General features: G+C 37.7%; 5 protein-coding genes and 1 long non-coding RNA gene across 11 annotated transcripts in view; 3 read left to right on the top strand and 3 right to left on the bottom strand.

The window, feature by feature from the left end:
* The window catches only part of LOC109110220 (transmembrane protein 91-like), a 21350-nt gene extending 19719 nt beyond the window's left edge, over nucleotides 1–1631 (top strand). Inside the window, exon 4 of the mRNA XM_019123262.2 lies at nucleotides 1–1631. This exon is cut by the window's left edge and continues 79 nt beyond it. Coding sequence (XP_018978807.1) covers nucleotides 1–77 — 77 coding nt within the window. The 3' untranslated portion in view covers nucleotides 78–1631.
* A 2325-nt stretch (nucleotides 1632–3956) lies between these two features.
* LOC109110219 (exosome complex component RRP46-like) lies at nucleotides 3957–7273 on the bottom strand. Its single transcript, XM_019123261.2, has 6 exons — nucleotides 7115–7273; nucleotides 6870–6983; nucleotides 5409–5530; nucleotides 4397–4537; nucleotides 4218–4307; nucleotides 3957–4074 (listed from the first exon to the last, which is right to left on the bottom strand). Exons 1-6 carry the CDS (start codon nucleotides 7251–7253, stop codon nucleotides 3979–3981), a joined length of 702 nt encoding a protein of 233 aa, XP_018978806.1. The 5' UTR covers nucleotides 7254–7273; the 3' UTR covers nucleotides 3957–3978.
* Nucleotides 7274–7522: 249 nt separating this feature from the next.
* On the top strand, nucleotides 7523–14791 carry LOC109110630 (2-oxoisovalerate dehydrogenase subunit alpha, mitochondrial-like). The gene is made up of 8 exons (XM_042775110.1): nucleotides 7523–7677; nucleotides 9023–9199; nucleotides 9347–9433; nucleotides 9530–9638; nucleotides 10398–10559; nucleotides 11030–11236; nucleotides 11334–11475; nucleotides 13670–14791. Exons 1-8 carry the CDS (start codon nucleotides 7564–7566, stop codon nucleotides 14010–14012), a joined length of 1341 nt encoding a protein of 446 aa, XP_042631044.1. The 5' UTR covers nucleotides 7523–7563; the 3' UTR covers nucleotides 14013–14791.
* A 7414-nt stretch (nucleotides 14792–22205) lies between these two features.
* On the bottom strand, nucleotides 22206–67659 carry LOC109110628 (galactosylgalactosylxylosylprotein 3-beta-glucuronosyltransferase 1-like). Of its 4 annotated transcripts, none has more exons than XM_042775114.1 (8): nucleotides 67635–67659; nucleotides 51227–51344; nucleotides 46325–46467; nucleotides 43547–43618; nucleotides 42947–43455; nucleotides 34137–34433; nucleotides 26563–26662; nucleotides 22206–26393 (listed from the first exon to the last, which is right to left on the bottom strand). In XM_042775114.1, the coding sequence occupies exons 3-7, from the start codon at nucleotides 46434–46436 to the stop codon at nucleotides 26576–26578; spliced, it is 1077 nt and encodes a 358-aa protein (XP_042631048.1). In that variant the 5' UTR covers nucleotides 46437–46467; nucleotides 51227–51344; nucleotides 67635–67659; the 3' UTR covers nucleotides 22206–26393; nucleotides 26563–26575. The 4 variants fall into 4 exon arrangements, with proteins under 4 accessions (XP_042631048.1, XP_042631047.1, XP_042631050.1 ...); XM_042775113.1 differs by having other exon boundaries at nucleotides 26559–26662; XM_042775116.1 differs by lacking the exon at nucleotides 43547–43618 and having other exon boundaries at nucleotides 26559–26662.
* Nucleotides 50287–72206, top strand: LOC109053593. Of its 3 annotated transcripts, none has more exons than XR_006162469.1 (3): nucleotides 50287–50531; nucleotides 51233–51423; nucleotides 69008–69769. It is a non-coding gene; the product is annotated as an uncharacterized LOC109053593 (long non-coding RNA). The 3 variants fall into 3 exon arrangements; XR_006162468.1 differs by lacking the exon at nucleotides 69008–69769 and adding an exon at nucleotides 52493–53611 and having other exon boundaries at nucleotides 50292–50531; XR_006162470.1 differs by lacking the exon at nucleotides 69008–69769 and adding an exon at nucleotides 71545–72206 and having other exon boundaries at nucleotides 50393–50531.
* A 48104-nt stretch (nucleotides 72207–120310) lies between these two features.
* On the bottom strand, nucleotides 120311–123066 carry LOC109110751. Its single transcript, XM_042775112.1, is given in 2 exon segments — nucleotides 120311–122114; nucleotides 122116–123066. Coding segments are annotated over 2 exon segments (1872 nt in total). The 5' UTR covers nucleotides 123036–123066; the 3' UTR covers nucleotides 120311–121162.
* Nucleotides 123067–144179: the final 21113 nt, after the last annotated feature.

A 144179-nucleotide genomic window follows, 5' to 3' on the forward strand; every position in this document is an offset into this window, starting at 1 on the left:
CAATCGTGTTTGGCATCATCACTTACATCTGCGCCATCGCTGCCCTGATCTCCTATCTGTCCGGGAAACCACCTTAAAGACTACCGTATCGGTATCCTCTCTCAATTCTTCCAGAAACGCACCTCCCTGGCTCCTAATTACACAAACCACTGCTCCTTGCATACTTACATTCATCTACACCTGTAAAAAGTACATTAGTTTAGCAGAGGTGCCACCTTTGTAACATTTTCTGCAAGTTCACGCCTGTCATATTAGATTAAAAAATGCAAATCACTTTATTTGGAAAGAGGGTAGTTTCAGCTGAAATCTTTGTATTTGGGTCAAACAAAATATGACACCCAATTCTTAAAGAGTCTTGGCACTTGTGTCTAAGTTGGCAGGGGAGGGAGTGATTGAGGCCTAAGGGTTTGTTAGAAGGGAACTAGACAAGGACTGTGAGATCAGGAGATCACTATGGACTTGGCTGTGAAACAGCAGGACGTGCCCTCCGAGACACATGACTCCAGCAAACTGGGTCATTTTCTATCTGAGCTGTAAAGCTGGTCATTGAACCACTCTCCAAATTGAAAACACCACAGTAAGTGACTTTAGAACTCCGTTGGAAAATGTCAGATAGAAAACGAGTACAAGTTCAGACGGATTCTGCAAATATGAGGATGCATAACAAATATGCAGACAAAAGTTCAATGCGATGAGGGAAACACACACACATATACGCTGCAGCTTACGAGAAGCTTCTCCTACAGGACTCTATTCATAGCTTCATAAATGTAGACTCTCCATTTTCCACCTACTGTACCACCAAAACCGTATGGAGACATTTCATATGATTCAGCCAAACCATGCCTGCAAACTCCGGAAAAATGGCAAAAATGATGATGAATCAGGAATTGGCCCAGATTCACAAAACATTATTAAAAAAATACAACTTTTCCTACCTGCTATTTTCTTCTTTTTCCTCTAATATAAGAATAAAGTTACGAATATTTTGTATTCCCAAAAACATTTCTTACTATTGTTATAATTAAAAAACTTAAGAAGAATTAGAATTCCTGAAAATGTTCTTAAAAACAATCATAAATGTGATAAGTAAATATGTATGCAGATGAATTTAATGATTCATCATTTTGAAGTATTATAACAATATTCTGATAATTACAATTATTTCAATAATCTGCGATGAGGTGTTGAGTTGATCAGCAAATCTTCAGCATAAACCACTATACAATCAGACGTCTATGTTTAAAAAAAAATAGATTTATTCAACAAGAACTGCATTTAGTAAAATTTTTATGAACTTAGGTTTTATCTAAAGAAATTAAGATTTTCATGAATATTTGAATAGAACTAGAACACATTGTTTATGTAGCCAAGATGTTTTGAAACAACACAAATGTCTATGGTTACATTAACTGTAAAAAGGACCATAAAAACAATGATTTAAACAGCTTTAGTTTTTACAAAATGTTTAATAAAATGCCAAACCTTATTTCAGCCGTTAAACCATTTTTTTAAGAAAAGGGATGAATAAACATTAAGGAGTCATGTAATTTAAATATAGGAGTTCTGAACAAAAACAGCAAACAGGCTGAATGAAAATTCAAATTCAGCTCTCTGACAGTATAAGCAGAAATACAGTGGTTACCCCTGTACACAAAGCAGATGTGCGCTTTTAAACACCATAGTATTAGACATTACACAGAGGATGAAAAGAAAACGCCCTCGAAACTTTCTGAAGACAGTCAGTTCCCTTCAAAGATACATTCAAGTTTCGCCCAAAGGTGTTGAGTTTGCAAGTATGTAAACATCTGTAAGATCTTAATTTACATTCATGATGAATAACTGAGCATATAACGTACAATTTGTAGGTCTGAAATAAAGGGTATTTGCCTGCCTGGGCAGTTATTAACTTAAAGCTGCATTCATGCGATTGAAGGCATGCACTTAAATTCTGTGATAAAAGAAGCTCAATATCAGTGACATTTCTACCACTGGGCACTCTATTTTGTTGTAGCACTTTACTCTCTTCTTAAATTCCTTTTGTGAGCTTACATTTCGCCTTGATAACATCAGAGGCGAGCGATAAGCAGTGCCAAACACAACGCTCTGAAGTGCTTTAGTTGCTACTGTAGGAAGTGTCTCTGAGTATGAAACACATTTCATTGCATTTCTTACGCCTTCAAATCCATCTGCGTTCATGTACAATTAATGGCACTGCCTTTTTAAAGCAGGATATTAATGTTTATAAACTTACTTTGCAAAGTTTCTGTTCATTAATTTGACTGGTGAACTGTTAATATTACACTAAACTAGACAATATATAAAAGCCTGAAATACAACACACAACCATTCAAATGTTTGGGGACAGTTAAAAACAAAAAACAAAAATTAATTCCAACTCAAAATTTAAGATCAATGGTTTCCACAAAAAAAAACAAAAAAACATTATTTTCTACATTTTAAAATGTTTTGCGCAGCAAATCAAAATGTTAGAATGATTTCTGAAGGATCATGTGACACTGAAGATTGAACAAATGGCTGTTGAAAATTCAGCTTTGCCATCACAGAAATAAATTACATTTTAAAATATATTCAAATAGAAAACATTTATTTTAGATTGTTAAAATATTTCACAATATTACTGATTTTACCGTATTTTTAATTAAGTGAATGCAGCCTTGGTGAGCATAAGTGTCTTTCAAAAAAAAAAAAAAAAAAAATCTTACTGACCCCAAACATTTGAATGGTAGTGTACAGTACATTATGAAGAAAGTCTACATTCAGATGTCAAGTGCATGAAACTACAATCAGAAAACATGCGATTTATATGTTGAAATGTGCCCTGTTCCAAAAGATTACAGCCGCAAAACAGCGGTCAGCATCAACTGCCTTGGCAAGTGCCCTTCGAGCTCCCCGCAGTTAGAAATTGGGTCACATCATGGTAGGAAATCATGTATTACTTCTACAACAAGCTGCTCCATCGAGCAGAGGAGAGGAGCGATAGCACAGCCCCCTCCGCTAAGTTATCATTGCCTGTGTGGGATCACAGGAGAGCACCACAAACAGTCCTCCAGTGTACAGGTCAAAGTGCTGCGGTCGAGTCTCAGACCAGAGAAATCCTCTCCAGTCATTATTTTATCCCTCCTCTACATTAATCTTGTGTAAATCTATATATAGATTTTGAAGGTAACTGTTATGAACGAATAAATGCACTTGACTGAAACTTTAATTTGGTTTTGTCTTTATAAAACTTGATGATACTCATTACAATCTACACTCTAGAGGAACTAAATGGAAGATCAAGCACAACTGCGGTGAACAGCATATATTAATATACTAAGTAATTTTCTCACTGACCCAGCTTACACAGTCTAATGGAAATCTCTAGCACTTTTTCATTTTGAAAGCTACGGTTCCCAAAGCAGTGGTCTTAAATTGCTATTTTAAGTTCAAACCTGCTTTGGGTTACACACAAAAAGTAGTCATTATGGTCTATTTTACTTTGACTCTATTGAGAGCTTTTTTGGCTATTTATTAGCTATTAACGGACAGAAACGACCACACCTGGGTAGCAATATGGCTGTTTACAGTAAATCTCTTCATTTTTTTTATTATTAGCACAGCATAAAAACACTTAGTTTTTCTTTGCAGTTCCAAACACAAAATAATATGCAAATTAAAATGCCATGAGCTAGAAAATTTAATCTTGAAATGATAAAAAAAAATAAAAACATCTTGGAGTCCAACAATTGCTCTGTAAAGCTATGTGGGTAAAAGCATAACACACACATATACATGATTTTTTGACAATTATCATTGCATATGAATGCATGTGCTATGTTTTAGCACAATATAATTCACTGTAAATTAAAATAACTAAATGTACACACACACACACACAAACAGGTCCTATTCATATTCTTATTTAGTGAGAAAACGATGACGCAAACTCAAGGTAAAAATCATATAAAGCATGTTTTATTTTATCTTTGAATATCGCCGTTTGACAGAATCCCTATAAAACTGGAAGATTTGTTCAGAAGCCTTTTGACTGATTGCGATGCACTGCTGCAGCTGTGTAGGAAGAAAACACATTTATGTCACTGCCTTGTAGAAAATTCAAGCAGGTTATGAAACACACACAAGTACCTATGTATCATCGCCACAAACAGAGCAATGAATCACACGCGAGAATGAAATGCTGCATTCGATCTCACCTCCTGGACTGAAAAAGAGCCTGTGGTCGATGACATCAAGACATTGCACTCAGCGCTATCAATAGCAAATGTTAACAATGCTCGACATTCCTGGAAAAGAAAACATAAAAGACAGATCAAGAGCTTAACCTGTGCGCTATGGTTTGTGCCAGCCCTAGGGAACAGGAAGTGAGGTATACCTTCTCCTGCCGAGCCGTGGGATCAATGATTATCTGGCCTTCTTTGCTAATAGCACAGGTCACACTACAAAAAAGGTGGCTCATGGGCAGCCCGGCATCCATTAGAGCCATACAGGCAGCGTTCAGACAGCACGACAGCAGCTGACAGTTAGATAAGGACCCGTACTGTAAGGACACTAAGTGTGAATGGGCAGAAAAAAACTAATTTGGGGTCAACACGATTCTTTATGTTTTGGACAAAGTCTTCAGTGTCACATGATCCTTCAGAAATTATTATAATATGCTGATTTGCTGCTCAAGAAACATTTCTTATTATTGTCAGCATTGAAAACAGTTGTGCCATTTAACATTTTTGTGTAAACAGGGATACATTTTTAACCCTTTATGGTACAGTTGCCTTACGGTAAGAATTAATTTCTACCAAAACACTTTATTTCCCGTCAAGCGGAAGACACCTGTTGAAGTGCTCTATTAACTTCATTTCTAAACATCTCTTCTCAGCATCTTTGTTAAGTAAATTAGATATTTTTATTCACAATTTAACTTTGTCTAACATAGTTTTACCGTAAATTGAGAAAATGTTTCCATATGGCAACGCTGTGTAGATTTGCAGTAATGTATGTATTTCCCCATTGGGATTTTTTATAGATAGTAGCATCAATAATATGATTGCAGTTATTCATTTGAAGTGTTTATTATAGTATAGTTGTATTTATGTATAAATAAAATTATTTCTTCTTTGCTGAAAATGAATGCAGCAATATTTTACGGAAAGGCTAATAGGAAGTGTCCGGAGTTAGTTCTTCCATGTGATGAGAGGGAGGATGAATTTGCCTTTTTGTTTTTTTATAAACAATTTTCCATTGTGGTACAGCATTGCCATTATAGCAACGTTTCCCTAAGAATTCTTCTGTTCAACAGTAAGTTAAAGCCAAATAACACAGATGCATCACATATACCCTTTTCTTAATTTATCACATATTAGCACTAGTTTTGCTGGTGTTTAGGATACAGAGCCATCATCGTGGATGACCTGCAGGATGACTGTGACAGAAGAACGAGGATGAAGCGTCAGCAGAAGAGCGGCCTCGCACGTCTCACGAACACACTGCTCTCTCGCACGCTCTCGCACTCCTAAAGGAACACAACAACATGAGAGGAAAACTGGGTCTGTACCAGACTGCCACCTAACAGAGAGAACTGGAAGTGCAGGCCGTGATGAAAAACAGTACTGAAGGTGTCTGTTGACAGGAGTGTTTGAACAACGTAATTACCGAATGAAAGACACTTATTATTAAACACCTGAGATGATTATTAGTCATGCAATCTGCACGATTATTAATTTTTAACAGCTGTTCAAACAATTTGTGGGTAGGTAAGAGCCAAACAAAAAAAACACACACAAACAAAAAAAAAAAAACAAACACACACACACACACACACACACACTCACCTGGCTGAAATACTAACTAAATGTGAATTTAGTGGCATGCTTTCCTGAAATGTAGTTTTAAGATTCTTTCCGAGGCCCTCTGAAGGGTCAGTTCCTCACTTTTTTTTTATTCTAATTCTTTTACATAATAATTACATTATATTTTAGATTTAAAAAATAAAATATTATATACAAACATACCCATTTTGGTGTCTGCATCAAATTAAATTTACAGAGCGATTTGATATACAAAGAATGCAAGTACCTTTAATGAACTGATTAATGCAGGACATTAATGCATTTAACCTGCCGTTACAAATGCATAATTAATGTTTTGACGTTTTAAAACAAAATGTTTAACACTGTAATTCAAAATTATATACGCAGTACTCTTTATATCAGTGAGAATTGTATTTGAATGTTTTATTCAATGTATTTTTTCTAATGTTACAGGCTACACTGTGTTAATAGCAACCTCTTGCAACATTCGTTAAAGAAGTAGTTCACCCAGAAATACTTATTCTGTAATTATTTACATAACCTCGTGTTATTCCATATATCCTTGCTACGTGTACTGCATTAGGCTAACTGAGACTTGTCATAGCATTTGCATATCATTGCTCTTTTGTTAATTTTAATTGAAACAAAAAACAACAATCGTCTAAAAAAAAACAAAAAAAAAAGGTAAAATAACTTTTGTGGAAATGAAATTAAATAAAAATGAAAACACTTATTCTGACGTACATATTAAAATATATTAAGAGTCTATTAATGTCATCTAATGATTCTTCTTCTAAATATGCCTGACAAGATGTTTTGGTATATGAACTATTATTATACTCAATGACTGTGGTGTCTTCTGTAAATCATCGTAAAATGATTGTCACTATTTTTACTCAGAAAAAATTAATTCATTTAATTAAACAGAACACATTTTAATGTACGCGGGAAAGGGGAAGCTGTATTAAACGTTTATATAATTAATTATGAATATGTACAGCAGAAGACTAATGCAAATAAATTGATTTAGAAAATGCATACCTGGGAGCCCCATTTTGGGCTGGATAAGAACCTCTACAGTAGCTCGGTCATAGATTTCCTTACTGACTTTAACCTCAGCTGGTCCATAAACTCCAGCCAGGATACTAGTATCACCTGAAAATACATTTACAAATTCAGAACGATACAGATATGAATGAATCAAATAGATTTCTGGACATAAGCTTGACAGGCAGCCACTTGCGCTGAACAAAAGAAATAAATCAGTTACATACTGACATAAATACCTTGAACAAAAGTGGAAGATCCGTCAGGCTTGGATAACAAACTCTGTTCACTTCCATATTCTCTTAAAACTGAATAACTTTGATCTAACTCCATCATGGTCCTCGCGCACAACCCTTTCGTCGCGCTCATAAGCGTCATTGTTTTGAGCGCACCATAATGACGACATGGCTTACGTTCTCCCTCTAGCGGAGAGACGATCGCTATGACCACGCTGCCAGAAACCCTTGACCGGTTTAATCAAAATGCATCTGCAGCGAAATTGTAGTTGTACAGAGGAATTCATTTTCAATAAAATTGAATATGTAATTACAATTATACATTTCCAAGATATAAACGTAAAAAATGGGATGAAAGTTTGTGTTGTATGACATTGTCCAGCAGGGGGCGCGCTGTCTGGGATTTTCACAGGCAAGAACAGACGCGAGACACGCACGCACTTGACGTAAAGATGGCGGCTGCTAGAGGTGTCAAGAAGTTATACGGGATTGGACTTCACGCAATTCGTCAAAATGCTTCGTTAAAAGCAACTACGTTTCTCCAGCAAAGAGCATTCCGCGTAAATGTGAGTTTTACGTGTATATAGTGCTCGAACGGACTTTTCTCATTAGCAAAAGTTGCTAATCAGACAAACTGTGTAGCTGCGCGAACCTCAAAACGTTGGTGTAATTTGGATTGTATGGAACTTATACCAATAGTGATCACCCTAAAATAAAACGGATGATATTTGTCTTAAAATAATGTTAAGTCTTTGAGTATTTATGTATAGGTATTCCTCTTCTGATCTGGAAATGGTACATAGTTGCATCTGATCATGCAATCTAAACTTTCTAAAGTTAGTAATTGTTTTAATCTAATAACTATTGGTCAGATCTCTGTGTAATGTTGTAGGTAGTGGACTGTTCAACCTTCACAAGGCTGTAGTTTACACTGAGAGCCGATTGGCTGGTTCAGGGGGGTGTGGAGGGAAACAAAGCTGATCTCTGCAGCCATGTGTCACTGAAATATATTCTCTCTTTCTCTTCCCAGCACTGGGTGATCTTACATTAAAAGTGTATATTAAACAGTGTCTCCGGTGCATTAAGATTCTCTGTGATCCTACATCTACCTGCTGATATAAAGTTGTGCATCAATACACATACATTCATTTACAGTTGTTTGAACATCACTGAGATAATCTTTGTTTTCATGCAAAGTGCATTGCTCACTAACAAATTCCAAGGCACATTAATATATCTAGGCATTATCTCATATGAACACTTTACAGTTTTTCTTAATATTTAATCTTATACTGTATGTATTTTAGTGCTACTTTTTAAAGGATCTGCATTTTATCTCATTACATTTTGTTTTTAATTCTGCATCGAAGTCATAAGATGGCCCATATTACCTCTAAACCAAAACAAAGGGTAAATAAAAGATCTGATCATTAGATAATAAAACTTACTGGTCAAAATTTCTGTGTGTAACTGTGTTATTTTAATATCATTGAGATACTCTTATTTTTTTTTTTTAGTTTATAATTTTATATTTCCCGTTTTCATTTTAATTTGAGTTAAAGTTTTAGTAATGTTGTTGTGTTGTGTTTTGTCATTTTTATTATTATTTAAAAAAATATGTCTATATAGATTTTATTAATATTTGTTTCACTTTTAGTTATTTTAGTGCATCCAGTTCATATTAAAATAAGTTGATTTTTTAAATGTTTTATTATATTATTTCAGGTAACCGAAATGTTTTTTATGATTTTAGTTTTAGCTATAATATCTCTGGCTGGTTTTGTGGGAATTTTTGAGCAGTTTTTGTCTGATTGTTAAAGTATGTGATCAGATCTCAGAATGCATGGTCTCATGAACTGCTGCTCTGCTGCTTGTGTATTTTACTCCCTGATCCTCTGTCTTTGTCTTCAGGGAGCTCTTCGCCAGCAGCCGTTTGATTCTTCAGCAGAGAAGCCGCAGTTTCCCGGGGCCTCGGCGGAGTTTATTGATCACCTGGAATTTATCCAGCCAAATGTGATCTCAGGAATCCCTGTGTATAGGGTGATGGACAGACAGGGCCAGATCATCAATCCGTCTGAAGATCCTAAGGTGTGGAGTCTTTTATTGTTACCATATGGTAAAGTTAATGTGTGGAAAATACTAGTAGCAGGTTACTAAATAGTATTCACAAAAAACATGTCAATGATGATTTCTTAATCAGTTTGCACTTAATACAAAATTACTTGTCTGTTTCAGCTTTCAAAAGAGATGGTTTTGAATTTCTATCAGAAGATGACATTACTCAACACAATGGATCGTATTCTTTATGAGTCTCAAAGGCAGGTGAGAGATGCAGTATATTTTAATGTAATGCTTATTCCATCTAAAATGACATCTGAGCATTTATAATGCTTCAATTTGGGATGCTTTTGTGTTCAAGGGCGTATCTCTTTCTACATGACCAATTATGGTGAGGAGGGCACACACATTGGAAGCGCTGCGGCTCTTGAACCTACTGATTTGGTCTTCGGCCAATACCGAGAAGCTGGTGAGAATGCTTACAAGCTGGAGATACAATAGTGGCTCTCCAAGTGTTGTTAATATACGTGCGTACACTCACTAGACACGTTAGCCTTGTAACTTGCTCAAGCACAATCACCCCCCCGCACTAACATTGCACTTTAACATTCTAGGCCTGAGCACGCTGACATCATTAAAGGGATACTCCACCCCAAAATGAAAATTTTGTCTTTAATCACTTACCCCCATGTCGTTCCAAACCTGTAAAGGCTCCGTTCGTCTTTAGAACACAATTTAAGATATTTTGGATGAAAACCGGGAGGCCTGTGACTGTCCCTTAGACTGCCAGGTAAATAACAGTTTCAAGGTCCAGAAAAGTATGAAAGTCGTCGTTAGAATACTCCATCTGCCATCAGACATGCAATCTGGGTTATATGAAGCTGGGAACGCTTTTTGTAAGCGAAGAAACCAAAAACAACGACTTTTTTCAATAATTCCCTTGTCAACAGTCTCCTCTGTGTCTCTCCATATCATTGTATGCTGCGTATGCTCTTCTGTACCATCCGCACCACAAGGATGCACTGTTTTCTTTCAAATCAAAGCTAAATACACATAGAAACAGCGCATCCTTGTGGTGTGGAAATTTTCCATTATTTTCTTCAGAATTTTTGTTAAATAAATTTCATATGATAGAAAAAGATCTATGCATTGATATTTGATTTAAATGTGATTTTTATTAAGTAATATTTGATCAATTATAATAGTATTTTTTTTTTTATTTCCTCAGGTGTATTGATGTACAGAGGCTTCCCTCTGGATCTGTTTATGGCACAGTGCTATGCCAATGCAGATGACCTTGGCAAGGGGAGACAAATGCCAGTTCACTACGGCTGCAAAGACCTCAATTTTGTAACCATCTCCTCACCACTTGCCACTCAGCTCCCCCAAGGTGAGAAGTGAACACGTCTGTTCCACAGAGCAGTCATCACAAATATTATACACACTATCATGCAAAAGTTTGGGTGCTGTTTTTTAGTTGTTGTTTTTGAAGAAAGTTCTTAATGCTCACCAAGACTGCCTTTATTTGATCTAATACGCAGTAATATGGTGAAATATTATTAGAATTTAAAGTAACCGTTTTCTATTGTAATATGTTGAGCAGAATTTGCAGCAGCCAATTACTTCTGTCTCCAGTGTCACATGATCCTTCAGAAATCATGATAATGATGATTGGGTGCTCAGGAAACATTTCTTTTTATCTTCAATGGTGAAAACAATAGTGCTGCTTAATAATGTTTTATAAACCATGATGCATTTTTTACAGGATTCTCAGATGAATAGAAAGTTAAAAAGAACAGCATTTGTTTTAGATGGAAATTTGAAAAAAAGAACTACTTTGATCTGTTATACCTGCTGTAGCGGCCGGGGCGGCGTACGCAGTAAAGAGGGAGAACTCAAACCGTGTGGTGGTCTGTTACTTTGGAGAGGGGGCCGCCAGTGAGGGAGACGCACATGCTGGATTTAATTTCTCCGCCACACTTGAGTGTCCTCTCATATTCTTCTGCCGCAACAATGGTTATGCTATCTCCACACCGACCAATGAGCAGTACAGAGGAGATGGTATTGGTAAGTATATATGTCACAGACTCCCATATGAGTCGCTGCGTTTCGTTTGTCATTCATGTGTCTTATGTGTTTTTTTTTCTCCCTTTTTTGTCCATAGCTGCTCGAGGTCCAGGGTATGGACTGATGTCGATACGTGTAGATGGAAACGATGTTTTTGCAGTGTACAATGCCACGAAGGAAGCACGACGTAGAGCGGTGGCTGAAAACCAGCCCTTCCTCATTGAAGCCATGACCTACAGGTAGAGTTTATCCTCACATAAACCAAATGAATTCAACTGGCTGAATTTTAGGAAGTACAACTTCCTCTGCATTCTGTTAGCTATAAGCAGCTCATTTTGGCACAGTGTAGACTTTGAGGAGACCACAAGGGTGCCATTTGGGGTAGAGGCTGTTATTACTGTGTGTAGGGTGGCTAACTCAGCAGAAAACACTATTGAGATGCACTGTAAACCTATTTATCAACACAGTGTTTTGCAGCGTAGGCTTTTATGAAACAGCATAAAATGTGCATGGGAGAACTACTTGCCTATTGCATGAAAAACGTGTGTTAGGTTTGCAAGTTTCTCACACAGAAACAGCATTTTAAGCAGATTATAGTTTTCCCTTTGGGGTTTGGATTCTGTTTGTCCATTTATTACCAATGTAAATTTGATCTTCCTCTTTATGTAGATTTGATTTCTCAAGTTCCTGAGAGGCCCACTTCTGATAACTGCTTTGTAATATATGGTCATTATTCAAGGAAATACCCAAGGAATGGAGTAACAGAAATAATTTCAACAATCCTTCGGAAATCATTCTGATATGCTGATTTGGTGCTGGAGAACGATTCTAATTATTATCAGTTTTGAAAACAGCTTGAAATAGTTGTACTGCTTAATGGTTTTGTGGAAACTATGTTACATTTTTTCATTATTCTTTGATGAATCGAAAGAACAGCATTTATTTGAAGTAGAAATGTTTTGGAGCAATATAAAAGTCTTTATTGCCACTTTTGATCAATTATTCAGCCTTGTTGAATGAAAGTATTAATTCATTTTTCTTTAATAAAAACAGTTCCTAACAAGCAGCGTTGAGCCAAGAGGAACAAGACAAAAATTTAATAAATAAAACACATACATACAAATAAACACACATCCACCAAACAAATAAATAATTAAATAAAAAATAAATAAATAAACTCACTCACACTCACACTGATACAGTTTTAAACATTAAACCATGAATTCTGCTGTTTAAAAAATGACTTGTGACTGATTTAAAAATAAGTTAAGATCATTTGAACAGATGCCTTCAACAAAAGCGTCTACCATCAGTTAACAACCTCTAAGCTTACAGTAGACCTTTCTTTGAAAGTTTTCAATTTCCCTATGTAGAAAATGAATGGACTTTTTATTTTCAGAATCCACTCTCAAACTCCCAAATCAAAAAACATACAAAAAAATACAAAAGAGCTGTGTAAAATATGTGAATATTTATGTATATATAGATTTTTTTTTCAGCCTCAAAGGTCCACATCAAAGGACATACAAATAAATACACAAAAAAGGCTGTAATTTATAAGTATACAGATTTTTGTTCTAATGTTTCCCAAAAAAAAAGAGAAATACCTTTAGACCATGGATGCACAAACCTCTACATACGGGTTTTCCCGGCTTAAATGTGGGATGGGTGCAGACTGCAGGCTGTTCAATCACACACAATCGTTGATTTATATCTGCCATCACCGCACGAAGATCTTAACAAATATTTGTCTATATGGACATACCCTGTTTCATAATAGCAGTTTTTGTACTTAAAGGGATACTCCATCCCAAAATGAAAATTTTGTCATTAATCACTTACCCCCATGTCGTTCCAAACCGGTAAAAGCTTTGTTCGTCTTCGGAACACAATTTAAGATATTTTGGATGAAAACAGAGGCCTGTGACTGTCCCATAGACTGCCGAGAAAGTTACACTGTCAAGTTCCAGGAAAGTATAAAAAGCATTGTCAGAATAGTCCATCTGCCATCAGTGGTTCAACCGTAACCTTGACAGTGTAACTTTCTTGGCAGTCTATGGGACAGTCACAAGCCTCCAAGTTTTCATCCAAAATATCTTAAATTGTGTTCTGAAGACGAACAGGGTTGGATGAGTTTGGAACGACATGGGGGTAAGTGATTAATGACAAAATTTTCATTTTGGGGTGGAGTATCCCTTTAATTGCACAATTTTCCAAAGACATGTCAAAGACAAATTTCTTAGAGTTCTCTATCCACTCCAATCCAAAGTCACTCACAGTCTTAGAACAATGTGATCCTGTTAGCTAGAGTAGCGTTTTCTGCTAATCTTATCTTTTGGCCAAACATTTATTTATTTATTTTTTTACCACAATTTCATTGCTCCCCTATTGTTGTGAAATAAGCAAAGCCTTTATTTGCTCTTCCCCCTCCAGGATCGGTCATCACAGCACCAGTGACGACAGCTCTGCGTACCGCTCAGTCGACGAGGTGAACTACTGGGACAAGCAGGACCACCCCATCTCTCGCCTGCGACACTACATGACCGCCCGAGACTGGTGGGGCGAGGACGAGGAGAAGGCCTGGAGGAAGCAGTCCCGAAAACTCGTCATGGAGGCCTTCGAAAGAGCCGAGAGACGTCTGAAACCCAATCCCGAGCTGCTGTTCACTGACGTCTACGATGAGATGATTCCTCCTATAGCCAAGCAGAGAGACGGCATGTGGCGGCATATCCAGCAGTATAAAGAGCATTACCCACTTGATCTCTATGAGAAATAATCCATGAGCTGTGAGGGGACACAACTGGGAAACATCTTGCATGTGTCAGTTTGTCTGAATATGGTTTTGTTGCATTAAAAAGCACAAATAGTGAAAGATATTATCCTCAACATTTGCCACTAGAGGCCTCTGTACTGTCATTTTGTGCCTTGGAAAACCATGTAAAAGAAGGAATGTTCAGAAAAAGAGCAGCCCATAAATACAGTATCAGTACATTGGCATAATATTATCAATCCAGTCACTAGGGATTCTTCATTTTAAAGCATGAAAATATTGAATGATTCCCATGATTTTTCTTATCTCATCAACATCAAGTGTTCTTCATTAAGTATCTTTAGAATATGGGTTTTCAAATCACTGTAAATGTTCAGCATTGATTTCTTATTTCTCCACAAATTACATTAATATTTATTGATGGTGATGTTAGTGTGACACATGCTTTGTGAAACGGTCATTTGTGTGTATTATTACCCTCAGACGTTCCACTCCAAACTGAGCTATTAGTAAGTATATACAGCATACTGTTACTGTAATGATGTGGTTTGTGTCCTGTTAATTTCTCCCCACAGATGATGATGATGCTGTTAGTAATGACATTGTTTACTAGCTGTGATTTATTTTTTTTATTTTTTTGCTAATAATGAGCTGAACAAACTTACTGTGTGAGGCTGACTCAACTGTTACATGACATGATGATTGTTGTGTTTGAGATTTATTCTGATTAGATTTAGAGGTTTGTAAATTGTATTTTAAACAATAAAAATGCTCAACAAATGTAATCACTGATATAGTGAAGTGCTTACTGTACGTAGCCTATAAGAAAATGTTTTATGGTCTTGAGGCCTGTTTTATGGAGAGCACGGTGGGTTTAAGTATGTAATAAATGCTGGTGATTGAAGCGTTATGCAGACTAATAATGTTCAGTGTGTTGCGAAGAGTTCATTATGAATGAGGGCTGAACAAACCGGTGTCTTTAGTGCAGAGGAATGATTGGAATGCAAAGTAAACTGGAGGTCAGTGAAAAGTTTTTTTTACTGAAAACTTCTTATTCTTTGTCTTAAGTATTAAGCACCACTACTGTTTTCCTGAGCACCAAATCAGCATATTAGTATGATTTATGAAGGATCATGTGACACTGAAGGTCTGAGGAATAAAATTTTACCATTCCAGGATGATATAATAAAATAAAATGTAACTTGATTTGAATTGTAATGTTTAAATTGTTATTTCACAAGATGTACACTACCGGTCAAAAGTTTGGGATCAGTAAGACTTGTAATGTTTTTAAAAGAAGTATCTTATGCTCATTAAGGCTGCATTTATTTGATCAAAAATACAGAGAGAAAAAAAAAACAGTAATCTTACAAAATGTTATTACAATATAAAATAATATTTTTTTATTATTATTTTAATATCCTTTAAAATATAATTTATTTCAGTGATGCAAAGCTGAATTTCCATCAGACATTACTCCAGTATAAAGTGTCACATGATCCTTAAGAAATCATTCTAATATATTGATTTATTACTAGAATTATCAATGTTGGCAACAGTTGTGCTGCCAAATATAAATTTTTTTTGTTTTTTTTTTTTTGGAAACTGCTATACTTTTTTTTTTTTTTTTTTTTGGAAACTGCTATACTTTTTTCTGGATTCTTTGATGAATAAAAAGATAAAAAGAACAGCATTTATTCAATTTTTTTTCTAACAATATAAATCTTTGCTATCATTTTTATCAATTTAACACATTAATAAATATTAGAATGATTTCTGAAGGATCATGTGACACTGAAGACTGCAGTAATGATACTGAAAATTCAGCTTTGCGTCACAGGAATAAATTAGATTTTAATGTATATTAAAAAAGAAAAACATTATTTTACATCATAATAATATTTCATAATATTAAAATTTTTCCCCCTGTATTTTTGATCAAATAAATGCAGCCTTATACATTAGAGATATTCTACTCATGAGAATTTAGGTTATAGATTAATGTTAGATTTTTTTTTTTTTTTTTTTTTTTCTTACACGTTTTGATTTAAAAAAAAAATCAATGGATAAATAATGCACTCTTGGTCAATTTGATGCAAAATGGCGTGTTTTATAAAAATAATCATTTTTTTCCTGTTCCAGGAACCCTGTGACTTAACCTCAATCATTCAATAATGCAATCACAATATAAAAGAAAAAGAAATTCATAATAGCATTGATTTTATCATTTGTGCTGTTTGTGTCCTGTAGGGGATGCAATCTTCACAATCAATTTTTGACCCTGTTTGTATGTTACATTCAGCATGATATTAAACTCTCAAACAGTTACACTCACACAAAGGTCAAGTAATCACTTATCTCAAATACGAGAAGTGCATTAAGTGCGTACATGCAAACTGTTGCTGTTTATGGTGTTTAAAACCAACAACCATCTGCGTGTCCATGTTGAACGTGCTTCTTGTGTACACTTATTAAAACAAACCAAGATGAAACAAAATAATTAGCAACAGTGTGTACTATTTGTTTAAATGTTGCTTACTCATTTATGAAAAGGACCCAAGAGGACGCATAAGCAGTTACTTTTTTGGTTGATATAATCCTTAGGTGTGTAAATGTATAATTTCCTTTTCATTATTACATGTGGATCCCTCTAATAAACTACTGCATTTTAATCTTAAGCCTTCATGTCCCCATGCAGTTTTGTGACAGAAGACTTTGAAAGCCTGACAGAAACACCAGGCTAATATATTCAGAGTTAATAAGCAACAGGTGAAAACAATTAGGCATGATAGGTATGGCATGGAGTGCCCTCTAGTGGCTGTCAAGGACACTCCAGCTGGTGATCGTGACAGCCTGGTCCATGTACAGGAAGTAGGACTGAAGACTGAGGCGAATCAGGGAGCCAGGGTGAAACTGAAGGAGCAGGTAATTAACCAGAATGGGGCCGGCAGAGCAGGAAGCCAGGGGAGAGTCAAAGACCACCAGGGAGGAGCAGAAGACTACCAGGATGGAGCAGGCGGAGCTGAAGACCACCAGAGCGAAGCAGAAGACCACCACAACAGTGCCGATGGAGCAGTGGGTGATTGTGACATATATATTAAAGTTTAGAATCAGACAGCCTTTGGAGAGTGTAGGCACACAGGCTTATGCTGGTAACTTATCTGTGGATTTTCCTCGTCAATATAGGCTATATATATATTTTTTTTTACACTTTTCTCATTCTCACTAATTCAAGTTTTTACATTAATGAATCTCTGAAGGAAACCGACTGTCTTCTGAAAAGTTTTGATGGCATTTTCATTTTTTATGATAAAGTAGCGTTTATGAGGGCAGAGCTGCTTTTTAACAGCCGTTACCGGGGAAACCACTATATTTCTGAAGTTCCAAAAGCACCTCCTGCTGGCTGAGAATGAATGTGCATTTTCAATAATCCAGTCTGCAGTTTTTGATCAGACCAATGCGAACATCCACCCAAATATCCCCGTTTTAAATGAATGTAATACTTTATACTTCTGACTCATCCCCTTTCTTTAAAAAATGGTTTAAAGGGTTAGTTGTGAGGTTTATCATTTTATAATATATTTAGTTTTTGTGTGTGTGAAAACCTGTATCTCAGCTGTAAATCAATTGCTATTGCGTAGTCTACAACATGAAAGAAAGCCATCATAACATGTACATGAAAAATTTAGAAATGTTGGACACAACTCTGGGGCACCATTGTGCAGCAGCAAGCATCACAACAAAATATGAACCTCAAGCTTGATCTAGGAAAATGTGAGCAAAAATCCACCCCGGAATTTATCCCTAGATTTTTATATAAAAAAATAACAAAATATCATCTCTATTAGTGTAACTATTTAATATTAATAATTGAGCTGAATCGACACCATATCTTCACATAGTATTACCAATTCACCACTAAATGAAATGTAGAATATGCAGTATTTACATTTTAGACCAGTAGTATTCCTGGCTGTCCTTAACATTGCTTTATGTAAACAATTCCCTAGTTTGAAGCTGTGAGTCTTTGATTCTCACACAGGGACCTTGTATATCCAACAGATACAGCATATTAGATATGGTATTTCTATCATACTTGCCAACTTATACTTCTTTCTTCTTAAAAATCATTCCTTCTTTTCCCAAAATGAGGAATACATCTTTCAAATTTACTTTGTTGGAGTAAATCCCTCTTATACAAACTTAAACTACAAAACGTTTGAGCAATGTTATGTTGAATGAAATGTGATAGAATTTGAAATACTGATTAAATGGTCAAAGAATATAAAAACAACAATATAAGATCAGTATGTGCCATAGCAATGGGGCTGATTAGCATAAATGATGAGTACAAACAGGAACATTATGGCGGATTTGATGAGATCTGTCACAACAACAGCTTGGGTCTGACTGTTAAAGACTGTCAGTTGCCTGGTGTTGTGTGATGCAACAGATCTTGTGAATATTTTCGTGGGTTGCACATTTTCTGTGGTGTTCAGAAGCATGTGGTTTCAATGGCTCATTCATATACACTGGTTTTCTTCAGCAATAACATACATTCAAATTTCTCTCACGTTACATGTTCCCCACTTACAATGATTTCTATGCCCATGGTTCTATTTAAAGGGGTCATATGATGCTGCTTAAAAGAACATTATTTTGTGTATTTGGTGCAATGCAATAAGTTTATGCGGTTTAAGGTTAAAAAACACATTATTTTCCATATAATGTACATTATAACTTCTCCTCTATGCCCTGCCTTTCTGAAACGTGTCGATTTTTACAAAGCTCATCAGTCTGAAAAGCGAGGTGTGCTCTGATTGGCCAGCTATTCAGTGCGTTGTGATTGGCCGAATGCCTCAAGCGTGTGATAGAAATGTTCATCCCTTAACATACTATGCCGTCTCCCAGGCCAGTAGCACAAGATTCAGTCCAGACACATCCCATCATCGGTTCTCTTTTAGCAGTTCAGTCAATGTACTGTTAGGAGTAACTGAATAACTCAGGATATTGGTTTATTTCACGTCAGAGGGAGTGTAAGGCACGGTTATAAACCGAATAACTTAAGTTATTTGTGGATTAGTGCGTACTGGAGACGCCAACCATTTCAAACGATTCAGTTCAATTTGGTGAACTGGTTCGACCGGTTCACTAAGAAGATCCACTTAAATAGAGAGATTTGTTCACGATCCGGACATCACTAGACGAGACAAAACCAATAAAACCCATTACAAACGAGGCATTTGTTGCATCCACTGGGGACATAATTACTGATTATAATGACTTATACTTATTTTTTTATGCGTTGCATATCAAACATAAAACATTAAACATAAAACAATGTCTGCATTTGTGATCTGAGAAACAACAAGCCTACTCTACTGCTCAAAACTGGCGTTTGAATCATCATTGGTAAATTATTTAAATATAAAAAACATACCTACAGACTGTGAGTCAGAATCCCAGACTGTCCTTGCAAAGCTTGAAATGCCCAACTTTATAGAAACAACCATTGTGCCACAGACACGTTGCAGGCTACAGGTTCAGGAAACAGACCTCATACTCCACAAAATGCACAACACACATCTGAATATTTGGGTTGAACTGTTCTGGAACAGTGTTAAAATAAACTTGAACCACTGATTTCTAGTCATGTCCTCTTTTGGAAGGCCAAACAAAGTTTCACTCCAACGAAACACACAGCAACTCCACTACATGGCGCCGGCAACAGAGAGAATAAAAGTCACGCCTTCTTTCTTTGCGTCAACATTTGGGCAGCATTATGCAAATCTTCCCACATAGTGACGTAGATATGTGGGGTGTGTTAGAATGAGCCATTTTAGAGGGGTGTGGTTGACTGTTAACTTTTATATTTGAGACTTTAGTCTTTGCAACTTTACAGATCTTCTTTATGCACCAAGAGCTTGTAACACTCCCAAAGAGAAAGGGAAAATTGAATTCACATCATATGACCCCTTTAATACAGAGCCCCTAAAGGGACAGAGTGATAGTAAAAAATTAGAAGGGAGAAAAAAATTGTATTTCATTACTTTTTCATTTATTGGTGGAACACAATAGTTTTGCGAGAGAATGCATATATTTTGAGTAAATGCAGTTTCTTGAAGAAACGCAATACTTTGCGCAACGCAAAAAGCATTTTTCTTCAAATTTTAATATATTTTAAATACACTGTAAAAAGTTGGGCTTACTTAAAAAAAGCATGCAAACCGATTGCCCTGAAAAAACTAGGTAAAGTGAAATAGGAATAGTATATTGTACTTACAAATGCTTAGTTAGTATAGTTAACTTACACAAGAGTTCTAGTAACTAAAAAAGAACTGTAGGGGGTACTTGATCCTTTCATTTAGGTTTACTCATGACTTAGTATAGCTACTCACTGACTCCCAGAATGCATTGCGCAGAATAAATTATGCAGTTGCTTTGTTTTACAGTTGTTGTTTTTATTTGCCAATTTTATTTGCTGTCTTGTGTCAGTAGTAGCACAACAAAAAAAGAGCAAATAAAATGGCTATTGTTACAATTAATGAAAATAAATTTAATTTAATTGTTACCATTGTTGTGATTCACGTGATGAATGTTTAAGTCTGTGTGTGACTTCAGCATATTACCACACACTATTTACGGATTATATAAAAAGCATATCAAGGTTTTTTTTATGAAAAATAAAATCTCAAAAAGGTCATTATTAAACGCACACAAAAAATTGCTTCAATAAAAAAATAGGTCATTTTATAAAAGCAACCTATTTATAACTTTTCTTTGAAATCAAATAACTCTGATTTCATGATGCATCGCTCCATTACCAGAGAGAAAATTATAGTAACATAAATTAAGTTTCAAGTGCCCAACCAAAGGGAACGCTAATTACTATAATGGTAAGCTAAAAAAAAAAAAAAAAAACGGCAATTAGCAACATATTAGTGCATTGCTGCCTCTCACTGGTTTATTAATGTCATTGGTTCCTTTGTGGCTACTTGAATATTTTAAGTAAGTGCCACTCAAAACAGTAAGTAAATTGTTTATTTGCCTTGAAAGTAGCTGAAACTTAATAAAACCTAGTAAGTATAACAACTAAGTAAAGATAACTAATTAAATCTAAGTAAGGTAAACTGTTGGATTTTACAGTGTAGTTTTCAAATACTATTCAAACATTACAGGACTGCTGCCATCAACATTTTATAATATAATTACATTATACCTTCATTTAACACATTATGAAACAGTTCAAATCTTCAAATCTGATTCACCCGAGCTGCTTTCCAACAGGAATACAGTGTTTTATTACTCCAGTTGAAGCATTGAACTGAATCAATTCTGTGTGATTTGAGGAGTGGCTGTTTCAAAGTAACGGCAGCTCCAGTTTTCTCTTGCTCAAATGATCGCTCGAAGCGGGTTTGTCTTGCCATTGAGAAAATTCAGAACCTGTAGTGGAATCAATGGAGCTGGCTTATTGCAGCCCATGCACTGACTGGGATTTGGAACTTTCGCTCTATGCTCCACACATATGCTGCTCCAGTCCAGCTTTTAGTATATGCTCCGTTTCACGCTGTGATATTATGTCCTCTGCTCTTCATTGAGAATGTTGGTTTGTTTTGAAATAAAATTATAGAAGAACAAAATGTGCCTCCAACAAAAACATCACAGTTGAATGAAAATGATTTTTAAATTTAATTTGACAGAATGACCGAAAACTATACAAACCTGAAATGCAGATCTTTGAAAATCAGAGAAAATTATATTAGATAAAAAAGTTTTCTTCCTTAAGTCAAGATACCACAGGTGAATAATCTATAAATAACTAATAGATATCACCCCAGCTGATTAATCACATTACATGAGGACATTTTTTTCTGGCCGAGTGCAGGAGAAAAAAAAACAAAATAAACTCATTTTGAGAGAGGCATTAAGAAATTTGCAAATAGAAAAAGCAAAAAAAAAAAAAACAAATAAATATATATTTTTATGATTTCTTCTCCACAAAAATCAAAACACAAAATACCAAAAAAAATCAAAATAAAAAACAGCACAAAAAAAAAACAATGGTTTTGCTTGTATAGTGTCTTGGCTTAAGTGGTAAGATGTGCACAAGACATGCACGTTTAAACAAAATGATTTATATATATATATATATATGTACATTGAAATACACATCCAATAACTCAAAACACATTCTTTTTTTCCTAACACATTTATTATATTCTGACATTTTTAATCTTTTTCGTTCGGAGATGATCCGTGGAACAAAAAGAAGAACATTTACAAGAGCAACATGCAGAAATGTTTCGTCTTGCAAGAGGGAAGATGAAGGTGGGTGTTTTCGGGCAAACATACTAATTTTTAGCAAAGTACTCAGTGGGCAAAATGGAAAACCTGATCACTTTTACAAAAATAGATGACCAAACAGCCTGGCATGATTCTGGATATTTATACAACGGTGCTAATGTGGTTCGGAATCAGATTGGAAATCAGGAGAGATGTCCTTGATTACTGGAGGCTTGTGTCGGAGGTCATAACCTACATCGGTTTCGTTAACAGCTTTTTAATGAGCCGCCTGTTTTGTTAGGTCATCAATCAAGTCCCAGTTCAGTAGCAATATGAGAAAACAACAATGGGTCTGTGCTGTTTGTGAGCTGAGCCAGTGTTTCATGAAATAAACACAGGCATTTCATATTTAAGCGGAAGTTCAGCTCCATAAGAAAAGACGTTGTAATGTAAATAAATACATAAATATGTCAATATAGAATAAATACATAAACCTCGTACAACAGTTGTTTTTCTTCAACAATACATAAAGTGGGGAGTTTGTAGCAGCATCTGACACAAAACAGATGCAGCTGCGAAAAAGAAACAGGCTAGAAGGCAATTTCTTGACGAATGAATTCACATGTTCATATGTCATCTTTATGGTTTGCTTGGCTTTGCCTCAGCTATGTGTTCTGGTTCTAAAGCAAACAATTTTATCTCAGCATCACCGTTTAAGCAACTAACAGGTGCCATGGTAATTGTCTTGCAGTTAGTATACATGCACTCATGTGCTCTGGAGGTGAATGTGGAAAGAAAGGATGGATGTGGTTTTTAAGAGCATGAAAGGAAAACAAACCTGGCAGAGAATTTGACCCCTATGAACCACAGACTAATGAAATACTGGAAACACAGATGTGAATCAAATTAAAGCTACTGCAAGTGTCTCCATAAAAATGGTTGCATTTCAGACAGTCTAAATGCTACAATAATGTCCTCGTTTTTCTATGGTTTTCATCTTTTAATGGACTGATTGCCTTGCTAATTACTGAATAAAAGAGAAGGTAAAAAAATTCAGTCTTTCAGTTTAATGACAGTCCCCTGTCCTTCATTAGTCTGCATGTGTATTGTCTGGCCGTTTTGAAGGCCTCCGTGAGCTCAAGAGGCTTTTGAAACTCAGTAGGGTTGTGGTACTTTGTTAGCCGTAGATAAGAGCGCAGAGCTGTGTGTTATTATGTGTGTGCTCACAGAAGACTTTGATTCGCACAAACTTCAGAAATAACAAAGAAATGAGGAGTCGCTTTTTTTTTAAATGTCTTACAGCCATAATCCATCACATCCCAGAAGGAAGTGGTTATGTCATCAAAGTTTGAAAAGTTTTATCCCATTAAACATGTGCTATGCACCCTATGCTTTAAAACTGATTGATGAGCTAATTATGGGTTGTTAAAGTGACAGTACAAGAATTACTAACCCTTTCAAATCTTTCAATGACACCCAAATAAAGCGAGAATGAACTGAGAGGAAAACTTCTGTTCCTCAAATAATGTTCTATGGTCAAACATATGAACTATTTGTGCTTTATAATGTAAAATATAAATAAACACTGCTTATGTATAGCCACAAATAACCCGACATCTACCCGTAAATGTGTTTTCCAGATGAAACAACTGGAGGGCTTGCTTGCTTATTTGCTTACTTTCTTTCCTTTTTTACTTTTGTGCTCAGGGTTAAGAAGTATATGTATTTTTCATGATACAAGTGTTTACAGTGTGTTCATTATAGAGGGCTGCAATGTACAGTTGCTTCTTCTAAGCCAGTTTAAAGCCCAAAGTATACTTTATTTTTGATGCAAACGCTTTCAAAATATACTCCAAACATGCACACTAGAATGTTTCTTTCTTGTCTAGTGTCTGCGCCATTTCTTTCCAGAAGTTATGACCGATAAACTTGTCTTTGTACTCATTTTAACAAGAGTGCCGGGTATGTATTCATTAAAGTGCTTGTTTATTGTTGCTGTCTCTGGACTTATCCCCAAAGTATACTTTGGGTTTTGGCGCAAATACTTAGTGATGTTGATTATGATATTCACATCAAGCACACTGTACACATATCTTAGCATATGCATAAAAAGCTGAGTATACTTTGGGCTTAAAGCCACCTTTTCATTGACTACGCACTTGTTCCCCTATTGGGAGTTGGAATAGCATTTGTTTGTGAAGCTACCGTGTTTCTGTTCACGTCTCCAGTAAAGAAGCGTAACAGCACAAGCGTTTACCCTACAGTTAATGAATAGCTGAAAACATGCAGTAAAAAGACTAATTTTGGAGAATAGAAACAGCGTGAATAATTATGTTTATTTATTACTGATGCCTATTCTACAGAGTTTTTTTTTTTTTTAATTATCGATAGTTTACATTAATTCAATTTACGCAATTTTCAACCAGCTTTATATTGTTACAATGTTGTTAGTATATGTAAATGAACATGATTTGTACTCCTTCTCCATGTTACCTGCACCCAGATATCCCCATTTATTTGTCTGGAAATGTCTGTCGAATGACGCAAAATGTGTCATTTGGTTATTAACCATACATACAGTATACTACTTCATTACAACATTGTAATGATGCAATCCTGGTTGAAAATTGGCAAAGCCATCCTTTAATAAAATGATAAAATTAATCTGTTTGCTAAGCTAGTCTAACTAGCTTACTAAAACAGACTTCGAATGACATATAACATGATTTTGTAGTAATTGTAATCCGGCGCTAAAGAGAGTACCATTAAAAGTTCTTTAAGCCAATGGTATCACTTGAGGTCCCAATGGAGAACCATTGCTAACAAATTTGGGTCCATAATCTGACGTAAGCAGTGAAAAGGTGGCTTAAATTCACTAATTTAGTGTAATGATAATCAAGCTAGATTTATCATAATATTAGTACAGGTTAAGATTTTTTGCACATGCAATTTCAGTGATGTGCCTTAAATATTCAATATACACAGTTTTTGATATAAGAAAATAGCTTTGCTTTATGCAAAGACATTTTGTTCACTCTAGATTCCCAGGTGTCTCAGTATTAGCTTCATTAGTACAGCAACATGTCTTCATGACAGATCCCCTCTGCAAAGCCCAAAGCTTCGGTTTGACATATAAATACATCTGAATATTTACTAAGGCGAGCTCTGTGCTGCTCTCTGAGACTAGCCCAATTAATATTGAATACTAACATTGTGAAATCCTACCCATCAGTTCTGTCTCCTTTGGTATAACCACTGTGAACATTTGTGAAGTTTTATAGAAGTTGTAATATAAACTATGGATTCTTACTTTAAACAGAAGTACAAATACAGTAGTTACATTGTTTGTTCTGTTGAATGCTAGAACACTTTATTTTAAAGTCTCTGATTGTTCATCTTTAAATTATATTTACAACGCATGTCCTAACAGGAACAATGGACGCACAGGAACAAATTCAAGTGCTATTCATATCATTTAGGTCTTAGTCATGAGAACTGTGTTACAACTTTGTAATCTCTAAATCCAGTATATCAGCTAGCACTGGTATATGATAGAACTGGTTTAATACTGCAAAGTGATGCTGAATTTGAACTAAGGCAAAATATCAGTAGTGCTGTGCTAGCAAGACAGTAATGTAAACGACAAAAACATAAACTTAAAATACAATACATTATGTAAAAAGAAGACATTCCCTTCTTAATGTTTATGTATCAATCCGTTAGACATGAAGGAACATCAAGGTTCATAAATGGATGACTGTTCGCTCTTGGTCAGTCTCTGAGACTGTTTTGACCATTTTTTGTGTCTCTTCTTCATCCAGAGTTTATAAATCCATGGAAGTGAGGAGTTTTAGCAGTTCTCATATGTTCCCTCATCAATTTACATAACATTTTCCTTTCTGTCTAGTGCTCTCTGGTTTTGTTCTTGCAAAATACTGATGATATTGCCTTAAAAAAAGACTAATCTGTGCTTTAGAATAATAGGTCCATATTGTTGAGCTTGTTTAGTTGTGGTTTACAGGAAAAAGCATCCAAACTGTTCAAAAATGTGGTATTAGGTAATATCTCCCTGCAATCCCCTTTTGGGTCCTTCTGGAAGCTTCCCTGCAACACAAAGTAAGGAGAATGTTCAGTGTACAAAGCCATGCTTCTGTCACTTAGAAGGGCCAGATGCATTTCAAACACATGGTTTATGTCCTACAATGACCCCATATTTGCTCAGTGACACCCGAGATGATTAAGTCTGAACAGATTGATTTTTTTTATTACCTACACTGAAGCAGATGTCAGATCTCCACGTTTGGGTCTGTAAAGCCTTTCTTTCCTTCGTTCACCAGGACAGGTTTTTCTGTCCGTGTGTGCCACACAAGAATCTGTAATTAAAAAACCCCAAACATTATGGTTTATGTAGTGGAGAGAAGCGAATTAGATTTTTTGATAATGAACAGTTTCTCGTAGCTGGGTAAATTAGATCATGTTAAAAAAAATAGTCTGGATCTATTTATGTTCATTTTTTAAAAAAAAAAATACATTAAAATCACAATTAATACACCATCTATGATAAGCATGTTTTTCATTTCTGTATTAATTAAAACACAGCATACACTCACCGGCCACTTAAGTACACCTGGTCAACTGTTTGTTAATGCAATTATCTAATCAGCCAATCACATGACAAGAACTCATTGCATTTAGGCATGTACACATGGTCAAGACAATCTGCTGTCAAAAGCACGGATTTAACTGATTTTGAACGTGGCATGGTTGTAGGAGTATTTCAGACACTGCTGATCTACTGGGATTTTCACACAACCATCTCTAGGGTTTACAGAGAATTGTGCAAAAAAGAAAATATCCAATGAGCGGCAGTTCTGTGGGCAAAAATGCCTGGTTGATGCCAGAAGTCAGAGGAAAATGCATAGCCAGACTAGTTTGAGCTGATAGATAATGAACAGTAACTCAAATAATTACTTGTTACAATCAAGGTATGCAGAAGAGCATCGCTGAATACACAACATGTCGAACATTGAAGCAGATGGGCTAAAGCAGCAGAAGACCATACTGGGTGCCATTCCTGTCAGCTAAGAACAGGAAACTGAGGCTACCATTTGTAAGTGGATCACCAAAATTGAACAATATATAAAGGTTGTCTGGTCTGATGAGCCTCAATTTCTGCTGCGACATTCAGATGGTAGGGTCAGAATTTGGTGTAAACAACACGAAAGCATGGATCCATCCTGGCTTGTGTCAACGGTTCAGGCTGCTGCTGGCGGTGTAATGGGGTGGGGGATATTTTCTTGGCACACTTTGGGCCCCTTAGTACCAACTGAGCATTTTTTAAATGCTGCAGCCTAGAGTAGTGCCCATAACCATCCCTATATGACCACAGTGTACCAATCTTTTGATACTTCCAGCAAGATAACGCACCACGTCACAAAGCTCAAATCATCTCAAACTGGTTTTTTGAACATGACAGTGAGTTCACGTTACTCAAATGGCCTCCACAGTCACCAGATCTCACTTCAAAAGAACATTTTGGGATGTGGTGGAAATCTGATGCTATTATGCTGATATGGACCAATATCTCAGAAGAATGTTTCCTGCACCTTGTTAAATCTATGCTACAAAGAATTAAGGCAGTTCTGAAGGCAAAAGGGGGTCCAACCCAGTACTAGCAAGGTGTACCTAATAAAGTGGCCAGTGAGTATACATATAATTCAAAACCATACTAAATTTAAACCATATAAAACCAACATGAATACCGTTCAGTAGTGCCCGTCTTTGTGCCTTCATTTTGTGTTCAGACATTTTTGTTGCTTAGTTCCCTGTGCTTGTTTTGTTGTTCTGTTCTTGAACAATCTTCTTTGTTATTGACTTAACTTTAAAGTTGTTCTTTTAGTTGAGTCTTGTTTTTAGAACAGTTTTTGCACAGTCTGTTCTATTTATCTGTAAGCTCACTCCCTGTTCTATCATCTGCTGTTAGCCGCCTCCTACACGGTAGTGCTCACAAACACTCACAGATATAAAGTTTCTCCTCAGCAACAGTGTACCATCCACAGTACATCTCCAAATTTAGCATGGTGATCCACATGGAGAGCAGAACATCTCCATCACACATCTCTCTCTGTACAGATCTGAAGTGCCTAAATATACATCAACTATAGCTATTGTGTGTGTTTGTCTAAATGTGTCTCTTGGTATAGCAGTGAGATAAAAGAGACAGTGTGCATTACATTTTACTCTACCTATTAATGCCATCAAGTAATCAGTACAAAAAATGATCTGCCTCAGTACATATCCTGGAAATTGTTGTTAATGTCCAGATGTAGAAAGACTGACTCATCTTTTCTCTTTCATCTCCCTTGTTGCTGTTTTTCAGAAACCACTGTCATTCTGCTCATTGCCTTGTGAATAATTTCTAATAGTGTTGAGATGGGTCTGGAGGCCCTACTTTCCATGTGGGCTGCTATTGGCAGGTTAACAGTCCACACTTGAAATAATGGTGCATCTGTTGAGTTGTTCGCTCATGAAATAACTTCATGGAACCTCTTCTACACCTTTTCTAAAACATACAGCAAACAAAACAACCGGCTCTCGTTTTTGTCTGCCTCTAAATGGTTAAATCCTGGTTTAGTCTCGTCTTAAATAAGGCATTCCTTAGCTCCGTAACGTCAATTAAAACATCAATTAGTCAGTCCCTTCACAAATCACCAGTTAAAACATCAAATAGCCAGTTCCTTTTTCTATGTGCATATACACACAAGTCTCATACGGACAAACAGGCTTGTGTGCCATTATATCATGCATTTACATTTTTAAGGTTTTTTTTTTTTTCAAAGTGAAAAGTGTTTTTAGGAAGAGACTTGGCTTCATGTATTAAATGAGTAGTTCAATTATACATAAAAGCACGTTCTTTATCTAGCCTTGTATTGTTCAAAATGCTGACTTTTAGAAAAACATTTAGTCTCATTCAATAATAACTGTGTAATTGTTTTTTGTGTGTGTGTGTGCACTGGATAACTTCTCTTGAAAAATGTCCACCTATTTTACCACTCACAAATTTGTTCTTAACCTTACTGTAATTTTAATGATTTTTGAGTATTCTAAATAAGTGCCCGCATGCTTAAGTTTAGGCATTTGCATAAAATATGCCCAAGCCACCTACATACAAGGGTTTCTACAACCTTTCCTGTTCAGACTTTCTTTACAAAGTCGAGTTTTCTTACTCTTTAGTTGTACAAGATAAAACATATTTAAGGTGAAATATCTATGTATAAAATTTATGTCAGGTTTATTTATTTTTTTTTTTGGTTTAGTTTTATGAGTTCCCAGTTCCATACTTACATCAGATTCAAGTGGTTGTTCTGTTCCTGTGTCTTGATCTCTCTCCTGAGTGATTGCTAATGTGAGTTATTGTTAATAAAATGTTTACTGCTTCAACTAGACTTAGACTTATCCTTGGTGCAACCACTGTGACAACTGAATCTTAAAATCGGCATGAAACAAAAGATGCTCTTTTCTTCTTTATTGTGACATATGTGACCCCGCCTGTGAAAACCAAGCTAAAGTTGCATAATCTATAAGATAAAGTAGTCTGATCTGATTCAGAAACTTTTCTACCATTAGAAAAAGTGCAAACACACCTTAAAACCAATCCACATGAGTGGCAGTCAGATCAGTGCCTTTAGCTGGGTTTGGATTTCTGTAGGAATTTTTTCGTGGCATCACCAGATTTCAAGAACAGCTTATTTGTTTTGTAAGTCAACATTCTGCCACAATAACTAACTTATTTTGAGGACATTTATGCCTGTGATGCATCTAAATAATTTGGTCTTTGGATATTGATCATGATGCTGATGCTTACGGTTGATGAATTTCCACCTGTCATGAAGCGCAATGCTGTGAACAAATCTTAGGTATTCCAATATTTAATAACACATTGTTAAAATCGAAAGTTGCACCATCCCTAGTAGAACCGCATTTCTCAGACGTGTGCTATTGCTTACCTTTAGCTGTGCATGTATAACACTTGTTTCCGAACTGAACGTCCATGAGAATTTTGGCTACAGATATTGCAGCCCTCAGCTTCACGGCCAAATAAGAAAAAGGCCGATATTTTAGGAGCATGACGGATTTGAGCGCCCACTAGTATGCTGAGTTTAATGCAGCAAACATGTCAGCAGTGTGGAAGCAGTTTAAAGTGTCGAGAAAGAGCAAAGATTTCAAGCTACAAAAGATTGCAAAAATGTGCACTTCAAAGTTCACAAAATCAAGACACCCCGAACATACATGCAGAGTACAAAGAGACACGGGAAGGGGACAACGGCAACATACAGCTGTAGACATCCATCTGAGGCGACTTCGCCCAACAGTGTTTGACAACCATTGGCGTTGTAGAGGATGTTGATTTCCGATCCCCGTAAAGTGCATGCGGTAGTCAGTGGTACAACGCAACGCAAGAAATATGGCTAAAGCCATGGAAGATAGCAATCTGAAAGGCATACGGTGTATGGCACACACAATTCAAACTGACGGTCAACGAGGGATTGTTGAGTCAGCGCAGTATAGCAGATGTGATAGCGATAGGCAGGAAAATTGTTGGCCATTTTAAACATTCACCGCTTGCCTATGTGCGCCTACAATCTATCCAAGAACAGTTCGGAATGCCACAAAAAACGTTTCCAACAAGATGTGAGCACAAGGTGGAACAGTACATATTATATGCTGGAAAGCCTTTTTGCGCAAAAGCGAGTCTTGGCTACATACATAGCAGATCATGACCTGCCCGCGACATTCACCGCATACCAGTGGGTGTTAATCGAGAACGTTCTCTCTCTTCTCGCCCCCTTTGAGCAGATAACAAAAGAGATAAGCTCATCTGATGCATCTGTGGCAGACGTCATACCCTTACTTGCAGCACTAAAGCGTCTTTTAAAACAAAGAGGCTGAAACAGACCACGGAGTGAAAACAACTAAAAGTGCGCTCTTAGAAGCTGTCAGCACACGATTTAGTCAGGCGGACTCAGAACCCCTGTACTGCATCGCGACTGTGCTTGATCCACGATATAAAGATCATTACTTGGATGTGGGGAAAAAAAGATGCGCACACGAGAAATGATCCAGGCCGAGTTGGATTTTGGAAAGCCGCTAGGTGATGGAGACGGTCAGGTGATGCACAGCGCGCAGGAGATGAAAACAGCGCAGAGAGTAAACGGGCTCGTACTACAGATGAGCCGCGCACAGTCTCACTGTCTGACATGTTCGATGAGATCCTCCAAGAGAATAACCCATTTGCAAGACAGAGGACAAGCTCGACCGCTCAACAGTTAGATGGGTATCTCTCAGAAGTCCCCATCACCAGGAGCAATAACCCTCTCGACTTTTGGAGGACCAATCAAGGCCGCTTTCCGGACCTGGCACAGATGGCACGCAGGTAGGCTACTTGTATGGGAAATTAATTTAAGATTTTATTTATATTTTGGATTATGGTAACACTTTATAAGTAGTTTCTATTTTTAACATTAACTAACAATGAAAAACCCTTATTAAAACTCATTTATTAATCTTAATGTTAACATTTACTAATACAGTATTAAAATTAAGTATCAGATTTGTAATTTTTGAATTAAAAAGTATCAAAAGTGGTAGGCCTATTTGTTAAAATTGTTAATGCACTTATACTAACATGAACTAAATATTTTTTATTATCTTACATTAACGAAGATTAATAAATACCATAACAAATGTATTGCTCATTGTTAGTTCATGCAATAATGTTAACAAACATTGTAAAGTGTTACTACCTATATTTTATATTATGTATTTTGTGAAAATTTTACTATTTTCAGTGTAGTAAAATAGTAGGCCTACACTGGGTTTCAAAACCATTTCATTATCTTGAAGACATTGTTGGTTTTGAAATGAGCAACTGTCAGAAAAACTGCAATAAAAATGTTCAACTATTCTGCAGGTACTTGTCTGCTCCATGCACAAGCACCGACAGTGAGAGACTGTTTAGTGCTGCATCTCATGTCATCGATGAGAAGAGGAACCGACGACTTTCATGTGAGAAAGCAGAGAAGCTACTTTTCATAAAGAAGACCCTGCCACTTTTCCTGAAGAAGTAGGCTAAGTAGGCTTATGTCTAGGACAGTTATTCATTTGTTGGTGGGTTCATCCAAATTTTTTGCACTATTCAATGCACATTTGTGTTGTAGACATACAGAGTTACATTCTTTCAGCAGTCAGTTATAGGCCTAACATAGGCTATTCAAGAAGGGGGGCTTCAAAGATGGCCGGAATTTATTTATTTATTTATTTATTTATTTTTTTTACTAATTTATTTATTTTAAGTTATATTGTGCTTTGTTTGTATAATATTTGCTGGAATGTTCAAAAAATTCTAGTGTTGGTGAAAAAATTGCGCAAATAATTCTATTCGGCCAAGCATTTCATTATTATTCGGCTTCGGCTTCGGCCAAGAATTTCATTTCGGTGCATCCCTAATATTTTATGTATTGCACTGTATTTTACGTAAAATCATTTTCTATTTTTAAACTATCTTAAATTCTTTTTAAGTCAATTTTTAAATCATTTTCAAAGTTCCTAAATTGCTTGTTTTATTTTTGTGATTATTTTTCTTCATGATTTTTTTTTACTTTCTTTTATGTAAAGCACTTTGAATTACCATTGTGTACAAAATGTGCTATATAAATAAACTTGCCTTGCCTTGCCTTGAATGTTAATGCATTAACTAAGGTTAACTAATGAGGTCTTATTGTAAAGTGATACCTATTGGTCTTTATAGTTCTTTTGCACTTTAATGTGTAAAACTTTTAACTTTATATATTTTTCTGTATTGCTTTATTGTATTTAAATGTTCAGTTATTTTTGTTTTGTAGAAAAAAGTTATTTAACTTGTTATACTGTATTATATACATTTATACTTTTTTGAAACTAAATTTCAATACCGTGATAATACCGTATACCGTGGTAAAAGCATTATCAATTAAACGCAACAGGAAAATTTGATACCAGCATATCCCTAACCAAAAGTAACTGCTATGTCTTGTCTGTCAGTGCGTTGTCACTGTCCTTTTTGCTCCTCAATGTATTTTTCACTGAGAACACGATGTGTCGTAAGAGCGCCATGGCTTGTCCGACGTAGCAACAGAAACTAAGGGAGGTGGGTCTAAGGGCAAAGGGTCAAACTGCTACAATCAAGCTCTTGTGGTCATCCCCCCCCCCCATTCGTTTCAAAGTTTTTATGCTTTTTGGTGATGCACATCATAATAAACAGACCTATTCTACAAAACTTTAAAAATTTAAAAATTTAAAAATGTGTTATATATCACGGAAAATGGGAGAATGTCAGCTTTGGCACGTAGTCAGGGTAATTATGGTTCAAATGTGCTGCAGTATTAAAAATGAGCTTAATATTAAATTAAACTAAAAACTAAAATTAAATATAAGTCAATAATAAAGATATCAATTTTGATGTCATTGTGACAATAACATGATTATAAGGCCACCCGGAATAAGTGATTTTTTTTCTGCATATGTGTGGTTTCGGTTGTTCCTACATTTTTCCATAAAATTGGAATAAATTTAAGAATGAAAATTATTCGTAAATCATGATTTGTTTGTGGAAAACTTTTGTACACAAATCTCTTGCACATATTTGTGCATACAAATGCCTAGCAAATGAAATCAATTGTGTGGAAAACAAACAAACAAAAAAAAAATCACCCAAAATTTATGTTTGCGTTTCTCCTGAAAAACTGCACATGGGTCAGAAGGACACAAGGATGAGTCATTAATGGCATAGTCAGAACAATGTTTCCTCACCTTAGTGCAGTTGGCCGCTTTGGGTTCCAGGTCACTGAGAGTGACCAGCTCTCTGAGAAGGCTGCTCTCCTGGTAGCCTCCCTTCACCCCTCGTAACTTGAAGTAGGCCTGAGGCTTAAACAGAATGAGTCGCAGGTTGATGGCAAACCCTGCCATGTCGATGGCAAAGGGCCGGTGAGGGTCGAATACTGTTTTCCACCCGTACACTTTTCCTGCTGCATTGACCTTTGGAGACTCGTATCGTAAACCTCCAACAAATGCTACAGGCCACACTGATACTTTACGAGTTGATCGCATCTGCAGAAAAGAAAGAAGAGTATTTTTTTTAAAGCCCCATATAAAATTGTAATTCTGCTAGGTGACACTACTAGCACAGAAAATTCATACCTCACCTTTAAAACCCCATACTTTTAAAGGGTAGTTTTAAATGTGTTACCTGTCCTGGTAAAAAGCTTTTTTTAAAGGGTCATTAAACCCCCTGTTTCAGCACTGGTTAGTTCTCACCACAGTTTTAAAAAATGCTAAAAAAGTAGGCGTGGTGCGCAGCGGAGCAGAGGAAGGGGAAGAGGGAAGACAGACAACACACATGGCTTCAGTTTCAGACTGTTTCATTTTGCTCCCATTGAGTTAAAAACACAAATAAATGAATAGCCATTTGCACTCTGCATCGAAAACATATATATGAACGCGCTGTTGCACCTCTGAGAACTTTTAAGGCTTAATCTGTGGCGTTTATATAAGCCTTTTGACAGGTTGTGTGACAGAGAGCTGTAAAGACAGTTATTCTCGCCAAATGAATGAATCGCGTTTGTGCCGAACTCTTATTACAAAGCAAAAACAAACACTCTTCTTTGATCCATGAACGTTTCTCTCAGTTAACGTGCACAATGTCATCTCACAGTCTGAAACGTCAGTCAGCAAATCAACACATGCTGTTGTGAATAAACAATCTAAACCTCAAACCAAAAAAAAAAAAAAAGAATAAATAATCTCATGAATAATTTAATAGACACTGACACATCATCAATGTACTATAGTCCATTGCCACATCACAAATTGTGACGTCAACACAATGTAGATTTTAAACCCGGAAGTTGAAAACAGCGCAAAAATTAAGCTTAAAATTAACCAGTTTTCTCCAACAGTTAAAATTATCGGATGCTAACATTGTCTTCTATGATGTGCAACACAAACACCTCTGCTAAAATCTCAGAAAAAGTAGTCTGGGGCTTCATGACCCTTTAAACGAATTACCTGAAATTTTATCTTTTGTCATTGCATGCAAGTCATGAATCAAAAAAATGCCACCATATTCAGGGACATAAGCACAGCTGTTTAGGAAAGTTGCTGTAGTGCATTTTGTTTCTATTTTGAGTCTTGGACTGAAATAAAATCAAAAGGGCCTTGTATCCAGGGGGTATTAGCCCTGCTGTACAAACATGCCACAATCATGCCTTCATCATGTCCATATCAGTTCACCTGCTGTTTATAGTGTGCTTTCTCAAAGTGACAGCACAAGCCTAGGATCATGTTTTGGACAGTGTGGTGAATCAGACATACAAACAAATAGATCTTAACAGGAGGATTCATCCTGAGCAGGTCACGGGAGCTGAATAGAAATCAAAAGCAAGACAGTGAAAGACAGAGAACAAGTGAGAGAGAGAAAAAGAGACAGATTCTCCTTTAATCTTCCTGCTTCAAACGCTCCCTACACTCCTCCAAATGCTTTGTGTGCCGCCCAGCGCAAGTGGTCCACATCATAAAAGGAAACTGCCTAATGAATAGTGAAGGCTAGAGCGGGCGAGTGAAGCAGTTGTCTTTATACCCATAATGCATCGCCCACTGTATCCAAGGGAAGGTTTTAAAAAAAAAAACACAAAAGGACTGTAGATGGAAAGGAACACAGTGCTTCTTTCTCATTTATGAAAACCACTCGCTCACTTTGTGTTTGTAAAAATAAATAAATAAATTGATTAAGGGTGGTTTTGCTGACTGAACTGTTACTGGCTGTCCACACTGATCCAAATGTAGCTCAAGTAATTGACTGTGAACCTTTCAGTCCTTGCCAAAATTTCACCCTCAATCTGATTACTTCCGCAGTGACTAATATTATATTGTGCCACTGCCATTTTTCATTAAAGAAAGAGAGGGACATTTTCTGTACCTGTTGGTGGGAACAAAAACAACTGGAATGGGAAGTATTAAAAAGGATGCATGCTCGTTGCAGATTCAGGATGACATTAATCTTTTCTAAACTATCTGTCATTGGGGAGGGCTGCTGAAGCTAGGCTGCCCTAGTTTAGCATAATGAACGGCTGTTTTCTGCTTTTTGCCTCTCATTTAAAGTGCGTCACGCTGAATTCTGAACAGAAGAAAAGGAGAGAACCTATAGATGGTGTGAAATGGACTTAACTTGACAAACGGTTAATTTTTTTCTTCTTTTCGATCTGACATTTATGCAGTTTCCAGGTTATGGAACAACATTTACGTTTTACTTTCAACAAGCAACCTAAATTATAATATTATGTTTATATTAGCACAGGTGTTTTCCAGTGTTGGGGATGCAAGGGGGTGCTACATGATCTTTGGAACACTTGAGAGAAAAGAAAATAATTTAATTAATTTCATTTTTTTAAGAATGTATTTTGTTTATGGCTGTCAGCAGCATTAACTTAAATATATATTTTATATTGTAAAAAGCTCTATAGCAGTAAATATGAATTTATTGATTGCAAATATTTCTCTTTAGGTTTATACATCTAACATTTACTTTTTTATATATATAAAAAGACAGTCAGGTGAATATCACTGTTAACAGATATATAGATATACAGTAGATATATAGATAATATTTTAACAATTTTTATCGGCATCAATACTGTAACAGCATAGAATCTAATTATTTATTTGTGTCAAAATAAAATTGGTGTTTATAATATTTCACTTTTTTGTCACGCACTAGAAACGAGTCTTATAAAATTATAATTCAATGCATGAGCAATTCATTCAAATTAATATCATTTATATTAGGGTTTGCATCATGTGGCCAAGAGTGACTGATGTCCTAGTGGTCAGATGTTTAGTCAGTAATGAATCAGTCTTTCCACCAGCTTGACCTACTCAGGCTGATTTGTGAACCGTTTGCAAGCATCAGAGGTGGGCAGTATTCCATTAGCAGAGTAATCAGCCAATCACAGCGATGTAGAGGCACTGTCTTCTATAATGTGACATTTTCCTGGGTTTTGTGCGGTTACCCATCACTATGCTTTTTATTACTGCATTGTATGTTCTGTTTTATTTTTGTAAAGTTGATTTTTTCTCATCCACATTTTTGGGAGGAGGCCTGACTTACAGTAGACGTACATACAGATGACTCATTCAGAATAGGACATGTTGAAGGAGAGGGGAAAGTGGCCCGTTTTCCTTGAGCTCAGAGCACTTACAGAGTCAATAGTGAAAAAGTAAGCCAGGAGAACGGGGGTAAAAAATATACAGCATCTGTAAATAAACCCTGTCATTCAGAGTGCCTGCCTAAGCATTTTTAATAAGAGTTTAATAATTAATTCACCCTGGCAGGGATGGTTGTTTTAAACAAGGCCAAATGCATATATATATATATATATATATATATATATATATATATATATATATATAAATAAAATAAAAACTTTTTATTTAAAATAATTTATATTAAAAGATTTAATATTTAGAGAAAGTATTTTCAACAAAGTCCACAGACCATAGGTGATCTGCGGCGGTACTGCGAGGGTCCACTAATTATAGCTTGATCACAAACTAATTTGTTTAAAAATTTAAATATGCATTAAACAAAGTTACAATAACTTCAATGAAAGCTTGAGTTAGGAAGCTAGAGTTTCAAAGTGATTACCATATTAAAATTTATAAGAGAATCAAAATGTACTGAAATATATTTACATTTATGCATTTAGCAGACACTTTTATCCAAAGCGACTTACAGTGCATTCAGGCTAACATTTTTAGGCAATGCATATTATTCAAGGCCAACCCTGATTAAAAAGGCAAATGAGTGAGTTGTAAAATCTTCATTTTACAGTGTCCATGGAAAGTACCATGCTGTTGAAGGTATGTTAAGTATGAATACTAATCTTTTAAAATGTATAAACCCAGGGCTCCAAACAAAAAAAATCGAGTAAGGAGCCATTGGCTCCTATAAGAAAAAAAACTTAGGAGCCAAATAATTTTTTAGGTGCCACAGAATAAACGTGTTTTATTTATTTTACGATTATTATTATTTATTTATTTACATTTCAACATTTCAATCATACTGTCATGTGTTTCTGTCTCATCTTTTCTTGACTTTATCAGCAGTTTAATCCATCTTGTAGATCAGTGGTTCCCAACCTTTTTCCTTGAGGCCCCCCCATGTACATATTTAACAATCCATGCCCCCCCCCCTGGGAAAAAATTAATCGCATCCAAAATAAAAGTTTGTGTTTGCATAATATATATGTGTGTACTGTGTATAATTATTTTGTATATATAAATACACACATATGCATGTATATATTTAATATTTTTATTTATTTATATATAAATTATTTATATATAATATAAATTATGTATAAATGTATATACAGTATATACATGCAAAAAAAATTATATTAATACATGCATATGCGTGTATTTATATACAAAATAATTATACACAATTCACACACATATATTATGCAAACACAAACTTTTATTTTGGATGCAATTCATTTTTTCCCCAGCACTTATATATATATATATATATATATATATATATAAGGGGTGTAACGGTTCACAAAATTCACGGTTCGGTACGATACGATACACTTGTGTCACGGTACGGTTCGGTACGTTTTTGATACAGCAAAAAGAAAGAAATGCCAGAGAAATTTCCTTGATTTCTTTTTTTTATATATATTAAAACTAACATAATAAAGTGTGATATTTTTTACTTTGAGTAATTCTGGAGCTATAATTGATTCTTCTTATGAGCATATAAAACAAAACAGCTTCTTGGAAAAAATGAAATATTGTAGTAGTTATAAACCAAGGTTTATTTTATTTCAGATTAACATTTGAGGGCAACAACTGTATTCATAATGTCAAAATTAAACCGACGTAATGTTACTTGAAGGCATTATAGCCTATTATTCCTGCCAAACTTTCATGGTTGCAGTTAGTGTTACTACAGTAAATCCATGGTGAATGTTGCAGATCTGGACACTGGATAGTTCATTCGCGGCACAATGTTTCTTCCTGGTTTCCACGCGCTGTTTGATCCGTTAATAACGGAGAAATGTGAATGTCTCTCTCTAGATCTCGCAGCGATGTTATTACTTCTGTAGCAAATTCAAATGCTTTCTTTACTGGATCTCTTATTAGCTCTGTGTAGTAACAGCGTCGCATGATCACGATCGGCTCGCGCTGCACTGGTCCAAACTGATAAACGGTCCGTCAACCACACAATAACGAGCAGTTTCGTTCTGCTTGCATTATGTTTGCCATTTGATGTTGGGCACTGTTGTGGTCGCACCGGCGTCTCTTACATTATGAGCGCGCTTGAAATAACGAAATTGTAATTGAAATCGGCATTGTTAGCATATGATTTTTTAAAAACTTTGAAAAAATATTTTTATATAAAATTATTAGTAGAACATTTTATCCATATTTATTCACCTCAAAGCATATCCGCTCCCGCGCCCCCCCTGTGAACTCTGGCGCCCCCCTGAGGGTGGCGCGGACCCCAGGTTGGGAACCAATGTTGTAGATGACCTGGGAACTAAGGTTCACTTAAAGTGGGAACTAAATGTCTTTTCCAGCTTGAAATCTACAGTCACAAAGAATTGTTCATTACACAGAATCTGTATCAGTATCATGGAGCATAAGCATCATGGCCACTGAGTGTAGCTTGGGCTCCTCCTACATGAGACATTTCAGTAAGTTGTACTGTAGGCTCTCTTATAAAATAGCCTACCTTTTGATGTTAATTCGTGTTCATTATGTACTATATTATTAAAGAGAAAGATTACATGGGTTCACTTGCCCTTGAACTGAGGCGCTAAAGCGACCGCGCTTGCTGCATTAAGGAGCGCCATAACTGTATTGTTTGAATTTCGTTATGAATTCGGAATAATTTTAAAGATGGTACTTTTTATTAAAAAATGACAAAGCACAGAGCTTTTTGTGATTACTGGACGGCAGTTGCACTTCAAATAATGAAGTTCACGCATTAAAATAACACAGACCAAGATCTTGTTTAGAAGAAGCCATATTAGTAATTATTATAAACGAGAATTGTTAACGATATTGCCAATATTCACACAGCTGACAGCTTTGCCTGTTCTAGTTTGTTCAAGTTGTGCACGAAATAGACGCTGTATTTTCTGCACTTTCCCTTCTTACGTCTCTGTCATGTCTCTCTCGCTGCACAGCGGAGCTGCGTTTATCAGACTGTGTGCGTCAGCTAGAGCTGAAGATCTTTGCCCGAACCCGACGGGACCCGACGGGTTCGGTCGGGTTCGGGCTTAATTTATATCATCTTACATGGGCTCGGGCTTGCGCTTTGTGAGGTAAACAAGCGGTCATGTGATGCGTTTCGATTAGCGCGAAAAAGATGCGAAAATGTATGCTGAGTAGGTATAACGGAGGCTTGCCTCTGGCGATTACGTTTTGGTTGCACCAGCAACTAAAGCAAAGCCTAAGTGTGGAAAAGTTTTGTCCATGTTTATAATGAGAATAATGACGCACCATCAGTGAGCGCAGGAACGCGCTGAAGACATCTACAGTGGATTCAACAATTTTCCTCCACAAAAACATGTAGGCTTAGCCTAATCTTTGTGAGTAAAGGTTTTTCAAATGATAACTAATTATTCATTGAGTCTTAAATGCATAATGTGGACAGAGTATTTACGCTAATATTGGCATTATTATTTTATAAAATGTCAGCTGCTGGCGAAGCAAATCCGGCGGAGCCTTTATCTTAATTTCGTTATTGCCAAATACCCATCTTAATTTAAAATTTATCTTAATTTTGTTAAAAAAAGACTCGTTTTTATTGGTGCGTTGGTCTATTTATAGGCTAAATGAGCCTATGCCTATTTAGAGTGCTGAGATGTTACGATGTTGCAGAGGACTTATTTTATTTCTTTATTCCAACTTCCAAGTGGTCTAGTCTACGTTAGTTATGAAGAAATTATGTTAAAACATGTATAAATGATTCATTCTTGACACAAGGAAAAAGAGCTGTGTGTGTGCGCACATTTGAATTATGTCGGGCTGTAAACGGGTTCGGGCTTTTAAAAAGCTGTCAATCAAAATGTACTTGTCGGGCTCGGGCCGAAACGTGTCGGGCTCGGGTCCTGTCGGGCCTAACTTTTATGGCCCGATTACAGCTCTAGCGTCAGCACTGATGTGCGGCAGAGATGAGGACTGTCTGAAACTCTTTTTCCACTAAAACTTTGATGCGCATCGTCTCAGTTAAATACGTGAACATAACAAAAGATTTGATCGCAAAACAATTAGGAAAAAGGCATTACATTCAAATTTTTAAGTTATAACATGTAAATATATACCCAGATAGCAATAACACTCGGGCTGATTCTGGCTGAAATGCGTCTCTGTCGGTTCAGTCTCGGCATCGGTGAGAAGATAATGGGCCAGAGCCACGCCGACTCTACAAAACACTTCTGGCTGACAGACGGCTTTTTCCTCTATGGGCCGATCTCGGCTGAAAGCTGTTGTACACGCGGCAGGTCCACACTCGGTGTAGTTGTGTGTATTAACCTTCGGCCCGAGTTCCTTTTATCACAGACGGGGCGCTGCTAGAATGAAGCAAATCATCCGCCTGAGAAAAACTTTTTTAGCGGTTAAATCCTGAGGAGCTTTCGGCGGGTAGTCGCCAGTGGCCACCACAAAAAAAACCCCACTCTCAAACCAATATTCAATGACCCAAAAGCGACTGTTTTAGTCGCAGCTTGGAGCCCTGAATAAACCACAATTATCAACAGAAATGGCAGCTTTTGTTTTCTGTTGCTAGTGTTTCTGAAGTAGGTACCTGGTCTTTTTTTTTTTTTTACCACCCACCATCAATGACTTTTCTTTTTAGAGCAGGGTCTCAAAATTTAGGGGATTTGAAAGGTGTTTCACGTTATGAAAGTCCTGACAGGTATTTATGTACCTGTAGCATTATAAGATCCAAGTAATGGTTACACAAATGTAAAAATTCTGTCATCATTTACTAACTTGTTTGACTTTCTTGTTTCATGTTGATCCAAACCTGTCTGACTTTCTAAACCTTTCCAGACCTGCATGATTTTCTTTCTTCTGTGAAACATACAGTATTTTGAAGAATGCTTCAGCTTTTTGTACATATGAGGAATGTCAGTGCATTGATCAATGTTTTGATTTAATTAAATATCAATCTGTTAATCAAACTGAGTATTTTGCTTCAGAAGACTTGGAATACCAGTCGAGTTGTATAGATTTTTTTCATGCTATATTTAATGTCTTTTTTTGAAGCTCATATGGACAAAAACCGCTGAAACATTTTTCATGATATCTTCTTGTATTGTCCACAGAAAAACATGAGGGTGAGTAAACAGTGACAAAATAGTGACAGAAGTCACATGATCATGCAGTTGAAGCACTCAAACAGAGCTTACTAAATTATCAATGAAGTTAAACTCCTTACAAGTGCAGTCACTTAACAAAACCCATTAATTAATTGTTACAGTACACAATTTATGTATCATTTCAGATGGAGATGATTATTATTCCTTTTCTCCTTATTCTTAACTCACCTCCTCAAACAGCTCCAAGCTATATGTATTATCATCATCTGCAAAATAGACGATTCCTGCCTGGCTGCTGTTGGAGTTGAAGGTCTCCCGTAGCCATCTCAGAGCCAGGTTCCTCTGCATGGTGCCACGTGGAATCCTGGGATCTCTCGTGTCCCCTCGCAGCTTATAGTTCCGTGGGGTCTCCACATTGAGGTGTGTGTAGTTCAGCCCCGTTTCCCTCAGAAGCCTCGTGACTAGAGGAGTTCTCCTCTGAGAGTCCTCCACCAGAATCCAGTGCAGGTTGGGCACGTGGAGGAAGGTGTTAGCCAATCGTGTTAGCTCGGCCTTCTGCACGGGGCGGCTGTATGTCGGCGTGATGACGTGGATGGTGGGCAATACATCAGACCAGGGAGGAGGTCTTGTGTACACGTATTCTGTACGGACCACCTCCACTATGTCCTTGTCCTGTGAGCAATATTCCTTTGAGTCCGTGGCTGGGCCAGTGTCGTGCCTAGTCTCTGTCCCGTCATCTGCCAGACAGAAGAAGAGAATTAAGACATTAGCGCACCCCAGGGCTGCTCTCTTTATGTCTGACACATGCCACAAACCTTAGATGAGTACCTGCTAGCCGTTGCCGGTGGATGGTTAGACGCTCTGGTATGATTAAGATCTCTTTTACTAGATGGTGACAGACTGGAGAGGGTGAGAGCAGGAACCGTGAGATCATAATATAGTTACTCCACAGGGGTAGAAGGCACTGATTCAAACCCATAAAGCACATGTTCTACATGATCTGCTCTTGAATTCTTAACGGGATAGTTCAGACAAAAATCTAAACTTGTATGACTTTCTTTCTTCCTTGAAGCAGAAAAGGAGACATTCTGGAGAATATTCTGGCATATTTATAAAAAAGTATCAAAACACAGCAAACAAGTTAATAATGCTAATAATAGCACCAGTAATGTCAATATGACTCACTGTATTCTTGGAAACAGTATTTAGCATCTAAGCTGTGGTAATGTTTCATGATTGTTCCTGGGATTTGAGCATCATGGTGGGTGGAAATACTGATCAGATTTATCACAATTAAGGCAATCATTTGGCTTTGAAAGACTTGAAATGCAGCCTGATTGGTTTGATATACTTACAATAATGATTTTTTTAAATAATAATAAAAATTAAATATATATATATTTTGTCGTTGTATGTCTTTTATTGGACAAGACAGATAGACAGAGGAGATCCTCTTATCTGAGCCAGGACCTTTTTCTCTGTGCATTGGCTACAAAGCTATATATGACTGCCACATATACTGCTTTTTAAAATATATTATTAAGATTGTACTTAATTATACTTGTTTAAATTTTTATATTCATACCTGCAAACTCTAGACCGATGGAAAAAAGTGACCGGGGGATGGGTGTAGGAAAGGGGGACATCAGTTATAATACAACTCATTAATATTCTTTAAATTATTCTAATAAAAAAAAAAATACAAATATTGTAATCAGTTGAAATTGTTTCAGAAAAATCTGCTATTAGAATAGAGCTAAGGTTTAAGCAAGCAATGTGACTTTGAAACAATTCTAATGTCTATGGCAGAGGTCTCCAGTGAGGTCCAAAGACCTGCAGAATTTAATTCCAATCTTAAGCATCAGCTAATCAAGGTCTTTGCAACTTCTTAAACACCCAGGCAGGTGTACTGGAGAAATTTGGTACTAAACTGCAGGTCTGTGCACCTGCATTAACATGGATTAAAGAGCCATGGTCTACGGCAACATACTGAACTGTGAGTTTTTTATAAAATGATACATATGGTGTTATGGATAAACAGACACACAGATGTTACCTCAGTCACCCCATACATGAAGCAGTGCTGCAATTATAAACACTAATTATAGGGATTATACAGAGGTAAGATGAAAATGAAAATGCAATCAAAACTTTTCTGAAGACAGTCAGTCAGTTCTCTTCAAAGATATAGTAAATTCATATTAAGACACCCCCCCACACAAAATTTGCAGGTATGTTTATTACTGAGAAGTGGTTAGATGTAGGTATTTGTTTAGGCCGGTGTGTAAAAACCTGCTCCTGGAGGGCCAAGGTCCTGCAGCGTTTAGCTCCAATCTGCTCTAACACACCTGCCTCAAAGTTTCTAGTAATCCACTCAAAGATTTTTAATTACTGGTTGAGGTGTGTTTAATTGGGGTTGGAGCTAAATTCCCATACCTTTCATGTCAGTCTATTGACTGCAAAGGTCTTTCAGTGAAAGTAATGAGCTTACAGGCCACACTGCAATAAAGATTTTGTAGTTTGCTTTTGGTGTCTGTATAGTGACCTTTTATGGAAAAGTGAAAGTGCACAGCTGGAAAGGGGCAAAATAATCATTTTATCTTGATTATTGTATTTTTCATAATCTGTGGAAGCTGAAACTGAAACTGTATTTCAATTAATCACTCTAGTGTTACCAAATATATTCTTTTTTCCCCAGAATATTTTCACAAAATGATGGTGTGGGCAGTTCCAGCACATTCTTGCTGATGGCTCATTAAGGGCAGAAATCATGGTGGCACCTCACATATCAGATCTTTATCACTGTTCAATTAGTGCCCTGCTCTCACTTCAGACATATTAGCACCATTATATTAGCACACTCCATTAACAGTCCAGATGTTCACTGCCTCCTAGGCATCATACAAACTCACGTTAATTGCTTCATGATAACTTCTATGAATAAACATCTGCAATTCTCCATAAGCTGACGATATTGACATGCAGATATATGGATGTATAGATCTTCAAATGCTGGGGATTGTATTTCCCTGTAGTTTGAGCTAGAGGTGGTCAGTGACTGGTGGGTTGTCGTGAAGCCATTAGATTGCCCCATAAATAACAGGTTATGTGTACAGCTTGTGTATGTGATTCATCCACTTACATACGTGTTTTAATGTAAGTGCTAAAATAGCTGTAGACATGCAAACAAGTAATTTTGACTTAAAGCCACCAGAAATGCTCCTCAGAGTGTGATTTTATTAGAGAAATCTTCTACAGCTGAATGAACGAGAAGCTGTTGGGTAATTTCATAGCAGTCATAGGACTCTTAAAGTGAGAAACATGAACTGAAACTCAGCTAATGTGTTACAATGTGTTTAGAAAGAAAACGAGTGGTAATGAATCTTGTTTAGCCCCACCTTTTTAAAGCTCTTTTAAATATCATTTTGCAGTGAGAATAACATAATGCAATTTTTTTTTTCTAACGTGACCTTACTCAAACGAGCACAAATGAATAGACTCGCTGAGTTTATCAGAGTGTATTAGGCTTTGTGCAGAAATTTGTCATTTGGATTGATAACAAAATTGGCACTGAAAACATGTTATATGTGTAAGAGAGACTGGTACCCTTTCGGATGGCAAACAGGGGGGCAATTGCACTTTGGTGCCACACAGTGATGAGGAGGGTCCATGGTAACACAATCAACACGATGGCAAGAATATCTCTTCTCTTCGGCATCTCCAGGGTTGGTTCTATGTCTGGTCATTACCTAAGAGAGGGAAATGAAGAGTCAGACACTAGAGACTATATAAATGGAAAGATATGTGGGAACCTCATAAGTGTCAGGGAATTAATGTACTATCTGATCAAAGTGACTCATCACTTTTTATTAGATTTCAGCTCCATGTGGTCAAGTAAAATGATAAACCACTATACTGTCTGTCTCAGATCTCTGTTAACATTGTTTAGTGACCCAAGAAGGACCTTAGGTCTCTTTTTTATTGTTTCCTCAAAATATAACCTTGCCAAACATTACAGAAATATCATAGATAAAGTAATTCAAAGCCTTGACATAAAACAAATTATAGGTGAAAAGATTCTGTATGATGGTTTCTTGTCCAAAAGACAGAATTAAAGGAATGAAAAATGTTTAACTAGAATTTATTGTAAAGTAAATAACATCTTTATTTTTATGACATAAAACACATTTGAATGACAGCAACAAGTTTTACCTCGTCCTGGTTTATGTCTGATGATAACAACTTACCCACTTCTTGTTTATGAATCATTTTCTAAGACAAGTGAATTAACTGAAAGACTACCAGGAAAGCAAGTTCATTAAATTAATTCACAACATGCACACATTCAAATTTATTGTAATGCACGATTACTACAGAGCCCCACAGATGACATGCAGACAAAAAATATTTTGATTGTGTGAATTAAGAATTTATTCCTTCTTTTTATTAATTTGTTGCCTTGTTTTAGTAAAATCGTGGCCATGTTATAAAAATTTGTTTCCTTGTTTTGATTTAATTAAAACAATGGAACATATTAGTAGGGGGGACCGGGGGCAATTGTAACGCACTCAATTCCTCCAATCAGAAACAAGTGACACTTAATCTGCACATGCTCAGTAGGACTGTCTCTCTGCCTGTGAAAAAGGAGCACAATCATTTCACCTCAGCAGAAGTTTTTAACAAAATTCTGATTTTGAGGTATGTAAGTACTTTTTAGATGTACAGTAATTTTCTTATGCTGTCTAAAATTTAGATGACTGTGAATTTAAACTTACATTTTTTTCTCTCTCTAGGTTATTGATAAAAAATTTTTACATGAACAACCTATGCTAATATAGGCGTGGCTAGCTCCATTGGGGACAATTGTAATATTGTGAAGGCTGGCCCGTGTGGTCGGAGCAACAGACGAGCTTGTAGCTCAAAATTGCTGTTAATGCCGGTTCACAAGTGCATTGCAGTTTGTTGTGTATGGGGTTACCAGATTGAATCATTTTCTAAGAAACAAAGTTGAATTAACTGAAAGACTACCAGGAAGCTAGTTCATTAAATTAATTCACACATGCACACATTCAAATTTACTGTAATGCACGATTACTACAGAGCCCCACAGATGACATGCAGACAAAAAATATTTTGATTGTGTGAATTAAGAATTTATTCCTTCTTTTTATTAATTTGTTGCCTTGTTTTAGTAAATCGTGGCCATGTTATAAAAATTTGTTTCCTTGTTTTGATTTAATTAAAACAATGGAACATATTAGTAGGGGGGACCGGGGGCAATTGTAACGCACTCAATTCCTCCAATCAGAAACAAGTGACACTTAATCTGCACATGCTCAGTAGGACTGTCTCTCTGCCTGTGAAAAAGGAGCACAATCATTTCACCTCAGCAGAAGTTTTTAACAAAATTCTGATTTTGAGGTATGTAAGTACTTTTTAGATGTACAGTAATTTTCTTATGCTGTCTAAAATTTAGATGACTGTGAATTTAAACTTACATTTTTTTCTCTCTCTAGGTTTATTGATAACATTTTTTTACATGAACAACCTATGCTAATATAGGCGTGGCTAGCTCCATTGGGGACAATTGTAATATTGTGAAGGCTGGCCCGTGTGGTCGGAGCCAACAGACGAGCTACTGTAGCTCAAATTGCTGTTAATGCCGGTTCACAGTGCATTGCAGTTTGTTGTGTATGGGGCTGCATAGTCGCAGACCAGTCAACCAACAGTGGGCACGTGATCATCAGAACTGGACCACTGAGAAATAGAACATGGTGGCCTGGTCTTCTGCAAAAATAGAAATAGACTTTTGCTTTTTGAATGCATATGATGCCTGACATCTAAAAAAAAAAAAACGGGGGCAACTGTAACACTCTGACTTTTTGCATTTAATATTATAATCTTGTCCTTATTAGTGAAGTTATATCAAATGAATTATTAATTAGTGGACCTATATTTGTTTCTTGTATCAAAAGATGACTAGTGTATTTCAAGTAGTCTGTGAGTTATGAAACATTTAATATTAAACTTTGTGCGTTGCGTTTATATTCTGGGTTCTTCTGCTTGCCTGTACAAAGTCTTCGTCATCAATAAAGTGTATACTGAATGAAATTAAATGAAAACTGGCGATCAGTGGTGAGGAACCTTGTTTTGCCCTCCATGTGGGCGTTCCCTTGGGTGTGACGTCAAGTGAAAACTATCATAATAGGTTCTTTACAACCACGTGATTCAGATGACGCGCGAAATTCAGACGGAGGCCGGGAATTGAAAAGCAGAATGGATGAGATGGAGGAAAGTCCGTACTGGTGTAAGCACGATTACAAGAGCAAGGTATAAACAGAAAAGCACAATATATGTTGGACGTGATCCTAATGTTATGAAGAGAAGCGATTTTAAAACTAAATTGAAATACTTGCCTGCTGAGGCGGTGGATATAGGCTAAGCAACTTACCCTGATTGTAAACAAGCTATTTTGAAAATGAATCCCGCATTTATGTGAGGGATGCGGGATATGTCACTCCTGAAACTCTGTTGCATGTACAGAGTATGTAGCCGTTGGTCCTGTTAGCAGCACGTAAAATAAAACTTTTATTCAAATTCTGAATTAATTGATTATAGCCTAGAAAGCGAGCTAATAGCACTTCCATATAATCATTAAAAAGCGGTCACTCACTTTAATTTATCGTAATCACAGTGTTCCGTCATAATCGATGAATCTCTAAACTGCACATATATCTTATTTACATCGTGTCTGTGTGGAGCGTTTGGCATTGAGTGAATTCTGACGGTCTCATGCTGAATGCCTGAGAGTTGGCAGCCCTGTATATATATATATATATATATATATATATATATATATATATATATTCTATTAATATCTTAATATATTATAATATCTTATATTAACCATTTGCATGGGGGAGCATTATCCGACTCGGCTCCTGCCAACCGCAGACGCAGTTTACAAGCCACTTTTTCTTGCGTTTTTCTGTCAAATTCTTGCCTTTCCCCTCTTTTTCTGCACACGAGAAAAGCTCCTAGTGGTTTCTAGGTTTGACCGATTTGAGCATCCATAAACAACACAAAACATAAGCTTTTTGAGTTTCTGCTAGCGATTTCAATGTAAGAGAAATCACTTCCTGCCCGTCAGCTGCATTTCAAACCAGTCTCCCCTCCAATCCACAATTAAAACGAGGGAACGAATTCTTAATTCGTAGCCATGATTAAACTAAAACTGGAGAACAAATAAATAAATTGTGGGAAGAAATTCTTAATTTGAGGCAACGATATATATTTTCCCTCATGTCTCCTAAATTATAGTACAGTATGTTCAAAACCACAAAAAAAAAAAAAATGATAAAAGTGTAGGAGTTTGCTCCACTGGATATTGCTGACAGTCAATTAACATTTATATCGTAAAACGTCAAATATTAAACGTTTATCTACGGAACCTACACCTTACCTTCACCGTGGCAAATGGCGCGTGACGGGAATTCAAACGGTAAACAGTAAAGCCCGCCTTTCTTTGATTTGATTGGCCATCTCAATCACTTAACGAGCACTCTGGGCCATAAAGAGCTGTGCGTAATGGACTGCAGGGCAGCATTAAGAAAATCAAATTAGTCCTTATTTGGCCAAGGTTTATTATTGCTCGGCTCAGAAACCATATCTCCCAAATAACTGTGTCAACCACAGGAGGTCTGAACAGAAAATATCAAAGAAGAGCATAAACAAAGACGTCTGTCTCGCTCGAATAACGCTGACCAGTGAATCGATGCACCAGCAGTTTTGATGGATGGCGATTGTAATCGAGGTAAAGACAATTGTTTTTACCTTGACACTTTTAATAAAACGTAAATGTAAGAAATGTTGACAATTTTATGTTTTTAAAGTCATCTCCAGGTAATTAATAAAGTATATGAATGATACCGTGCTAATTAACATATCATTTATTACTGTTCAAAAATATAAAACATATTTTCTTCCTTATTCTGTTTAAAAAAATAAAAAAATAAAAAAGTGTTTGTAGTATATAAACAAATCATAAAATTGTCATTAGGAAAATACAGGCAAAAATATTATGGAATACAATTTATTGGTTATTGTCCAGCAGTGAATTTGATTTCTTTGCCAATTAAAAGAGAGAATAAATGTTTTACTAATTATTGTTGTTGTTATTATTATTATTATTATTATTATTATTATTATTATCATGGTCAATTAGATAAAAACAAAGTATTATTACATCCGTGACCTCTGTCCACTTCACTTCTGAAATGATAGCTACACATCTGGGTGTATAGGAGTCGAACATGTTTGTTTATAATGTAGTTGTTGTTGTTGTTTTATTTGGCATGTGAAGCATATTATTATTATTATTATTACTAGTACTTTTAATATTATATTAAAAGCTTCACATACTGAAACAATGGCAATTTGTATCATAAATAAATAAACAGTTATTATTATTCATTATTATTGTTTAGATTATTATTGTTAACTTCTCACCCTCAGTTACAAACGACGGATGGCCACGAGCGTCAGGTCCAGCTGTGACGGCCGCATGCTGGAGGTCATCCACCATGCTGTTGGCTCCCAGAGCATTGCATGCTGCGGTCCAAAGTTCCTAAAACACACAAAAACAGACATCTTTGATGCACAAACTGTAGCTTCTGTCTGTTGATTTCAGAGAAGACAACCACAAGGTATAGTTGATGAGACCATTATTTTGTTGTCTTTCTTCCACCTCCTGTCCAACTGTTACAGTGATGAATGTTTCTTGGTCCCAAATCACAATATAATACCTAGTAGAGCAAATCAGTGCTGATAAATGAATCCTTTTGCATTTGGAGTGGCATTTGTTTGCTCTCACTCTCCTTTAATCTCAGTGGTAATATTTGCAATACAGGAACAGATGAATTAGCTGTCAGGTGCCCTTTGTGCCAAACCTCTTCCTAAGAGAATAATAATTCTGTTATGAAAATATTATCACTGAAACCCCTCCAGACACATATGAAAGCTGGGTATGATGTGCTGTGCCTTGAATCAAGCCTGTCTGTGTGTGTAGGCTGTAGCACAAATGCTGGTTGACTGCAGTATAGCGACAGTGTATTTTTAGGTTCTCTGGAGGCAGAAAAATTGAAGAGAAGAGAGAGAGTTAATTTTTTTCAGAGCAGCATGGCCCCTGTGTGTGTGTGTGTGTGTGTGTGTTTTCTGATATTAAGCAGAAATACAGGGTTAGAAATGCATGTGGTTGAATAACAACAGTATATCTACAAAAAAAAGTTTAAGCAGTTTTTATATCAGTTATTACTAGAAATAGTATAATCAGTCATCATTAAGGTCTTCATATCATCCAGATGGGGTTTATTTTGCAATAATAAAAGGCTGACTGTACATTTTCTCACTTATTACATGACTGCTTGGCAAATAAATAAATAAATGGACATTTGTGAGATGAAGGAGACCATGGAGTGATATGAGACAGTATAAGAGAATAGTTGCCAAGGAAGACAATCTGTTTAGCATCATTATGCAAAAATAATGATAGAAGAATACCACAGTTGACTGATCAGAATCTTGTTTTCCAATTCAGTGAAGGTAGCCTAAATCTAATAACAGAATCAGTCGAATCGAAACTACCAAACAATACAGTAGATGCAGTTTTGAATGTAATTTCAGACATCATTGATCTGTTATTATGTTGTTCTTCACTGTGACTGTCAGGCCATATACGTTTAATGAGTTGATCTTTGCTTATTATCACACTAACAGCACATCAGCCAGTTCACCTCACTGTGGTCCACCCTCTGTTGTCTCAAAATGCAAGATGCTGAGTCTTCATCTCTCAGGTGGCTGTGTGGCACAAGAGCCTTAAATGATGTACTAGGCCTGTTTTACCGAAATAATGCTGCTCCCTGGAAATCACACAGGCAGTCTCTGCACGCACAGACCAGGCACACTCTGTGTGTATATGCTGAGGTTTTAATTCAGGGTTAGTGACCCAAGAAGACAAAAGGACAAGGACAAGCGGACATGTTATCCACTGAATGGCTATGTACTGATCAAAGGAAGTTAAGAAAAAGGCGCCATGAATGGGGAACAAAATAGGGTATAAAAAAATAGTGAAAGGGGGTGCTTAAAGGGAAAGTCTACAAATGAAAATTTCAAAAATTTATTTTCTGTTATCATTTACTCGCCATCATGAAATATTTCTCTCTCTCTCGCTCTCTCTGTCTCTCTCTCCTCTTTTTTTTTTCTTTTTTATCTGTACAATGGAAAGCGAATGTTTGAACTGGTAATCAAATCAATGGTAATCAAAACTGTTTGGTTACGAGCATTCTTAAAAAATCTCTTCTTTTGTGTTTTGCTAAAGAAAGAAAGGTATAGAGGTTGACACAAGGGTGAGTAAATGATGACAGAATTTTTATTTAAGTAAACTATCCCTTTGATCTCCAGAAAATGTTGATTGACAACCTCAGGAGGTCAAACTAAATATCAAAAGGGCTGATTATTTTCTATTCATTTTATATGTGGTTTACAAGCTTTGCAGCCATATTACTTTACCTTGTTGCATTTTCGGCGATAAACCTGATGGTCACACTTTATTTTAAGGTCCAGTTCATTTGATTTACTATATATTTACAATATTGACAAAAAAAAAAGATATCTCTATTTTCTGGAATTTTATCGATAACGATGATTAGACGATATTTTGCTGAGTTTATAATTGTGCTGACATCTTAAGGACTACCGTAGACTGCTGACTCCTAATGTTTTTCATATTCTTCATGTTCTGTGTGTTGGTCAGTTCACAGCAGTGATAGAAAGTAGCTAATCTTTTTCAATGACTTTAAATTGATTTTTACCTTTTATGGGCATTTTTACCTTTATAAAGCCATTTTTTTTCTAAAAGTGTGGATCATCTTTTGAGTCAAATCCTTACATTTTAAAATGTAAATGAAATTAAAACCACCAATAGGTGGCAGCAAGTCACTGTTAATAAGTGAGTCATTGCGATTGAACCAAATCATTTAAAGGGTTGATTCATTCAGGAACTAAACAAGTCATATTGTTTAGAGATGCAAAACAGTGCTGTGGTTCTGTTTGGAATTATTTGTGTCGGCAAAAACAGGCAATATGGTGTCTAAAACTTAAGTCTCTTAATATTAACTTGTTTATTGAACTGTTGTATAAAAACAATATCACATTTGTAATCATGCTGGTTTTTGGCTCTCTTTGTGTGATATTAACTATATGAAATTATATCTATACTGTAGGTATATATATATATATATATATATATATATATATATATATATAAATATAAATACACATACAGTACATGTCAAAAGTTTGGAAACATTACTATTTTTAATGTTTTTGAAAGAAGTCTCTTCTGCTCATCAAGCCTGCATTTATTTGATCAAAAATACAGAAAAAAACAGTAATATTGTGAAATATTATTACAGACTTAAAATAATAGTTTTCTATTTGAATATACTTTAAAAAAAATAATTTATTCCTGTGATGCAAAGCTGAATTTTCAGCATCATTACTCCAGCCTTCAGTGTCACATGTAACATCCAGTCTATCACATGATCATTTAGAAATCATTCTAATATTCTGATTTATTATGAGTGTTGGAAACAGTTCTGCTGTCTAATATATTTGATGAATAAAAGGTTAAAAAGAACTGCATTTATTCAAAATAAAAAAAAATTAATAATATATATTCTAATAATATATTTTCTTTACTATCACTTTTTATCAATTTAACACATCCTTGCTGAATAAAAGTATTTATTTTATTTAAAAAAAAGAAAGAAAAAAAAAATTACTGACCCCAAATTACTGACCAGTAGTGTCTATTGTTATTACAAAATATTTATATTTTAAAAACATAGCTTCTTTTTTTTTTTTTTTTTACTTTTTCTTCATCAAAGTATCCTAAAAAAGTATCACATGTTCTGAAAAAATATTAAGCAGCAGAACTGTTTCCAACTTTGATAATGAAATCATCATATTAGAATGATTTCTAAAGGAGCGTGTGATAATGATCCTAAAAAATTCAGCTTTGCATCACAAAAATAAATGATAATTTAAAGTATAATAAATTTAAAAACAATTATTTTAAATTGTAATAAATATATCACCAATATTATATTTTTTTTTCTGTATTTTTGATCAAATAAATGCAGGCTTGATGAGCAGAAGAGACTTCTTTCAAAAACAAAAATAGTAATGTTTCCAAACTTTTGACCTGTACTGTGTATATATATATGTATATATATATATATATATATATATATATGGGGGCAGTAAATATATATTGAATTTTGTGTTTATTCAAAATGCATTTTAATAGACTAAATCACGCAGTGAAAGAATGCAGTCTAAAAATGCGCACACGCACTAGTCTAACCTACTAGACTTTATCACTTCACGTATGCGTGCACTCTGTTTTGTTTGGTTTTTGTAATATACTGGATAATGTCAAATCACACATCGTTAAAACAACAATTACGATATTAACGCAGACGATATATATAGCACACCCCTAAATGTAATTATACACAAAATGTATATAATGAAATAAAAAAATGTAAAACAAAAATGTAAAAAAATAACAAAATGTAGGATTAAAAGAAAGAGGGATACCCATTTAGTTTGAATTGAGCTGTGACTAGAGAAAGGCTAGCAAATGTTAGCAAAAAAAGGAAATTTAATTTATTATTATTGTTTTTTTTTTTTTAAAGTTATGCTGCAAATAATGTCCATATAATGTCACTTCTTGGGTGTTGCAATCTTTAGGAATTTTTTGTAATGGGGTGGAAATCTAAAAATATATGATCATTATGCATTCTGTTATTAAAAGTAGTTAATCATTAAAAATAATTTTACTATTTTATTTTACATTTAATATAATGTTAGATCAAAGGATTATGGTATAACAAAAATGTTTATGGATTTAACTGTTAGATACAGCTAAAGGGTAAAGACCTCTGAGGTGGGACCAGGAAAAATGGGAGGAGGCTAAGAGGAGCAATACAAAAATAAAAATAACTACATTTTATGTTAGGTTGATTTTATGTCAGGTAATACTTAAAACTATGTGGTATTTGCACCTACAAAATGCTTTAAAAGTCGTATTTGTAGAAAGTGCCAGAAGAACAAGTTTAGAATGCCAAATAACACAGTTGGAATCACACACTTCATAATCATTCCCTGTATGACAGGGTGGCCTTGACTATGTTAAGCAGCAACCCACACTTAACCAGCTGTAAATGGAACGCCTGCAGGTCGATTGTGATGAGAACCTGCTAAAATAGTTGTGGTCTCTCAGAGGTGCTAGAGTCACTCACCTCAGTCAACCTCCCGCTAGGTTTGTAAGCAGAAAAGCTGGCGCAGTGTCCATCACTTACAAGAGGATTTGGAGTTACATGGCCCGGGGATTTTTAATCTCAGTAATGAAAGATGGAGTTGATAAAGCATCTTTTCATGAATGCTGATATTTCTGCTGCGTCTGCTCTGAACAAGCTAATTGGAATGCACTCCCAGACCTGAGAGCATGGAATACAGCACAACGTATTAAAGCCACGTTCAGCTCATTTTCTGTCCCTGCTTATATATTCACTAATTTCCTGACCGCTGCCCCCCGCTTTGTACGTGTCCCAATAATGACTTAGAACGCTGCTAAGAAAGGTGGCCTGACAGGTCATTATTGATATTCACAAAGCCCATTTACCTGATGATCTCAGCAAAGATGAAGACTAAAAAGTGCAAGCTTGACACCAGTAGTAATGGTCCTCCAAATGAACAGATGAATGTCTCCAGTGTTTTTCATAGTTAAAGGCGGTTTTGTATTATCTATCTATCTGTTTATCATGGTCTATAGTCGTGCAGTCTCTCTGTCTATTTAATCAGATCTGTCTAATCAGTCACTGGCATTGAGAGGTTTGAGTATATAGTTATGTCTATATGTTTTCTACAAGTTGTCTATGAAGTTCTTAAACATTTAATCATAATTCTTGGACATAGTGAACAGCTCCATCATGGCCCCATGGCGCTATGTACACAGATTAACATCTCTGCATTTGTATGCATCAGCTCTATACTTTGTTTCACTCAGTGTTGTTAAATAACCTAATCAGCCAGAAGGAGATGGAGGAAATGCAATTCCCACTTTGATTTAGAGGGGAGTGTTTTTTCAGTAAGGGTAAGTGAAGTAGGTCTAAGTCATTTGCACAGAGATAGATGTGATTGATGGTGAGAGTCCTGTCTTCAGCGTACTAGCTCAGCACTGACTAGAGATACAAAGGCTAGCCTGAGGCTGGCCATGTCACACTGAAAACCAGCACCAAGACCTGTCCTCCTTCCACCATTCCATTTATTTTCAGTTTGCAGATCGTAATCTGAAGGGCCAGCCACAAAATTCAGACTGAGGCTAGAGATAGCAGCAACTGGAATTGGTGCCCAGACTGATGTGGATTAGTTACGATGGCTCTTGTGTTGATCTGAGATATTTATGAAGACTCTGAGCCATATTAAACAACATCGTGTTTATTAAATCCTTTTAAATGTATTTTGTATTATGTATTATGTTTCTGACAGAACAAGAAACTGTCTTCACATACAACATTGCCAAGAAAGAAAGAAAAAAATTATTTGTTGCCATATAGCAGATTTTCTTTTATGTCTTCTAATTAGACTTCAGTAACATAAAAACCTGTTTAAATCTGCTTGCTTTTCACATGAGACTTTTGGAAAGCTTGTTTGGTCCAAAATGCAGATCAAAGTCTAATGCGCAACTTGTCTCATGTTCCCAATTTTTTTTTACTGAATTTCAGAAATCTTTGTTCCATTTTTAGAGGCTTTGATAAAGCGCAGTCATTTATAAATAATGAAATATACATTTACCATTGATTTAAATTGACTGTTAAAGTGAATGTAATAAAGCATGTGCAGTAATACAGCATTACACATGTTTTTCATTATAGTGGACACTGGCTCTAATGCTGTAAATAGCATCAATATCAATACACACATACTGTAGCTTAACTTTTGAAGACTGAAGATTCCTACAAACATGAACCCTGTTATGCTTTTGTTAGCAAATACAGCTGTATGATGCCTCATACTTCATGCCGTGGGATGTATATGATCATACTAATGACCAAATTATTTTATTCATCACATGGACAAAAGGTCATTGAAACACAACCCCAAATATTTCTCCCTAATAAGAGACTTTCAGCTGAATGGAGCTGTTGTGTGGATGCTGATAATAGACTTCCAGCATTGGTCTTCAGTTTACTGATCACAGCATTTTTAGTTGCTAACTCAAAAGTTAATCAAACTGGGAGAAAGCAGTGAGTGGAGGCCGTCTAATGAGGTAAATGTTGAGGAATTCTCACTCTTGGGACTTTTCTGAGTCACAGCTTCCAATAATATACATGGACATGCTGGAAAAAGAAATTCAGAATTATGAATTAGATCTTTGCTAATTAAACCATAGGGAAATCACCTGGGGTTGAAAAGATTTTTTACCCCCCAGATGGAAACTAATTGATGTGGGTTTTAATAAGGAGTGGGCAGACCGGTGTATGTTCCTATATAAAACTAGACCAGGTGTAACATTATATTTTTGTTAGCACCATTCAGTAATACATAAACTGAAGACCCATAGAACAAATTAAGTCATACAGATTTTTAACAACATGAGGGTGATTTTTTTCATTTTTGGGTGAACTATTCCTTTTACATTCCTGTTCCTTTCTGAAGCTGCATATTTTAGAATTCTTAATGCTAAATTCATAGATTATCTTGAACACACAAGTGTTCATTATATAAGGATAGCTGGTCTGTTTTTGTAATGGTTAAAGTCATTTAAGAACTGCACACTTTTTTTTTTCCTTGAACAGCATTATGAATCTCTTATCATCCAAGATACTGTAAGTTACATGACCTTTGAAAGACAGACAGGAGGTTCACACTCTCTGAAGGTCAGTTAGATGTTTAAGGTCTTTTCTCTGCTAGTCTCTTTCTTTTTGAGCAATATGGGATTAAAAAAATTATGTGCTAATATAAAATTTAATTAAGTAGCCTATAAAATTGCAAAATAAATCTATCAGTACTTTTTTACTTAAGTAAATAAAAAATTGAGTACTTTTGTACTTTCACTCGAGTAAAATTGAAAAAGGAGTACTTTTACTGGAGTAATTTTATTATACGTATCTGTACTTTTACTCAAGTACTTGATCTGTGTACTTCGTCCACCACTGGAGAGAAGACTACAATGCCAGCTGTAAGTATGTTTACATATGTAAAGGATTTGCACTGATGATTCAAACGTGAGTTTTGAGCAGTGTAGAGCAGCGGTTCTCAATTCCAGTCCCGGCACATCCCTGCTCTGCACATTTTGTATGTTTCTCTTATCGCTTCAGACGTTTATTTTATTCGAATGTAAGTGCCCTGCGAAGTGGACATCACAGGATATTCCGCCATGATTCTAGTTCGAAGCGAATGTATAATTTCCATTCAAAGTGCATTGAAGTGAGCGAGACATGAATTTAAATTGTATTTATTTACAGAGGTATATGATGTCACACTTGTCCGTGTGTGAAGACGTTGCACAGCGCAAATCCATGAATGAATCTTCCGAAGTGAGGTAAACTTCAACAGATTTCCCCTGATCAGGGAGTAGGGAGCAATGAACACTGTGTAGGGACCATGTCAATGGGAACACAGTTCATGCACGGAGCTCACTTCTAACGAGATGATTATCTGAATCAGTTGTGTTAACAAAGACAGACATGCAAAATATGAAGAACTGGGTGGGCGCGAGGACTGGAATTGAGAACCGCTGGTGCAAATGCAGACCTGGTTTTATGTTTACGCTGCGCGATGCAACTTAATGTGTAAAAACACAGTATAAGTCATTATAATCCATAATTATGTTCCCACAGTATGCAACAAATGGCTCGTTTGTAATGGGTTTCATTGTTTATGTCTTGTAGTGCCGGTGTTCTGCCCGCGAAGTGCTTCATAGTAGGGCAAGCGGCGTAACATTTCCGTCACACAATTTTGGCATTCAGCCAATCATAATGCTCTGGATAGCTGGCCAGTCAGAGCACACCTCACATTTCAGAATGATGAGCTTTGTAAAAAACTACGCGTTTCAGAAAAGCAGGGGAATTGAGGAGAAACAATAATGTACAATATGTGGAAAATGTGTTTTTTTAACCTTAAACCACATAAACACATTGCATTTAAATGCCTCCTTGCTGAATAAACGTAGTAAAGTCTTACAGATCCCAACCTTTTGCAAGGTTGATTATGTTGTGGCACAACAATAAACTAATAGTTATGACACATGGGTAAATAACAAATTCATTCACCAAGATAAGGAGAGGTAGGAACACATTTCCCGATGTTCTCCATTTGTCAATATCAACCACTGGAACTGCGACACCTTACCACACCAATTAAAATAATTTACACTGCAACACATGAAATGGTGCCCTATGCAATTTTCTATGCAAACATCAATAAAGCTCTGTTGCTCTCTTAATGGCATAATTACTCAGACTGGTGATGTGAGTGATTCTGTCCTTTAGCTTGCTATCACATGCTCTGTACCATAGGTGTGCCACCACAAGCCACAATAATATGTTGATTTACACTGATGCCTCGCTTGACATTAAGGTAATTAAAGTATACAGCCGTTAGCACCATCTCTGTGGAACTCACTAAAACATGGATGGCAATACTAACTAGAGAACATGGATTAATATGAGCACATGACAAATGTATGACAAAATATGCTTATGAATAGAGATATTCTCTGAATGGATATACATGGACTATGATGCCATTCCTTTCTGTGGCCAGGAATGCCAGAAAACATAACCACTGCTTAAAGGATCTGTGAGATTAATAGACAGAAATCTTGTTTACTGGCTTATGGCTTTAGAATGGCCCTTTCTAAGTGAAGCATCCAGCCATAAAAAACCCTCCTTTATACTCTTGGACATTATTTTGCACTGCTGCATATGTACTATTAGAACAAAGACGGTCTCTGATGGAGGCATGCCAGCATTGCCCCCACCAGGGACTGCAGATCCATTTGACTAGAACTCACTGCATTATTTTCCACATCATTACATCCCATAAAAACCGGCCATCACATCCTTGAAGTAAATATGGAAGTAAAACTGTCATTGTGTTACTTACAGCATGATTTCTTTGAAATATGTCAGTTGGAAAGCACTGCAGACAGCAAAATGAGAATATGCAGTTATAAAACAAATGTAATATTACACAAGTCAGACGGTTGTTCCTGAACGAATGAGTGATATAATGACTTGTTTCGTTCCTGAATGAATCTGTTTTTGAAAAAATCGGTTGAGTGAGTGATTCAATGACTAATTTATAAAGACAGTCACTTTTGTTACTGAACAAATTAACGCTTTTTAAACAAATTGATGTAGTGAATGATTCAAAGACTCTTTTATAAAGACAGGCTGCATTTGAATATGCATGCTTCTCTATACCATCCAGTGTGTGAAAAGTGTATATGTCAAAATTCACAATATTCAACAGTATGCGAAACCCTAGTGACCGACTACTTCCTGACAATGCACACTTTACTATAACGATTTATGAACAGCAGTGAAGTGGCAATGACAACATGACATATGTAATAGGTCTGGATTGCATTCATGCCATGCACATTCATTATATGTATTTAGAACATGTATTCTAATGGTTGTGAAGTAAGTATACAAAAAAGTACCTACTCAGAGTATGTGATTTTGGATGCAGCTATAGTCACTTTTGTTACTTCATGAATCAGCGAATCAGTGGCTTAGTTAATACAGGATGTGCTGTATGTTCTTAGGTTGTTCAGTGTGGCTCTACGCTAGCGGTTATGTCCTTGAATAAAGAAATGTAATACAGCAGACATTCCTTCTGACCTGAAAGGATTTCTCATCTCATCTAACATTTTCTGGCATTTTACAGACAGAAATACACAGAGTGCTTACTCCAAAGTCACATTTTAATGAACTCAGCGGCAGATTAATATGACAGAAGGAAAGAACTGCTGACACAAGGGGATGTTTTGTATCGGAAACAGCCGAGGTGCGGTGTCAGTGATTCAGAGCACAAGGAGTGACTTTGCAGTGAAACATGACACCTGACTGGCTTCTTAACCCACTGTAGCAGCACTACCAGTGTCATCATGGCATTTGAACAAGCAGAGAGTGTAGATAAGAGACTGGATACTAAGCCAGAGTGAGACAGAAACAGGTGCAGAGAAGAAACAGCATTGCGATATAAATAAATGGACACAGGTCTGTTCTGATAGGGTTAGGAAAGCAGGGAAAACATGTAGTACTAATAGTACAAACCAACTAAACTAATCAAAGAGACTTTTAAAAGCTTATTCAGTAGGTCCTATTTCACATTAATAATTTTGCTTTGTTGAGTATGGCTGAGTAAATTTTCCCCAACTGATTGTGATCGTAATTTTAATGATCCCAATAGGTATTCTTATTATAAGATTTTACTGTGAGTGCGATTTGTACAGCGCTTCCCGTCATCCATGTCACTTTGTTCTGCCGAAAGAATAGTTTGGGTTTAAATAATGTTAGAATGTTCCCTGTATCTGTGCATCCTGTGCCATTTTCAGCACTCACCTCTGATGAATCTTCAGCGACACAGTAAAATAAATTATATCTTGCCTGAAGTGTGAATGTGAATTTACCATCTGTATTGAATGTGATTCTGTAAGAAGCACTGTGTCTACCACATACAATTGCAATGGCGATTGGGAAAAATTTAAATCTTATGAATCGTAATCAGGAAATCAGTGTTCATTCCCAGGCCTACGTTTAGTCTATGCATGATAATACTAATAAATGCTCCACTTGATGCCCATTTTAAAATCTACATTTTATTTTTTTCATTTTACTTTTACATATGCAATTCTGAATTGATTAAATTCCATTACAGATAATGTCTTTATTATATATGTTTGAATACTTGGAAAAGAACAAACATTAATGCTGGTGCTTATATCATTAACAGCCAAGGGGAAACATGTAACATTTAACCAAAACATTGAACTATAAAAGTAGTGTAAAACACAAGCTCAAACAAATCTCTATAGCAATACTGCAGACTGAGTGGAAGTGAGTGGGCATTCAGCTACTGAGTAAAGCAATGCATTAAGTAGACTTTATCGAATTGTGGAGGTCAAAGATGCCATGAAGTTGGCTGTAATGAGCTTTATATTCACTCAAAGGTCTTAAATTCATTTCTGGTGTATTTCTGAGGGCTGTAAGAGGATCCTTTGATTGCCTACATCAAATACTTGTATACACAAATGAGTTAGTTCTTTGTTTATCTATACATGGTGTCAAAATATCTCTGCTATTTTGAATCTTCTGTTTATTCTGTTCATGTTTATTCTTAAGGATACAGTGTCTCCTCTGCTGAGTAAAGCTACTGTATGATGATCTCCAGTATCTTTCTGGGCTGAGATGAGATGGACGCTTGCACGAACAGATAGTGTAAATCTGCCTTGAGGGTCTTGTAGAACAGAACAGCTTAAGTCCAGCAAAGCACACTCATTATGGCAAATAATGGCCCACACTTCAAGCTTCAGTCTAGTCTGCCATTCATATGACTCTAGTTCTTATATTGCTGATCTACACAGCCACCCACAAAGGCAAAGAGGTTAATACTTCTCTCACTTGTAATGCTGTCGTTTCAGACTGTTTGATTTGGGAACCTGATAAAATACATGAAACTGAGCTGAATTCATTTCCAAGAGCCGAGGGACAGATTGAATTGAAAAGATTGATTGCTCTTGCGCTGCATGAGATTAAAATTCATCCCTGACTTAGCTGTGTTCCATTTTTTTGAAGTTCCAATAAAAATTCCTTAAGCTCACTTGTGAATTAACATGTTAGTGCTGCCGATTTTGTGCACATCTACAGGGATATTATACAACACTGGGACTAGTTAAACATTAGTGAAAGAATAGTTTGCCAAAACTGAATGCCGTCATTTGAAGGCGAGTAAATTATATCATTTTAATTTTGGCGTAACTATCACTTTAACCGAAGGCTATTTTACACATTCATAAATCTTGCATGCTATATACTGTGCAGATTGTGGGCATTATACAGCTTATATAACAGTTTTTTTTTTTCTATCATTTTTTGCTCTTACCGGAAAACAGAACTACCATATCACATTAGGGAGGACCACTATCGTGTACTGCCTCAGGGCTTCCAACTGCTAAAAAGATGAGCATCTTGCAAACCCCCACAGAGGATTGTGGGAATCTGGATTTATATTTTTCAGCAGTGAAGGTTCTTGTCCTCCCTAATATTGTGTGTTCATTTCTTCCTGTGCAGTTATTTTATTAATGATACATTAATAAATAATTGATCTTACCTTTTCCCAAACCGCCAATCGCACTTCACACATATTTATCACGCATTAATTTCTAGCATATAAGACGTGTTGAGTTTGTGTTGCTATTTGCATAGCTTAGCAGCTGTGAACAGGCTAGGAGCATGTAAACGGCATATGGCAAGTACTCGCGATAAACGCTCCACACTGGAAATGCTCTACAATGATGGGATTACTCCAAAGATCAAAAAGAGGCACACAGAAAAGAGAAAAAGATTAAGTCTGGATTTACTACACATGCTTTGGCTCATTTGCTTGCATTACTCGCAGCCATACCGATGCTAAAATCATGTCACATAAACAAGCCACAATGCTATGGGTTTGTCTCAGTCTCTGTGTGGGACATTCACGGATTTAATTGTGAGTTTGACTCAATTGCGAACTTATCAGTCGCGCTCCCGCACAGCTGTAAGTAGACTCTTTGGAGTATCGCAGCAGCTATAATTGAACACATGCAAGATATGAGGATTTTCTGATGATATCAGTTCAGTCTCAGGCGCAAAGGTTACATCCTGTTTGAAAAGTGGGCGTATCCTATTGATTTCTTAATGAGCAGATAAAGTATAGCCTATTAATAGAGCTTGTTCTGGGTCTACAGTGGAATGTTTTGCGGATGTGTGCCACTCCTCATCGTGGCTGAGAGAGAGGAGCAGAAATTGTTATTCTTTATAAAACTTTAAGGCTCCACAGAAAGCGTTAAGAAATGAATTACTATTCCAAATTGTGAGAGGATTTTAACAGTCAAGGCTGCTGAGGCGCATGGATGTCAAATCAAATGCCAAGTTGTGTATATAATACAGAAGCCTTCTGGAAAACAAGCTAGTTTCTTTTCTTAACATACTGCTCTGAGCGTGGACATGGATGGGCTTTAGTGTTTTCCCTTAGAAATATAAATTATCCATGTGTCGGGGTTGCTAGGCTTTCTAGGCCTGCTCATATCTGCCTAAAAGTGAGAAAACCATTGGGGTGATAAACCTTTTTGCTTTCAAGAAGACAGATGGTCAGATCAAATAACTAAAATATTGATTCCCCCCCATTTCATTTACTTGAATTATTTTGTTGTTGCTTTTTTCTTTTGAGCTCAAGTGAATATCTATCTATCTATCTATCTATCTATCTATCTATCTATCTATCTATCTATCTATCTATCTATCTACTGCATATATTTAGAACATTTCTAACTGATCTTAGGCAGTTTCTAACTGACTTGTAATGACAATCATAAAAGGACCTTTTAGTGAGTTTTGTAGCTGTAATTTAATGGAACTCATTTTTAAATACTCAGCAAGAAGTGCAATACTGTCTTTACATCTTAAAAGCAAAGAAATCGGTTTTATTGTGCATTAGTGTAATTACAGATAGTTACATAGGTTGACCTAATTAGCCAAGCAATTTCAAAGTCATTTCTGTATACATATCTTTTAGCTTGCATCTATGGCAAATATATATATATAATATATTTCTAACCCTTATAAGATGTGGTAGGGTTGTACAGAATGCAAAGGTAGGGGGAGGCACAACAGCTGCTAGACCTCTGTTGTTAATTAACTTCAAGAACTGCTGATCAGCCCGGGTCTCTCTTAAGCCACACTCTCTCTGCAGGGGCAGGATGTGCCACTGAAACACTGCTGTGCTGGAAAGGACAGTCTTTCCATTCAATTCATCACATCCAGCCTCCTGGTGCTTTCAGACCATGTTTGTGCACCTTTGTATGTTGGAGTGTGTTTGTGACAGCCATTGTGCTGCTATCTAAAGCTGCAGGACTCCCTTGACACTTATTTAGCAGAGTCTGAGTAATGTTCACTAGCAGATGGGAGATACATGACGGCTGGACTCCCGGATTGATCTGAGACTGCTGATTGGCCATCAGTCTCTTTAGTAAATGGGACTAATTTAGTTTGAGTTCAGGATTGTTTTTGTTTCTGCAGTTTTCGCTTTTCAATTGTTTACCAACCATATATATCAGGACAATTTTATGTCATTCTGTGACGTCTGTCCTGCATCACCAAGACATGAAACATTTTCACCTCATTTTGGAGCCTTCCATTATAGCCTTGGCAATCTTTGGTTATTATTGTGGTTTGAATTACACGAAAATATGGAAGACCATTTTCACCTAAGAGTTAAAAAAGAATTTCAAGTATATTTTTCACTTTTCTCACCATAACGACTTTCTCATAATTACCTTTTTTATTATTCACTTTGAAATGGACACGGGCATCCATACAAAACATGTTTGTTTGTTATGTTGTCTTTATTAGTATAATAATAATAATTACATCCAGTAATTGCTTCCTATACAGAGAACAGATTTAAATAATTATTAAAGGATGGAATTTTCATTAGTTGTTTAATTAACATTTTAAAGTTTAGCCCAGGGAAAGTGATGAAATCTTCAGAAATGAGTTAAACAAAGCATCAGAGTGACATTTAAAAAAAAAAAAAAATGTTACATTTAAAGGTTATTATTATTTGAAATAAAATTATCCTATGAACTGCACACAATATAACAAGGAACATTCATTAAGACTGGAAATATGGTTCATTTTGAATTCATGTTATCTTTCTAACAAAAAAAAAAAAACAGAACAGCCTGTCTCTTTCAAAGCTGGACCTGTGTGTTTCTTTGTAGCACAAATTTGTCTTCATCCAATCAGATATGTGTACTGGTTTTATCACTACAATTGATTTCTGATTCAAGCAGCCCACATCCACATACAGAATAATTCATCCATGTAGCCTCTCTGGCTCTCCCTGTTCCTCATCTCAGATTGCATTAATTCATTCTGGTTTCCAAATCATTTGTGACTTTCACCTTTTATTTGCCCCTAGACCCAGGCAAGCACAGTCAGGTAATAGCAGGCCTAAGATATTTTGCACCAGCAGCATGAAGCCCAGGCCTCACAGATTGTTGAAATCAAATGATGTGTGGTCTCTCCCTGAATCTATTGAGTTTCTAAACCCGTTCTCACACTGAAACTGGAAATCTTCAGAGAGCTGGCAACCTTAGCAAATGCTGAACCTACACACAACCTTGTCGTACATTTGTTTCAGTTATTTATTGTGGTAGTTTGACAAACTATGCACTCACTCACATAGACACTAACCGAATCCCTAACATGCTGGAGTCCCGCTCTAGGCATGACATTGCTGGCAATGCCCCAGTTCCTTCAGTTCACGTATAGCCGGTTTCAATTTAGTCTTGAGCCATTTCAGATACGAGAACTCAAGGCAAGAAAGATCTGTTTTCGTTCATTTCATTCTGTTATGCTGATAATTAAAGTAATGGCCAATAATGTTTGATGAAGCATTTCATTTGCTCTAATAAAGTCTTCCCTGCATTTTCTTTTTCACCAAGTAAGCACAAAAGCCCATAATGACTGTAATTGCACAGGCAGAACTGAGGCTCAGAGCAGCTGAGGATACTCACGAGTAATAGTGTGCCCTTTCTCCCACGGCTAAAGCGGACACTTCAGTAATCCCCAGACTCAATAATCCTCGTGGACCGGGGGTCGAGAGTGTGTAAACGGAGGATGAGGAAGTGTTTCTCAGATTGCCAGGGGATGTCAGGGGCTCTGAGAGGCAGCTTCTGGCATCCTGACCACGTGGGCAGTCACGTCCTCAGCAGGCGGCTGTGGAGACAAGAGGGGTCATCTGTGAGAGAGAGAGAATGGCTCATTCTCATCTTCAGACAAAGGCAGGCATTGAGAACCAGGGGACAAGGGGAGCACAGGGTTGAAGTAGGCGTCATTCATTACTAGAGCTAATTTATGGTGGGAAATATGAATAAAAATAAATGTGGACTGTAAGTTGTGCGTTCACACTGCACCCGGACTGATTTGTAATTAACATCAGAAGTTTTTCTGGTGATTTAAGTCAGTTCTCTTTATTCAGAAAGTGTAATCACATCAGAGGTTAACTGTATAAATGTTAGAATGAAAAAAGTTAAAATCCATTCTTACTGAAGCACATTTTCAAAAATGTTTTTTTTCTTAATTGGTTATCAATCCACTTGCAAATTTTGTTTGGATTAGTGTTGCTTTTCAACATACAAACAGTGAAACCAATTTAAGTCAGATATGCCCAAAATCCCACATGTCTGATATTTCATGTTTGCATGATGCTGACAGGCTGAAAGCTGCTGCTATTTTCATTGTTTTGTTAAAACATTTGTAACATTCGTAGTCTACTGGTTTTATACACAATATACACACACAATTTTCCAGAAGTATTTTTCCCAATAAATATATACAAATAAAAATATAAAAAAATATATGTGAAATAAGCCACGAACGAAACAATCTAGCTATATATACTATAGTTTATAAGTTTAGATTTTTTATACATACAGGATATGTTTAAGACAAGTTTGTACAAATGTGCCTTCAAATTTCATGCATCTTCTCTGCAAAGATATTTAACAAGTGAATTTGTTTTACATTTACACCATATGGAACATTTCATGTGTGACACTTTTGGAAAATGCAACTATTCTTTACATCGCTAGCAAAGAAAATGTTAGTTGAATCATGTTGTAGTTAAGTTTTTGAGTTGACTAGTTAAAAAAAAAGATTCTGAAGGTTCTGAAAAAAAAGCATAACACGAGTACTGCATTCTTAGCAGCTCATCCCAGAAGACTGTTAAATCAGTGTCCTGAGAGTCACTTCTTGTGTGCTCATGTGCTGACACTGAGAGATATACAGCTGGATGTGACCTCTGACAGATGAGGGGATTAGTATTGATCAAGTGTGCAAGCCCACTGACACGGGGGATGAATCAACAGTCCATTGCTTTCTGTTGCAGTGTATTCATACAGCCCCCACTTCACCCTGCAGTCAACGCTACTTACCACATCAACCGCATCATAAATCCAGTGGGAAAGGAGCTTGACATTGTGTTTGTGGGTAAGAAATGTCAACCTTAATCTCAATGATGCTCTGTAGCTCTCGGACCACTGCACACATCTGCATGTCGGAAATGTACAGGCCTTATACAATCAGTGTTTGTCTCCATGGAAACTATTTAGTACCTATGGCTAGCAGAGAGGGAATATGTGGAGGATGTCTGGGGGAGGGGAGAAAAGGGTACTACCTCTGGTTCAAAACTTACTTGAAAAAATGATTTGAATGCATGTCAGTGTGTACTTCACAGTGTAATTCTAAATAAATATTTGAAATGTTGCAGTTAAACACTGCGGTGATCCAGTCTGACATCAAGTTCTGTTACATCAAATCATGAGTCAGTTATCTCTAGAGATGTTTCCCTCAAATATTTCTGTCAACAGACACGTTTGGAATGCTGATTTCAAAATTGCATGTTGCGTGCGTTTACACTGTAGAAGAAAAATGCAAGAACGCACTACAGACAATAGAACGTCTGCTAAATGTTTGATGTGTGTGGTTAAGTGATGCTGTTGATAATGGCTGGGTCCACGTGTGCAAGAAGACATCTGTCATTTACAGGAAAATTGGTAGGTTTTTGTACTGAAAAAGAATTCATCACCCATCTTAGTCTCATGTTATGATTAATTCAGGCAAACCCACATGAAGTAAATGCCTCTTTATTCTGTAGTCAGTAGTAGCCCACATCAATAATTTACTCCTGGCTAAGTTTCGAACTTGTTTCTATAAAGGTTTGGATGTGACTATAAAAAAAAAAAAAAAAAGAAGAAGTAGAAACTGAACTGTGAAATTGCAGTGAAACCTTACACACATACTTGAAGCTTTGTAACTAATTGCTTAGTCTGATATAGAAATACTTAAAATATAATTTTATATTGATATTTGATATTTTTTTTTATTTATATTGTAAAGTTTTAATATAAATAAATATAATTCAAATTTATAATTTACAATTTTTTTTAACAAAGGTTTAAATTGATCAAAAGTCTTAGTAAAAACATTTATAATGTCACAATATATTTCTGTTTCAAATAAATGCTGTTTATATTTCATCAGCTTTCTGTTAACAAAAGAATCCTGAAAAAAAACTTTCACAATTTTCACAACAATATTAAGCAGCACAACTAATTTCAACATTAATAATTATAAGAAATGTTTCTTAAGCACCAAATCAGCATATTAGAATGATTCTGAAGGATCGTGTCACTCTGAAGACTAGAGGAATGGCTGCTGAAAATCCATATATGAAAATTTAACATTTTAAAAAACATAAAAAAAAAAAAAATAGAAAACAGATATTTGAAATTGTAATATTTCACAATATTTATCTACTCTATTTGTGATGCAACTTTGGTGAGCATAATATAAATATATATATATATATATATATATATATATATATATATATATATATATATATATATTAAAAGTACTAAAACCCAAACTTTTGAACGGCATGTTAAATTATTTTACATCATATAACATAACTGCAAAAGCTAAGGATGTTGATCCAAGACTAAAGAATGTGGTGGCATGCTGTCAGGTGATTACAAGCAATAATGAAGTAAAGCATATACATGTATAAGTATACAGGAATGAGAACAAATTATGTTTAAAATAGTTTCAAATGCAGGATTATCATGCCTTAATTACTGCATTTTCCCCATCATTAGGATTTCTGAACAAGTCGAGAAGCTACAGTATTAATAATAACTGTGATGCTCATCATCAATATGTTTTTGGATGTATTGTGTAGTTTGTTAAATAAATGAAAACAATGACAACTGACATTCATTTTGAAAGCAAGAAGAACTGTCAAGTTAGCGTGGACTCATTCAATGAATACAGTAGCATAAAACTAGTTTGAATTAGTTTCAGCATGTCACTATGCTTTGTTCCAGAGTTGCGGAAACATGAAGCATCTTTGCATCCTCTAGCTGGTGGGATTGACTGGCTAAATCACTAAATCTAAACCAGTAGTCATGTTACTACTTTCTATTTTTCACAAAGCTATGAAACAGTGGAATGAAATGGACAACTACCCAAGAGGACTATCAAACACTCAGGCTGCTCACAGAAGTATATTTTGTTTAGAGATGGCATTTGATTGCTCAGATGTCGAGGAGCTTTCCCTTATGCACTGTGTGAAACTGAAACCTCGTAGACATGTGATTAAATGTTGTTGAGTACCACCTGAAGAGATGTTCAATACTCGATGGAGTTACAGTGGAAATATAAAGGACACAGGTGTCCAAACTGCGAAAGAATCCATAGATGCTTCACTGCTAGATTCAAGAGGTCTGACTGGTAATACAAATGCTAAAATGTCAGACCGTCTTGTGTTCTTAACCCCTACATATAACCTAACCCACAGCCAGGGGACCCGTCTAGGGTTAAATCCCTCAGCCCAAAGCTGAAACTTTCTCTTTGCTTCCTTAGAAGGAAAACCCCCTTTGGATCGTCCTGCAGAGAAAGAGAGAGAGGTCCACTAAAGCCTGCCAGCTGCAAGCATGCTGATAACAGCTAGATCTGGATTTAAACATTATCCTTGGTCAGTCTATGACTTCTGGCACACCTGTGACTGAACTGCACTCAATCGTCTGGTACAAGGGTTTCCACAGGAATGGCTCACGTTAAGCCAGTGGAATAGAATGGTTGCATTGGTCCTGTGTAAACAGATATGCTGATACATGCAGGATGTTAGCCAGGTAATAAAGGTGGACATGAAAAGCAGGTTATCACCAAAACCTTCTCAAGGACTTTTAGAAGGACAGACTGATCTAAGCCTGTACAGCATGTACAATTAACTGCGAAGCCCCAAAGCTGAAAAATAAGACCTTTTTGCTGAGTAAATGGGTTTTTTTTGTTTGTTTTTTTTGAATACACCATTTACCATCCATTATTTATTTTTAAAAATCTCAAAAGGAGTTTGTGTGTGTGTGTGTGTGTGTGTGTGTGTGTGTGTAGCAGTAAAATGTCATACAGATTTAGGTGAGTTGATTCCAGAATTTTAAATTTTTGGGCGAACTGTCCTTTTTAAGTATAAAGTTGGTCTCCGATGCTTCTCCTAAAATGCCTTAGGAGAATAAAAATTAAAAGAAATTTTGACACTGTATAAGAGCATAGGTCTGTAAAATTGTAAACACCTTGGCATAATGAGAATGAGAAGCAGTGTTATTTTAGAATCATTGATATTCAGTCTAATTCAATTCTAAAGACTTTATTTGTCCTTGAGGGGCAATTTGCAAGTTTATGTAGAGTAACATATATATGTAAAAAAAAAACATAATATACACTATGTACATAGATACAAGCAGTTACCTGTAAACGGTCCAAAAGCAAGACATAAACAATACTATTATAATATATACAGGTGCTGGTCATATAATTAGAATATCCAAGGTCCAAGGTCAACACAGCCGTATACCAGGAAGTTTTAGAGCACTTCATGCTTCCTGCTGCTGACCAACTTTATGGAAATGCAGATTTCATTTTCCATCAGGACTTGGCACCTGCACACAGTGCCAAAGCTTCCAGTACCTGGATTAAGGACCATGGTATCCCTGTTCTTAACTGGCCAGGTATTGTGAAGAGGAAGATGCGATATGCCAGACCCAAGAATGCAGAAGAGCTGAAGGCCACTATCAGAGCAACCTGGGCTCTCATAACACCTGAGCAGTGCTACAGACTGATCGACTACATGCCACGCCGCATTGCTGCAGTAATTCAGGCAAAAGGAGCCCCAACTAAGTATTGAGTGCTGTACATGCTCATACTTTTCAGTTTGCCAAGATTTCTAAAAATCCTTTCTTTGTATTGGTCTTAAGTAATATTAAAATTTTCTGAGATACTGAATTTGGGATTTTCCTTAGTTGTCAGTTATAATCATCAAAATTAAAAGAAATAAACATTTGAAATATATCAGTCTGTGTGTAATGAATGAATATAATATACTAAAAAAGTTTCACTTTTTGAATGGAATTAGTGAAATAAATCAACTTTTTGATGATATTCTAATTATATGACCAGCACCTGTACAGCTATACTTTTTGAATTAGATTTTATGTTTAGATTTTGTGTTTTAATTTTAGTTAAAGGTCTAGCAATTTTGTTATGTCATGTCTTTTTGGTATTTTTTTAATGGTTTTAGTTTAAGTTTTAGTTAATGATAATAGCCCTGATCTTTTCCCAGGAGAAACATCTGAGAAAGTCTTCATTTGATCTTCAGCGCTGGTCAGGAGAAACAGTTGAAACGAATAAGACCTCTCAAGTGTATTTTTATTTTTTTCTGCCCTCCTATACATCCTTGCAGTTTTGTATTTTTGGAAGGATAATAGTGTTTAGCAGCTTTTAAGGAGCTATTTAAAGTAACAGCTTTCACAGTCAACTGCTGCATTTCTTCACTAAGAAGCGCACATCAAAGAGCAATATCGTCACAGTCAGCGTAACTTACAGAAAGAGTCCAGACATTTTTAGCACATGCCTTTTTCATCAGCAATAGCTGTCACTCAGCTCTTCAAATCACTTTAGTGGCAGCAAGAATTCAGTTAATCGCAGGAAAAGGGGAGCATGGGTTCATTTTCAGCCCAGGCTGAAGTTGTTTACAGCAGCTCTGTTTACAATGCCTCTCTCCTTGTGTTCTGCCCTGGGCACTACACTGCCTGAATACCGGATGCATCGGCCATCACCTGTGTCTGATCTTAGAAGTACCCAAAGAAATGATGTGCCTCCCCAGATACTTTTTTTGTTTTGTTTTTTTTTGTTATGGGGGCAATTGCGAAGTAACTGGTGGCAAATGATAGTTTAAAAAATACCTTCACACAGTTAGGGAACAAATATATATCCTTCCTGAGTTGTGTTTGCTGCGTCTCTTACATATAAAGAACTTCGTACTTAAATAGCCTGGATTCGCACGTAAAAACTAATTCAGTGCAGAAAAATAGATAAGGGTGGTTATTCCACCTACCTATGAACACCTACTCTCACCTCTCTCCTACAGAACATGCTCTAGTTTTCCACAAATGGAATGAAAGTTGTCTCCTGTGTACTAACTTGACACTCTATAATGTTACACAGCTGAATATTGTCAAGTATATTCAAGGTGGGCGTTGTCTATTAGAGCAGGAGTCTTCAGCATTATTCAGGGCAGACCAAGGACCCTCTGGTGGCTAGAATGATGGAGCAGTTACACTGTGTTGCATATTGTGTGTGTGTGTGTGTGTGTGTGTGTGTGTGTATATATATATATATATATATATATATATATATATATATATATATATATATATATATATATATATATATATATATATTTAAACCTATTCTATTTTTTCCCCCCACAGAAATAGTTGGTGAACCCTCTGCAGTACTGTCGAATCAGTAGATAGAATCAGAGTACTTTTCAGTTAAAGAAATTATACCTAGATTTTAAGACCACTGAAGAACAAAACAATACTGAATTTGTGACCACTTCATGTAACGTCACATGACCATATGCATTTATATATTACTCACTGTGGTTACAAGGTTACATCCTGCAAATAAGAACTACAACTGAAGCAGTCAAGCAAACAATGAGAAATCCCATTAGCATGCTCCTGCAATTGAATTGAATGAGGATGAAAATTGCATGTGACTCCCTGAGCGACCTGAGTAGATGGTTAAAGAGGTGGTGTTCATTCTGCAGGGAGCGAAAATCACTTTGGCTGCCACTGTCTGCATGTCAGTGTAATTACAACCACATGGGGACGAGAGGAGGACAGTGATACCCAGTTGATTATGGCCTTAATAATATGCTGGAAATGAGAAGCATTTCACTGGGTCTCTTGTGTCTGAACCAGGGCGGTTATGTATGTATGTATGTTTTTTTTTAATTTGTCTTGTGTGATGGAATACAAGCTCTACATACTGATTTCCAAAAGAATGTCCACAAAACCCAAGAAACAAATCATCCATTTGGCTAATTCACAACACTAATTTTGGCTTAATATGCACCCAAAGGCTCCAAATTTGATCCAACTCCAACATCGCACCTGTGGAAATTTAGTTTCTTTCCAAGCCCTCTCATTCCTTCTCGCGCTCTCATTTTAGTGCATTTTTCAAGCTGCCTGTCCTACCACCTACCAGTCACATTCAGCCACAGTCATCTTCTGCGCTGCCAAGCTTTCGCTGAAATTACCGCCGAGGGTTTTGTCATTCCATAGTGGATGAGTGGCAGCTCGCTACAGCTCGTGCAAAGCCCATATAATCAAGACACCACCAAGTTTACATGTGTGAGAGAGATAAAGAGGGAGTGAAAGGGAGTGAGAGAGGAGGAGGTGTGTCTCGTCTCATCTCATGTTTAACACTAAATGAGACTGCCTGCATCTGCACCCTGAAGAACCCTAGGAAATAAGACCGTCCCTATCACTTTGTTCTTTTCCTTTTTTCCTCTGTGATGTTTCACTTCTGTTGCAGTCTGTTGAGAGGAGTTCTGACAGCTGAGAAGGTTTCAGTTTTGTGCCATTGGGCACTTGCTTAATTGTATACGTTTGAAATGAGCACTGCTACATTGTGTGAGTCGCTGCTTTGTGCATTATACTCTCCATCCTAGGAAAGTATGGTTCTGATCTTTACAAGAGACACCCATTTGTCAGGGCACTTCATGTTCTGAAGATTTTCTCTCCTGAGAGATGTTACCGAGTCAGATTAAGCGTTTCAGTCATGCTAACTAGGTTGTATTACTCTGCTAAAGGCGATCATTCTTTCTCTTTCTATGATTATGCATGACATGCGTTTTCTCCCCTGTTTATTTTACAGATCTACTCTCATCTACTGACTCACTTTTCATTATTCACATTTCACTTCAGATTTTCATTATGCTGTTTGACTGCGTGAAAATGCTAAGATTAGCCTGTGGGATAGCAAAGATTTTTCCAACCAAAAAAAGGGCATAATTTCTACACCACCTAAAAGAAGTACAAAAATATGAATGAAGCAAGTTTAGACCAGAAGGTCAAGGTTTGGATAGTTAATTCACCAAGAGCTTCTGTGAGGTAAATTTGCAGACGGTCCCTAAAGCAGCCTAGGCGAATAGGCAGCGAATATCAAACCTAAAACTAATTTTACCTGTGTTATCAGAGCTTTATTAACAAAGTTTATGATAAATGCTTACAAATGACTCTCCTATCCTGTGGTATATAATTTTATTTTGTTGAAATGTAGTTTTTAAAACAAAAAGTAGTCATCGAATTATGTAATTGGCCAGCGGCATTCCCTGGCTGCTAGAGATGCTGCTACTGTGGCAGCTGCCGGAGAGAGACCCTGGCTGCTGGACATGCTGATATCACCAACTACAGACGGGCTTAGCTAAATGGGAGAGCATAAGAAGAGAGAATAATTCAGTTCACTTGTTCCTGAGTTTAAGTTGTTAAATTAGTTATCTTAGCCAGTAAACGACCTGTTGCTTGCCATTGCTACAATCTCGCTCTCTTTTCTGTCAGACTGGAGGCTAATAGTAATGACTTTATGAATGTCTTCACCGATAAAATGGATAACATCAGGAATACAATAACAAATGTAGATTCTACAGGGTCTAATACTTCAGCTTCATTCATCGCACCCAAAGATGAACTGCAGTGCTTCACAACTATAGGACAGGAAGAGCTAAATAAACTTTGCATCTAAACCTATAAATATGCATATTTATAAATATGCATGTAAACCTATAAAAATACATTTTTATAAACCTAACTCTATAAATATGCCTGTTAAATCCTGTGCCCACTAAATTACTGAAAGAGTTGTTACCTGAAGCAGAAGAACCACTTTTCAATATTATTAACTCATCGTTATCTTTAGGTCATGTCCCAAAACCATTCAAGCTGGCGGTTATTAAGCCACTTATTAAGAAACCACAAATAGATCCTAGTGAACGAGCAAATTACAGACCCATTTCAAATCTTCCATTTATGTCTAAAATTTTAGAAAAAGTTCAGAAGTTCAGAAAAAAAAGGATCTCTCTGAAGAATTTCAGTCAGGTTTCAGGCCCCACCATAGCACAGAAACTGCACTTGTTGAAATTACAAATGACTTGCTTCTTGCATCAGACCTAGGCTGCATCTCATTGCTAGTTTTACTTGATCTTAGTGCTGCGTTCTACACCATAGATCATGACATTCTCATAGATCGATTACAAAACTATACAGGTATTCAAGGGCAGGCTTTAAGATAGATCCTACCTGTCCGATCGCTACCACTTTGTTTATTTAAATGGGAAGTCATCTCATTTATCACCAGCAAAGTATGGAGTGCCACAAGGATCTGTCCTAGGTCCTCTGCTATTTTCAATATACATGTTACCCCTTGGTAATATTATTAGAAAATACGCGATTAGTTTCCACTGTTATGCTGATGATCCTCACCTGTATATCTCAACAAGACCAGATGAAACTTCTAAACTATCAGAGTGCGTTAAAAATGTAAAAGGTTGGATGACCAATAATTTTCTCCTATTTAATTCAGATAAGATTACTTATTGGACCAAAAAACAGTACACAGAATCTTGTAGATTACAATTTGCAGCTAGTGGATGTACTGTTACTTTCTGTACAGTCAAAAATCTGGGTGTTATATTAGATAGCAACTTTTCTTTTGAAAATCATATTTCCCATGTTACAAAAACAGCATTCTTCCATCTTAGAAACATTGCCAAGCTACGAAACACCTGTTTCTGATGCAGAAAAGCTAGTTCTTGCATTCATGACCTCTAGACTGGACTATTGTAATGCACTGCTAGGTGGTTGTCCTGCATCTTCAATAAACAAGCTACAGATAGTCCAAAATGCAGCGGCTAGAGTCCTTACCAGGTCAAGAAAATATGATCATATTACCCCAATTTTACAGTATCTGGACTGGCTACCTATTAAGTTCTGTATCTGTTACAAAATATTTTACTTACCTACAAGGCCCTTAATGGTTTAGCTCCTGCGTGCCTAACTAGTCTTCTACCACACTACAATCCATCACACTTTTCCATAGAGCTTTTTCGCATTTGGCTCCCAAACTCTGGAATAATGTTCCTGATAATGTTCGGGGTTCAGACAAACTCTCTCTGTTTAAATCTAGATTAAAAACATATCTCTTTGACCAGGCATTCAAATAATGCATCTCATAATCTTGGACTGCAGTTATATCTGATCAAATGCACATTATTATTCTTTAGCTTGGGTCAAACAAATTATTTTACTTGGTTGGAACAGCAGCTATGCTAATTATTGATATCCTGTGGTAATTAGGAATGAAACAAGCTTCAGTCTGGATCCAGAACACCTGAGAAGAGATGATGCCAACCCTGAAACAACATACAGAACTACCAAACTTTGCTATAAGTATAAGCAAATTTTGCATCATATAGTAATTGCTGTTAATAGTGTTTATCATCTGTTTGATTACATCTTTAATTGGTTTTTCCTTACATTTCTGCCATATGTACATAAACTGACAGTCACAACTGATAAGCTACTAGTAAATATTGTAGAATCTTAATTTTCTTTAAAGTTGCTTTGCAATGATTTGTATCGTAAAAAGCACTATACAAATAAAATTTAATTAAAAATGAAAAAAGTTGTAATAATAATAATTATTTTTTATTTTTAATTATTATTTAAGAATTTCTTAGTAGTTTTGTGTTAATGCGAGCATTTTTTTTTTCAAATATCTGTTGTCAAATCTTATTTTATGTGTAATTTATTGCATATATTTTATAATAATAAAAAAATCATTACAAATTATATTATCAAGATGTGTTTAGTTTCCTAAAACCACTAAACTAAAACCACTACTCTTTGACCCCACTGTGTATAGAAAGATTCTCTCTCTATACGAATCGTAAAACATTAAATTACAATATAATTTTAATATTTAATGTAATATAATATTTACTTTCACTAACACACCTATAGCAAAGTTGGATGGCAATAGTTAATCTCATCCTACAGTGCAAGACAGAAATACACATGGAAGTATGAAAGATCAGCTGACATTTTTCTGCAGAGTCTTGTTAGATTCGAGAGAACATTGTGGAGATGCAGTAGCTCAGCTGTGGATGCAGGGAGGCAGCGTCTTATATTTTATCTGCATTGACACGGATTCATGGGTGTGTGAGGGGAGGCGGTGAGGGTCTGACAGATTTTCCCAGAATGTGAATTCATGTTTACTTTTTCACAAGCAACTGAAACAGGTCTACACACTGTGCATGCCTCAAAGATCCAGTAAGCCTACAGCAGTCTTGCTGGTTTTGGTGAATTCAGGCTACAATTAACACAGTGTGATTAAAAGAGCACACCAGGGAGCCTCCGCAAACAAAGCAGAACTTACCATGGAGGCAATAATTTAGCACATATTATTTATTCTTTTCAGCACCCTGAGCGCTTAGGAGAAAATCAATAACATATGCAAACACCCGACCGAACCGCAATCACAAATCACTGGCTGTAAAATATACACAGAGCGAAGACAAACAGAGAAATGAGTTTTGGTCACAGATGGAGCTATAACAGCAGCCCGTAGGTGCGTTTCACATAGACCTGCCCTACAGCTCACAAAAATCAAGCAGCCATGTGGACAGCAAAAATGAATCAGAATATTGACTGTTCAAGGTGCCCCAGGTTGCTTAAAGACATCTTTTGGTTTGTTTACATCTTTTTCTTTCATATTGGAGTTTTTGAATTGCTTACAGCAGCATTATGAAAATCGCTTTTATTTACAGGCAATTTTTAAAAGCTCGAAATGTTGCACTATACTTGCAAATTTGTATTTTGCAATAATGACTGACTGTATTATTCTTAAAAGTTCATTATTTTTTATAAAAGGCTACTTACCAAATAATTAAATAGCTTAGTGAATGTTCAGTCAAAATTATTTTATTAACTTAAAAAAGCTTCTAGTGAACAGGAAATCATAGCAATGGTCAGTGTTGATCATGTATACAGTCCATTAGTCAGCATCCTAAAATAAACCCCACATGGGTGATCAGAATCAATATACATACGCTGATTCTGCATATTATCAATGTTGAAAAGTGTGCTGCTTGATATTTTTGTGAAAGTGAAATGTTTTTTTCAGGATTATTTGAAGCCAAAAGAACATGCAATATTTTTTGTATCAGTGTAAAAGTCTTACTTTTGATCAATTTAAAGCATCCTTGCTAAAAAAAAATATTACAAATATTAGCAAAAAAAAATCTGACTTGAAAATCTGTAATTGAGCATCTGAACTTTTATGATGATGGACACTATCTTGAAACCTAATCCTCCATGAAGATCTTTCTGCTAGTAGTTAAATGCAGCTCATGGCTGCACACTTGTTTTGTCTCCTGACTTTAAAACGTGAGAAATGGAGACAGCCGAGGATCTTTTCAGTTATCTCTTTCTAACCGCTGGCATCTACTGACAGTGAGAGAGACAGCGAGCACCCTCGATTTAATAAAGGCATCTGTTGAAAACTCTATTTTATTCACAGCTGTCTATAAAATTAGCTCCATCACTGCGTTTACCTACTTGAAATGTGAGACCCAAATTGCTTCGACACAAGGCTGCACAGTCTGTCTCAACCGCATCTGCCATACTCTCAGCAAAATCATGTAAGTGGCAATTTAGGCCTTATTGAACTGAGTTAAAAGCAGGGTAAGCTATTTGTCATGCCGTATGCAGCCCCAGACAGCATTTCAGGGCTTAGGGTGGCTGTTTTATGAACTAGTAAGGAGGGCATAAATGGATCAGGCTCTGTGGTTGCACAAAGTGCGGTTGAAGATTCTCATTCCGTGTCACCCGACGACACGGTCAGTTTAAATCTGATTTAATCTCATAGGTTCTCTGTATATTAACCAACATTAGGTTGGGGTTTCATTAGGTTAAGCCACAGCTTTCTAGAGGTTAAGGCAAACTGTACATTAGAGAATATAAGCAGGCGTGAGGAATAATGGAATACTTGCAAGAGTATAATTAAATCTGTCTATCTATCTGTCTGTCTGTCGGTCTACTGCATGTATTAAAAGATTGATAACTGATCTTAGGCAGTTTTTAATAGACCGAAAAAAAAAAAAAACTACAAACATTTGAATAATAGTATTTATATACTGCACTGACTTGTTGGCAGCAGCATTCCTTAGAAACAAAATGTGGTCAAGCCACTAATAAATGAAAAAAAAAAAAAAATAATAATAACATTAAACATTAAAAAAAAAAAAAACAAAAATTTTATATTATTTTAGTCTACTATGGTATTTGAATTAGGTTAAAGATTACATTTTTTATATCTTATATTATAAAGTATATATCCCATTTTAGTAATTATTGATGTGTATATATTTTTTAGATAATTTATATAATTATGGTAGATATATTCAGTGTGAAAGGACCAAACTGAAGAGTCATGGCTCAACATTTGCTCTATACCATCTGCAATATTCTTTTATATGGGTCCTCAATAATCCATAGAAAATCCTACAATGCAGATAAAATTATACTGAAGAAAATACTGTAGTGAAATTACAGATTAAATTATAGTGAGATTTTTTACTTTTCGGTAGTCTGTTATTCCATTTTCCAGCGAAAAACTAATATTTAAGAAACAGAATCAAGAGCTATACCTCAAATGTTGTTTTTCTCTTGAAGATTTGGTGAGAAAGAATAGATGAGAATAATATTAGATGACCTAAAGCATTACTGAAGACACATCTCTGTCCTTTGCAGAAATGGGGCTATGCTGTCATCTGTGTCTATATCCACAGGCTTGACATTGCACTGCTATCTAACAAGCCATTACACAGTGATCCCTCCTCCACAGGCAGAAGACACAGGCAGAGGTGCTCTATATAGACTCTTCATCTACATTACTGAGACAAAAAAACAACACATCATTGAAGCAATGTCTCCCTTTGCTTTCCAATTCTCCGTCGCAGCCTCCCTTTTTCATTGTCTTAGCCTATAACCTGAACACCAACCCTGATGCATTTTACTTCAAGGTCTTTTCCATTTTCTTATTTTGTTTCTCAATGAATCTCCTTTCTGCAAGGTGAAAAGAAAATGACCTGTAATAGCACGAAGGAGAACAGTTCTTTGTTGCACACACTGGTAATGGATTTTTTTTAAAGTGGTAAAACTGGATGAAAGGAAAGAATGGTCAGATTTACTGTACAGTATATGATGTCAATGTCAAACGCATACGACAACATTTCACATAATACACATTCACCAATTCACATACTAGAAATCATTACATCTGTTCAGATAAAAAAATAAAAAAATCAATATGTCATATGTGTCATGATTCATCTGAAGTCCAGATGGATGAGCTGATGCATTTTTCTATACCTAAAAACACCTATTCACTCTTACTGTCTATGAATATTCCTATACACTCTTACTGCCTATTTGCTCAGAGTGACATGCCATCATGTTTTCACTGTCATCAAATTAAATTAAAATATTTATTTAAAAATCAGCTTTTTGTTTACAATTTGTCACAAAGTTAAGCGCTCACACATTTACTAAGCATATGTTTAATGTGTCAGCAGTCTAACATGTTTGTGATTGAAGAAATTTAGGGTGTTACAATTGCTGCCAGTCTCCTCTACAAGAACAGGCTGCAGTTTTAAATGAATATAGCACGGGTACAGCTCTTTGTCTGATAGATGCTAATGACAAACAAATAGCTCATGGCTGTGCTAATGACACCCAAACAGGAAGTCTTATCAGATTTGTCATTTCCCTGTCACTCTCGTTCGGATCATCTCTACTTATTCATTTCACAAGCTTTTATGCCTCTTAACTCTCAGCTCAGCCTCCTGCTATCTGGATAACACACACTGCTAACCTCTTTCTGAGCTCCTCCTGCTCTAGGACACCCAAACATAGACAGAAAACCCTGTAAAACTCTCTCTAGCAGTTATATTTAGCAGGTCTCACAGGCTGTACATCCACAGCTAGTCTGTTGTAATGCCTGAATCTGCTTACATGGTAAATGAGGATTAAGCCTGCATGCCAGAACTGACAGGATGGTGGGGCCAAGTACAGACAGAAGGTAGTAAATGGACTTTCACAGGCTTATCCTCATGAGAAATATCAGACTAATGGTGATGGTTTTCATAAGTTAGGCTCCTGTCGGTTTGGATGACTTGATGAAACTATTGAATTTATATTGGCACTTACTATGATCCAAAAATCATAAAAGTTCCATACCACAAATGTGATATGTCAGCATAGCTACAGCTAGAAAATATATCAAAGTGGAGAAAATGTTCATTCCTGAACTTTCTGAAGCAGCACGGTTAATTTCTGCATTGGTATGACCAATGATATCTGATTTAAATGGTTATTTAATTCTGCTTTTTATCTTGTTGGTGTGATTTCACTTGGAAGGAAGAGGGAGGTGTTATTGATCGTGTTTGACACCATGAGAGAGAGAGCAGTAAGACAGGAGTTACAATTAGCCATACATTCATCTGGAACAACTGGGGATTTTATTGGTTGATAACCATTTCAGCTTCTCAATGCATAACTATATTTTCCATTTTGTTAGAAAAATATAATTGGCCTTTTGCTTCTTTGTTAGATGTAATGCTCTGTATACAGCATGGTGCAAACTTTTAAGACCTTTAGCTAAATTGTTTTCTGATATAATGCAATTTTTACAAATAAATACAAAAATAATGGTTTTAGATCATTAGTTAAATTGCTTCTTTTCTGCATCACAAAGCATTTTCACACATAAATACAAATTTAATACGCAAACTTTATATTTGATTAATGCTCAAGAAATAGTAAAATAGTAAAATAAATAAAAAAAGATGACATTAGTTTGTTGGGTTTAAATTAATCATAAAAAAATCCCAGATTTTCATTATGCTATTAGATTTTTATCCAACACTTTTTTCCCCCTCTCTTTTGCCTCATTATAACAGCTGGCTTTGAGAGTTTTTATGTCGTAGACTCCAATAAATGTATATCTAGATAGTGTCTAATGAAAATCAAGGGGACATGTTGATGAAGAGGAAGATCTGTTTCCTCGGCTCTCACTAACATGCAGGTTTTTGATTAAAAGCTCCGCTGTATACTCGCAGTCTCAGGAGACGCAGTAATACTCTGCAAAGCATCTGGCTTGGCTGGCTCAATTCGCACCAGAACCCACACAGCAGGAATCTTGAGGAGCAATTTAGGCATATTTCTCATTGAGAATAAAGAGATCTCGACAAAGTAATGAGCAAATAATTCATGTGGGCTGAACAAAAAACCCACCACCGAATCAAAAAAAAAAAAAAAAAAAGTGGCTTTCTTTGTTTTACCAAATCACAACAGAAATGATTTCATGACTGGTTTCCATTTGATCACAATAAGGACATCATTATGTTTATCTCATGCCGTGTAGCTGCTCAACATGGAGGTGAACTGGTACAATACAGCATGATGTCTGTTTCCTCCCATCCTGCGTGTGTTAAGCACGACAGACCACGCATGGCCGTTGCCGTGGAAACAGTAGGAACAAATCAGTATTGCCAGTCAGCAGCGTTGTGCCAGGGTCTCATCTCGGCCCAGTGTGTCCTGCTCGCCCTTCCCTGGGATCTTGTCAGAGCCGGCATTGGCAGGCAGAGCACTCCCGGATCAAAATCTCATAGGACCCGGGCCGCAGAAGGACTGCTGGGAATAGGCTTGAGTTTGTTTTTACACAGAGCATTTATTGCACTTGCTTCATGCTGTCTTCAGTCTGATTGACCTTCTCAATAAGATTTCAGATGTCTTTGTTCAGTTTGCGTGTTTAAAGTCAACTGGCCGGAAGAGCAAGTGAGCTAATTAACTTGAAACAAAGAACTGACCCTTCGCTAAACTCCAGCCCCCTTGGTTACTGTTGCTCTGATGAGCTTTATATAACATCCCACAGGAATGATACCAACAATTTATAGTGGATTAAAATGGGCTTATAAAGTGGTAGAAATTGAATGGCTATGATTCTTACGTGGGCTGGAATAAAGTGTGATGTTGTAAAACATTTTTGGCAGTAACTTGATTAAAAACCGCAGAAACTGCTGACTTTGTTTGAAACTATCCAAACACATATAAGATTGTTTGGTAAGTAGGGGAGAGCGGGGCACAAAGTAACACTTTTTGACTTTCTCAAATCGTGTAAATCCAAGTGGGGTTCAGAATATATATTTTTTTTTTAATCAACAGTAATTTCACACTTATCTACAGTAGCACAAATATGTTGCTTTGTTTCATAATTAGTGTATATGTTTTTCTTTATTTAACCTCAAAAATTGGAAGCGAAATGTGACAACATGCCCCGTAGATGGGGTACATTGTAACAGCTGAGGGGCACGTTACCATATGACATCTTAAAATGTTATCTGATCGCATGAAAAAAGACAAACTAAAATAAAATAAATAATTAAAATAAAATAATAAAATAAAATAATTATTTATTTCAAATAAAATAAGTGTTTTTTTTTTTTTTAAGAATTAAAAATAATCTGATTTTGGAGTTTGACAATGAACACATTGCAACCATGCTTGGGACGGCCCACATAAATGAGCCAAAATGCTTTACATTTCTTAAAATAATAATTTCTTAACAATAAATATTGAGTGTTGGTCTTTATTCACCTGTTTCTCGTGGTCTATCATTAAAATTTATTCAAGTAAATAGTGTGAATTACATCGCCAGTGTCATAGAATAGCAAGGCAGGGCACATTGTAACACAGTGTTACAACATCCCCCATCTGTGCAACTGGAAATTAAAACCAGTTACTGTCTTCTGATAGTTAGCAAATCAAAAAAAAAAAATAAAAACACAAAAAACACATATTAGATAAAAAAAAAATAACATATGTCTAATCTAAAATTAAAAAAAAAAAAAAAACTGAGATGAAAAATTTACTCAAGCCAGAAATATAATTTTAATATGGTAAAATAAATGTTCAGCAATATCTTCAAAAGACTTTTGAATTTTGGCACACTTTTTTTTCTCTATATAATTTTAATATGGTAACTAGTAAATGCTGTAAATTTGATAATCAACAATCAAGTTGTTTTTTTTTTTTTAAAAGCAAAAATAAAACAAAATTGGAGAAGCAACAACTAATTTGTTGTTTTTTTATTAAAAGCAAAAATAAAACAAATATCAAAAACAAAAAAAAAACAAAACAAAAATCAAAATGTATTTTTTTTTCAAAAGCAAAAATAAAACAAAACAAAAATTGAAAGGTAAATGCAAAACTCACCATGTACACATTTAAACAGCCTCTTTTTCCTCTGAACTTTTAACTTGGAAGTATACAGAATAATAGTTTGAAAAATCAATAACATGAAATAAAGTGCTAAAAAGTAAGTTTATGAATTACTTTTTAATTCATTCATTTTAATTAGTTAATTTTTGCAGAATACACAAAAACAATAATGAAACAAAAACAAAAAAAAAAATAATAAATAAAAAAAAAAAAAAAATATTAAATAAATATAAACAAACAAAAGAACACAAGAAGAAACACAAAGTCAAGCAATGTTTGCCACCATATTTTAAGATTGATCCAGCTGTGGTTTGTAAATCACATATGTCTTCACCGTGAAACATGAAAATAATTGTGTTTTCTTACAATCTGCAATTGATTTTGTACCAACTGGTTCAACCATGTGCTAAATTATAGAAAGCCAGGGGGAAATTCTTAAGTCCTCTTTTTTTTTCTTACAAGCATGATATTGGTCCTAATCTGCAGGATACAAATTTAGTCTGTTCATCTGGATTAAAGCCGCACATGCACTGAATGCGACACTCTGCATTAAGATTACATATGGCCTCCTGGAAGCCATGTTACACTTTCTCAAATGAATTGCCTGTATAGTACAGATGGAGCCCTTTAATTGGCCATTGTTTTGACAGTCTCTCTAACTGATTTAGGCTGATAAGGACAACTCTGTGTGTGCAAACGCCTCCTCTGGATGGCTGTGGTCTGTAGGGACACGAGGCAAAGACTGAAGTAATCTGAAAAATGCACCCTCTCATTGCATGATGCTGAATAACTATTAGAAGCAAAAAAGATTACTTTAGCATCTTGCATTGACTTTCTCACATGTGTTTAAAATTCTACCAATTTTTTTCTTTAGCTCAGTAGTGGTGCAAATGATTGTAAATGAGAATGTATCCCTTGCACCATTAGTCTTTTTTCTCACATCTCTGTCTAGCAGTCGCCTAAGAGGTGATGATTCACCCCTGGTGCTCAGTGCGGGTGAGAGAGAACCGATCAATTACACACTGCCTAATGGCTGCCTGTTCCACACAATCCACGGCAGTAATGTCCATTGCGCCGATGCTTATCTAAAGGATAAAACGGCTCTGTCTGATAAGGTGAAGGTCAGTTATAAAATAGCCATGGTTTTCAAGATTTAATGCAGTTCCGAAATATCACAAGGCCACCTTTTAAGGGTAGAATCATAAAAACATTTTTTTTTTTTTTTTTACTCAAAAATACAAATATTTTGACCAAATAAAGACAGATGAATTGGAACCTGTTTGGACAGACAGAACATATGGGTGTTTCTTTAACTATTGGCACTTTAAAGTCTCTTAATACATGCTTTTCACACTCCAGCTAGTTCATTTCTAGTGACCAAATTACATAAACTAGCTGGAGTGTGAAAAGCATGTATTAAGAGACTTTAAAGTGCCAATAGTTAATGAAACACCCATATGTTCTGTCTGTCCAAACAGGTTCCAATTCATCATCACTTCTCAAGTCATGTTTTATGGTTAAATTCACGATGGAAATAACAGTGGTGGTAATGACATTGCTGACATTTTTGGAATACAATTCCTTTGACTTGCTAAAGTTAATTTCACAGCTAGCACTCAATGTATCCTAAAAACACACAAAAATAAAAGATTTTATTTTATATAGTTTCTTTAATAACATCTTAAAGATGTCCTTATTCATATTATGGTGTTTTTTCTTTAAACATCTGAAAAGAGTACAACAATAAAATATAAAATTGTTTTATTTAGTAATTTAGTGTAAATACACTACTAGGTTACAGTATATTATGATATTTTAATGGTTTTAAGGTTTTTTTTTTTTTTTCTGTTGTGGGCTTTAGTTCCAACTCTTTATTCTGGAGGGTAAGGACCGTCACTGCGGCTTTAGTTCCAACTCTTTATTCTGGAGGGTAAGGATCCTCCAGTGTCTGGAGAGCATCTGGTCCCGAGCCAGAACCAGCCCGCCGGCCGCTCAGCAGATAAGCCCTCCGGACGTTCCTCAGTCAAGCCCACCGGCCGCGCCGTTCTCCTCTAACAAAAGGAGGAGGATGAGAAAAAAAAGTTCTCCACCCTCATCCTAGCCCCAGTGTCGGCTCCAGCCCCAGAGCTCACTCCAGAGAGGGTTCCAGTCCCGAGCCCGCCGGATGTTCCTCAGTCACGCTCAGCAGATAAGCCCGCCGGATGTTCCTCAGTCAAGCCCGCCGGCCGCTCCGTTCTCCTAGCCCCAGTGTCGGCTCCAGCCAAAAAGCTCACCACACACATCCTATCCACCACCGACTTCACCACACACAGAGCTCAATCCATAAATTTTAGCCCAGAGAGGGCTCCAGTCCCCGAGTTTAGCCCAGAGAGGGCTCCAGTCCCGAGTTTAGCCCAGAAAAGATTCCAGTTCCCGAGTTTAGCCAAGAGAGGGCTCCAGTCCATTTTGTGTGTGTGTATATATATATATATATATATATATAAATATATGTTTGTGTGTGTGTGTGTGTGTGTGTGTGTGTGTATATATATAATATATATAATATATATATAATATAATATATATAAGTACAAAAAAATATTAAAAAAGATATTAAATAATCAACTGTTTTCATGTAATATTTATGTAACAAAAATAAAAATGTTAAAACTCTAAAAAAACTTTATCTTTATACCCCTGGGACATTAAAGTGCTTGAAACTGAAGAAGCAGCCTTATATCATCAGAACATACAACTGAGAAAAGAAATCTGTATACCTTTCATGAATATGCTTCTACAGAAGTGCAGGTTAAGGGCAGCAAAGGAGATATTGGGAAATCAGTAAAGTCAATGTTGTAAAAGCTTACTTAACAGGTCAATACGTGTTCCATGTATAGGGCACATTACTCTCAGGACTAAGAACCCTCCAGAGTGAAATAGTTTATATAATAGTATAGTTATATAATTTGCTGATGCGGCAATGGGTCAAATGACCAACATCACTGGTAATGACTATAATAACCTGAATAATCTAACATGATATGAAGCCATTTGTACGTTTATTGATTCTACATTGAATGAGATACGCAATTTTATGCTACATACTGTCTGGCGTATTATTTGGATCCTTCTGACTTCTCTTGATTAATCTGATTATGTACAATTGTTTAGATGATTCTGACACTGACTCACATGATTTTGAATGCTAAAATGTCCTTGCATCCTCTGATTTATTGAAAAAAAAGAAAGAAAAGATTTTTATAGTTCAGACCCCCAGCTCTAACTCTCTCTTGTAACAGTGAAAAAACACTGCTAATATTTTAATCCAAAACCCAAGCTACTGTTCAACTCTCAATCACCCAATAGTCTAAAATGAGCCATGCTTCTGTCTCAGCCTACCATCCAGCCCTGATTATCCTCTTAAAGTGCCCCTATTGAAGGCAGGGAGGTTTAATTGGCTATGCAAATAGTTGGCACACCAGACTCATTACCTACAAGGATCGCAGTAGGCTCACAATGGGAGGATGACTAAGAAACAAAATGTCATTTTCAAGCCTCACAAGCTTTCTCTCCCTAAATACAAAGACTCTAGATAGACTGTGGTGGGAGAAAAAAGAAACTCAGCCATTCTCTTTGTTGCTAGAAGAAGTGCTGGGTCCTTGTTTTGTAATTCCCTCTAGTCACAGTCAGGTTTTGTAGCTCATTTCGAATGACTGCAGTGGTGCAAAAAGCATCGGACCAGCACGGGCTGTGCAGGGAAACCCCATGCAAACTCAAATGCTTGCTGTCTTTAACACCGAACATTAGCATGTCAATAACAGCACGGTATGCTACTGAAGACATAGGGGGATTAGTTTAGTACAGCACGAGGTTGTCAATAAACCAGATGCTTTTAACTCAGAATTCCCACTGACATGTTTTCACTGCAGACAAATCGATTTTTTTTTCTGTTTATCTCATTTAGCATTTATGAAACAACTGAACAGCGTCAGAGCCTGCACACCCCTTGTCATTAAACCACAGGAAGCCTTTCAGTCAACAAATTCTTTCAAATAATTTTGTAAGACTATCCAGTGGTTTTGGTAAACTTTTTCCAAATAGAGTGGAATTTTCTCAGGTGGTCAAAAGATTGTGTAATTTGATAAAAATATGTTTGTTCAGTCGCTGGATGTGGTTTTCAAATCCCTTCCTTCTTCCAGCAATGGTGGCTCACTTCTCGAGAGAAAAATTACCACCAGCTGCTCATTCTTCCTTTGTAAACATAATTTGTGCAACTGATGGACCTTAATGGGATTTCTCTGACATTCATTAAGCTGCCATAGCCATTTCAAAACACATGCACCCTGCATCTCAGCACTGGGAGACTGGACACTAGACACCAGTAAAAATCAGATTTAGGAGGCCAAGTGGAGTTGGACAAATTAAAAATGAAAAGTAGTATTAGGAAGTCTTGAAATCACATCTCACTTTGTGGGTATAAAATCAATAGCCAGCTGTGGAGATTAAGTTGTTCTGAAGCTGTAGTTCTGTTTTAATGTGCTAAGTTTAACCTGTGCAATAATGGAAAACAGACAAGAATACCAGCATATTTTGTTGTAGCATAGATGGTCTGCACTGTATAAAGATTTTATGAACCTTCTGCCACCCAGTGTCCTCGTCATTTTTTGCTGACATTACAAAGTAGAGAAGCATAGTAACTGTTGCTATGCTTTCCAGGTCAGTGGACATTTTGGTAGATAGATAGGTAGGTAGGTCTGCACTGTAATTGCTAATGATTAATGAGGTGATTGTCTTTATGCTATTTGGAAGCAGATAAAATAACATGGTTTTTGTACCAAGATATGTACCAAGATATAGATATATCAGCCTTTTTTGTCTGGAAGTAGGGGATTTTATGCACATTTTAGGATATTGCATAAAATCTGCTGAATGGAATGCACATACATTCATAAAATCCACATAAAAAACGTATGCGCTCAACTGAATCGGATACATTTTTTATCCAATAAGAAAACATGCACATACACAAAGATGGAAACATATTTACCAAATAAACGACATGATGATCAAAAAAGGTCATGTGACTCTGCAAAAAATGTTCTTATGATCACTCTGAAATACCTGATTTTGTCATTTAAAGTGGTTTGGTATAATTACTTCCCAAAGCTGTCTTTCACGAATCTACGGTCCCAAACAGCAGGCATCCGCCCACCAAAAGCAAGATAACATGAACGCTTATATTTTATTGCGGCTGCGCGCTCTGAGGCTCAAGTAGTTTATCATATATGAAAAACGAAGTGGCTTCTTCTACTGTGGCACTGACCACACTTAAAATTTAAACAACAATTAAAAAATAAAATAAAAACAAAACAACTAACTAATATATATATATCTGTTTTTTAAAAAAAAAACACATGACACCCCCCTACACTCCACACCTCTTCTCCACATCACAAAACACATTCTAAAAACACCCACATTTACAACACATCATCATCATTATACAAAAATATCTGACTACAAAATGCCACTACTGACCAAACAGGATGAAATATTCCAGAGAGCCATGTAATAAACACATACTCTCTCACGGCAGTGTGTGAAACACCAAGCCAAGGCAGAAAATAGTCCTCTGTGAATAAATCTTAGTAGCATATTAAATAGCTGTTTGAAAGGTAAATGAAAGTGGCCAGTGTCATGTCTCCCAGTTTCAGAGATTCACTGTGCTTTCAGAGTTAAATGATGGTGAGTTTGGCTCAGATCTGTTTAAAGTGAATGTGTAAGCTGCTGTAAGCCCTCTGGCTCACAAGGATGTCTGTACACATTAATGTTGTAAATTTACCCATGATCACTGTGATGCATAACCCATTTAGGTCTGTACAATATCTATTTTTTTATATTTGAACTGGCTCACTCAAGCAGTGCCATTGTTCATATTGAATTAATTTCAGTTTCACTTTAATGCTGATATTTCAATGTTTCATAGTTTACATCTTACCATGAGTTCAGTGCTGAATTCCATATGAGTGTACTGTAGTACAATTAACAAAAAATACCAATCCAAAACAATAGCAAACAACAACATATTTCAAAAATTCACAGGCATATAGTAACATTCTTCTTGTATGTTTTTTTCTTTGTGTGCAACACTTTCAAATTGAAAGTTTAGTGAGTGGTGCTAAAACACAGTCAGTTTTAACCAAATCAGATGAACATTAATCTGGAAACGTTATGTTAGTTTGGGTGTTATATGTATCGCCGCAATTTGTAAATGAAATCCAGACCAGTAAGGGGGGCTAAAAGGTTAACGTTTTGCATTTGAAAATCACTACCTACCCTAAACTGACAAAAGCAAACATGAGATAAAAACACATTTGCTGAAACAAGCATGCCATTTTAGATTGCTAAAAATGTACAGGTGTTGGACTTCTTTTATTGCTACTTGTGTTTCGTGGGGTTCATACCGGAAGAGCTTCGCATCGTAAGTACCAGGTGAATTACAGAGCAAGTTTACTACATCAGAAAAGCCATTCATATGGATCTCCAAATGTGATGCAAACTTTAAAATGTATTAATTTTTAGTGAAAATAAGTATTTTTTTTAATCAATAATCTGCCTCAGTAATCATAATTTGTGTGAAAAGTAATAAAAGTTGTTGAAGATTTACTCCCTATAATGTTCATTTCAGTTGGATACTGCAGTGTACTGCATACATAGATATACATTTTGTAGTTTTATAAAAATGTAGGTAGAGGCATGTATTTTTTATGAGCCTATAGGTTGAAAATTACACAGCGGCCCCAACCGGATCATTTTTTTGCAAGCAGCTATAGTATAAAGTTTGAATTGCATTAAAAAGCAATTTGCCCATGAGTTATTAATAATGCATAGAGTATCTTTTTTTTTTTTTTTTTTAATGGTAATTGAGTCCCTACCTCACCGTGAATGAGCACAGTTTAATTCAAAGCTAAGTAGGCTGAGGTTGACTAAATCCATTTTTAAACTGATAATTAAAGCCCACGACAAGAGTGTAGTGTTGTCTTATTGATGAAGCAGTGTTTAAACTCTTGTTTAATATCTTGTTAAATCATGAACACACAAAATTATATCTAGTTTCATCAGTTTATCTGTCAGATACATGCAAGGTCTGTTACAGGTCACGAATCCTTCTCAGCGAAAACAAAACCCAGAGGCAGCTGAAAGCAGCATAGTGTCGCATCAGACACTACCCAGTCTGCCAGTTGACACTGATGTGATCTGCAATATTCTGGCCAGATTATAACACAAAAGAGGAGCAATAATTCCTAACAACATGCTTGACAGCACACAAGAGCTTTAAAGAGGCTATCTGTAACTACTTTAACTAGCAGGTCATTAGAGAAACTACCCGATGACAAACACAAAACCTCTTCCTGCAGTTAAAGTGGCTCTGCTTCGCAATTATGAATACTGTTTTAAAAGGCAGGTTTGTTGCATTGTTATTCGAATTTTACAGAAATTAGATAATATAATAAATGCTGATTAGCAAGCATTAATGTGGCACCAGTAAGACCATGATTAATCAAATCAATGCAATTTTTTGAATAATATTATTTAAAATTTTCATTAAGACAGTTATATCTCACAAATAGCTGGGTTTCCATTACCATGCTTTTATGCGCATTTTGAAGTATCGCATCAGAATCGAGTGATGGAAACGCTGAATTTCGAATAAAAATGCCTTAATTCACAAAAAAATGTTTATGCTCGCTTGAGGTGGTTTTTGACTTGTGCAAAAAAGGGTTAATGCGAATAATGGGAGATGGAAATGCATTTTGCAAACTAATTCCTCCAAGCGCATCAAAAAAGTCATGTGACTTTGTGCTATGGGACGACAAATCCTGACTAACCAGCGGACCGATCTTGTTTCACAGCATCTGGAATGTTGTTATATTTTCATTCGGAACTGCCCGAGCAAAGTCTGTCATCAAAGTATTTCTGTATAATTGCCTCCCAGAACTGTTAAATGACTGCGTTCCCAAACAGCAGCATCCACCTCCGAAAGCAATAAACGCATTCATTGTGTTTCATCTGCTCGTTCTGAGGTGCAAGTAATTTATTATATAGTAAAATTATTATATTCAGTAGCTTCTCCTACTTTTCTTAGTGATGTATAGTGGCAGTTTATCAGGAAGTGACGATTTTGTTCTCTTTGACTCGTTGGATGGAAGTGGTGCTTGTGCGGAAATTTTTTTGTGCGATATTCCAATTTTGTGCATAAGTTAAATTCACAACTTTGGATGGAAACCCGGCTAATGATAATGAGAAAATGTTTGTTGATCAGTTAAAATCATTACTATTATTAAACATTATTGTACAGGTTGTACAAGGCATATAATGCAAGAGGCCAACCAACTGAATGTGACAAACAACAACTTGATTTTAATTCTGCATTCAGCAGAACTGAATTTCCCAAACATCAGCCAAATCATTAGGGCCATGTGCTTCGCTGTGTCTATCCAGTTTCATACTGTAATTGGGACATGATTGAAGATTCAAATTAAATATGAATGCACTTGGTATCCAGAGATGGATAGTCATGGTCACTATATAGTGAATCTACAGGATTGGTCTCAGATATTTAACAGTGCTCGTATCGTGAGCATAGCAGCAGCTGCTGTTGAGGGACTGGGGGCTGTTGCCAGACGGGATAGAACATGTGGGGAGGGGGCTCTATGTATTACTACTGTTCCAGAGGACAGACACAGAGGACAGACACTTAGCAGAATTAGATTTACTAAAGGAAGACTTTATTTTTTTTTAAAGGTCATTTGCTTATTATCCTCTCATGGCTCTCGGTGCTCCTTATGCATTCTCATCAAGAATGCTGTAAAGAACACAGTGCTTTATAGACATTTATGCTGTACACTCCAGACTTTTCAGCAGTAAGAGAGTAAGAATAGACAGGATTTGTGCTCTGAACATTCTCCCCATTTCGTGAAATCACCCATTTTCGAGACAGTTCATGTGTGGAACGTTCCCAGATTACGTCTTCTCTCTCTCTCTCTCTGTTGTACACACAAGACAGAAATCTATCGGTTGTTGTTGCATTACCTGTTTCATCAGTGTTCTAATTGAACTACTTTTCAGGTTGAAAGCTTTTCAATAATATGCCTGTTTCATTCCATTCTGCCAAGGGTTTTTTTCTTTTTTTTCTTTGAAAGAACATGAACTTTATGAATCACTCTTGACTAATTTCACCTATTCTTTATAAACATGGTTTAGAGAAATGTTTACCTGCTGAATATGCACAGAATTAGCTGACTGCAGAATTAGCAGAAGTCATGTACTGGTCAGAGGGTAATACCTTTGCATTAAAGTGCTATTTTTATTGGATATTTAATGTTAATTCTGTCAAAAAGTAATGAAAAATTACCAAGGTAAAACGTCATATATTGAGAATAGAAGATGGATTAATTGGGAAAATGTACATTTTAAAATCTATATGACTTTCTTTTTTTTCTGCAGAACATATAAGAAGATATTTTGAAAAATGTTCCATATAATGAAAGCTGGTTGGATCCATTGTTGTTTTGGACCTCTCTGACTGTCATTGTATGGACAAAAATATTCTAGTATTCCACAGAAAAAAAAAGTCAAGCCGCTTTTGTATGGCATCAGGGAGAGTACATTATGTCAGAATGTTCATTTTTTGGGAGAGCGATCCCTTCAACACTTTAGCAAGCAATGGTAGACTATTGAGAAAAAAAAATAACTCAATGGTTTTCTTATGTCTCTTGCCTCCAAAATGGAATAACCCATTTACTTTTGTCAGACACGTGTGAGGTGTGTATAAACAGCATGCTCCTGGACTCCTGCCACCCATGTGCTTTAGAAAGATGGGCGAGAATGCATGTTACTCATCATATGAAGATGGTTAGTGAAGTGTACACGTTCACACATACACACAATCATTACCTTCTCTTGACAAGAAAATCAGGACTCAGCGTAATAGGATTGTGCTATTACTATACAGCTGTCAGACATCATTAAGAAAAAGGTGAGCCTTATAGAGCATGAATGGATGAAGTTGTTGGGCACATGGAGGGTGGGTGGCCACATGAGACCCCACTGAGGAAATATGGCCTGGCATTCTCACTTTAGCTTCATAGCACTTCTGCAACTAAAGGCCTAGCTCTTCCGGGGGTAACAGCTGCTGTCTCTGGGGGAGTTATGGTTCAGTAATGGGAGTGTTTGTTTGTTTGTGTGTGTGTGTGTGTGTGTGTGTGTGTGTGTGTGTGTGTTTGTGTGTCTACGACTGCTTGACTAAAAGTGGGCCAGAGATGGCAGCCAAACACAAGCTCAAAGCCCCGCAGTGCTGAATTCAAGAAGGCAGAGTAACAGCCCAGCCTGAGGCCTGGCAATCTGTTTTCCTGCCTTTTTCCTCTCTTCCTTCTTCCTTATTCTGTTTCTCAGCTGTTCATTATCTGTCCATTGAGAGAGAGCTATGGGTGTTAGTGCTCCACTTCGGGCACCGCAAGCTGGTACAGAGCAGATCTGGCCGTAGCGGTGTGTAACTCTTTGTGGCAGCGTCAGGGTGAATGAATAATGCAGCCATGGTAGCGTCACTCAGGGAACAATTGTGCTGGTTAATATTCATGGCAAGGAGATTCAGATGGCATTGTGAATCGCTTTACAGTCTTTCAAGAGCTTAGAGTCCCTCAACAAACTAACCTTGCCTTTGTGACACATGTGAAAACAGGTTTTTATGTGGGCTTTCCTGTGAAAAAAAAGAAGAAGAGCGAAATGGGACATAACACTTGCAGTTTGAATCAGAGTGTTTGTCTACTACGTGAACAAATTGTTCACATGTGAGCAAGAGAGGGTGAGTATGTGGACTTGTGTGAGAGTCCACACAAGTGTGTGTCAGGGAGGGTAAGAGTGCCTGCAGCAAGTAGCTCCGGCCAGTGTGCTTTCAAATGCCTACGTCAGAGCTGTTTTCAACAGAAACACTATGACTTTCACCCACAGGACTTCAAAATATTTCTGAACTCTGCTTAATCCAAAATTCCTTGCAACCGCACTAATTTATCTGAGGAGTATAATGATATTGTTGGCTTGTAATTTTTGTCTCTGTCCCTTTGGTACTCAGACGCTCTGTGATCACACGAGTTATGGCTGATCATTCAGGGGTTTTATAGATTACTGTGCTGAATATATAGTATGAATGTTTTTTTTGTTTTTTTTGAGTCTTTAATATTGCTGAAGGTGAAATACAAGCCAACAGTGCTATGTTCTGACACCATAAAGCTGAGTGCAGGCTAAAAATGTTTGAGTGGTTTGAGAGCTCCCACGAGAGAGACAACTTAACAGCAAAGTTCACCTGGTAGCATAGTTTCTGATATACAATGTAATATACTATGATTATATAATAATTTTAACATCTGTTTTCTCTTGCAAATGATCTTAGCTGTTTGCTGTTGCTTTTATATATTATATTATATTATATTATATTATATTATATTATATTATAATAACAGTTTACATAGGCTATTTTAGGCTTCTGTTTTAGGTAATGTAGACTGACTACATAAACTAACGTAGAAATCTTGCCAATAGTAATTCAATGCTGGTTAGTGTTAATGTAATAAAGAATGTGGAAATAATCTATAATCATTATAGATGAAAAAAAAAATAAGAAGAAGAATTAGGATGCAACAAGATCCAAGATTCATTCAAAAGTAGGTACCAGTGGATGGAAGAAGTCCTCAATAATCACTGCAATCTCACATTCATGTCTGTATCCAATCTGGTGTAGAACAGAGCACCTGGTTTTTATGATCCAATCAATTCCCAGTTCAACCAAATCAAGTTGTGCCCCATTTCTCCCATTTAAAATCCTGTTTCATAGGGAATACATCTTATTAGGCAAGTAAAATGGGTTGTGGATGCTGTTTCATGTTTCAGGACATGACTTCATCACCTTCTGTGGGTATTTTGCTCAAAACGTTTGCGATTCTCCACTTCAGGATGAGACAACCAAGATATGTGGCAAATGATCTCATAAATCTCTGAAGGCACAATGGGCTCATTTGAGCTAAACTTTCCACCAAGACTTGCCCAATCTGTTCCTTAATGTGGAACTCCATCCCAGACTCATCCTTAAAGAGATGTACTTTCCGTAGATATTGCTATACATCTTTACTAATGGCTTCATATTCCTGCCCTGGAGCGGCACAGTTCCTGCTCTTATGTAATGATTTACATATTTAGCTACGGTTGTTATTGCTTCAACAGCTGGCAGAGTTGGGTTTTACACAATAAAAGAGATGGCACCGATATTTGTTATCTAATTACCATCACGCTTTTGCTAAGCACCGGCCGTAGATTGTTCCCGGGGTTGTTTTTCGGCATGCAGGGTTGTTTTGACACTGGGTCAGGTGGGGGGAGGGGCCCTAAACTAAGCTGTTAATGACTGAACACTAAAACCCGGGTGTAGATTAGACCTAGAAGTGCTGCACCCCCTTAGCAGTGAACTGGCATTAGAGTTGACACTTCTTTTGTTATGATACGTGTGTGGTTATCATTGCAGCGCAGATATGACATGCATATTAAACTGATGCTTATTTTGTCCAGCTGCAACTAAATATAAAATGAACCGCAGATGACCTGGACTAAATATCCTAAAAGTGGTGAGCTGCAAATTATGTTAAAATTCCTAAATCTATGCTACATGCATTATTGTCAAGAGATCCAACAGAAGCAAAACGGATCCATACTGAGCACTGACTCACGAATATATACACAAACACAACTGTTTCCCGAGGTTTCTAGCTGACACTACGGTGCTTTTTGAGCTCTGTACGGATTACGAGTGATTCTTTTCTTCAGGCTTGCCTCAGGTCTCTGTCACAAGCTCATCCCTGTGTACATCTTAACATATGCGTGGCTTATTCTCTAGGGCTCATCCACGCAGCAGTCTCTCTCAGTCGTGAGGGAGAAACAGCAGTCTCAGCCTCTGTTGTTGCTCGTCACCACAGAATTTGTGTGCCTTTTTGTGTTGTGCTCTATCACAGATTGGACAAAGAAGGTTTGTCTTACCTTACGTAAATGCAGTTATTTCCACCACATGCTGCTGCATGCTTCATTCATTAAAAATCCCTCCTTCTCTCACTCTTTGTCTTTGTGAGTCTCTCTTGATTTCTTATTCTCCTCTTCTCTTCTTTGTTTTTGGTCAGAGCATCCCTGTATTTGTTTGTGCTGTGGCTTCTGGATCAAAGTGGAAACACGGGCTGTAATTAGGAGCCTGGGGGACAAATCTGCCGGTAGATCTCCCCTGTTTTCCTCTCTTCCCTGTCAGACGTGCTCTCACTCAAGCCCACAATCCAAGAAAAAGGGGTATGGGCAAGACCCTGCAGTAATGGTGTGGTAATTTGCTTGGTGATTGTTCTTCGTCTATCCCCCGATTTCTCTGTCTTCATTCAGCGTGGCAGTCGTGGCTCAGTCGTGCTGTCAGAACGCATGGAGACACATCTGTGAATGTGTTTGTGGCTCTAACGTAGCCTCTTCGGCGAGGCAGAGACCCCCTCCTTGCTCAAGATGTGCTCACTAATGGCATGTACCATCATGGCTCAGTGCAGGGTGGGAAGTGAGGGAAGGAGGGGTAGAGCGAGGTGGGAGATCAAGAGGGGGAGGTTAGGTTTGGTGGACAAATTGATTGGATAGTGGTTCTGTCCATGAGTGCATGTACATTTATTGTTTGACATATCTTCCTGTCATTGTACATTAGTCAAACATGAGCCATTTTGCTGTACTGTAATTTGTACATGAAGATTTTGTTTGTCACCCCATAGTGAAGTACACACACATTTGAAATATGCACCACTATTTAAAGAGAGTTCACCTAAAAATTCATAATTTATTCACCCTCATGTAATTCCAAACCAGTTTGACTTTCTTCAGTGTGGAACACAAAAGAAGATACTGGTAAAAGCACAGTAAGTATACAGCAAAGTGGTTATAAATCGTGTGCAAACTGTTTGTTTATAGTTAATTCATGGTTTCTAAATTAATACATATCAATACATATACACATACAAACACACAATAAAATACAAACAAAGTCAAACAAAATAAATATAAATATATACATTAATATAAGACATTTAATAGAAAAAAATTGTATAATAGTAGGTGTTCCTAAAAACTTTATTAAAGGGATACTCCACCCCAAAATGAAAATTTTGTCATTAATCACTTACCCCCATGTCGTTCCAAACCCATAAAAGCTTTGTTCGTCTTCGGAACACACTTTAAGATATTTTGGATGAAAACCGGGAGGCTTGTGACTGTCCCATAGACTGACAAGTAAAATACACTGTCACGGTCCAGAAAAGTATGAAAGACATTGTCAGAATAGTCCATCTGCCATCAGTGGTTCAACTGTAATGTTATGAAGCGACAGGAATACATTTTGTATATGAAGAAAACAAGAATAGCGTACGCTGGTTGCGTCCAGTGGAAATTCTCCAAAATGTCGCTACGGTGGTGCAGAGAGACAGAGGAGACAAATTGTTGAATAAAGTCGTTATTTTTGTTTTCTTCACATAAAAAATTATTCTCGTCGTTTCATAACGTTACGGTTGAACCACTGATGGCAGATGAACTATTCTGAAGATGTCTTTCATACTTTGCCTGTTAATGGCACAGTAACAAACTTGGCAGTCTATGGGACAGTAACAAGCGTACTGGTTTTCATCCAAAATATCTTAAATTGTGTTCTGAAGACTAACGAAGCTTTTATGGGTTTGGAACGACATGGGGTAAGTGATTAATGACAAAATGTTCATTTTGAGGTGGAGTAACCCTTTAATACATCAAAGAATGTGTATTAGTTTACTTTACATATAAATATAGCTTTACTATTAATAACATTTGAATGTTTCATGAACCATTAACAACACCTACTACTACGGTTTAAAATCAGTCTGATCTCATTGTGTATATATGTAGATATTGGTGCGTAACATTCAAAGTGAATGGGGTCCAGTGTTTTGAATCTCATTGACTTTCATTATATGGACAAAAAAATTAAAAAATCTTATTTTGTGTTTGTAAAAGAAATAAAGTCAGAGTGGTTTGGAAAGAACATGAGGGTTAGTACATTTTCATTTTTGAGTGAACTTTGCCTTTAAATCACGATGTAGTCATCTCTATTCTCATAATTCTCTATTCTCTTAATATTTATTTCTTCTTCCAGACAAAATATATGCATAATATAAATAGGGATCTAAAAAAGGATACATGTGTATGTATGATATGAAGATCATGATGCTAGCAATGGCAAGGTCATGGGTTTGATTGCCAGGGAATTCATGAACTGATAAAGTGCAAATCTTGAATGCTATGTAAATCACTATGGATAAAAGTATTTGCTAAATGCATGAATGCTACATGTCAAAGTGTGCATCTTGAATTTTCTAGATTATCATTGTGTTTCTATTTGATCATCTGCCTGCAGATTATAAACAAGCTATAATTTTTTTTTTTTTTTTTTTTGCCCTAAAATGGAGTAAGGAGCATCATATCTTGAGATGAGGGTATTAGAGAGACATGAGGGTTGTTTTTTTTGACCCCAGCCATCAAGAATCCATTAACACAATAACAACTGCCTAGAAACACCCTAGCAACCATACAAAACACCTTAACAACCATGTAACAGCACACTCCAGACATATCTCAGTACCGGAATATCATAGAGACATGAGGGTAGGCTATATTTAATTTGAGACAAAATAGCACCCGTCACATTTTCTTCAAATGTACCTAGTTTCTATATTTCTTCACAGTTCTTACTGTATGTGACTCTTTTAAATTTCTTTTTTTTTTATAGCCTCTCTTTCCATCCTCCCTTGAGAACCAATTCTCAGTAGGACTTTTCCATCTGGGTTCATTTCCAAAAAGCCAAGCAACGTTTTGGAACCGTGTGGGAATATTAAACATTCGGACATGCGGCCAATGGCATCAGCACATGTACACTGAACAGATGGATCTCTGTGCAATCTGGAGTACATGATCAAATATGCATCCATGTCACCTCTAACTCTGGCCTGGCAAAGTCCTTTCTATTGTGTTGGAAACAACTGATTTATATACTGATGAATAATGTATAGGCAAAGTCATTCAAGCTCAAAGTAATTAATCATTTAGAGGGGAGATCAACCATTCTGTTTTACATCTAATGGTATGAAAACACAAGGGAATTTATGTCAGAAATGCATTTGATTTTATGTCAATACATTCATGCCAGTTAATTGTAATAAGCGGATGATTAAACAAACTCGCTTTTCGATCAGACATTAACATTAATTATCTACTTCTTGACGCATTTTATTTGCAGAAAGGATCTGTCGGCTGTGCCGTGGGATACAAAAGCCCAGTCCTTGCAGGGTCGATGCTGTCTTGATAAATATATATAGGCAGAGTGTACAAACCCCTCTTAAAGTGATGGGTCAGCCAAGTGGTGAGAGAACATTCAGAGCTCTTGGAGTAATACGATGGCAAGACATTTTAAATAAACATTACACCATAGTTTGTGGTGTACCACCCTCTGACAGCATGAGAGCATAAGACAAGTCAGTGTTTGTGCAGTCTCACCCAGAAGGCGAGAAATTATTCAAGTGTGACACAGAGGATGATTGTCAACAAGCACTGAGGTCAGTCAGCTGTAGAGAGGGAACCATTAAGCACTTAGAATACAGGCAAAATGTACAAATAAGATGAATTTGAATTGAATTAGCCATGTCCCACAGTATAATGAATAGGAATTGGAATGACAGAAAAAGAGATTCAGTGCAATCTGTGTAGAATAGTTAAATAAACAATTATAAATATGTATTTTATGTGAATTATTATTATTTTTTATTATTATTCATTGATTACATCAGTATATTAATCTAAAAATTTACCTTAACACTAAATGAGTAAATTAACCTTCATTTTAAAAATTTAAATTAAATTTAAATTATGTTTTTTAATAAACACTACAAATAAAGTGGTTATATTAATTTCTTTGAATTTTCATTACAGTAATAATTTAAAACTCTTACATAATGGAAATTGGAATTTCATTTTTTAAATGTATTAATTAAATTAGCATTTTAACTTAACTTATTATTGCTTCCAGACAAAATAAATAATTAATAATAATAGCACTTCTTCCAGAAAAAATAAATAAATAAAAATAATTATATCCTGTTATCCTCTCACAAAATCCACCAAAATGTTTGTTTAGAACTGTTTTTGCTTGTTAACAGTTCTTTTATTGTGCTTATGTCTCTACTAATTCAGATGAGATGATTTTTTTCAATGAAAAAAAGCAATATTATGTTTACTTCTGAGTGGTGCACAACCTAGATATGCATAGTCAGTTCTCTTTCCCATTTTTTAAAAATACAATATTCTGTGATATTTATTAAGTTAACTGGATGACTGGATTTATTAAGTTAACTGGATTGGCTAGTAAATATTTTAGTTTACTCGCCAGACTGATATATATATGGCGCAGTTTTTTTAAATATCTGAAAGTACACTATTAACATCAGTCAGTCAAGCTTTATAATAATCAAGTATTATTTAATAATAGAACTTTAGTAATTAGAAGTAAACTTGATAACTGTCACGAACCACTATGGAGACAGAGGGTTTAGTGCAAGTGAACAGTTTATTTACAAGTGTTTCAGTGACACGGTGTTGTTGGGTTGTTGAGAGGTTAACTTCCAGAGCTCTAGAGATATAGGTCCTTCTCAAAAAATTAGCATATTGTGAAAAAGTTCATTATTTTCCATAATGTAATGATAAAAATTAAACTTTCATATATTTTAGATTCATTGCACACCAACTGAAATATTTCAGGTCTTTTATTGTTTTAATACTGATGATTTTGGCATACAGCTCATGAAAACCCAAAATTCAAATCTATCTCAAAAAATTAGAATATCATGAAAAGGTTCTCTAAACGAGCTATTAACCTAATCATCTGAATCAACTAATTAACTCTAAACACCTGCAAAAGATTCCTGAGGCTTTTAAAAACTCCCAGCCTGGTTCATTACTCAAAACCGCAATCATGGGTAAGACTGCCGACCTGACTGCTGTCCAGAAGGCCATCATTGACACCCTCAAGCGAGAGGGTAAGACACAGAAAGAAATTTCGGAACGAATAGGCTGTTCCCAGAGTGCTGTATCAAGGCACCTCAGTGGGAAGTCTGTGGGAAGGAAAAAGTGTGGCAAAAAACGCTGCACAACGAGAAGAGGTGACCGGACCCCTGAGGAAGATTGTGGAGAAGGACCGATTCCAGACCTTGGGGGACCTGCGGAAGCAGTGGACTGAGTCTGGAGTAGAAACATCCAGAGCCACCATGCACAGGCATGTGCAGGAAATGGGCTACAGAGAAGCAGCACTGGACTGTTGCTCAGTGGTCTAAAGTACTTTTTTCGGATGAAAGCAAATTTTGCATGTCATTCAGAAATCAAGGTGCCAGAGTCTGGAGGAAGACTGGGGAAAAGGAAATGCCAAAATGCCTGAAGTCCAGTGTCAAGTACCCACAGTCAGTGATGGTCTGGGGTGCCATGTCAGCTGCTGGTGTTGGTCCACTTGTTTTTTATCAAGGGCAGGGTCGATGCAGCTAGCTATCAGGAGATTTTGGAGCACTTCATGCGTCCATCTGCTTGAAAAAGCTTTATGGAGATGAAGATTTCGTTTTTTTTCAGCACGACCTGGCACCTGCTCACAGTGCCAAAACCACTGGTAAATGGTTTACTGACCATGGTATTACTGTGCTCAATTGGCCTGCCAACTCTCCTGACCTGAACCCCATAGAGAATCTGTGGGATATTGTGAAGAGAAAGTTGAGAGACGCAAGACCCAACACTCTGGATGAGCTTAAGGCCGCTATCGAAGCATCCTGGGCCTCCATAACACCTCAGCAGTCCCACAGGCTGATTGCCTCCATGCCACGCCGCATTGAAGCAGTCATTTCTGCAAAATGATTCCCAACCAAGTATTGAGTGCATAATTGAACATAATTATTTGAAGGTTGACTTTTTTTGTATTAAAAACACTTTTATTGGTCAGATGAAATATGCTAATTTTTTAGGAATTTTGGGTTTTCATGAGCATGCCAAAAATCATCAGTATTAAAACAATAAAAGACCTGAAATATTTCAGTTGGTGTGCAATGAATCTAAAATATATGAAAGTTTAATTTTTATCATTACATAATGGAAAATAATGAACTTTTTCACAATATGCTAATTTTTTGAGAAGGACCTGTAATCAGATGGAAAGTCAGCTTATGTAGTTCACAGGAGATCGTCGTGAGGATATCCGAGGACATAGCAAAGACAGGTTAGTAGAAAGAAGTTGGACACCAGTTCAATGGGTAGTGAACGGTAGACCGGACACCGGAGTACTGAGTTCAAGGTGTCTTTATCCTGGTGAGTGATTACTGGGTGCAGGTGCAGGTGATCAGTACTCCGGTGATTGTGATCATGCTTGATGAGAGTCAGGTGCGGGTGATGATTGGGGTGGCTGTGACAGTGAGTTCCTGACAATAACCATGTTTGAATGCATATTAGCCATTTTAACTGAACATTTTAACTGGACTGGTGGTGGTGCTTTTTTTGGTCATTCAGTGTTTCTGTAAAAAAATTAAAATAAATAAATAAAAAAATAAAACCAACATTTGGGGAAAAAACCTAGCAAAAATACTGATAAGATAATAATGATACGAATTCTAATAATAAGAACTATAAAACACACTAAGGATTACTAAGGTTTAATAAGTGGCTGGATTCATGAATATTAATCAGGTTTTGTGCGTTTGCTCGAACTGATTTGCTGAAATCAAAACAGGGACGAAAATAGGTGAGCACCAGCCAAGGAGATTGGCGTTTGCGCATTAACTCCACCAACTACCGGAAAACCTGGCTGTTCTTAAAAGCTGAAGACTTCCATAGGAACGCCGTTATTTTGACAGAAAAAATACAACAAAGAATATTGTTTAAATGTAGCACGCCAATTCTCTCGCTCTCTCTCCGTGTGCACCTTCACACTAGAGTTTACGGTACATTAAATACAGGTGCGCTGCACATCCATTGAGATGAACTGAGAAATATCAAAGATCGCCTGACGGAGAGAGAAACTCTGAAGTCCTCAGTCAGAGAGTGTTCGCGAGTGAAAATATATCTGTGCTAAACTTATACTTAGCCTCCAACTAACACACTGGCAAGTAAAATCTGAGAATTTATTAGCCATTGGCTAATAGACATAATTTAGTCGCCAGAATGAAGATTTAGGCGCATATGCGAGTGATTTACTCACAATGTAGAGGGTTGAAGTCTTACTTGTACATCACAGTATTGTGATGTTTTTATCAGCTCATTGAACTCTCATTGTGACGGCACCCATCCACTGCACAAGATCAATTGGTGAGCAGCAAGTGAACGCTAACATTCTCCAAGTCTGTTCTGATTAAGAAACTAACACATCTTGGATAGCCTAAGTTATGAGTGCCAGTAAGGGCTCATGTGATGGTTTGTCAGTGTCTTTGGCCTTGGGCTTAGGGCTTCTCATTACTGAAGGGACAATGTCTTTTTCATAGACCTTCATTGTCTAACACAACTCAAGGAGATGAGTGATAGTCAGTAGAATGTGAAATAACTTGTGGAGGGAAAGTACATATGAAATTGGTGAAATTTCTGAAGTAGTTTTGTGTTTTTGTAGCATGCTGTAGCTGTGTCTAAATGGAAATTATATATACAAGAGGAGATGTTGTCACATTCACAGTTGCACATTTACCATGTTTAGCTAATTTCAAAATCAATATCCATTTTTCATACTGTACATTTCATAAATTACAATGTTGGGATGACTTAACTCAGCTGTAGAGTTTTTTGTGTTTTAAATAATATATAATTTTATCACATTTATCACTTATTGGCCATAACAAGAACATAACTATGGTCTTATCTGTATCAACCAGAATTTTAATATCAGTGCATTCCTGAAAAGAGTCAAATGAACCATTATCTGAAATTATCACAACCAGAATCATTAAATTCCTTATGATTCCCATCCTTAAAATTGCAATGTAACAGAAGTAGCAACAGATAGTTTCTTCCATACTGTGATGTATCTGAGTGAAACATGTTAACGATTGGTTCTATCCGTTTTTGCCTGAACGGAGGCCGATCTGAAAGTGAGCTTGCAGTCAATTGTAAAGAGCAGGGTTTAAGCTGACTAAATGATTGGAGATGTCTTGCATACTGTACATCACCAGAGAGAAGTCTGTAATTTCACTGGAAAATTAAGTTATGAAATTTTGCTTAAAAGCAAGGCCATACTGTACGTACATACATACAAACATGAATGAATGAATAAAACGCATGCACAGATGAATTGTTCATAAGAAGATCAATAACATGCATTTAGAAAATAGATTTTCCATTTCATAACGACTTTAGGACAAACAGCTTCAATTATTATTCTAAACACAGAATAATATAACAGAATAAACAAATACACAAATCCTCAGCTTTAGATGTTTGGCTATAGATTTAAAGCTTCAAAACATTTGAGTCCTCTGGAGGAAGAATGTCAGCTGTCGGGTATAAAGGACCAAAGATGAATGACAACTCTTACTGGTAAAGAAAAATGTCTCAGGTTACGTATGTAAATATGTTTCCCTCAGAAGGCAAATGAGATGCTGCATACCCTAGAGCAGGGGTACTCAATAGGCAGACTCCAGTCCTTATCCGGACCCAGACACAGTTAAATCAGAATCAGAAAGAGCTTCATTGCCAAGTATGCTTACGCATACAAGGAATTTGTTTTAGTGACATAAGCTTCCAGTACACAGAGACAACAACAACACACAAAAAAACAAAAAACAAATTGCAAATAAATAAATTGTATGAACAGTTGTGCTATAGATGACAATTGAATAGAATAGAGTAAGATGCAGAGATGTACTTGGATGTAGGGGTAACAAATAAATATAAGAATCTGGACCAATGCCAAAACCAACATGCTATTTTAATCATAATCCAAATGAGTTTTCAGTGCAGTGTGCAATTGTGATTCCGCGCTATATATCTTTGAGGTTTCTACTCTGTTTGGCTGCTTCATCTATGTCCGATCACAGCAGCTGTAACAGCATCGCTATAGCAACATAACTCACTCACTCAAGGAAGCCAGATTTATCCACCGGTCACGTGCTCTGGTCCGGGCAGGTGAACAGGGAGTCTCATCGTTTGCGAGCAGTGCAGAGCAGTGCAAATATCGGTAACTTATTTATTTTATTTATTTTTTTGCTGACTAAAGTGAAAATGGCATGCTCAAAGCTGCCCGTTGATAAGAAAAGAAAAGTTGCTTTTGAAAACCGCAAGTTTAAAAGTGAGTGGACAGAAAAATATGCATTTGTGCTCCCCATGGGAAGCACAAAACCAATGTGTTTAATCTGCAACGGCATGGTAGTAATCATCAAAAGTGGTAATGTGAAACGCCATTATGAAACCAAGCATTCACATTTTGAACAAAATTACCCTCAGAACAAAGAGTTAAGGACCACAAAAATAAACCAGCTGAAATCATCCTATGAAGCTACAAGCAGTATAATAGTTAGATCAGCCACACAGCAGGAGCGGGCAATGGAAGCCTCACTAAGAGTAGCATGGGTCCTGGGAAAACACAAGAAACCCTTCTCTGATGCTGAAATAGTCAAGGAGTGTATGAGTGAAGTGGTGATTGCTCTGTCAAAAGGATGAAATAATCAAGAAAATAAGCCAAATACCCTGTTCTGATTTCACTGCTGCAAGATGAACTGAAATACTTGCTGATGATTTGCTTGAACAACTTAGCTCTGCTTTAAAAAAAGCCAAATTCTGACAGACAACACAGACAATGAACAACTCATGGTCTTTGTCAGATTTTTTGCTGAAGAAATGGGAGAATTTCATGAAGATGGTTTGGGTCTCACAAACTTCCATGGACACACAAGGGGGGATGAGATTTATGAAGCAGTAACAAAGATGCTTGGAGACAGAGAGATAGACCTGAAGCATGTTGTTTCCATTGCTACTGATGGAGCGCCATGTATGATTGGGAGAGAGAGGGTATTAGCGTCACGCTTGAGAGCTCACCACCCTGACCTCATGGCATACCACTGCATAATTCACCAGATGGTTTTGTGTGCCAGCCTTGGAGAAGTGTACTCAGAAGTCATGACAACAGTCATGAAACTTGTCAACTATCTGAGAGCATCCTCTGCTCTGCAACATCGTTTGTTGCGCTCATTTCTAATAGAGGTGAATGCAACATTTGTTGATTTGCTCCTTCACAACAATGTCTGATGGCTTAGTAAAGGCAAGGTACTGGAGCGGTTTTTGGCACTGCGGAAAGAGCTGGAGACATTTCTGTTGGATCAGAAGAGTGCAAAAGCCAAACCCTTTGTAGATTTCATGAAGAATGAAGAGGAAATGGAAATTGTTGCTTTTCTAACTGACATCACTTCCCATCTCAATGACCTTAATATGAAGCTCCAGGGCAAAAACAGCACATTGGTGGCCTCATGTCAGCTGTCCGTGCTTTCCAGAGGAAGCTGGAGGTGTTCAAATGTGACTTACAGCAGGACCTGCTTCACTTCCCAAGACTTTTGGATCAGACTGCAGGAAAACATCACCATCACAATTATGCTGAATTCCTGGACAAGCTGATTAAAAATTTCCAAACTCGCTTTGAAGATTTCCCTCTGGGAAAACAAGTCTTGCTGTGCATCGAAAATCCATTTCTTGTCAAAAATATTGCAGAATTCTCAACCGAAGCCACGAAAGTCTTCCCATGGGCCAGTGCTGCTTCTCTGCAAATAGAGCTAATTGAGCTCCAAGAAAACCTAGCACTGCAGGACTCTCACTGTGACCCTGTGACCTTCTGGACGAAGATGGTTACTGCAGCATGTGTTCCTCTCCTGCAGAAGATGACCCTTCAAATTCTTACAATGTTTCCCTCAACATACTGCTGTGAATCTGCCTTTTCAACCATGAACATGGTGAAAAACGCATACTGCAGCACACTCACCAATGAACACTTACATCAGTGCCTCCGCCTAGCCCTCAGACTTTTTATGCCCAAGTTTAAACAACTGGTGGCACAAAGAAGGTGTCACCTTTCACACTAAAAGGCCTACCAGTTGTTTTTTGTGAATAGTTTGAAAGTTCTGGGGATTGCCTTTTTTTGTTGCAGTTCTCTGTTTGGAATTTGACCATCACTTTTCCGGACCTCAGACTGAATGGAAATTTGGTAAGTAGACCTTTCAAGTTTATATTTGAGTACCCCTGCCCTAGAGGGTGCTATGCGGAATGCCTCCGGCATGACTGGTGTCTGAAGCATGACCCTGCGTACCAATGTTCATACTATCCATCCCAAATAGTATGTGAGATTAGAATTAGTGTGTCCTAAAGCATAGTATGTTAAAAAGAGTATGCCAAAAGTCCCCAGATGGTCTACTATTTCAGGTCGATTTTTGAAGTGTGGATCCGTGCACACTCTAATGGCTAATAAGACCCACAATCCAATGCACTTCGACGAATAATTCGGTTGAGAATTACAGACACAAATAAAAAGCGATAAACTACAGACACATTTAAACTTACACAATTCTAATCCTCTAAGACAGAGACAGCTGCGCACGGCTAAAAATAACTTGTTCTTAAATGTTTATTAACCTTTGAACCGCTAATCCTATCTGAATGCTTTAAAGTGACGTAAAGTGGAGATTCTCTCATTTGGATATTCAGAGGCTCCGTAGTGTACGTGATTACGTCATTACAGTTTGCCAACATTGATTTGTCAGAAGAAACCAATGCATTTCGTTTCTCTGAGCCAAACAGAAACAATTGTTGACGCTTAGTCCCCCACCTGTGCCCAGATTGGTTCAAACTGTCCCATATTCAACCTATAAACATAGGTTTTAGTCTTTTGAACTACTATTTAACATATTTCTTTGGAAATATGAACGAACGCAAAGTGAAAGTAAAGTCTACCGTGCGTGCATGAAAACAAACATGAGAAAACTCTCTGAAAAAGCACAGAAAAACACACAACAGAGTACTTTGACAAAACAAACCAAAAACAAGGATGAAACAGCGGTACATATCTGATAAACCACTGGAATATATGTCTTCGCGTTACTAGGTGATGTCCCGATAAAATCGATTCTGACCCAGATAACAGCCAGCGGATCGATCATTTATATTATGTATATTAAGTAAATAATTCTTATATAGTTCATAAAGATAATTTGCACTATTTTTTTCTGTTGCACTCTGAATATTTCTCACTCATTGTGTGTGTAGTCTGTGAATCATTTGCTCTATTTGTATTGTTGCAGAAGACAATTCGTGCAATTGTTTTTACTATTTGCTGCACAATTTGTGTTTATTGTTCATACTCCGATTGAAAATATATTTTTCTGAAGAGAAAAAAAAAATTTTGTTTTGTTATTAAATAACACTTTCTATTTTCTTTACTTCTTAAACGTTTTTGGACACATCTCTATTGTTAGTAAACGAAACAGGCCTGTTTTTCACTTAAAACGTTGATAGCAATATTGTAATAAATGGCTATAACTTGCTTGGGGAATGTTATATGTTCTCAACATTTTAGTTGGAAGTGTAAAACACACAGATACAACTTTCTAAAGAAAAATATCCAAACTTTAGGAGTTTCTGTTTGAGTACACAGTAAAAAAAAAACACCCAATTGTTGCTTGTGTTTTTCTTAAAATTCTGTAATTTCATTCATTCTAAGAGAAAACAAAAGGAAAATTGGGACTTTAAATTAGTTAGACTTAAACTTCAAGTTCTCCTGTTTATAATGATATACATCACATGATGCTGACTTCTAGAATAGGTCTGAAAAACAAAGAAAAGTGCAGGTGTGTCAGGTGCCCCAAAAATGTTCTAGGTCTTTAAAAGGGTGCTATTATGCTTTTTCACTTTTTCAACTTTAGTTAGTCTGTAATGTTGCTGTTTGAGCATAAAAAAGATCTGCAAAGTTACAAAGCTCAAAGTCCAATTCAAAAGTAGATATTTTATTTAACAAAAATCACTTTTCAAAAACTACAACAAATATTTTCTGGGCTTTGTGATATCACAAAGATCGACAAATGGGACGAGACCTGGTTGAGCTGCACTAGAAGGCAACGAGTGTTTTCATCACTATGTCGGAGACGCGCTAGTGTTTTTAAAACACAAGCTTAGAGTGGTTAAAATCATCCGGGTTTAAATCGTGCTCAAATTGATTTGATTTTGACGCAATATTTAAACTGAAGTTGGCAGCAGGCAGCTATGGTAAGAGGCATGACATTTCCCGACCAGGCGCCGATTGCTGTCAATCACAACACACACTGGCCCAGCTAACCAATCACAGCACACACTGGCCCAACTAACCAATCACAGCCCATCTCGTATTCCAGAAGCTGGGCCTTCATTTGATACAGGAACTATTCCAGGCTTTCATGCCAGACTGGGGAGAGAGGTATTGTAATAATGTAAAATATGTGAAAAATGATGTGTTTTTCGAACAACCTAGTATGAGAGCCTGTTCTAGTACACCCCCAAAACATAATCAAGACTTTGTAAAAGAGCATAATAGGACCCCATTAAGGGTTAAAGAAAACAAAAGTCTGACACCTCTGATTTAGAATAGTCAGAAATCTGAAGCGAACCATTTTACTCTATTTTTCTTTGCCTTTGTATGTTTGATGATGTCGGGTTACTATAGAAACAACTGAGCAAAAGCACACATTCCCAACTGCCCAATTGTAAACATAAATTTCACACAAATGTTTTATTAGGCTCACAAACAGCAATTTCAGTCAGAAGCATTATGTGAGGAAAGCAACTGAAAAGTCACAGTATTAAGAGACTGGGCAAAGCCTACTGCTGTGCAAAAAACAAATTCAGAGGTCATTACTTCATTGATTACACACACTGAGTGTACCAGTCTCAGCATACATTACAAGGTTCAATAAATAGACTAATGAAAGGAGAACAAAGAAGCATTTTGAATTTAAATGATTAAAATATGTAGAATTGCATAATGATCAGACATACAGGGACACCAGAGAGGATGTTTACAGTCGCCATGATTTTGCCAAGTAAAACATGTTCCTGGATCAACATCTTTTGATGATCCTGGATCAACATTATTGTCCAAAAATATAGACTTAACCCAATCCCTACCCCTAAACCTAACCCTACCCATAAATTATTCCTAAAATCAGTGGGAAATGATAGCTGATTAACAAGGGTATAGAAGCACCTAACCCTGATCATAAGCCTAAAACAGATATTTCCTAAAAAGTTATATCTCAATTCTGATTGGTTGATTGCAATGTTGTTCCAGGAACTTGTACTTGGTGAAATCATGCTCACCGGATGTTTACAATGGTCCTTAGTGTGATCGTCCATGTGTGTGTGTGTGTGTGTGTGTGTGTGTGTGCGTGTGCATGTGTTATTTAATTGTAAACAAATAGAGGCCCATCTTATCTGCTGTCTGCTATGTAATCTTGCTTTTCTCATTTAAGGAATGTGAAAAGGCAAAGGAAGAGATAAAGTGAAATAGAGGGAGAGGATTAAATCTAACAAAAAAATCATTTGAATTGACTATTACACTAATGATGATCACACTCGACACTCTAAAGTGCTGATTATCATTAGATTGTCAGAATAGAGACATTAAAATGACAATCCAGAAGTATGAAATGAATGGCAAAGACAAAATTAGTAACAGTTAGGGGGGAACAAACAATAACAACAGCTTAATCCAGAGGAGGGAAGCAATATTCCAGACCAGCCATTGGGATCTTATGTCCAGCTCAGCACAACGAAGGTGAGAAAAAATTGATAAGAGAACCCTTCAGAATGATCTGTATTGTAGAAAATTACTTAAATAAGACAGAAAAAAACATGTGGTAAATATATTTAATAAATATAATTCACTGAAAAAGGTTTAATTTGATGTAACTTGTGCTACCATGTTTAGCTAATAAACAACTACAGTAAATCAAAATTATTTATTTATTATGATTCATTATTCATAAACTCAGTAATTACAAACCATTCAGACAATCCCACACCACCTACTATGGAACATTACAGCTGTAAGAATGTTTCTGGTGATATTTTTACCTCTTAAAGGACTAGTTCTCCAAATGAAAATTTGCTGAAAGTTTACTCACCATCAGGCCATCTAGGATGTAGATGTGATTCTCTGCAGTGAATGAGTGCTGTCAGATTGAGAGCCCAAACAGTTTATAAAAACATTACAATAATCCAATAATAATCTACACAAACAAAATATCAGTCCATAAAGATCCAGTCTCTCTCTTTATACACCTTTAGTGAATATCTGTCTTTTGAAATGTTGTCCAAAAGAGGTAATAAGAAACATACTCTCTGTATATTACTTACTTGGAAAATAATAATAATAATAATAATCATTTGGAAAATATTGACATTTCACCTTCTAGAATTTTTCTGGATGATGAGTGATGTTCCGTTCTTGGCTTTTATAACGTAACGTTGGTTAATTTAAATTTAATTTTTTAATTTATTTAATTTAATTTAATTTAATTCAATATTAGGGTTTAAGATTAATATAAATTTAGAATTAAATAAGGGTTTAAGATTAATATAAATTTAGAATTTAGTATTGGAAATTCACAAGAACTGGAAGACTGTAATTAGAAAAATGTTTGTGGAATGGAAATGTGCAGGACCTGACATATGATTTCACAGTCTGACATATTCATTTATATTTGCATTTAGAGACCTGGAGAAACAGAGGCAGAGATTAAACTTGTCATTTGTTTTCAATGCTTATTCAAGGCTTTGTGGTTTTAAATGTTGTCCTGACAGCTGTAAGTTTCTTTTTTGTACTGGTGTAGTAGGTGAGCATTTGAAAATTAAATGATATAAAATAGATTAGCTGTGGTAGTGTATTCATTCACTCTTATCCAATCATAATGCATCCTTTGTTTTAAAGATCTCTAACAAACTGTCATTTGTTATTTCCATGTACCAGTTATTGCATACAGTTTTCACCACACCACTGCCTCCAGTTTGCTGACCATGTGTAGGCTCCTCGTCCCTGTTGTCTTCTGACAAAATCTGATGTTTGAGCAAAAATCTGTCAAGCCCAAACATAATCACTAAATAACAAGCACATTTCTGGGGCAGAAATCTCCGTGGTGGAAGTAGCCAGTACTGCAACATGATGATTCTGCATCAGAAACGCTTTGGGAACTCCTCTGCGCAGGGGCGTGTCTATGTGTCCATGTGTGGTTTGTTTGGAAGCAGAGCACGCACAGTCAGCTCTTGAGGGGGCTGGCTATATTCAATCATAAAATGTCCCAATGTATACAAGTGTACACTATCTGGAATTAAGCTCTGCTCCCATTGGCGTTTATTCTCGAGGGAAGAAAGTCTTAAGCAATATAGAAAGTAACATGTGCATTACAGGTCTGCAACAAAATAATGCTGGTGATGCCGGGTGATGGCTAAAGTCGGACAGATGCTTGTGAGTTATCTGTCCCCATTGCAGCATCGTCCCTGAAGGACCCAATATTACCCACCAAGCAGCTTTAGTAGATAAAGCAAACACGGCGTATCCAAGTCTCTGGGGCTGCTAGGCATTAGCAGCTCCTGCCATGGACCAGCTCCTCATATCGGCGCAGCAGGAAGACATGATTCCAGTGGAATCAGACTTATGAGGGCAGGTTCCTCTGAGGAAGAGTGGTTCATACCTCATTATACGGTGCCCAACTCTCCTCAGTGCCCTCAGGGGGTGGATCTGTTAACCCCGCCACCTTTGCTACTTCTGGGCACAGCAGCCTCCAAAGACTGCATTGCTCACTGTCTGCCTGGAAACGTGGCAGCACTGGGAGGCTTGCATCCTCTGAGGAGTTTATCAAGCATCCAGTTAGGTTTGTCACTGCCGGTCATCTGCTTCAGGGCACTGGGAAGTAGGCCTGTCGCGATTGTCGATAAATCAATTAATTGCACGATAAAAAAAATGAGCTCGATAATTTTTCCGGCCGCGATAATTTCTTTGCTGCAGAAAACACCCTCTCCGGTGGAACAGATGTCCCGGGAATAAAGAGATAATGTCTCGCTAGAGCGGCCAGCTTTGGGAAGCGCCTTTCATTTGCTTGTGGATGTTTGCGTCGCAAATGATATTGCATTGTACTTGCACTACTGCTTTATTTTAATACCGCGTAGCATATTTTGCAAGTAACTTCGTTGCCCTTTCTGTCGAAATGGTCCCACTAGCCTACTTTTCGCTTGCTTCATTTGACTTGCTCGGGCTAAATATGTCTGTAGGCTATATATATATATATATGTATTGTGGGCTCCTAGTTTGCTGTCAAAATCTCCTAGGGTGACAAAAACCATGCAAATTAGGTTTTGCGATTGTGAATGTTGATGCTTAGTCTCAATAACAAATATTTTTATCGGGAGCATTTAGGGGATTTGTGAGCTAGGAGATGTTACAGAACCATTTCATGTACATTTCTTAGGTACTGAAAATAGATTACTTTTAGTGCGGGCTGTGGTCCGTCCTCGGTAGGAGCGGGAACCAGATAGGTGGGAGCGGGCGGCGCGGGACATCGGGACTGAAAAATCTGTCCCGCGCAGTTACCTGCATTACCTGCATGACCATCATCTAGGAGCAGTTTATCTTGTTTTCGGGAGTTTGGGCTCAGTTTCCAGGGGCTCCCATTTCCACTTTGCCACAGGCTCCTCTAGGAGCTGACTTGGGATGACAGTGGGGAAAGCAAACATTAATGCTCTGGCTCATACCATTTCTTGAGTAAATTTATATGATAAATCTGGTGGACCCGGCGCCGACCGAGCTGCCGTATCTTATAGTTCACCGGACCAACTCGTTCAACCACTTCATATGGCCTATGCCACTTGGCGAGAAACTTGCATTCATGAGTAGGGAGACCAACACCATTACCTTCTCTCCTGGTTGAAAACTCTCTCAGCTGAGCCCCTCTGTTGTAGACTCGTGCCTGGGCCTCTTGTGCCCGTTTCATGTGCTCTCGAACAATTGGCCATACCTGAGTCATCCGTTGATGCATCTGTTCCACATGTTCCACTACCGAGCGATGTGGCGACAGTTGGTTCTCCCAGACCTCTTTGGCAATATCCATCATCCCTCTTGGCCTTCGCCCATAGAGGAGTTCAAATGGGGAAAATCCAGTGGAGCTCTGGGGCACTTCCCTTATGGAGAACAGCACATAAGGCAATAACTGATCCCAGTTTTTCCCATCCACCTTAATCACTTTTCTCAGCATTTGCTTTAAGGTCTGATTAAACCTCTCGACCAACCCGTCTGTCTGAGGATGATACACAGAGGTACGAATCTGGCTCACCTTCAACAGTTTACACATCTCTTTCAGGACTTTGGACATGAAGCAGGTACCCTGGTCTGTTAGAATCTCTTCCACAATGCCCACTCGGCTGAAATATTACTCTGGATATCGAGTAGCATAATCCAGGATTACCAAAATGTATCGATGGCCCCGGCTGGATTTGGGCAGTGGCCCCATGATGTCCATTGCAATTCTGTGGAAGGGAGTCTCAATAATGGGTAAAGGAACCAATGGGTTGCGATAGTTTACCTTGGGGCTGGTCTTCTGGCAAGTGGCACAATGTCTGCAGTACTCTTCAACGGCTCGCTTCACCCCTGGCCAGTAAAACCAACCTCCTCAGGATGCGTTCGTATGTCTTCTCTGCTCCCAGGTGAGCACCCAAGAGATGGGAGTGAGCCAAATACAACACTCTAGAGATATAGGGTTTAGGTACTAGGAGCTGCTCAACAACCTCCCCTTCAATCTTAATGACTCGGTACAGCAAGTTATTTTTAACAGCAAAATGTGGATAAGTTAGTTCACTCACCCCTTCTAGTAACTGGTCATCCACAGCCTTGATGCTTTTCCAAGCATGTTCAAGGTTAGGGTCTTGCAAACTTAAGTTCTTCCCAGTCTGGGGTATCTTCTTTATCTTTGTTGTAGGTGTTCACTCTGTCCATTTCGTGGCAGGGCCACCTTAGAAAGGGAGACAGAGCATAGAAAAAGCAGGTCAGTAAGCAACATGTGATCACCCCACTACCCGCTTTGCTCTTCAGCCAGTTGTCTTCGGTTACTCTTCAGCTTGTCCACTCTAGACCATCCAAAGGTTTCAGCACTTTCTCCTGGGGCCACCCACCCAGACTGAAGCAGAGATCCTAACTTTATGACGACCTCCATCAGGTCATCATTGACTACAGCTGTGAGTGGTTCCATGTCTGGAGGGTGAGCAGGTGGAAGTACTCATGATTGATGACCTTTCCTAGCCGGGGCCTGCTCCTCTGTTCTGGGGTTTCTCCTTCCCACATTGGCTTGCCACAGTATATATATAGAGAGAGAGAGAGATTATTACCATACAGCAAAAAAAAAAAAAAAAAAATTGTTCACGTCGCGCCTAAAACGTGTGTAAAACGCTAGGCACGCCGCTTTCTTCTCCTTTCCAAAGCGTTAGGGCAGTTGCGCTCCTGAGAAGCATCCATCAGCTGCGATATCCGTTACAAGGAAATTTCAGCAATGGATTTCCACCACCGAAAAACCCTTGCTGTAACTCCGCTACAAGAAAAAGTAAAAAACTCTGCAGTGTTTGGGTGCACCCCATTTTTCAAAAACAACAGGGAATTTCACCCCGAAGGAAGCTGATTGAGTTGGTTCTGGTGCTCTTGCGTGATTTTGAAAAGTTGAGATGTTTTTAAGTAGATGCGGTGCTGACGCACCTGGAGAAAACGAGCGCGTCGCACTGCGCGCTCGTCGCTTCCATTATGAGCACGCATACCGTGCGTCTACATTTGAAATAACGAACTTGAGCGCCCAAAAGACACGATATGTGAACGGTCCCTTAATCGGAATTGCTCGGAATCTGCCATAAAATCTCTCTCTCTCTCTCGTCCTTGGTGGACATAGACGGCAATTCACTTTTGCTTTATTTGAACAAAGCTTTATGCTGGAGAAATTATTTTTCAAAAGTTTTTTTTGCATATGGCCTGTTGAGGCTTTGTTTGTTTACAAAGGTCATAACTGGCACTATTTATGTCTGAGTCGAATGTTTAATATTTTTTGAAGTGCAATTTTGTTTACATCCATTTTATTTATTGATTTTGGTTGTTTTTAGTATTTATTCAAGTAAGTTTGTGACTCAGATCAGATTCGAGGACTGGTTTGTCACCATAGAGGATGCATTCATCCATGTAACCATCCTACCACAACACAAGGAAGTTCTTAAGGTTTGCTTTTGGGGGCAAAGCATTCCAATATTTTGGTTCTTCCTTTCGGCCTTGCACTGTCACCCTGGCACTGCAATTCTGGGTCCTCTGTGACTCCAGGGCATCCACATATTGAATTATATCAACAATTATTTGATATTAGCTCAGTCAGAGCAGATGGCGGTTCGGCATTGAGATGTTGTTCTTGCTCACATGAAAAAGCTGGGGTTAAGGCAGAACACCAAGAAGAGTGTGCTTTCTCCACTACAGAGAACCACTTTTCTCTGTATTGTATGGGTTTTGTAAGGTCCGCCCACTGGTCCAAGGACGGTAGCCAATGGCACGGTCAAAGGGTTTCTGCGTGTCACTGTCTTGCTTTATGCAACGCAACAAAATTAAATTAAATACATCTCTTTATGTGTATTACCTCTGTATTTTCATCTGACTCCAATTATGAAAAAGAGTTTAACCATATTTGGTTATTTACAAATTTGAATAAGTGTTTGATTATTCTGTTTAACCCTTAGTTCGAATTATTCTCGTTCATTCGGAAACCTATAACCTTTTGAGTATCGCACAAATTGGGAATACGATCTCTTAATCACAAACTTGTCAGTCTTGGTCATTAGACAGAGGCAATTGACTGATACTTTTAGACGCCGCACCATGCTTGCTTATTTCTAAAAGTATGTTCTTCAGTCCCCATAGATCTGTACACACTTAATTAAAGTAAGACTATATCTATCCAGAGGTCATGACCATTACCATAGAACCAAGCTGATCAATTTAACTTCCTCTAATGGTAACTTTACATAATCATGCCGTGGTTTCCCACATACACTTAGTTAGAATAATATTACAATAATCAGAGGTTGAGGCTCACCCTATTCAGATTGATCTAACAACATTCTGTTGTTCTGAACGGAAAACCCATTATTAGCCCCTACAGTCTAAGTACACATGACTAATGCCAATGTTGGACATGAAGGACCTGGGGGAGGACACACCTTAAGTGGCCCACAATATTTCTTGTTCTCTAGAACTTCTTGGGAGTTTGCACTATGTCAAGAGAATGAGACCATTTTACCAGGCACATTGAGACATTTCAAATTATACCAAACATATATAGTCACCTGTTGTATACACTTAACATTGCATAGATTTAGAGTGAGTTTTAGGTGAGAGAGAGAGAGAAAGGATGGGGAACATAGTGTGAGGAGGGAGTGTGGTGGTGAGGTGTGAACTGCTAGGCATGGTGCGTCTCCGATGGCACTGTTACTTATGCAGGAGGGTATTCAGGAGAGTGTTCAAATGTAAATTATCAAGAAAGTCCTTTGTTCTCTTAGGGAGAAGTCGTCCCTCAGTCCAGACGGTCCGACTCCATCCTTACAGTTTTTTCCCCCTTTGGCACCGTGAGCCATTCACAAGGGTTCTGGCGGTGTCACTTCAGTCTTTGTAAGGCGGGTAGTTGTAGGGGACTGAGAGTCAGGATAGCATTGGTGGATGACTTTACCGATTCGATGAGGTATCTGAAGTAGCAGCATTGGAAGAGCGTGAAGAAGATGAGTGTGCTTCCAACAGCACATCCTCGAAGCATCCAGTCCCACCAAGTGTATGCAGTCTGAGCCGATCGAGTAGATGAGCTAGGCAGAATCTGTGCAGTCTTTCGCGCCAAGTTTGTCTCCACTTGCACTTGAGAGAGGTGGTATTCAGTTTGAAGGATGACTTTCTGTACTAAGTCCATCGTCTCAACCAAAGCTTGTGTCCCGTGTTCATAGAAGGTGTCTTCCCACCATGGGGAGACCTCTGCGTCCTGTGGTGTCCTTCCAAGGATGTCGATCTGGCCCATAGAAAAGTCCTCTGTCACTTCCAAGCAAAAGGAGTGATTAGCAGGGCAGGTCAGTCCTCCATATGTGAAAGAATTCATCTCACTGATGATGCACCACTGTGTATGAGACACTTGAACAGCATTTGAATGGCCGTGTAATGATTGAACATCTATGAGTTTAGTATCATTGGGAGAGAAAAGTTGTAGTGTGTTACATGTACAGACAACATAATTGTGAGTTTCATGACAACAAGTGCGACTGGTAAACAAGGTCTCAGTACCCTTCAAAGTCATATATCCAGTGAGGTGGTCCCATTTAATTATCTGATCTTTTACTACCATGCCAATAGAGTGAATAGTAGTGGAATTTGGATAAACTTGGTCTGGGTGGATCAAAGGAAAGGTGGCAAAAAACCCAAGGCAACCAGTACATTCGTTTCCAGTATACATCATAACTGTGGATAACAGTTCTGAATATCTAACATTTTTCATTTTCTCTGAAGAGAACCATCTATGTAGGTCTAGGATTTCAATTAAATCATTCAAAACATGTCTTGGGGTCTTATCTTGTTGCAGTGAACAAGTCTTGTGCATATGATCTGCAGGCTAAGTCACGTTCGATGGTACGGGTCTGATTGAACAGTGTATGGCTGATCGTTAGAAGCGCCTGCACTTCGGATCTAACCGCTTTGATAATGTTATCATTGCTATTGGTGATGTGTTGAAAACCAGTGGCCATCTGGTCCGTCAACCATGTGGAGAATTGGGATTGTTTGGCTATTTTGTAAGTGTTAGTTGCTGAATTGATTGATCCGAATAAGCCTGCTATATTACCAAGCAGGTCTCGTTTTGAGCAAGCAGGTGGAATTTGGACGGCAAGTCTGTCCTTGTAATCAGAAATTAAATCATCGATTCGTGACTGTAGCCATGCATATGATTCATCATTAGCATTAGAATGTCTTGCGTAAGCAGAAAGTACATTTGAAATATTGTAAGTTACATGTGTCATTACCAAATTTACATCATGTAATAGAGTCTTGTTTATGTTTCCTCTAATTAGTCCACCAGGAGGAATCGAGTGTAGTTCTGGACACTGTTTCGGTCTGGTGTATCCGCAGGTGGTCAAATTGAAGCAATAAGTAGCAGTCCATGAACAATTGTGTGGATCGGTGAAATTGTCTATATTATGTGTAAATTTTCCTACGCAATAGGTTCCTTCTTTTCGATTTGTCCACACAAAGGTTTTTGGTTTCTGCTCATTAGGTGTGTATGATGTGAGATTGTATATCGATTCTGTGAAGCTCAGGTGTGTTTCATTGTATGTTTGTGTGTGTGTGCACCTATATGCTGAAGGTTCCAAATTTTTAAGAAGATAGCATAATTTTGGGTCTATGCCATTGTTGTCACTCTTGTGTAGAGTGTGCATGTTGCCAATTGTAGCACCTGGACCTATTTTAAGTTGATACCAGGCAGTGGTGTTGTGCATTAATTTTGGTGCTCTAGTGTATCCTGAAATGCTTTCCGTTGGTGGGTGGGTACTACCTGATCTACAGCAAATTTGTGGTGCACAATTTGGGTCCGGAACTAAACCGAGAGGCCATGTAATTGTCTCTTTTGGTGCGATTGTAATTTTTGGTGTGGATGGCCCCTTAGAGTATTTCCACACCCACCTTCCACATTTCAGGTTGTGTGTGGCCCAGTCTGATGCACGTGGGCCCGGACACTTTCCTCTTATCTGGTCTCCATGGGATCGCTACAGTCGACCTGGAAGACAGGAAGAGAAAATAATGACAGTTATTTATTTTTTCTGTGTACCCTTGAATAATTTGCACTGTGACATGTGGTACCAGCGCAGTTTCCCTTTTACGGTTGTGGCCACACAGCTGTTGCATACAGCTTTAATTTCATATGGCATGCCACCGAGGTGTGAAAGCACCTTGGTTCACAAAGACGTGTACCATTACCATGTCACCTTCTAAGAATCTAACCTCAGAATTTGGGTTGAATTGTGCATCATTACTTAAGTCTGATTGCTGCTGTTTCAGCGTTGCATGTGCATGTAGCACTTTTAGCTTCTCTTGTAATTGTTTTAACACAGACTGTTGAGTTGCAACCATAAGAGGTCCCTGGGGTCACCTCTGGGTCTATAGGTTATCTCATGACTCTTCCAGTCATGAGTTCGAATGGACTGATACCTGTAGCTTTTGAAGGGGTTGCTCGCAGTATTGTTAAAACTGTGGGCAGAGCATCAGTCCATTTGTTGTTGTGCTGCATTATCTGTTTCGAGATGCTTTCTTTGAGGGTACGGTTCACACGTTCCACCATTCCTGAGCTCTGTGGTCTATATGAAACGTGAAATCTTTGTTTGATGTTCAGCATCTGGCATATGTGTTTTATCACCTGACCAGTGAAATGTGTAGCCTGGTCAGATTCAATTTGGATTGGTGCTCCCCAGAGTGGGAGGATTTGGTTCGCTACCACACGTGCCACTGTGCTTGCATTGTTATTGCGAGTAGGAATCGCTTCAACCCATTTGGAAAATTTGTCAATGATTACAAGGCAATAGCAATATTCCCCTTTGGCACTGGGTAGTGGACCAATAAAATCCAATTGTAACGATTCCCAAGGTCCTTTTGGTGGTTCTGGTCTACATAATTTTGTACGCCCAGGCTTACCTTGGTTGATGGTGGCACATAAAATGCATGTGTCACACCATCTTTGAATGTCTGATGCCATTTCAGGCCACCAGAAGTACTTCTGAATCAGCTGCTGAGTTTTGGGAGCTGATACGTATGCATAATCATGATATATCTTTATCACTGGTTTCTGGAGGGCTTCTGGAACAATGTATTTATCGTCTCTTAAAATCATACCTTCAGTGACTTTGACTAATTGGTCCTGCTGCAGGTGCGGTGCCAGTTCTCCATCAGAAGTCCACAGCTCTTGTTGGTACTGTTTCAAGTCAAGAGGAATAGTCTGGACCGCACTTACAGCAGGAACAATCAGATTGTCTGGCTGCCATTCATCCCCTTTTAATGCTGCTAGTTTAGCCAATTGATCTGCGATGTTGTTGTTTTTCTCATCTTCATCTGGATTTTTACTAATGTGCGCCCGTCAGTGTTGTAGTCGAGTCACCAACTGTCGAGTCCGAGTCGAGTCTCGAGTCCCAGTGTTCGAGTCCGAGTCCAAGTCCGAGTCACCAAAGAAGAGTCCGAGTCGAGTCCAAGTCGAGTCACCATTACCAGAGTTCGAGTCCGAGTCGAGTCTCGAGTCCCGTATTCGAGTCTGAGTCGAGTCTCGAGCTCCCAGTGCCTAAATGTCTCCACTCTGGGACCTTCAAAGAACTGATAAAATGTATTGAGTTGGTAGGCATTGAAGTCCATTATATGAAAAAAAACATCCTGAAATGTTTTCCTTAAAAAACATAATTTATTTTCCACTGAAGAAAAAAAAAAACATGGATATCCTGGATGGCATTGGGAGGAGTAAATGATTTAGGAAATTTTCATTTTTGTGTGAACTAATCCTTTAACACTGTATTACAGAAAATACACTCAGCGAAAAAAAGAAAAACGTGCATTTTACAGGGACACTGTATTTTAAAGATACTTAAAACGTAAAAATCAATACGATATGCCGAGAGAGAGTGTGTGTGTGTGAGAGAGAGAGAGAGAGAGAGAGAGCGTTTGTGTGTGAGTGACCGAGTGTTTTAGCGTGAGTGCGTTTGTATGTGTTCAAAGTGAATGTGTGTGTGTGTGACGGCACGCGACTGGTCAGAAAGCAACGTGTAACGCGTTAGTTCTGACATGTTTTCTTGTTCACGACACCACAGGATTTTTTAAGGGAGTCAAAATTGCGTCCTCCATCTGACACAGTGACTATCGCAACAGGCAAAAAAAATCATGTAATCTGATCTGACATGCACGAGCGTAAAGTGAGTGACATCAGTGAGTGTGTTGTCAAGCAAAGAGAGAGAGCGGTAGCAGTGTCTGTGAGGGGAAAAAATAGATCCCGGCCGGTCTTGGGCACGAAACAGGAAAAGTGTAACACCTTATATATTTTTTTATAACATATTTAGTCAAAAACAACGTGATGAATGCTCAAGTCCGATTTTGTATATCCTCGAGTCCGAGTCCAAGTACGAGTCATCAGTCCGCGAGTCCAAGTCGAGTCATGAGTCCAGAGAATGGAGTCTCGAGTCGTACTCGAGTCCAAAGAATAGTGACTCGAGTCGGACTCGAGTCCGAGTCCAGGACTCGAGTACTCCATCACTGGCACCCGTACTTTAACTACCAACAGTGGGGAATCGCGAGATTTTATCTCGTGCCAAATTGTGGTTATGATGTTGAAATGTTTGATTGGTGTACCTGCAGATGTAAGAAACTTCCGCAATTGCCACTGAACCATAAAATCCTGTACTGCCCCAAAAGCATACCGGCTATCAGTGTACACACACAGTGGCTCGCGATGTGCTCTGATAGCTTCAAGCAATGCAATAAGTTCAGCTTCCTGTGCAGATGTGTTCACCGGTAGTTTGATAAGCAATTGGTTAGTGTCTGAATTGGGAGAGTGAGGGGTCCACACTGCACATCCTGTATGGAACTTGGCATCATGCCAGTATCTGGAGCCATCAATGTACACCTGAGTCTGATTCGGGAGTTTTTGATCATGGACAGGGACTCTGTGTTTCTTCCCTTGTTTGTCATGTGGGTGGGGGTGGCCCTCGACATCTCCCAATAAATGTGGTAAGATGCGGGTGTTGACTGTTGTGATGTCACGTGCTTGTATATCAGCTAACAATCTTGCTAATCTTTGTGTTGAAAACACCTTTTATTCGGCCCTGTAAAAACATCTTGTACTGGTGTGTGCATTGTATGTACAAACCAACAGCTTCCTGTGCAGATGTGTTCACCGGTAGTTTGATAAGCAATTGGTTAGTGTCTGAATTGGGAGAGTGAGGGGTCCACACTGCACATCCTGTATGGAACTTGGCATCATGCCAGTATCTGGAGCCATCAATGTACACCTGAGTCTGATTCGGGAGTTTTTGATCATGGACAGGACTCTGTGTTTCTTCCCTTGTTTGTCATGTGGGTGGGTGGCCCTCGACATCTCCCAATAAATGTGGTAAGATGCGGGTGTTGACTGTTGTGATGTCACGTGCTTGTATATCAGCTAACAATCTTGCTAATCTTTGTGTTGAAACACCTTTTATTCGGCCCTGTAACAACATCTGTACTGGTGTGTGCATTGTATGTACAACAACAGATTGAAAACCTACAATGGGTTCTGTTGCTGTCAACATCCAATGAACCGCCAGCACGTGCTGTGTACATGGGTCAAACCCCTGTTTGATCGTAGATTTTTTCAGACTGTAATATGCAATAGGACGCAATTTCCCTCCATGGTCTTGGGCTAAAACCCCGCTTGGTGTGTTTTCATTTGCGTCGACCTGTAAGTGGAAGGGTTTTGAAGGGCTGGGCAGACCGAGGGCGGGCGCAGAGCATAAATGCTCTTTAAGAATCGTAAAAGCTTTTTCGTGTTCATCTGCCCATTCAAGGACGTCAGAGGGCTTGGTTTTTCCCTTTAAGAGAGAATATAGAGGTGCTGCAGTGTTAGCAAAATCTGGAATGAAATCTCTTAGATAGTTTGCTGTTCCCAAAACATTTTGTAATGCCCCTTACCAAAAAAGTAGTATACTTCAAGTTTATTTTATTAAGTATACTTAAGTATAGTTCAAGTATATTTAGACTTTTTGTAAGTATAAGTCAAGTATACTTAAATGTCATTTTAAGTATATTTCTGAGAAGTACATAAAGCCCATTTCTGAGAAGTACATAAAAAGTAAACTAAAAGCATACTTTCCTATTTTTAGTTTAAAAGAAGTATACTAATAGCACACTTGAATAAACTTCTTTTTCGTAAGGGGCATTAAATGTGTGTGGGCGGGGCAGTTCAGCAATGCACTGATAATAATGTTGACGGATTTGCCACTATAGGTGTAGAATTGGGCAAAACTTTGTTGAGACGTTGATAATCAATGCAAAAACGCCATTTACCATTCGATTTTGGTACTGATAAACATGGAGAATTTGTGGCTGAACTACATCGCCGGACTATTCCTCTGGTTTCAAGTTGTTGTACAATTTCATGCACAGCTGTCTCTGCTTCTGGTTTGATGCGGTATTGTTTTTGTGGAGGAGGGGGCTCCCCTTCAATGCACACAACAAAATCAACGAGGCCGCAGTCATGTTCATGTGTAGCCCAAATGTTTTTGTGTTTATTTATCATCTGCTGAAGTGGATATCTGTAGTGGATATGGACATAATGCTCGCTCTGTTTTTTGGCTGGCATTTTTTCACTGTCTTGTCTGTTTTCAACTCAATTGAAACTGTTTTCAACACAAAGCCATATTTCCGCATAATGTCCATTCCCAGTACAGTTCCTTCACTGTTATCTGGTAAATACCACAGAGGTTCTTTCAAAACTGCTACACCTAAATCAAGTTCAACTAGCTGTGTTTTTGTCGCAATCATTAATGTGTCGCCGATACCTTTGATCTGAATAGTTTCGTTTGATAAGGGTAATGGGATATCTGTGCAGGAGCAAGATGCACCAGAATCAATGATAAGGCCTTCTGGACTGGGATGCCTGCATTATTCTTTACAAGTTGTAGTAACGCATCATGGTCTCGGTTTGCATTTTCTAGACCGGAGTGTTCTTTGTATGTTACCCATAAACTTTCAGCATACGTCTCAAATGGCTCATTGCTTGTCTGTTTGATTTCTAATATTTTGCTCCAATCTGCGTGTGTTGGTCCTCTCAGGTCTAACAGCGCTTGTTTTAGTCATTCATAAATAACCTCGTCGGTTTCGTTGTTGTTTCATTTTGTTATGGTGCCAGATTTCATCTCTGAGGTTAGTTTTGGTCCGAGTTCCTCAGGAATAGTGAGGAGTGCTATCTGCCATACATCCCTAAATTCTAATTTATACACTGCGGCCTGTAACATCAGTGTTTCCCAGTAGGGTTGAAAAGGCCCTTTTCTTGGCATCATTCCTACGATTTGTTTATGTCTAGAGCCCTCTTCGCATGTTAATGGCCGGCTGATTGTTGTGATTTCGTCATTTGCATTTGTCATAGTTTTAAGCACGGCGACTTTAACTGATTTCTTTTGCATGTCATTCAGTTTTGTTCGGGTTTTAACTGGGCTTCCCTGGATTGATTCTTTAGGTCTTAGCACAGAAGCTCGGTTACGAGTTTCTCTCTGTGGCCTGTATCCTAATGCGGCATCATCGTCATCACTATCGTTTTGAGTCTCTAGCTCTGAGGTTTCATCCAGTGCTGCTTGTTTAACTGCGGCTACTGGGAATCCTGCATTATCACAGCAATCTTCTAGAGCAGATATATAATTATTGCCAGATTTAATTTTTCTTTGAAGTTGATCAAGTTTTATTGCCATCTCCTCGCGCTGTCTAGCCCACCCTTGTTGCTCGTACGTGAGCGCTTCTATTTGTGCTTTTAACTTTGATAATTCGTCGGATCGCAATCTTTCAAATTCTTTGATATTTGCTATTGTTTGTTCGTTCTCGGCTATTGTCTTGAGGTCATTACGACGAAGTAAAGCGGGAATTTTCTTGTATTTGGATTTTGATTTTAGTTTTGCGCCCATAGCAGAATACCAGGATATAATCTCATTATTGCTCCACTTTATGTTAAATCCTTTGTCGCTTAATCGAACGAGGAGGTCTTGCAATTGCACGCCTAAAATTTCCATAATCTCCTCATCTACACTGCCACTATGCTTTCCCTGGAAATTCATGTTTCCCGTCTAATTCTTATACCACACCGGATTTCTACGGCCTCCGGCCTTAAACAGGGTATTCCGACCCTGGCGTGGTCACCACTTTGTAAGGTCCGCCCACTGGTCCAAGGACAGTAGCCAATGGCACGGTCGAAGGGTTTCTGTGTGTCACTGTCTTCCTTTATGCAACGCAACAAAATTAAATTATATACATCTCTTTATGTGTATAACCTCTGTATTTTCATCTGACTCCAATTATGAAAAAGAGTTTAACCATATTTGGTTATTTACAAATTTGAATAAGTGTTTGATTATTCTATTTAACCCTAAGTTCGAATTATACTTGTTCATTCGGAAACCTATAACCTTTTGAGTTTCGCACAAATCGGGAATATGATCTCTTAATCACAAACTTGTCAGTCTTGGTCATTAGACAGAGGCAATTGACTGATACTTTTAGACGCTGCACCATGCTTGTTTATTTGTCTGTGTGCATCTTGAGACTGCACACTATCCATTCTGGTTCAACCTCTCATATCCAGTTCCTCTTGGACTGGATACTATAGTACAGACATGGTTGAGGCTGTGTCTGTATGCCTTTTCCCTGATTGCTCTGCTCCCAGGAGTTCTGGAGAGAGTCTGCCTGGACGGGGTTCATCTATTTCTAGTAGCCCCATTCTGGCTGGCCCGAGATAGGTTCTCGGATCTGGTGTCCCTCCTCGATGGCTCTCCCTGGGACATTCCAATCAGTAGGGACCCTCTGACCAGTCCACAATTCATTTCAATATTTGATTTCATTAAATGCAATCGTTTTGTTTCAAAAGCATTTCTAAATTCAGTTCTTATTTCCAACAAACGAAAAAAACAAGCCAAAATAACGAAGTGGTCAAAAAACTGTGAGCTAACACCATGCCCGATATCCAAACATGATCTATCCCAACTTCTTATTCCCCGCCCCTTATATGGTGATGCATATGTCACTAAAACCCGACAAGTGGGCAATACTCAAAGGAAAAAAATCATAAATACAAATATAAATGTGCACATAAATACAAATAATAATAAAAATAATAAACAAATGTAAATCATCACAAATAAATGGCTGCAACAGGAGACGGAATGGTTCATCCCCACCTGGAATTATGGGTTTGGCCCCTGAGGGGGCCCAACTCGTAGACTCCTGTTTCTCAACTGAGGTTGTTGAGAACATACTCCACTCCAGAGCTCACTCAGCGAGGAAACTGAATTCCTTGAAGTGTGTTGTGTTCACTTCATGGTGCAGAAATCGTCAGCTGGTCCCAGTTAACTGGCTGGTTGATTCAGTTCTGGAGTTCCTGCAGGGACAGTTCTCCACTGGTTTGACCCCCCTCCACCTTAAGGGTGTATGTGGTGGCCATAACTGCTTACCACACCATTTTGGGTGGTCAGTTATTGGGAAGAAACCTGTTGCTAACATGTTTCCTTCATGGTACTTTGAGGCCAGGAGAAGTATGGGGGCTTCTATAGCCTTTTCTCAGGGTTTTCCCTGCAAGATGTGTGTGATGCAGAGAGCTGGTCCTTTCCGCTTACATTTGTTAGATTTTACAATACAGATTTGAGTACCACTCCAGATTCTCAGGTGCTTCTGTCTTAACTGTGATCACCATGATCTAGACAGGCATTTGTCAGCATGGCAGAGTGGTTATTGCTGATCCCAAAGTGTTTCTGACACAGCGCAAGTTCCCTAAAGGGGAATGTCTGTAGTTTATGTATGTAACCATGGTCCTGTGAGGGGAATGAGATGCTGCGTCTCCCTGCCATACTTCCAGAATCCCTGTGTGCCGCTTGCTTCGACCTATCAGAAGCTAATGCTGTTTGGTTCAAATGCACTTTTAAGCTTCCTGGTCTCTACATCACCCCGCCTATGATGCCTCGGCATTCCATTAGATTGATTTCACATTTATTAAAGGTAACTTATTTATTGATTTTTTTTCCTTTTTTTTTCAGTCATGAGTTTATTTGCAGAAAAAATTATTAGTATGTAAATGATCTCTGAAGAATGTTTATAATGTTCTGGGCATTATGGGAAGTATGTGGACGGCATAAAAAAGGCCTCTTATGATTTGTCTCACTTTAATGGATGTATTTAACCATAAATTTAATGGATCTTGACAATATCATGGTGCTGCATTTTTTTCTATGAGAAATGGTCTTTAACATGGGAATATGTTCCTGATTAATCAGTGTACATTTTTGACAGACTGACTGTGGTTATCATATTATTCCTAAAGTATTCTTTCTGCACTAAAAAAATGTATTTTACTTAGTTAAGACTCATATTCGAATATCTTCAGTAGTTCATCTGCACAAAACACCTAAACCGAATGATAATGAATGTACGTGGCATACATAAAATATTTTGTTTGTTTAAAATATAAATTGCTCCTAAGAAAAGGCTAAGCATATGGGAAGGCAGCAGTCATGCTCATGTAGGCAGTTTATTGGGTGATTTATGTTTTGGAGTGAAATATGAATGCACTGTTTGTTGCCTAACTAAGCCCTTAGTACAGAGAGACTTTATAAGGCATGTTAAAGGATGCAACTTTATTTTTAAATTCTACATTGGTTTACACATTAACACTCTTTGACTGGCTTAAATTTTGTCAAAATATTAAAAATAATAAATTAATATTTTTCTTATTTCTTCACATGTCGTTATGATGTGCGATGATTCTCAATGAAATCAATAAGATATTTAATATTCCTTCAGTGCTCTACACTTGTCAATGCATTAAATAACCACAGGTTTTTTTTGTTGTTGTTGTTTTGTTTTGTTTTTTCACGGGCCAGCTGAGACATCATTTATTTTAGAAAATGAATGACAGGTTTTACAAAATGGCTAGCATTTTGAAATTACTTGTCCAGGAAGATGTTGGGTAAAAAAGAATATATATGTGTGTGTGTGTGTGTGTGTGTGTGTGTATGTACATATATGTATATATGTGTGTGTGTGTGTGTGTGTGTATGTATGTGTATATATTGTGACGCGTGTCCAGATGCCTCATCAGCGTCGCCCTGGAACCGCACGAGGAGCACCTGGAAAACTCATCACCGGCTGATCGGTCACGGCTGCCGACAATCAAGCGGCTACATAAGCCGCCGCCACTGACACACAAGTGAGTGATCACTCCAGAAGACTGGATGCTAACGCTGTTCTTCGTGTTCCCCTACAGAGAGCTTGTGACCAATCAGCAACCCATGCACGGACACGCCGCACCTGGAACACCACCACGATCAGCGCACCAGCACTTCCCACTTCCGACCACTAATGTTTGCTTTATTAAAATAAATCCACCTTCCGGGGCCTTACTTTGCACTCCACGCTGTTGTGTGATTCTTCACCCCGTTACACTGGTGGAGAATGCGGGCAGAAGCGTGAAGAATCACCGACAGCCACCCTCACTTTGCTAAAAAAAAACAAAAAAAACTTTTTTTCCCTCATCGCTGTTTTCTTTTCTCCCTTTCCCCGTGCAGGCGGACGCTCCTCCCCTCATCATGGAAGAGCTTCTCAAGCACCTTACCGAGGTCAGCATCCGCCAGTAACAAAAAGCTCAAAACCAACCCAGCCCACAATGACGTGGAGAGGAGACGGAACGCGAGCTCGCCATCCTCCAGGCAGGTCGACACGCTCCGCCGCCTGATCCCCGTGTCCAGGCCGCGCAGCTGATACCCAAAATGACCGCCCATGATGACGTGGAGATGTTCCTGCAGATGTTTGAGAACGTCACCATACGAGAGCGTTGGGAGCGCCCGGGCTGGGCATGACTGCTCGCACCCCTCCTGACCGGCGAAGCGCAGCGCGCCTACTTCTCCCTCCCACCCGAGGTCAGTGAGAGTTATGAGGAACTGAAGCGGGAAATCCTGTCTCGGGTGGGATTGTCGCCGATCGCAGCGGCGCAACTGTTCTGTGAATGGAAATACAACGCACGGTCCCCAGCCCGGGCCCAAGCGGCAGAACTCTCCCGGCTCGCGCGGCACTGGCTGCTGGCCGGGGACCCCACCGCTAGCCAGGTGGCGGAGCAAGTAGTTATCGACCGGCTCCTGCGCACACTACCCCGTCCCCACCGTCAAGCGGCAGGAATGCGGAACCCCACTACTCTTGGCGAGCTGGTGGAAGCCGTCGAGCTCACCATTTCGGCAGCTCCAGGATCTTGGCCGGTTGAGGTGGGGATCGTCACGGACCTCCCGGTGCCAATGCTCCTGGGGAGGGATTGGCCCGGATTTGACCGCCTCCTCCTCGCCGCCACCCAGCCTGCTAGCCCCTGTGGGAGCCGCCGAAGAACCCTACGGAAGAAGGGGGACCGATGTCGTCCCGTGCTGCTGGCATCCGACAGCGCCAGAGAGGGTGAGTCCCCAAGTGATCCTAACTTATACCTTGATGTCTTCCAGCAGGTGTCAGGAGAGGGTGACTTCAGCAAGGCCCAGCGAGAGGACGACTGGTTGAAGCACTGTTGGGCCCAGGTCCGGGTCGTTGAGGGGAAAGAGGTCCGGCCAGGGCCCCACCCGGTCCCACACTTCATCGTCAGGAAAGGCCTGTTCTACTGTGTCGCACTGCGAAGGGGGGAGGAAAAAACCTTGTTGGTGGTGCCCCGGACGAAGACGGAGACGGTGATGGAGCTGGCCCACTCACATCCCATGGCCGGCCACCTTGGGGTCCAGAATACCATCCAACGGATCCGGGATCGCTTCCACTGGCCTTGCCTGGACGCCGAGGTGAAGCGGTTCTGCCAGGCATGCCCGACCTGCCAGCGGACGTCGCCACGGACCCCTCCCCCAAGCCCGCTGATTCCACTACCCATCATTGAGGTGCCCTTCGAGCGGATCGGGATGGATCTAGTGTGGCCGCTGCCGAAGTCCTCCCAGAGACACGAGCACATCCTGGTGATTGTCGACTACGCCACCCGGTACCCTGAGGCTATTCTCCTGCGTAAGGCCACCGCCAAGGCCATCGCCCAGGAGCTGTTCCTCCTCTGCAGCCGAGTCGGCATCCCAGCTGAGATTCTGACCGACCAGGGGACCCCCTTCATGTCCTGGCTGATGGCGGACCTCTGTCGACTCCTCAAGGTGAAACAGCTCCAGACCACGGTCTACCACCCTCAGACGGACGGCTTGGTCGAACGGTTTAATCAGACCCTCAAACAAATGCTGAGACGTGTGGCCGCTGAAGACAGATGGGATTGGGACCAAATACTGCCCTACGTCCTCTTGGATGTCGCAAGAGACGCGTGGGAGCAGCAGCCAGCTGGCCACCGGTCGTCGATCGAGCATGTCCATCTGATGCGGGAGAGGGTCGACAGAGTGATGCCCTTGGTCCAGGAACACCTCAGCCAAGCACAGCGGGCCCAACAACGCCATTACGATCGGGCGGCGCAGCCACAGGAGTTCCAACCGGGAGACCACGTCCTGGTCCTGGTCCCCAACACGGCTTGCAAGTTCTTGGCCACCTGGCAGGGACCGTATACCGTGACCGAGAAGGTGGGCCCCCTCACCTACAGGGTGCGTCAGCCCGGGCGAAGACGGGAAAGCCAATTGTACCATATCAACTTGTTAAAAAAAATGGATTGGAACCAGGACCCAGCTCTCCGCCCTTGCCACCTCCTCTCCCGTGGTTGTGGACATGGAGCCCCAACTGTCATCCACCCAGAAGATGGAGCTGCAGCCCCTGGTCAGTCAGTTCTCTGATGTGTTCCCCCCCCCCTGGGTGGACCAACGTGGTACACTACGACATCCGATCATCACCAGGACTCATCGTAAGGCAGCGGCCCTATCGTGTCCCGGAGGCTCGGCGACACGCCATTGAGGAGGAATTTAAGGAGATGCTGAGGTTAGGGGTAATCGAACCATCCCGGAGCCCCTGGTCCAGCCCCATCGTCCTGGTCCGGAAGCCCGATGGCACCCTCCGGTTCTGTAATGACTACCGTCGCCTAAACAAGGTCTCGGAATTCGACGGCTATCCAATGCCCAGAGTGGACGAACTTCTCGACCGACTCGGGAGGGCCCGGTATATTTCCACACTCGACCTGACAAAGGGGTACTGGCAAGTTGGACTCACAGAGGAGGCCAAGCCCAAGACCGCCTTCTCCACCCCAAGTGGCCACTGGCAATACCGGACCCTCCCATTCGGCTTGCATGGGGCGCCGGCGACCTTCCAGCGCATGATGGACATCCTTCTGCGGCCCCCATCAAGCCTACCGGCTACCTGGACGATGTCGTCGTCCACTCCGAGCGGTGGGAGGACCACCTTGAACGGCTCCGGAGGGTGCTAGGATAGCTTCACAGTGCTGGACTTACTGCCAACCCCCGGAAGTGTCACCTCGCCCGTACCAAGGCCAAGCATCTCATTTACCAAGAAGCCATCCTGGGGCCCTGAACACAACAAAAGAAGGTAACAGCTATCCTCTCCGCACCACGTCCCAGCTCCAAGACGCAGGTATGGGCTTTTCTGGGGTTGGCAGGGTATTACCATTGTTTTATCCCTAACTTCTCCTCCTTAGCAGCCCCCTGACAGACTTGACCAGAAAGGGGCAGCCAGAGAAGCCATCCTGGGGCCCTGCAGAGGAGGAGGCATTCCGTTGGATCAAGGCAACCCTCACGTCGGAGCCAGTCCTGCGGGCCCCAGACTTTAACTGCCCCTTTCTGTTGCAGACGGATGCCTCGGACATGGGATTGGGAGCCGTCCTCTCCCAGGTACAGGACGGCGAGGAACATCCCATAATCTACATCAGCCGGAAGCTGACCCCCGCAGAACAGCGCTATGCCACCTTGGAGAGGGAGGCGTTGGCCGTCAAGTGGGCAGTCCTGGAGCTAAGGTATTATCTGTTGGGTAGGAAATTTACCTTGATTACTGACCATGGCCCCCTGCAGTGGATGGCCCGGGCGAAAGATACCAACGCCCGGATAACTCGGTGGTTCCTAGCGCTCCAGGACTTCCACTTCAGCGTACAACACCGAGCTGGGACGGCCAATGCCTACGGACTCTCCAGGATTTGGTCAGCTTTCACAAGTCTGTCAGGGCACACTCCCCACCCACCCCCAATCTCCCCATTGTACAAGAGGACCAGGACAACGCTTGGGGGGGGGAGAGTGTGACGCGTGTCCCGCTGCCTCATCAGCGTCGCCCTGGAAACGCACGAGGAGCACCTGGAAAACTCATCACCGGCTGATCGGTCACGGCTGCCGACAATCAAGCGGCTACATAATCCGCCGCCACTGACACACAAGTGAGTAATCACTCTAGAAGACTGGATGCTAACGCTGTTCTTCGTGTTCCCCTACAGAGAGCCCGTGACCGATCAGCACCCCACGCACGGACACGCTGCACCTGCAACACCACCACGATCAGCGCACCAGCACTTCCCACTTCCGACCACTAACGTTTGCTTTATTATAATAAATCCACCCTCCGGGGCCTTACTTTGCACTCCTCGCTGTCGTGTGATTCTTCACCCCGTTACAGTATATATTTAAATAAATAAATATATATATATATATATATATATATATACACACACACACACACTATACATATATAATATATATGTGTGTGTGTGTATGTATATATATATATATATATATATATATATATATATATATATATATATATATATATATATATATATATATATATATCCTCAAGTTTCTTTTCATTTTTACAATCAGAGGTGATGATCAGAGGTGTGAATTTTGGTGAAAGGGTGTAATCTGCTCCTTTTTTTGTAGATCTTGACTTTAGTTCTCCATTTTCTCTGCAAAATAACGCCTTTGAGAAAAAGGTGTATGATTACTTTTCTTTCCTCTAATGGGTATTTATGAAAGACTTACTTTAGGGGATATATCACATCACATTCACTTTTGTTTCACCAGTGGGTTGACGAATTGGCCATCTGAAGAAATGACGTGCTGTCAGATTTCACTACATTGGCTCATGAATTTTGCTCCAGGACACTTGTTTCTCCTCATTCACTCGTAAAGGTGTAAAATTACCTCAATCAATCATGTCAGGGGCTCGACTGAGACCAGACTTCATTAGGTCAGCAGCTTGGACACCAATCATACTTATTTTTTATTTCGATTAGTTTCTTTTTTTTATTTTCTCCCCATTCAAACCTGTAAACCGAACAGCTCCTGGTGCATTGCAGTGATGATCTCATTGGTAATTAAAGTGGAAATGAAAAAAGAGGCCTGTGTCTGATGTCATGTGTGTCAGTCAATATGGATTTCTTCATGAAAGCATTGGTTAGACTGTGCAGAAGTAAGGGATGTTACTGTCTTGTGTCAACATATTACCAATTAAAACGGGAAGTTTGGGGAGGGACTTTTAATTTATTTATTTTTTAAATAGCCAGTAGCCTTTACATTTCCATTCTAGAAAGCATTTTAGAATGCAATATAAGTCATGGATATTTTAGGCCTGTTATTCCCTGAAGACAAAGACTTTTCAAATACATTGAATTTTAAATTAAATGTATATGTGATAAAAGTTTAATTTTCAAAACCAACCTGAAATGTCACCAAGTTGGGTCACACGTAAGAATCAATGAGGTTTGAACATTGACGTTAGCACGTTTGAGGTTTATGTCACTATATTTGATGCACACTGCATGCATTGGTCAGTATTTTGATTTGAGTAAATAAAGGCATACATTTTTAATTTTTTAAACTGCATGTTATTTGAAGCCTGAAAGTTTTGAGTCCCATTGACTTTCAGAATATTGATAAAAGCAGCTGAAACATTCTTCAAATATATCCTTTTGTGATTTACAGAAGAAAAAAAGTCATACATTTACATTTATGCATTTGGCGGACACTTTTGTCCGACTTACATTGCATTACATTGTTTTATTAGTTTTTGCTTTCCTTGGGAATAAAACCCATGATGAAGCCAACTGCTAGCACAATGCTCTACTGTTAGATACAGGAACAGTTTGGATGCCATAAGGAATGCCATAAGGTATAGTTTTTTGGGTCAACTATACCTTTAAATGGTTTGTGTGATGTAAACAGAATTGTGATCAATATCTCTAATGTCAACCCACAGATGTCAGGATCACTGCATTGAGAACTACTTTCCAACTTTACATTGTCTTCTATGGAATTTCTTCAGAAACACCTCTCCACACACTAATCAGCTGTGGATTTGATGGCTCATTAGAGTGTGAAAATGTCATGGATCTATCTAGTGACAGAGTGCTTTCTCAGTGAATGTGACAGATCTGCTGATGCGGCTAACCAGAGGCTCATACCTCAAGTGCTGAAACACAAAAATAGGTCAGTCTGCACCATCTAGTCCCCTCTTTCAACTGTCTTCAATAGCCTAATGAGCTGCTGTCCTTTAGCTACACAATGTCACTCACATGGGCTTTTCAACTTGTCATACTTTGGTGAGCCTTCAGCTCTTTGCTCCCAATACAAATTAAGACTCTGAGATAACTGCACTGAACAATCAAACATGATGACAGGCTATATTTACAGTATTGTGCTGTATGAGTGACTTGCAAAAAGAAAAACAAAGTGGCGTTTGTTCATTACTTATTTTGAGGCATTTAAGATCCAGTGAAATTTATGCAACAACTATACGTGAGGAAAAAGATTTTATAAACTGTAGAAATGTGTGATTGGAATTTCTTAGTTGTATTTACTTGAACAGCAGTCTAATTTACTTGATTTCCAAATTGATTGCCTTTAAAAAACAGTAATACCCACAACAGTAATACCCACTCTCTCAAGAAAGAAACTCGTAGTCTTGAACGCAAATGGAGAAAAACTAACTTGGAAGTTTTTAGAATTGAGTGGAAAAACAGTATGTCCAGCTATAGACAGGCTCTAAAAACTGCCAGGGCCGAGCATATCCACAAACTCATAGAAAACAACCAAAACAATCCAAGGTTTTTATTTAGCACAGTGGCTAGATTAACAAATAACCAGACGTCACCCGATCATATTTTCTCACTCTTTAACTCTTTACCTTTTCTGACATGCTTCAGGTATTAAAGTCTCTACTAATGAGCTGAAGAATTGAATCGGGTGTGTTAAATGAGAGAGACAGTGCCGGGGTGCTCCAGGACAGTTTTGAAAACCCCTGCATTTTAGAGACATGTTCTTAAATGTGACTCATATATAATAAATACTTGCAGGTTTTTTAATTGCCTTTTTGGTAACTTCATGACTTAACTGACCTTACTAAAGTGCTAATTTTGACAGTATATATATATATATATATGTGTGTGTGTGTGTGTGTGTGTGTGTGTGTGTGTGTGTGTGTGTGTGTGTGTGTGTGTGTGTGTGTGTGTGTGTGTGTGTGAGTGTATAATTGGTAATTTCCTTAAATGTTTTAAGGATGAGAGTTGAAGAGTTGAAACAAGGTCATTGAAATGACTTTGATAGTGAAATGGCTAAATGACTTATTTATAAGAGTTTCAAGCCTTAATTTTTCCACGTTTATGGAAAGTGCCTATTAGTGTCTCATCTAATTCAGCTAATCAAAAGCAAACGGTCATCTAACCTTTTGGTCCAGGCGTATGGTGGTTTCCAAGCAAAAACGCTCTTGGTTTTTAATTTTGAATAACCTATCTCTGCCTTTATGCAATTCCAGGCACAAATATGGGATTAGCCTTGCAAGGTCACTATGTTTGGTTTGATAATTGTAAATGTTGTTGTAATATTACTCACATCAGATTCAAATATTTCGTCTCTGCTCATAGCAGATAATTAAAAGTGAAAACAGACCAGACTCTTTTCACTTCTGATATGAATTCATGGGCTTCTGTTTCTACATCATACTTCTCCACTACCCTTAATATGAAAGTACTGAACTTGGCATGCAACCAAGTTTGGATTGTCAAATGAGGGCTAATGGGACTAATATAGCACCATTTTATTCCCCCACATAAGATACCTTTTCCCACATGCCCCTGAGAAGATAAAGACTTGGCAGTGGCTGCTAGCGGCCAAATGAATTCAGGAGCTAGGGGAAATAGTGATGTTAATGAAAGCATTTTGGACAAAATGGCATAAAGCCTCCTTATCGCCACTGAATAATGTGTTAGTGTGACTTTGCCCTCAGCAAGCAGGCTATTTTGCTTTCTTTCCTGCAGATCAAAGTATAGGATCCAGGAGACAAGTAGCTATGCTGCATACAGAGAGCATGCTGGAGAGGGATGGAGGGCAGCAGCAAAATAAAAGAGAAGAAGAGATTACTCAGAGCACAGATAAATAAAGAGGATAGAGGATGTCCAATGCAAAGGAAAACATTATAGTTAAACCTCTGCAAAAAAGAAATGATTCGGTTTGAAGTGCGGTGACTTTGTTTGTCCTGTTTCATTCTGCTTGTTCTGAAATATGTTTGACATGATGAAAGGATATATTTACTGAAAATAAGCTTTCTGTGCCAGACTGAGTAAAAGGGTTACAGTGAGCTAAAACAATGATCTCTAACGTTTATTCATGCTAAGAACCTCATATCGTATAAACCCTGGCCTAAATGTATTTGTAATTGTGCTTATTGCATTGTCATTAAAATATTATTTTATGTAAAGAGTTTTATATTTGTATAAATGTAATGTAAATATTATATATCAATATAATTTAATAAAAAATGACAAATAAAAACAATTTTAAAAAGTCTTCAGAAAATTAATATTTTATCCATCAAGAGAAAGCATAGTATAATCACACACACATATTTTTGCACCCTGTGTTTCAGTTAAAACTTAAAACTGCCTTGATAAATCTCCTAAATTCTAGTTTTTGCAGTGTCTGTTTTTGAAGCGATTGGATATCTGGTTTAAAATAATGAATAAAGAAATGTTCATAGTCAACATGATCAATATTAAATTTATTTCTAACTCTAAATACTTTGGATTTTTTAAATTTTAAAATTTTATACATTTAATATTTTATTATATAAATATTCTGCTTACACCTGCAAAAGTTCTATCAACTACTTCAATGAACAAACAAAACACATTAACTAAAAATATATTTATCACAACACCATGGGGCCAGCATCATATTGTTAGTTTCCTCAACTCAAGTGACCATCAACTGGTAAATTGTTATGGTTTGCAATTTTCATATTATTTCATAATAATAAAAAAATAATATGGTTGGCCAGGCAAGGTCTGCCAGTCAAAACGGTGAACTAATAATGAACTAACAATGCATGAATTATTGTATATATAATTTTTGCATAATAAAATGTATTAATATTTAATTTTGGATTTTTAAATTTGGGAAGGATAGCAAAACATTTAGCTAAACTGTAATTTCCTAACTTTATCTATACGGCCACAAAAATTTATTTGAGATCAAACTATAATTAGCAGACTCCCTGCATTACCGCTGTGGAACCCTATTAAAGACCACTGGACAAACATGAAAGTCATTTCTTTAAAAAGAGTTTAAACAGTACAGTATATAGTGTAGAGTTTGTTTTCATTCTTATGACAAAAAAAAAGAAAAGAGATTGCACAAGTTTTAAAGTACATCTAATACTGTTTCTATGTCATATACTGTATGCTCCTTTTCGGCATAATGGTGTTTAGAAGCCATACTTGTAACACAGAGACAGACCTAAGAGCAAATTTACTGTGGGGCATGAATTATAGCATAATTTACCATCCTTCACTGATCTTTGAGGATAATCAGCATTCTCAGCAGCAGTAGGATTGGACAGTATCCATCTAGCACTGCAGAAGCATGCTGACTGAAACAGAAGTTATATTGCAGCCAACTGAACTGTGAAAGGCAGGTTTTTCATGCACATATGGGATGATGCAACTCCAAATCACTCTGGTTAGTTGAGAAACATTCAGCCAGATGGACTGAGGGTGCGGTAGAGGTCACAAAGACACTTGAAAGTTTGGCTTTGCTCCACTTCTAGAGGGCGAAAGAATCTGCTCATCTTTTGATGACAGAAATAAAAGCTAATGTTTAAAGTGTTAGTTCACCCAAAAATGAAAATTAGCCCAAAAATTACTTACCCTCAAGTCATCCTATGTGTATGACTTTCTTATTTCAGACTAATCCAGTCAGAGTTATATTAAAAATTGTGTTTGATCTTTCAAGATGTTTAATGGCACTTAGCGGGTGTTGCATGCATCAGTCCAAAAGAAGTTAAATAAAAAGTGCCCATCCATATAAAAAAGTGTCTCACACGGCTCCGGGGGGTGAACAAAGGCCTCCTGTAGCTAATCGATGTGTTTTTGTAAGAAAAATATCCATATTCAAAACGTAATAATCACTTTAATGTAGCTTGCGCCAACAGTTGTACACAGAAGAAGCTCCGGGAGCATGACGTATGAGGTCGTCATTGCGCATGCGCCAGTGAGTCTCGTGAAAACCAACATTTGTTTACAGGAGCAAAGGAAGCAAAGTTTCCTTACCTTAGCTTCTGAGCGGCGCAAAGCCAACTTCATATGTCATGCCTGGAGCTGCTTCCATTTACAATGGTGAGTGCAAGCTACATTAAAGTGATTATTACATTTTGAATATGGATATTTTTCTTACAGAAATGCATCGATTCGCTACAGTAGGCTTTTTTTTACCCCCCGGAGTGAGACACTTATTTTTTATGGATGGGCTTTTTATTTAACTTCTTTTGGACTGATGCATGCAACACCTGCTGAGTGGCATTAAACAGCTTGAAAGATCAAACACAATTTTTAATATAACTCCGATTAACTGGATTCATCTGAAAGACCTAGGATGCCTTTGGCCTTTGGGACTTGAGGGTGAGTAATTTATGGGCTAATTTTCATTTTTGGGTGAACTAACCCTTTAAGGCTTGAGAACTTGTTTGCCCGGAGAGAAACATAGGACACAGATTCATATAAAGAGGATTGCAAAACCTGCTCTCACCATAAAGATGAAATATTGGACATGATCACATTCTGATTCACCAGTAGCAACATTACGAAGTAATACCATATTTCATGCATATTGCAGACAGATATGAAGAATTGTTTTACATAGGCAGTATGAAAATAAATCATAATAAATCTCATACATTTCAATTTATTTTTAGCTTTAAGGGGTTAGTGCATATGAAAATATCTATCACTGTAATACAATGGCAGGTGCATATGAGCCATTGAGCTCCAGTCCTCTAGGTCAATAAGCTCTGTCCTTGCATCCTTTCTGCTATCACTTGCTGGGTGTAATAGATAGAGGGGAAAATATCTCACCTTAAAACAGCTTCTCTTCTGACCCTGAGCTACTTCCTCATTGTTTTTATGTGGAGATTTACTGTTTTTACAGCTGATATGATGTTGAAACATAGCACCTGAAATCCTACTGTCAGTATATGATCAGATAATTCATGGGATTTTTAAATTAATCTACATAAATGTAAAGGGGTTTTCGTGCTTGCTTCTTAGTAGGATTTTTCATTTGAGCAGCAATTTCCATTGCATTGAAACTGCTAGAAGTTATGGTTTACTTTCAAATGTTACTGTTCATGTTAAATAAATACATAGAAAACCCTTGAAAAAAATCTTGAAACAGCAAAAGTGTAAGAATTTTAGGCCAACGTATATGATAATGAATAGCATTGCATTAAAATTTCGACCACTTGCTAATGAAAATTGGACAACTTTTAATGAAAATGCTCTTGTGCAGGGAATACTGTTCAGTCTTATGGTTAAAATCTACCTTCATTATATTGAATGCAGTAGGCAGAATGCAATATCATTGCAGTTTTGTTCACTATAGCAAAAATGTTATATCAAAATTAAGGACAAAACTAACACTTCATTTTGATTAATTAAAAATAGAAGAAAAAAAAAACCCATG

Source organism: Cyprinus carpio, chromosome A18 (genome assembly GCF_018340385.1).
Source record: "Cyprinus carpio isolate SPL01 chromosome A18, ASM1834038v1, whole genome shotgun sequence".
NCBI classification, from domain to species: domain Eukaryota; kingdom Metazoa; phylum Chordata; class Actinopteri; order Cypriniformes; family Cyprinidae; genus Cyprinus; species Cyprinus carpio.

Bases quoted from the DNA above. Each gene is read 5' to 3' on its own strand.
- LOC109110219 (XM_019123261.2), bottom strand. From the start codon at position 7,253: ATGACGCTTATGAGCGCGACGAAAGGGTTGTGCGCGAGGACCATGATG. The intron at 5,531-6,869 runs GTATGCATTTTC...GTGTTCCTTTAG, and splicing joins GCCCAAAATGGGGCTCCCAG to GAGTGCGAGAGCGTGCGAGA. The intron at 4,308-4,396 runs GTATACCTCACT...TTTCTTTTCCAG, and splicing joins CCACGGCTCGGCAGGAGAAG to GAATGTCGAGCATTGTTAAC.
- LOC109110630 (XM_042775110.1), top strand. From the start codon at position 7,564: ATGGCGGCTGCTAGAGGTGTCAAGAAGTTATACGGGATTGGACTTCAC. The intron at 7,678-9,022 runs GTGAGTTTTACG...CTTTGTCTTCAG, and splicing joins AAAGAGCATTCCGCGTAAAT to GGAGCTCTTCGCCAGCAGCC. The intron at 11,237-11,333 runs GTAAGTATATAT...TTTTGTCCATAG, and splicing joins GTACAGAGGAGATGGTATTG to CTGCTCGAGGTCCAGGGTAT.
- LOC109110628 (XM_042775114.1), bottom strand. From the start codon at position 46,436: ATGCCGAAGAGAAGAGATATTCTTGCCATCGTGTTGATTGTGTTACCA. The intron at 43,619-46,324 runs GTACCAGTCTCT...CACCCTCTCCAG, and splicing joins CCTGTTTGCCATCCGAAAGG to TCTGTCACCATCTAGTAAAA. The intron at 34,434-42,946 runs GTGAGTTAAGAA...TCTTTTCTGCAG, and splicing joins GCTTGGAGCTGTTTGAGGAG to ATGCGATCAACTCGTAAAGT.